The 144,179-nt window shown below is 42.0% G+C and overlaps 6 protein-coding genes and 2 long non-coding RNA genes across 15 annotated transcripts in view; 5 read left to right on the forward strand and 3 right to left on the reverse strand.

Moving 5' to 3' along the window:
* The first annotated feature begins 4,350 nt into the window (after positions 1-4,350).
* Positions 4,351-43,848, forward strand: LOC112256921 (glutamate--cysteine ligase catalytic subunit). Of its 3 annotated transcripts, none has more exons than XM_024430509.2 (16): positions 4,351-4,961; positions 12,498-12,610; positions 25,983-26,165; positions 26,265-26,378; positions 29,647-29,705; positions 29,852-29,988; positions 30,192-30,266; positions 31,242-31,358; positions 31,601-31,739; positions 31,960-32,072; positions 32,216-32,308; positions 32,519-32,623; positions 33,010-33,091; positions 33,189-33,295; positions 43,014-43,134; positions 43,455-43,848. In XM_024430509.2, exons 1-16 carry the CDS (start codon positions 4,812-4,814, stop codon positions 43,634-43,636), a joined length of 1,890 nt encoding a protein of 629 aa, XP_024286277.1. In that variant the 5' UTR covers positions 4,351-4,811; the 3' UTR covers positions 43,637-43,848. The 3 variants fall into 3 exon arrangements, with proteins under 3 accessions (XP_024286277.1, XP_024286285.1, XP_024286294.1); XM_024430517.2 differs by lacking the exon at positions 4,351-4,961 and adding an exon at positions 8,701-8,759 and having other exon boundaries at positions 43,455-43,847; XM_024430526.2 differs by lacking the exons at positions 4,351-4,961; positions 12,498-12,610 and having other exon boundaries at positions 25,989-26,165; positions 26,270-26,378.
* Positions 5,418-7,547, reverse strand: LOC121846908. The gene is made up of 3 exons (XR_006083906.1): positions 6,762-7,547; positions 6,338-6,589; positions 5,418-5,961 (listed from the first exon to the last, which is right to left on the reverse strand). It is a non-coding gene; the product is annotated as an uncharacterized LOC121846908 (long non-coding RNA).
* A 16,470-nt stretch (positions 43,849-60,318) lies between the features above and the next one.
* Positions 60,319-63,520, forward strand: LOC112253000. Its single transcript, XR_002953926.2, has 3 exons — positions 60,319-60,352; positions 60,724-60,799; positions 62,825-63,520. It is a non-coding gene; the product is annotated as an uncharacterized LOC112253000 (long non-coding RNA).
* Positions 63,521-85,219: 21,699 nt separating this feature from the next.
* On the forward strand, positions 85,220-101,122 carry LOC112256952 (elongation of very long chain fatty acids protein 5). Its single transcript, XM_024430556.2, has 8 exons — positions 85,220-85,375; positions 86,588-86,652; positions 87,047-87,234; positions 95,049-95,126; positions 96,305-96,476; positions 99,192-99,316; positions 99,682-99,816; positions 100,020-101,122. Exons 2-8 carry the CDS (start codon positions 86,595-86,597, stop codon positions 100,149-100,151), a joined length of 888 nt encoding a protein of 295 aa, XP_024286324.1. The 5' UTR covers positions 85,220-85,375; positions 86,588-86,594; the 3' UTR covers positions 100,152-101,122.
* A 5,838-nt stretch (positions 101,123-106,960) lies between these two features.
* Positions 106,961-114,154, reverse strand: LOC112256939 (F-box only protein 9). 2 transcript variants are annotated; one of them, XM_024430543.2, is made up of 13 exons: positions 113,968-114,154; positions 112,881-112,958; positions 112,145-112,279; positions 110,659-110,716; positions 110,159-110,246; positions 109,912-110,039; positions 109,468-109,582; positions 109,150-109,268; positions 108,852-108,942; positions 108,664-108,759; positions 108,443-108,536; positions 107,597-107,757; positions 106,961-107,436 (listed from the first exon to the last, which is right to left on the reverse strand). In XM_024430543.2, the coding sequence occupies exons 1-13, from the start codon at positions 113,968-113,970 to the stop codon at positions 107,328-107,330; spliced, it is 1,275 nt and encodes a 424-aa protein (XP_024286311.1). In that variant the 5' UTR covers positions 113,971-114,154; the 3' UTR covers positions 106,961-107,327. The 2 variants fall into 2 exon arrangements, with proteins under 2 accessions (XP_024286311.1, XP_024286305.1); XM_024430537.2 differs by lacking the exon at positions 113,968-114,154 and adding an exon at positions 113,700-113,925.
* A 932-nt stretch (positions 114,155-115,086) lies between these two features.
* Positions 115,087-127,537, forward strand: LOC112256960 (serine/threonine-protein kinase ICK). Of its 4 annotated transcripts, none has more exons than XM_024430565.2 (14): positions 115,087-115,894; positions 117,517-117,801; positions 119,225-119,279; positions 121,672-121,793; positions 121,942-122,021; positions 122,137-122,269; positions 123,844-124,015; positions 124,277-124,444; positions 124,725-125,072; positions 125,257-125,459; positions 125,533-125,693; positions 126,096-126,212; positions 126,351-126,458; positions 126,544-127,537. In XM_024430565.2, exons 2-14 carry the CDS (start codon positions 117,701-117,703, stop codon positions 126,696-126,698), a joined length of 1,923 nt encoding a protein of 640 aa, XP_024286333.1. In that variant the 5' UTR covers positions 115,087-115,894; positions 117,517-117,700; the 3' UTR covers positions 126,699-127,537. The 4 variants fall into 4 exon arrangements, with proteins under 4 accessions (XP_024286333.1, XP_024286339.1, XP_024286343.1 ...); XM_024430571.2 differs by having other exon boundaries at positions 115,088-115,890; XM_024430575.2 differs by lacking the exons at positions 115,087-115,894; positions 117,517-117,801 and having other exon boundaries at positions 119,232-119,308.
* An 11,693-nt stretch (positions 127,538-139,230) lies between these two features.
* Positions 139,231-141,697, forward strand: LOC112256993 (glutathione S-transferase 3). Its single transcript, XM_024430589.2, has 7 exons — positions 139,231-139,352; positions 139,775-139,878; positions 140,048-140,099; positions 140,187-140,319; positions 140,444-140,585; positions 140,761-140,886; positions 141,384-141,697. The coding sequence occupies exons 2-7, from the start codon at positions 139,792-139,794 to the stop codon at positions 141,510-141,512; spliced, it is 669 nt and encodes a 222-aa protein (XP_024286357.1). The 5' UTR covers positions 139,231-139,352; positions 139,775-139,791; the 3' UTR covers positions 141,513-141,697.
* Positions 141,661-144,179, reverse strand: part of LOC112257004 (transmembrane protein 14A) — a 12,284-nt gene continuing 9,765 nt past the window's right edge. Inside the window, exons 2-6 of one of the 2 annotated variants that reach the window (XM_024430595.2) lie at positions 143,087-143,143; positions 142,608-142,690; positions 142,386-142,487; positions 142,171-142,258; positions 141,661-142,026 (exon numbers count right to left, since the gene is read on the reverse strand). In XM_024430595.2, coding sequence (XP_024286363.1) covers positions 141,978-142,026; positions 142,171-142,258; positions 142,386-142,487; positions 142,608-142,690; positions 143,087-143,094 — 330 coding nt within the window. In that variant the 5' untranslated portion in view covers positions 143,095-143,143 and the 3' untranslated portion in view covers positions 141,661-141,977. The remainder of the gene's footprint in view (positions 142,027-142,170; positions 142,259-142,385; positions 142,488-142,607; positions 142,691-143,086; positions 143,144-144,179) is intronic. The other variant, XM_024430601.2, reaches the window with a different exon arrangement.

The raw sequence follows: 144,179 nt of genomic DNA on the forward strand, positions 1-144,179 counted from the left end.
TGGGTGACACTGAATAGACTGATACCCCATGTCATTGATCCACAATCCATTGGTAAGGCTGTACAGTGAAATAAGTATGCCCCAATGCAATTATAAAGTATAATACATCCAGTGTGATTTGAACAGATTTTTGACAAATTAACAAATGATTGTCTTCTGTTGATTTTACATAACAACATTCCAACCTCGTTTAGCATGATCTATTCAATTATGGCATAATTCTACTATGTGTATTAATTTGCATAAATGTCAATGACAAACTTTTATTTTGAAGGCTAACTGCAAAGTCCACTATTGTGGCTAATCCTTATTGTGGCTAGCTTCACATAGATGGGTCCGACCACCATTAAAACTACTTCAGGATTGGTGGGTCCCCCACGGGATGGTTGAGCTAACATAGGCTAATGCGATTAGCATGAGGTTGTAAGTAACAAGAACATTTCCCAGGACATAGACATATCTGATATTGGCAGAAAGCTTAAATTCTTGTTAATCTAACCGCGCAGTCCAATTTACAGTAGCTATTACAGTGACAGAATACCATGCTATTGTTTTTGAAGAGTGCACAGTTTTGAACTTGAAAAGTTAATAACAAACAAACCAGGCACATTTGGGCAGTCTTGACACAAAATTTTGAACAGAAATACAATGGTTCATTGGATCCGTGTAAACTTTGCACATGCACTGCTACCATCTAGTGGCCAAAATCTAAATTGTACCTGGGCTGGAATAATACATTATGGCCTTTCTCTTGCATTTCAAAGATGATGGTACAAAATTGTTTTTTTTCCAGATCTAATGCGTTATATTCTCCTACATTCCTTTCAGATTTCCACAAACTTCAAAGTGTTTCCTTTCAAATTGTATCAAGAATATGCATATGCTTGCTTCAGGGCCTGAGCTACAGGCAGTTAGATTTGGGTATGTCATTTTAGGCAAAACATTTTTAAAAAGGGTCCGATCATTAATATCGGTTATTGGTATCGTTTTTTTTGGGCAAGGAAAACATTGGTATCGGCCAAAAATGTCATATCGGTGCATCACTAGACTTCCATGTCCCTTATATAGTGGGAGGTGATAATACAATCATATCATTTACACAACAGTAATTTTATACAAGCTACAGTTCCAGAACACAATGGCCTTGTGTTCGGGTGCAGACATGCTAGTTCCCTAATGGAATCAAGCACAGTTGTTATGCCTTAATTGGGAATGAATGCAGAGAAAAAATGTTTTGCAGGGCCTTGCTACAATGGTCCTCCTATACAAGTGGGAGAAAGGGTGATTTGGCGGTACTGTGGTGACACACACAGCAGGAACAACATAGGCAGCATAGCATGATCCTGACTAGTTTGTAGGAAGATAATAGTAGGCTTTCCCCCCACACACATACATACACTACATGACCAAAAGAATGTGGACATGGCTCATCAAACGTCTCATTCCAAAATCATGGTCTATAATATGGAGTTGCTCCCTTTTGCTGCTATAACAGCCTCCACTCTCCTGGGAAGGCTTTCCAAAAGATGTTGGAACATTGCTGCGGGGACTTGCTTCCATTCAGCCACAATAGCATTAGTGAGATCTGGCACTAATGTTGATGTTGAGGGATTAGACCTGGCTCGTAGTTCAAGACCTTTATTCCTCCTCCACCGAACCGTACAATTGGCACTATGCATTGGGGCAGGTAGCGTTCTCCTGACATCCGCCAAACCCAGATTCACCCGTCGGACTGGCAAATGGTGAAGCGTGATTTATCACTCCAGAAAATGCATTTTCACAACTCCAGAGTCCAATGGCAGCAAGCTTTACATCACTCCGACGCTTGGCATTGCGCATGGTGATCTTAGGCTTGTGTACGGCTGCTTGACCATGGACACCCATTTCATGAAGCTCCCGACAAACAGTTCTTGTGCTGACGTTGCTTCCAGAGACAGTTCGGAACTCGATAGTGAGTGTTGCAACCAAGGACAGATAATTTTCACATTCTACATGCTTCAGCACTCAGCGGTCCCGTTCTGTGAGCTTGTGTGGCCTACCACTTCGCGGCTGAACCGTTGTTGCTCGGTATTGAACGTATCGCTGTCTGTCACTTCAACATTTTCTCTCGACCTGTGTTCAACTACGTTGTAATCTTTCATTCATAGGCTAGGTTGTAGCAACTTCATTAGGGGCATAGGGAAAATTTGAGTATCCTAAACCTATCAATGAGTATCCTAAACCTATCAATGTTACATTGAACTGGATGAATGGAATATGAATGACAGTCATCCAATATTCTGTAATAGAAATAAGGCCATGCTCAGAAAAATAGTCCTCCATATTAAATGGCACTGGCCGCCACTGCCCCAGACCAATACCCAATCTCCAGGCTCCAGGTCGTCCGGGGGAGTTTGGGCAGCAGAGACCTGTGAGTGAACACTTAGTCAGAGTACAGTTAGTCAGAGCTATACAGTACTTCATCATACTGTCATCCAACAGATACTGTGAATGCTGCTGGTGGGACGGGCCATCAGTACCTCATGTGGACTGAGGCCAGTTTTCCTGACCATGGTGGAGCTCTTTGAAAACGAGGCTATAGGTAGCACATCCACCCAGGTAAGTCCGGTTCAAGCAAATATCTTCACCAGTTTATTTTTCAGAATGCCATTAAAGCGCTCTACAATTCCAGAACTTTACGGGTGAAACGGTACATGCAAACATATTTTCACTTGCCTCATGTCATACAGTTCTTTCATTATCTTTGAGGTGAAATGTGTCCCCCTATTGCTATCTAAACATTGTGGTACTCCAAATCGTGGAACAATATCGTGTAGCAGGCATTTGGCCACAGTTCTTGCTTCCTCATTAGATGTAGGGAACGCTTCAGTCCATTTGAAGCAACTGTCAATCACTACCAACATGTATTTTTTTCAAGCTTACTGCCATGTGTCTTTATTCTGCCCAGTTTGTCAGTGAACCAAGGAGACGAGTTTTGGAATGTTACTTCACACGTGTTTTCAGGGGCAAGAATATTTAGAGTATTACTTAAAGTGCTGCTGTACAGGTTGACCATGTCGTCGAGGGGCGAGTCATCTCTGATCACAAGACTGTGTCTCTGACGGATGCAACTCTTCTCCACTGCCCAAAAAGGACCATTAAATTCTGTAACCGGAGGAAACTTAACCCATCCCAGAAACACATCCAGCCCACCTTTGAGTCTGACTGCAGTGAGCCTTTGAGTCAGACTCAAAGGTGGGCTGGATGTGTTTCTGGGATGGGTTAAGTTTCCTCCGGTTACAGAATTTAATGTTTGTGTCAGAAAATGATATTTATATGATTGCTAAGATATACAAAACCTTGAAGAGAGCGATCCAACTGACATTCTATAAGAAAAAGCATAAACTATTGGAACAAAGACTTAAAAATAACTGATATTGGCACAAGATGGAGGGGATGTTGGAACGTAACTAACTAAATTGCAGTTAACGAAAATGTGTGCTTAATCCAGTATAAATTAATGTATAGAATGTATTACACAAGAGACAAAATTCACAAATTCTGCAGCACAATAGCAGAGTTATGTCTTTAGTGTAAAACTAACAATGACTCAATAGTCCATGGCTTCTGGGAATGCTATAAAATCCCAAAATTATGGGCAGAGTTAGAAAGTTGGCTGTTGGAAGTATTACAATGGAAATGTACTTTTAATCTGTCTGTCTGCATATTTAAAGATATGGCATATGAAGGTGCAGTGAGATACCCAATGGGTTGGAAGATACTTTTCTCATCAACACAGACTTGAAAACTGGAAATCAACCAGCCCTCCATCGTTAACTCAATGGAAAGGTAAAATGCTTATTATCTAAATGTTGAAAGTGTGTGGGTGAAGGAGATAAACAAAATGGTCCAGTTTGAGGCCATGTGGCAGAGAGTGATGTGGGTGCTGGAGCTGGGGTGTGAGCAGCTGGTCTGGGGTGGTGATGTGACTGAACAAGTGACTGTGTGGGGGTGGGTCATGTTATGACTCAGCAATCTTACCCTCCTCCCTCAAAACCTTAAATAAACATTATGTTATAGTAGACCTACCGAAACCAGTCTACTAAAGTGTGTGTACAAAAATATATTGTTTTTTTTGTAAGATTATTCATTAATTATTTTACAATGCAATGGAAAAAAAATCCTCATACACGTATAATAATAATAATAATCTTTAAAAAAAAATATATATATATATTTTGTATACATACTTAGTAGACTGGTTTTGGCATGCCAAATTAAGAATAATGTTAATTGAATGTTTTGAGGGAGGAGGGAAAGATTGCTGAGTCATAACATGACGCGCGCCACACGGTCACGTGTGTTCAGTCAACGTTAAGCCTGTGAACTAGGACATTTTGCACACTCAAACAGTGGATGCTTGGCTAGCGGATTGAATTGACCGTTTCTCACTAACGTTATAAGGAAGTGATTCAATCACGGGGAAATATATTTAAGTGTAATTGCTATTCTGAATTAAATAGGTATTGCATGGGGTAACAACCTTGGCATTTCTATTCCGCGCGTGGGACATTGTATTAGCTTTCTAGATAGCAAGAGATATGTGAAGGCCTCCCCCTTTTTGTCTAGCTAGCTAATAAGTATCAGCGTTACCATTTAAATAACTACATCAGTGTTAATTTTGCTTGAGTTTTGTTTTGTTGAAAGTAATTAGCTAGCTACATTGCTGAACTTGGCTAAATAACGTTAGCTAACGAGCAAAATTAATAGCTAACGGTAGCTTAACAAAATTGTACGCGCTAGTCTCGCTGTTGGTGCCGAACGCTTGTGCTATGGGTTTGCTGTCACAAGGGTCACCGCTCAACTGGGAAGAAACCAAAAAGTATGCAGACCATGTCAGGATGCATGGCATCGTTCAGTTTCTCAACATCTATAACAAGGTGAAAGAACGACAGAAGGATGTATTGTTATGGGGCGATGAGGTAAGGCTGCCAAGGCCGAACTTTTACATAAACGTATTTTTTCATTCCATGTGATCTCAGTAATGTCAGTCAGTGAGTGTGCTCTATCACCAGTGAATTTGCAACTATGTTGACAACATGCCAACTTGATTGTGATGATGAAACGTGTAACCGATTTACAGTAACTAGTGTTGATATCAGTCACATCTGGGCATCAGTGCAGTAGATCATACAAATGTTTCCATTAATCACACAAATGGACAGGGGTGGAAAGAGTACTGTAAAATCCTACTCAAGCAGTGAGTACTGTTACTTTAATTACATTTTAATCAAGTAGAAGTAAAAGTACTGGTGTAAAACAACGAATCAACTAAAAGTAAAAAGTAGCACATTTTTAAAATGTACTCAGAGTAAAAGTTACCAAGTTCAAAAATAATTAGCTATTTAAATTTTGATGGTTATTTTCATTCTCCTTTTCTAAGAACTTTTACAAAAACTTTTCTATATACTACTGTATATGTAATATTGTTTACATGTAATGCTTGACAAGCTAAATGTTCCATAAAACACCAGAAAATAACCAACAAGATAAGATTCAGCACAGCTGATTTTAATGTTAAATCTTCAACTTCACATATACAAATGTTTAAAAGGCATTTTTTTTTTTTGTGGAACTGCCTATTGAACACTTAACTCACTCCAGTTGTCTCTGAATTTGCCATTCAGTTTCAGTAGGAGCTGATTTTCTAAGTTAATTGAGTCTATCCTAGCTCACTTCGCAGTGAAGCGTAGTCCAGCACAGCTACAAAGACGCTCACAGGCAGCAAATTCTTATGTACGGAAACAAATGAAGTAAATCCATTTCGTCCAATGGACTCGCAAGATACCCATCCAGCTCCCCTGTACCTTCTGACCGTTTGGTTGTCAGTGATGAAGAAATCCTCATCAGATGAATGCTGCCTTAGATGAGCAGTCTCGTCCTGTGTGATTGTGTCAAGATGATTCTTCAGGTACGCCAAACCTGTACATTGGAAACAACACAACATTCACATATTCAGTGTTTCAGCATACTCTGTATGTGGCTGGCAACACAATCATATTATTGGCATTGCAATAGCTCTAACACAGACTTCTGGCCCTTGTTATTCTGAGATACTGAGATTGATTTGAGTTGTTCAAATACATTCAGACCCAACAAATTCTCTAATGAGGTGAGTCCATGTCTGGCTGTGCCCAAACATAGTTATATGAAAAGGTTATTGTCCAGTACCTGTAAATAATGGAAAAAAAGAAAACATAACAAAAAATAAACAAAGAAAACAAAGAAAAGACTCAGACTAAAATATATCATCATATGGACAATGAGGTTAAAACCTTTTGGAGTAAAGAAATCATACCGGCTGTGATGACATCAGCTTTGTCAGTCCAAGACGTCTTGAACTTTGGCAGAAGGATTGCAGCAGCAATAAGCTGTGGCTCCTCCATCATTTCTCCAAAGTGCTTTTGGAGACTGTTCTGAATGGCTCTGATAAGTGGTAGGTACATTTGGCAAGATGCTTCCAGCCTTTGAAGTTTTGTTTTTAGTAAGAAGATCACTGGCAGCAGCCACCACATATGCGTGTTGATCTCAGACTGTAGAATGTTGAAAGCTAAGACCAAAGGCTTCATCACTTTAGTTCTCATTCAAGAAGGACATTTCTGCTGGGCTCAGCCCGAAAGATTAAAGTAAATGTAGTACCTCTTAGAATTCTAAAATTTCATGGACAATAAATATTACTGTAATAGGAAAACATAACATTGATTCAAATAATTGCTACTCACATTTTCACTTAATTCTTAACACATTTGTTTTGGCATCCTCCCCCTTCTCTTGAATGATATGTGTGATCCTCTCCACAGCCAGGGAAGTTGAGTTTCAACGTGTTTGATTTGGATGGATGAACTGCAGTTTGCACTCATTCTCTACAACTTCAGCAGCTAAGGTTGACCGCCCCATTTTATTCCACATGGCTTGGCATTTGGCAAAAGATGACCTGGACAACCTTTTGTAGCTATCACTATTTGTTTCTGCCAACACAGAATCTGTAGCAATGAGGTTCAGCAGGTGACATGCACACCGTTGATGCTGAGGGAGTTTATATTCTAGGCCATTAACCAGGATGGAATATGAGTCTTGGTATTCAACCTGCTCTGCTGGCTCTTCAACATCTGAGTTTCGGTCTGCTGGCTCTGCTCACCAAAAACATTGAATGCTTTGATGAAGTTTGATCCACTGTCTTTTGTGGATCTTATCACTTTCACCCTGATCCTGTATGCACAATGGATGTCATCGAGGGCACCTGCAAGCACATCAAATGTGTGGGAGCCTCTCAATCTCTTGCAAACTAATGCAGCAGAACGTCTCACCAGAGTTTCTTCATCTGTCCAGTGACATGTGACCACGATGTAACTCCTTTGATGAGCTGTCCAACAATCGGTGATGGTGTCAAAATAATTTACCCTGCCAAGGTGTGATTGGCAGATTCATGTATTCATGTATTCTTGAACGAACAGTTGGTCTGGAGATGACTTTGCATTGAGGATGCAGGGTGGTTACCAACTCTTTAAAAGCTGGTTGTTCGACCACAGAGAATGGGTGTTGGCCCTCACAGATCAAATTAATGACAAGCTTGTCAACGGTTGCCTGTGAGACGCACCACGCGGATGGCTAGCTACTAGCTACTATAATGTCAATGCGGTTGTAGCCAGCACTACAGCTTATAGTTCCTTCAGCTGTGTAAAGACGTTGGTCAGGGTTAGCTTCTAACTAGCTAGCAACAGGATGAGCTAGCTAATGTTAGCATTATGCTACAGATTGATTGCAAATGGCTCATAGCAACACTTTGTTAGCCTACACAACAAACTCCATTCATGGTGATACAATATATTTATAAATTTACTTTTTGTACCATTACATGTTTCCTCAAGTTTGATGCAGAATTTTTGTAGCCAGCCACCTCCACCATCTTTGATAAGCAGAGCTTATTATTTATTTTTCAAGTTGATTAGGAAACTTCTTCTTTTTTTTCATGGCATGTAGCTACCTTTTTTTACAGCCAGAAAATCCTGCTACCGATCATCATTTAGTTTGCATACACAGCTATGATTGGGCTGTTTTTGTGCGACGCATGGAATTGAATTGTATTGGTCCATCTGGTCATGTTACTTGTCACTGACAAACAAGTGAATATTTCGAGATGCTACAAAAGGCGCAAACTTTATGTGCTTGCCATGATGTGTATCCTTTTTCCAGATTGTACTCTGTAATGGATAGTTTTGAAAATGTACTTAAGTGAAAGTACAGCCTTTGAAAAATACTCAAGTACACAGAAAAGCTACTCAATTACAGGAACGTGAGTAGTTTTAATTCGTTACTTCCACCCCTGCAAATGGATGCTTCGATGTTTATACTCTGTCCATAAACATTGAACCCATTCAAAGCAGCTGACCAATGCATAACTGTTTTTGATTTAGACAACATTGTTCAGTAACTTATTTATTATTCAGTTATTTAGGCTATGGAACCATTTGTATGAATACTAGTCTCTTAGAAAATGGAGAGGTTTTGTTCTCTATAAGATGGTTTACATTTCATGGGAGTTAACCCACCATTTCTAGGCTGTCATTTGGTTTAAATAATGCAAAAACAAAGTGTTGGAGAAGAAAGTAAAAGTGCAATATGTGCCATGTAAGAAAGCTAACGTTTCAGTTCCTTGCTCAGAACATGAGAACCAATGAAAGCTGGTGGTTCCTTTTAACATGAGTCTTCAATATTCCCAGGTAAGAAGTTTTTGGTTGTAGTTTATTATAGGAATTATAGGACTATATCTCTCTATACCATTTGTATTTCATTAACCTTTGACTATTGGATGTTCTTATAGGCACTTTAGTATTGCCAGTGTAGCAGTATAGCTTCCGTCACTCCCCTCGCAGCTACGTTACAGACACCGACATCTCGCTTCCAGACAAACTAAACACCTTTGCCCGCTTTGAGGATAATACTGTGCCACCATCGCAGCCCGCTAACACCGCTCCTCCGTGACCGATTTGAGTAAGACATTTAAACGTGTTAACTCTCGCAAGTCTGCTGGCCCAGACGGCATCCCTTGCCGCGTCCTCAGAGCATGCGCAGACCAGCTGGCTGGTGTGTTTATGGACATATTCAATCGCTCCCTATCCCAGTCTGCTGTCCTGACAAGATGGCCACCATTGTTCCTGTACCCAAGAAGGCAAAAATAACCGAACTTAATGACCACCACCCCGTAGCACTCACTTCTGTCATCATGAAGTGCTTTGAGAGACTAGTCAAGGATCATGCCACGCTAGACCCTCTTCAGTTTGCATACCACCCCAACAGGTCCACAGACGACGCAATCGCCATCACACTGCCCTATCCCATCTGGACAAGAGGAATACCTATGTAAGAATGCTGTTCATTGACTAAGCTCAGCATTCAACACCATAGTACCCTCCAAGCTCATCATTAAGCTGGAGTCCCTGGCTCTCAATCCGCCCTGTGCAATTTGGTCCTGGACTTTATGATGGGCCACCCCTAGGTGGTGAAGGTAGGAATCAATATCTCGACTTCGCTGACCCTCAACACTGGGGCCCCACAAGGGTGTGTGCTCAGCCCCCTCCGTACTCCCTGTTCACCCATGACTGTGTGGCCATGCACGCCTCCAACTCAATCATCAAGTTTGCAGACGACACCACAGTAGTGGGCTTGATTACCAACAACGACAAGACAGCCTATAGGGAGAAGGGGAGGGCACTCGGAGTGTGGTGTCAGGGAAAACAACCTCTCGCTCAACGTCAACAAAACAAAGGAGATGATCGTGGACTTCAGGATACAGCAGAGGGAGCACCCCCCCCCATCCACATCAAAGGGACAGTAGTGGAGAAAGTGTGAAGTTTTAAGTTCCTCTGCATACACATCACAGACAAACTGAAATGGTCCACCCACACAGACAGTGTGGTGAAGGCGCAACAGCGCCTCTTCAATCTCAGGAGGCTGAAGAAATTTGGCTTGTCACCTGAAACCCTCAAACACATGCACAATCAAGCCCATCATACTGTTAAACAGCAATCACTAACTCAGAGGCTGCTAACTACAGACTCATATCACTGGCCACTTTTATAAAATGCCCCCAAGCATACTTCCAAAGTTGTGGCAAAATGGCTTAAGGACAGCAGAGCCACGGTATTGGAGTGGCCATCACAAAGCCCTGACCTCAATCCTATACTACATTTGTGGGCAGAACTGAAAAAGCGTGTGTGAGCAAGGAGGCCTATAAACCAGACAGTTAAACCAGCTCTGTCAGGAGGAATCGGCCAAAATTCACCCAACTTATTGTGGGAAGCTTGTGGAAGGCTACCCTAAACATTTGACCCAAGTTAAACAATTTAAAGGCAATGCTACCAAATAATAATTGAGTGTATGTAAACTCCTTGCCCACTGGGAATGTGATGAAAAATTAAATGTGAAATAAATAATTTTCTCTACAGACATTACACATTCTGTAAAATAAAGTGGTGATCCTAACTGACCTAAGACAGGGAATTTTTACTTGGATGACATGTCAGGAATTGTGAAAATCTGAGTTTAATATATTTGGCTAAGGTGTATGTAAACTTCCGACTTCAACTGTATGTATATACTGTACCTTATACCATCTATTGCACCATGCCTATGCCGCTCATCCTTATATTTATACGTACATATTCTTATTCCTCCCTTTAGATTTGTGTGTATTAGCTAGTTGTTGGTGAATTGTTAGTTAACTTGTTAGATATTACTGTACTGTCGCAACTAGAAGCACAAGCATTTCACTACACTCGCATTAACATCTGCTAACCATGTGTATGTGACCAATAACATTTGATTTAATTTATATACAAAAGTTTGTGGACACTCCTTCAAATTAGTGGATTCGGCTATGTCAGTCTCACCTGTTGCTCTGACAACTGTATAAAATCGAGCACACAGCCATGCAATCGCCATAGACGAACATTGGCAGTAGAATGGCCTTACTGAAAAGCTCAGTGACTTTCAATGTGGCACGGTCATAGAATGCTCCTTTTCATCACATTTCTGCCCTGCTAGAGCTGTCCCGATCAACTGTCAATGCTGTTATTGTGAATTGGAAATTTCTAGGAGCAATAACAGCTCAGCCGAGAAGTGTTATGCCACACAAGCTCACAGAACAGGACCGCTGAAGCACGTAGTGCGTAAAAATCATCTGTCCTTGGTTACAATACTCCAAACTGCCTCTGGAAGTAATGTCAGCACAATAACTGTAAGTTGGGAGCTTCATGAAATGGGTTTCCATGGCTGATCAGCCGCACTCAAACCTAAGATCACCATGCGCAATGCCAAGCGTCGGCTGGAGTGGCGTAAAGCTCGCTGCCATTGGACTCTGGAGCAGTGGAAACGCGTTCTCTGGAGTGATAAATCACACTTCACCATCTGGCAGTCCTACAGACGAATCAAGGTTTGACAGATGCCAGGAGAACCCTACTGGATGCCAGGAGAACCAATGCATAGTGCCAACTGTAATGTTTGGTGGAGTAGGAATAATGGTCGGGGGCTATTTTTAATGGTTCGGGCTAGGCCCTTAGCACTGACGATTCTGTGCTTCCATCTTTGTGGAAACAGTTTGGAAGGCCCCTTTCTTGTTTCAGTAGGACAATGCCCCCGTGCGCAAAGCGAGGTTCGTACAGAAATGGTTTGTCGAAATAGGTGTGAAAGCACTTGACTGGCTGGCACAGATCTCTGAGCTCAACCCCATCGAACACCTTTGGGATGAATTGGAACGCCGACTGCGAGCCAGGCCTAATCGCCCAACATCAGTGCCCCACTCACTAATGCTCTTGTGGCTGAAAGCAAGCAAGTCCACTCAGCAATGTTCCAACAATGGAAAGCCTTCCCAGAAGAGTGGAGGCTGTTATAGCAGCAAAGGGGGACCAACTCCATGTTAATGCCCATTATTTTGTTCGACGAACAGGTGTCCATATATTTTTGGGCATGTGTATCTCCCGCTCTCATCTCCTAGAATTAACACTGACGATAGTAGGCTTCAAACATTTTGAAAACGGAGGTAAACCCACAGCCACACACACACAGGATATGTGACGAAAGAGAGACTAAAGATCAGCCTCTCCAACTCGTAGCTCAATTCATTTAGCCAAATCTCTAGTCTACTTGCAGCCGACACACTGATTAGATAGTTATGAAATCTTTTCTATCTATCTGAGATGGTGGGTGTCCTCTTTCTTGTGTTTTTTGAGGTGAAACGACCCTAGGATTTATTCACTTCACAACTGGTCATTCCCACCTTCCCACTTGGTTATGAATGCAGCATCAGGCTACATTATGTTAACACTAATCAACACGAGCTTTGTCAACATGTGCTATAGGCCTATTGGATTTCAGCATGATATGCATTGCATTTGCACACAGTTTTTCAGGCTTCAAATATAAACTGGTTATGCAAAATGTTTTTTTTCTCCCCTTTTTAGGTGGAATACATGTTGATTGAAATGGATGAGAAAAATGAAAAGGTTCGTCTTGTTCTCAATGGTGGGGAGGTTTTGGAAACCCTTCAAGACAAAGGTGAAAAGGCAAACCCCAAGTAAGTCAGCTTTAAATCTGTTTAGGAAATGACACCATTATCGTGTTGAGTTGAAACTGGCTGCTATTTATCTGCCTTATGTTAAAGTAGAATATTTCTATTTTACACTCATATCGCTGTTTTTGATGTAAATGCCATGTTCTAAAAGGGTACAGACAGTTTTTGCCATCTAACTTATTTTTAAGAAACTTGCCCCAACCAGCGATTTCACTTCCTCATTCTCCTTGTGCAGTATGGGGGCTCAAACATTTAGTAATTTATTAGATGCTCTTATCCAGAGCAACTTAGAGTAGTGATTGCATACACAGTTGAAGTCTGAAGTTTATTTACACTTAGGTTGGAGTCATTAACTCGTTTTTCAACCACTCCACTCATTTCTTGTTAACAAGCTACAGTTTTGGCAAGTTGGTTAGGACTAGAGGTCGACCGATTATGATTTTTCAACGCCGATACCAATTATTGGAGGCCCAAAAAAGCCGCTACCGATTAATCGGCCGATTTTCTTTGTTTTCATTTATTATTTTTTTATTTTATTATTTTTTAATATATACAGTGCCTTGCGAAAGTATTCGGCCCCCTTGAACTTTGCGACCTTTTGCCACATTTCAGGCTTCAAACATAAAGATATAAAACTGTATTTTTTTGTGAAGAATCAACAACAAGTGGGACACAATCATGAAGTGGAACGACATTTATTGGATATTTCAAACTTTTTGAACAAATCAAAAACTGAAAAATTGGGCGTGCAAAATTATTCAGCCCCTTTATTTTCAGTGCAGCAAACTCTCTCCAGAAGTTCAGTGAGGATCTCTGAATGATCCAATGTTGACCTAAATGACTAATGATGATAAATACAATCCACCTGTGTGTAATCAAGTCTCCGTATAAATGCACCTGCACTGTGATAGTCTCAGAGGTCTGTTAAAAGCGCAGAGAGCATCATGAAGAACAAGGAACACACCAGGCAGGTCCGAGATACTGTTGTGAAGAAGTTTAAAGCCGGATTTGGATACAAAAAGATTTCCCAAGCTTTAAACATCCCAAGGAGCACTGTGCAAGCGATAATATTGAAATGGAAGGAGTATCAGACCACTGCAAATCTACCAAGACCTGGCCGTCCCTCTAAACTTTCAGCTCATAGAAGGAGAAGACTGATCAGAGATGCAGCCAAGAGGCCCATGATCACTCTGGATGAACTGCAGAGATCTACAGCTGAGGTGGGAGACTCTGTCCATAGGACAACAATCAGTCGTATATTGCACAATCTGGCCTTTATGGAAGAGTGGCAAGAAGAAAGCCATTTCTTAAAGATATCCATAAAAAGTGCCGTTTAAAGTTTGCCACAAGCCACCTGGGAGACACACCAAACATGTGGAAGAAGGTGCTCTGGTCAGATGAAACCAAAATTGAACTTTTTGGCAACAATGCAAAACGTTATGTTTGGCGTAAAAGCAACACAGCTCATCACCCTGAACACACCATCCCCACTGTCAAACATGGTGGTGGCAGCATCATGGTTTGGGCCTGCTTTTCTTCAGCAGGGACAGGGAAGATGGTTAAAATTGATGGGAAGATGGATGGAGCCAAATACAGGACCATTCTGGAAGAAAACCTGATGGAGTCTGCAAAAGACCTGAGACTGGGACGGAGATTTGTCTTCCAACAAGACAATGATCCAAAACATAAAGCAAAATCTACAATGGAATGGTTCAAAAATAAACATATCCAGGTGTTAGAATGGCCAAGTCAAAGTCCAGACCTGAATCCAATCGAATCTGTGGAAAGAACTGAAAACTGCTGTTCACAAATGCTCTCCATCCAACCTCACTGAGCTCGAGCTGTTTTGCAAGGAGGAATGGGAAAAAATGTCAGTCTCTCGATGTGCAAAACTGATAGAGACATACCCCAAGCAAAAGGTGGCTCTACAAAGTATTAACTTAAGGGGGCTGAATAATTTTGCACGCCCAATTTTTCAGTTTTTGATTTGTTAAAAAAGTTTGAAATATCCAATAAATGTCGTTCGACTTCATGATTGTGTCCCACTTGTTGTTGATTCTTCACAAAAAAATACAGTTTTATATCTTTATGTTTGAAGCCTGAAATGTGGCAAAAGGTCGCAAAGTTCAAGGGGGCCGAATACTTTCGCAAGGCACTGTATATATATATATATTTTTTTTTTTTTGTAATAATGACCATTACAACAATACTGACTTAACACTTTAACTTAACATAAAACATCGATAAAATCAATTTAGCCTCAAATAAATATTGAAACATGTTCAATTTGGTTTAAATAATGCAAAAACAAAGTTTTGGAGAAGGAAGTAATATGTGCCATGTAAAAAGCTAACGTTTAAGTTCCTTGCTCAGAACATGAGAACATATGAAAGTTGGCGGCCCTTGCGGCGCAACGGAATAACTACTCCAAATCTAAAAGCGAGTGACGTTTGAAACAGTATTAGCGCACACCCAGCTAACTAGCTAGCCATTTCACATTGGTTACACCAGCCATTAGGCTGATAGGCTTGAAGTCATAAACAGCGCTGTGCTTGTGAAGATTTGCTGGCAAAATGCATGAAAGTGCTGTTTGAATGAATGATTACGGGCCTGCTGCTGCTCAGTCAGACTGCTCTATCAAATCAGACTTAATTATAACATAACACACAGAAATACGAGCCTTTGTTCATTAATATGGTTGAATCCAGAAACTATCATTTCGAAAACAAAACGTTTATTTCAGTGAAATACGGAACCGTTCGGTATTTTATCTAACGGGTAGCATCCCTAAGTCTAAATATTCTTGTTACATTGCACAACCTTCAATATATGTCATAATTATGTAAAATTCTGGCAAATTAGTTCGCAATGAGCCAGGCAGCCCAAACTGTTGCATATACCCTGACTCTGCGTGCAATGAACACAAGAGAAATGACACAATTTCGCCTGGTTAATATTGCCTGCTAAACTGGATTAGTAGTTATAGCTAGTGATTATGATTGATTGTTTTTTATAAGATAAGTTTAATGCTAGCTAGCAACTTACCTTGGCTTACTGCATTCGCGTAACAGGCAGTCAGTCTCCTTGTGGAGTGCAACGGTCGTTATTGCGTTGGACTAGTTAACTGTAAGGTTGCAAGGTTGGAACCCCTGAGCTGACAAGGTGAAAATCTTCTGCCACTGAACAAGGCAGTTAACCCACAGTTCCTAGGCAGTCTTTGAAAATAAGAATTTGTTTCTTAACTGACTTGCCTAGTTAAATAAAAGGTAGAAAAAATATATATAATTAAAAATAAAGAAAAATCGGAAATCGGCGCCCAAAAATACCGATTTCCGAATGTTATGAAAACTTGAAATCGGCCCTAATTAATCAGCCATTCCGATTTAATTGGTCAACCTCTAGTTAGGACATCTAGTTTGTGCATGACAAGTAATTTTTCCAACAATTGTTTAGACAGATTATTTCACTTATAATTCACTATCACAATTTCAGTGGGTCAGAGGTTTACATACACTATGTTGACTGTGCCTTTAAACAGCTTGTAATTCCAGAAAATGATGTTATGACTTTAGAAGCTTTTGATAGGCTAATTGACATAATTTGAGTCAATTGGAGGTGTACCTGTGGATGTATTTCAAGGCCTACCTTCAAACTCCAGTGCCTCTTGACATCATGGGAAAATCAAGAGACCTCAGAAAAAAAATTGTCGTCTGGTTCATCCTTCGGAGCAATTTCCAAACACCTGAAGGTACCACATTCATCTGCACGAACAATAGTACGCAAGTATAAACACCATGGGACCATACAGCCGTCATACCGCTCAGGAAGGAGACGTGTTCTGTCTCCTAGAGATGAACGTACTGTGGTGCGAGAAGTTAAAATCAATCCCAGAACAACAGTAAAGGACCTTGTTTCCTCCAGCATCACATGCTTCCGGCGCAGACAGAAATGGCCGCCTCGCTTCGCGTTCCTAGGAAACCAAGCAGTATTTTTTTACGTGTTATTTCTTACATTGGTACCCCAGGTAATCTTAGGTTTCATTACATACAGTCGGAAAGAACTACTGAATATAAGAGCAACGTCAACTCACCATCAGTACGACCAGGAATATGACTTTCCCAAAGCGGATCCTGTGTTCTGCCTTCCACCCAGGACAACGGAATGGATCCCAGCCTGCGACCCAAAACAACGACGTCGTAAAAGAGGGAAACGAAGCGGTCTTCTGGTCAGGCTCCGGAGACGGGCACATCGCGCACCACTCCCTAGCATACTACTCACCAATGTCCAGACTCTTGACAACAAGGTTGATGAAATCCGAGCATGAGTAGCATTCCAGAGGGACATCAGAGACTGTAATGTTCTTTGGTTCACGGAAACATGGCTCACTCGAGAGACGCTAACGGAATCGGTGCAGCCAGCTGGTTTCTTCACGCATCGCGCCGACTTCTGGTAAGAAGAGGGGCGGGGGCGTATTCCTTATGATTAACGAGATGTGGTGTGATCACAAGAACATACAGGAACTCAAGTCCTTCTGTTCACCTGATTTAGAATTCCTCGCAATCAAATGTCGACCACATTATCTACCAAGGGAATTCTCTTTGATTATAATCACAGCCGTATATATTTCCCCCCCCAAGCAGACACATCGATGGCCTTGAACAAACTTTATTTGACTCTTTGCAAACTGGAAACCACATCCTGAGGCTGCATTCATTGTAGCTGGGGATTTTAATAAGGCTAATCTGAAAACAAGACTCCCTAAATTGTATCCGCATATCGATTGCGCAACCAGGGCTGGTAAAACCTTGGATCATTGCTATTCTAACTTCCGTGACGCATATAAGGCCCTCCTCCGCCCTCCTTTTGGAAAAGCTGACCACGACACCATTTTGTTGCTCCCTGCCTACAGACAGAAACTAAAACAAGAAGCTCCCACGCTCAGGTCTGTTCAACGCTGGTCCGACCAATCTGATTCCACGCTTCAAGACTGCTTCGGTCACGTGGACTGGGATATGTTCCGCATTGCTTCCAACAATAACATTGACGAATACGCTGATTCGGAGAGTGAGTTCATTAGAAAGTGCATTGACGATGTCATTCCCATAGCAACGATTAAAACATTCCCAAACCAGAAACCGTGGATTGATGGCAGCATTCGCGTGAAACTGAAAGCGCGAACCACTGCTTTTAACCAGGGAAAGGTGACTGGAAACATGACCGAATACAAACAGTGTAGCTATTCCCTCCGCAAGGCAATCAAACAAGCTAAGCGTCAGTATAGAGACAAAGTAGAGTGACAATTCAACAGCTCAGACACAAGGTATGTGGCAGGGTCTACAGTCAACCACAGATTACAAAAAGAAAACCAGCCCCGTCTCGGACCAGGATGTCTTCCTCCCAAGCAGACTAAATAACTTTTTTGCCCGCTTTGAGGACAATTCAGTGCCACTGACACGGCCCACAACCAAAACCTGCGGACTCTCAGGAAACAGTAGAGGGAGCACCCACCTATCCACATCGATGGGCAGTAGTGGAGAGGGTAGTAAGTTTTAAGTTCCTCTGCGTACACATCACGGACAAACTGAATTGGTCCACCCACACAGACCGCGTCGTGAAGAAGGCGCAGCAGCGCCTCTTCAACTTCGGGAGGCTGAAGAAATTCAGCTTGTCACCAAAAGCACTCACAAACTTCTACAGATGCACAATCGAGAACATCCTGTCGGGCTGTATCACCGCCTGGTACTGCAACTGCTCCGCCCACAACCGTCAAGCTGTCCACAGGGTAGTGAGGTCTGCACAACGCATCACCGGGGGCAAACTACCTGCCCTCCAGGACACCTACACCACCCAATGTTACAGGAAGGCCATAAAGATCAAGGACAACAACCACCAGAGCCACTGCCTGTTCACCCCGCTATCATCCAGAAGGCGAGGTCAGTACAGGTGCATTAAAGCGGGGACCGAGAGACAGAAGCTGTTTTTCAATCTCAAGGCCATCAGACTGTTAAACAGCCACCACTAACATTGACTGTCTGCTACCAACACCCTGACTCAACTCCAGCCACTTTAATTATGGGAATTGATGGAAATTGATGTAAAATATATCACTAGCCACTTTAAACAATGCTACTTAATATAATGTTTACGTACCCTACATTACTAATCTTATATGTATATACTGTACTCTATATCATCTACTGCATCTTTATGTAATGCATGTATCACTAGGTGCTTTAAACTATGCCACTTTGTTTACATACCCTACATTACTAATCTCATATGTATATACTGTACTCGATACCATCTACTACATCTTGCCTATGCCATTCTGTACCATCACTCATTCATATATCTTTATGTACATATTCTTCATCCCTTTGCGTGTGTGTGTGTGTGTGTGTGTGTGTGTGTGTGTATATAAGGTAGTAGTTTTGGAATTGTTAGATTACTCGTTGGTTATTACTGCGTTGTCGGAACTAGAAGCACAAGCATTTTGCTACACTCGCATTAACATCTGCTAACCATGTGTATGAGACAAATAAATTTGATTGGATCTTCACAAGTACAAAAGTATCTATAGCCACAGTAAAAATGAGTCCTATATCAACATAACCTGAAAGGCCGCTCAGCAAGGAAGAAACCACTGCTCCAAAACCGCCATAAAAAAGCCAGACTACGGTTTGCAACTGTAAATGGGGACGAAGATCGTACTTTTTCGAGAAATGTCCTATGATCTGATGAAACAAAAATAGAACTGTTTGGCCATAATGACCATCGTTATGTTTGGAGGGAAAATGGGGAAGCTTCCAAGACGAAGTACACCATCCCAACCATGAAGCACGAGGCAGCATCATATTGTGAGGGTGCGTTGCTGCAGGAGGGACTGGTGCACTGCACAAATAGATGGCATCATGAGGAAGGAACAACATGTGGATGTATTGAAGCAACATCTCAAGACATCAGTCAGGGAGTTTAGGCTTGGTCGCAAATGGGTCTTCCAAATGGACAATGACCCCAAGCATACTTCCAAAGTTGTGGCAAAATGGCATAAGGACAACAAAGTCAAGGTATTGGAGTGGCCATCACAAAGCGCTGACCTCAATCCCATAGAGATTTTGTGGGCAGAACCGAAAAAGTGTGCGAGCAAGGAGGCCTACAAACCAGACAGTTACACCAGTTCTGTCAGGAGGAATGGGCCAAAATAAATAAATAAAAGCTGAAATAAATAATTCTCTCTCTTATTCTGACATTTCACATTCTTAAAATAAAGTGGTGAGCCTAACAGACCTAAAACATGGCATGTTTACTTGGATTAAATGTCAGGAATTGTGAAACTGCTTTTAGTATTTGGCTAAGGTGTATGTATACTCCTGACGTCAACTGTATTTTCATATATATTTTGTTTCCCCGTACTGTCATTCTGAACTTTATCAGCAACGCGATATTACTTTTTGTTGCGACTCAAATGGAACAGCTGGATAGGGGAAAACTGCTCGAGTCGCACAAAATTGAATATAACGTTGCGGATATAGTTTGGAATGACACAATTTCATGTGTACAACCATCGATCCAAGATGGCGTAGCAGTAAGCCGTCCTGTCTCGTCGTGTCCCTTGTATATATCGTCTATTTTTCGTCTTTTACATATTTTTCTTCAAAAACATTTTGCTAAACCTAAGCTTCCAAATACTCTCCTGCAACCCGCCTCACCCAATGTAGCTATTTTTCCTAAAGTATTTATATTTACTTCGGAACCGGAACCCCTCAACTGAAGCTAGCCGGCTAACCACCAGCTATGCTAGCGGTCTTCAGCTAACCGGTCATCAGCTAAGCTAACCTTTAGCTCGGAAAGCTCTCGCCAGCTCGAACAACGCGATTCTAACCAGAGCATAACTGACCTATTTATTTTTCATCCCCGGATTCATCCCTGGATTCCCACCGCAAACGGAACATTTCAGCTGGGTCTTCACAACTAGCTATCTAGCTAAACCGCAACCCCGGATGATTACTCCTGGCTAGCGCTTCCACCCACTTAGCGTGAAGCTAGCCCGGCCAGCGCACCTGTACTACCACCGTAGCATACTCCTGGGCTACAATACCCGGGCCCACGACCGGTCTATCGATGTCACCGCATGAAGAGGAATAAACAGACTCACCCCATCGCGACGTCCCCTAAAGGCCAACTCTCTAGCCCTCGCTAACTCCCTGCTTGCTAAACTCGGCCTGCTAACTGCTAGTTTGTCTAGCCCCGGTCCGCTAACTGCTACCTTGTTTAGCCCGGGCCTACGAACTGTTAGCTTGTTAGCACAGGCCTGCTAACTGCTAGCTTGTCTAGCCCGGGCCTGCTAACTGCTAGCTTGTCTAGCCCGGGCCTACGAACTGTTAGCTTGTTAGCACAGGCCTGCTAACCGTCTGAATCGCCGCGTCCCAAACACTCACCGGACCCATATTTACTTCCTATCTCTTCTTGATTTTTTTATCTGTTTATACCTTTCCGGAAACCTGCCTCACCCAATGTGATACGGAATCGCTATTATTTTAAATTTTTAGAACACACTCAAGAACCTCCAGCAGCTAACTAGCTACAAGCTATTTAGTCATTGTTAACTTTTTTTCAACCTGGATAACACTCGCCAGTCCAGCTTCCCTACCCCATCCACCGCTGCCCCCTGGACACTGATCTCTTGGCTACATAGCTGATGCACTCTGGACTGTCCATTTAATCACGGTACTCCATTCTGATTGTTTATGTTTTATCTGTCGGCCCCGTTGCCTAGTCAACGCCATTTTACCTGCTGTTGTTGTGCTAGCTGATTAGCTGTTGTCTCACCTACTGTTTAAGCTAGCTTTCCCAATTCAACACCTGTGATTACTGTATGCCTCGCTGTATGTCTCTCTCAAATGTCAATATGCCTTGTATACTGTTGCTCAGGTTAGTTATCATTGTTCTAGTTCACAATGGAGCCCCTAGTTCTACTCTTCCTACCCCTGATAACTCCTTTGTCCCACCTCCCACACATGCGGTGACCTCACCCATTACAACCAGCTTGTCCAGAGACACAACCTCTCTCATCATCACCCAGTGCCTGGGCTTACCCCCGCTGTACCCGCACCCCACCATACCCCTGTCTGTGCATTATGCCCTGAATATATTCTACCATGCCCAGAAACCTGCTCCTCTTATTCTCTGTCCCCAACGCTCTAGGCGACCAGTTTTGATAGCCTTTAGCCGCACCCTCAACCTACTCCTTCTCTGTTCCGCGGGTGATGTGGAGGTAAACCCAGGCCCTGCATGTCCCCAGGCACCCTCATTTGTTGACTTCTGTGATCGAAAAGCCTTGGTCTCATGCATGTCAACATCAGAAGCCTCCTCCCTAAGTTTGTTTTACTCACTGCTCTAGCACACTCTGCTAACCCTGATGTCCTTGCTGTGTCTGAATCCTGGCTCAGGAAGGCCACCAAAAATTCAGAGATTTCCATACCCAACTATAACGTCTTCCGTCAAGATAGAACTGCTAAAGGGGGAGGAGTTGCAGTCTACTGCAGAGATAGCCTGTAAAGTAATGTCATACTTTCCAGGTCCATACCCAAACAGTTCGAACTACTAATTTTGAAAATTACTCTCTCCAGAAATAAGTCTCTCACTGTTGCCGCCTGCTACCGACCCCCCTCAGCTCCCAGCTGTGCCCTGGACACCATTTGTGAATTGATCGCCCCCCACCTAGCTTCAGAGGTTGTTCTGTTAGGTGACCTAAACTGGGATATGCTTAACACCCCGCCAGTCCTACAATCTAAGCTAGATGCCCTCAATCTCACACAAATCATCAAGGAACCCACCAGGTACAACCCTAAATCTGTAAACCTGGGCACCCTCATAGACGTCATCCTGACCAACTGGCCCTCCAAATACACATCCGCTGTCTTCAACCAGGATCTCAGCGATCATTGCCTGTATCCGCTACGGAGCCGCAGTCAAACGACCACCCCTCATCACTGTCAAATGCTCCCTAAAACACTTCTGTGAGCAGGCCTTTCTAATCGACCTGGCCCGGGTATCCTGGAAGGACATTGACCTCATCCCGTCAGTTGAGGATGCCTGGTCATTCTTTAAAAGTAACTTCCTCACCATCTTAGATAAGCATGCTCCATTCAAAAAATGCAGAACTAAGAACAGATACAGTCCTTGGTTCACCCCAGACCTGACTGCCCTCGACCAGCACAAAAACATCCTGTGGCGGACTGCAATAGCATCGAATAGTCCCCGGGATATGCAACTGTTCAGGGAAGTCCGGAACCAATACACGCAGTCAGTCAGGAAAGCTAAGGCCAGCTTCTTCAGGCAGAAGTTTGCATCCTGTAGCTCCAACTCCAAAAAGTTCTGGGACACTGTGAAGTCCATGGAGAACAAGAGCACCTCCTCCCAGCTGCCCACTGCACTGAGGCTAGGTAACACGGTCACCACCGATAAATCCATGATTATCGAAAACTTCAATAAGCATTTCTCAACGGCTGGCCATGCCTTCCGCCTGGCTACTCCAACCTCGGCCAACAGCTCTGCCCCCCGGCAGCTCCTCGCCCAAGCCTCTCCAGGTTCTCCTTTACCCAAATCCAGATAGCAGATGTTCTGAAAGAGCTGCAAAACCTGGACCCGTACAAATCAGCAGGGCTTGACAATCTGGACCCCCTATTTCTGAAACTTTCCGCCGCCATTGTCGCAACCCCTATTACCAGCCTGTTCAACCTCTCTTTCATATCGTCTGAGATCCCCAAGGATTGGAAAGCTGCCGCGGTCATCCCCCTCTTCAAAGGGGGAGACACCCTGGACCCAAACTGTTAGACCTATATCCATCCTGCCCTGCCTATTTAAGGTCTTCGAAAGCCAAGTCAACAAACAGGTCACTGACCATCTCGAATCCCACCGTACCTTCTCCGCTGTGCAATCTGGTTTCCGAGCCGGTCACGGGTGCACCTCAGCAACACTCAAGGTACTAAACGATATCATAACCGCCATCGATAAAAGACAGTACTGTGCAGCCGTCTTCATTGACCTTGCCAAGGCTTTCGACTCTGTCAATCACCATATTCTTATCGGCAGACTCAGTAGCCTCGGTTTTTCGGATGACTGCCTTGCCTGGTTCACCAATTACTTTGCAGACAGAGTTCAGTGTGTAAAATCGGAGGGCATGCTGTCCGGTCCTCTGGCAGTCTCTATGGGGGTGCCACAGGGTTCAATTCTCGGGCCGACTCTTTTCTCTGTATATATCAATGATGTTGCTCTTGCTGCGGGCGATTCCCTGATCCACCTCTACGCAGACGACACCATTCTATATACTTTCGGCCCGTCATTGGACACTGTGCTATCTAACCTCCAAACAAGCTTCAATGCCATACAACACTCCTTCCGTGGCCTCCAACTGCTCTTAAACGCTAGTAAAACCAAATGCATGCTTTTCAACCGATCGCTGCCTGCACCCGCATGCCCGACTAGCATCACCACCCTGGATGGTTCCGACCTTGAATATGTGGACATCTATAAGTACCTAGGTGTCTGGCTAGACTGCAAACTCTCCTTCCAGACTCATATCAAACATCTCCAATCGCAAATCAAATCAAGAGTCGGCTTTCTATTCCGCAACAAAGCCTCCTTCACTCACGCCGCCAAGCTTACCCTAGTAAAACTGACTATCCTACCGATCCTCGACTTCGGCGATGTCATCTACAAAATGGCTTCCAACACTCTACTCAGCAAACTGGATGCAGTCTATCACAGTGCCATCCGTTTTGTCACTAAAGCACCTTATACCACCCACCACTGCGACCTGTATGCTCTAGTCGGCTGGCCCTCGTTACATATTCGTCGCCAGACCCACTGGCTCCAGGTCATCTACAAGTCCATGCTAGGTAAAGCTCCGCCTTATCTCAGTTCACTGGTCACGATGGCAACACCCATCCGTAGCACGCGCTCCAGCAGGTGTATCTCACTGATCATCCCTAAAGCCAACACCTCATTTGGCCGCCTTTCGTTCCAGTACTCTGCTGCCTGTGACTGGAACGAATTGCAAAAATCGCTGAAGTTGGAGACTTTTATCTCCCTCACCAACTTCAAACATCAGCTATCTGAGCAGCTAACCGATCGCTGCTGCTATACATAGTCTATTGGTAAATAGCCCACCCATTTTCACCTACCTCATCCCCATACTGTTTTTATTTATTTACTTGCTCTTTTGCACACCAATATCTCTACCTGTACATGACCATCTGATCATTTATCACTCGTGTTAATCTGCTAAATTGTAATTATTCGCCTACCTCCTCATGCCTTTTGCACACATTGTATATAGACTCCCCCCTTTGTTTTCTACTGTGTTATTGACTTGTTAATTGTTTATTCCATGTGTAACTCTGTGTTGTCTGCTCACACTGCTATGCTTTATCTTGGCCAGGTCGCAGTTGCAAATGAGAACTTGTTCTCAACTAAAAAAAAATAAAAAAATAAAAAAATAAAAAATAAAAAAAACATCTGACGACCTGCATCACTTCACTGAGTGCTTTTAGGTTTCTAAAAGGATGTATTTGGGTGTTTCTGGAGTGTTTGTTCATATTTTTTCAGAGCTTTACTGCGCACTGAGGATGAGGAAGTGTATCACTGGTTAGAGGTTTCTCAAACAAGTGAAATCACAAAATGTCTTGCTCCTTTTTTTTTTTTACATTGCAGGTACTAAAGACATATTTTGTCACTGCATAAGACAGTGTTCCATTAGCCTCTTTAGCAACTTTAAAAAATAAATGGAGCTTCCCTTATGGCTCGCTCATGCAAAAGCTACTTTACATGGGTGCAACTTCAGCATGAGTTTTACTTTCTTAAAAAAATATTTTTTTTAAACTGTGCTCTTACAAATACACTATTGAGTCACCCTGCCCGCTACACCGTGGGCTGTTAAATTCCTTCTGCAGGTTAAAAAGCCTTTATCTCTATTTGATGTACTTGTGTTTGTACAAGCCCCACAGTAATGGTCTGCTTGCTAACTGCACATGATGTCCTAAATCTGTGAAGCCTACTTAACCCAGGGGAAATACCAGTGTCAGTGGGGAATTGTAGCTAGAGCTGTAGCATTCCTCATTACTGCCTCTGTCGCACATACTGAAGAGCACGTGCCCTGAAGCACAAACACAGCATTTTCCCCCCTGCTGACATAGTGTCTCACATTAGATTTTAAAAAACATGTTTACTTAAATGTGAAAGATCAGCATAACACAATGGACTCTATCTGATCAAAGACCTTGTTTTGTTAGACAACATTATTCATTTGGCCTCTAAATATGGAAGTTGGCTTTTACTTTTCTATTTTTTTATAATGCTTTGTTTTTATTTGTAGCCATCCTACCCTTTGGAGGCCAGAGTATGGCAGCTACATGATCGAAGGGACTCCGGGGCAGCCATACGGTGGGACGATGTCAGAGTTCAACACAGTGGAGGACAACATGGGAAAGAGGAGGCGAGAGGCCTCATCTGTGCTGAATAAGAATGAAACCCTTGCCACCATCACATCATTCCCAAGGTAGTTTAGTACCTATTTTGTCACTCACTCAACCATTTGAAACTTTATTTCATTTATAGTACCTTAACATTATTGTTATTCTTGTAACAATGGTTTTAGGTTAGGTTGTCCAGGCTTCACCCAGCCAGAGTACAAACCAACACCTGTTGAAAAAGGAGTGTCCAAATCACTGTTCTTCCCAGATGAAGCCATAAACGGACACCCAAGATTCAGGTAGGCTTGAATGTATATATGTATGTATTTATGTCGGAAGTTTACATACACTTAGATTGGCGTCAATTAAAACTTGTTTTTCAACCACTCCACAAATTTCTTGTTAACAAACTATAGTTTATGGCATGTCAGTTAGGACATCAACTTTGTGCGTGACACAAAGTAATTTTTTCTTGTGTCATGCATGCAATTATTTCATTGTATCACAACTCCAGTGGGTCAGAAGTTTACATACACTGTGTTGACTGTGCCTTTAAACAGCTTGGAAAATTCCAGAAAATGACATAATTTGAGTCAATTGGAGGTGTACCTGTGGATGTATTTCAAGGCCTACCTTCAAACTCAGTGTCTCTTTGCTTGACATCATGGGAAAATCAAAAGAAATCAGCCAAGACCTCAGAAAAAACATTGTAGACCTCCACAAGTCTGGTTCATCCTTGGGAGCAATTTCCAAATGCCTGAACGTACCACTTTCATCTGTACAAACAATAGTACGCAAGTATTAACACCATGGGACCGTGCAGCCGTCATACCGCTCAGGAAGGAGACTCGTTCTGTCTCTTAGAGAGGAATGTACTTTACTGTGAAAAGGGAAAATCAACCGCAAAGGACCTTGTGAACATTCTGGAGGAAACGGGTACAAAAGTATCAATATCCACAGTAAAACGAGTCCTATATCGACATAACCTGAAAGGCCGCTCAGCAAGGAAGAAGCCACTGCTCCAAAACAGCCATTAAAAAAAGCCAGACTAAGGTATGCAACTGCACATGGGGACAGTGATCATACTTTTTGGAGAAATGTACTATGGTCTGATGAAACAACAATAGAACTGTTTGGTCATAATCACCATCATGTTTGGAGGGTAGAGGCTTGGGGGAGGCTTGCAAGTCGAAGAACACCATCCCAACCATGAAGCACGAGGGTGGCAGCTTGTGGGGGTGCTTTGCTGCAGGAGGGACTGGTGTACTTCACAAAATAGATGGCATAATGAGGGAGGAAAATTGTGGATATATTGAAGCAACATCTCAAGACATCAGTCAGGGAGTTTAGGCTTGGTCGCAAATGGGTCTTCCAAATGGACAATGACCCCATGCATACTTTCAAAGTTGTGGCAAAATGGCTTAAGGACAACAAAGTCAAGGTATTGAAGTGGTCATCACAAAGCCCTGACCTCCATTCAAAAGAACATTTGTGGGCAGAATTGAAAAAGCATGTGAGAGCAAGGAGGCTGACAAACCTGAACCCGTTACACCAGCTCTGTCAGGAGGAATGGGGAAAAATTCATCCAACTTGTGGGAAGCTTGTGGAAGGCTACCCGAAATGTTTGACCCAAGTTAAACAATTTGAAGGCAATGCTACAAAATACTAATTGAGTGTATGTAAACGTCCTACCCACTGGGAATGTGATGAAAGAAATAAAAGCTGAAATAAATCATTCTCTCTACTATTTTTCTGACATTTTCACATTCTTAAAATTAGGTGGTGATCCTAACTCACCTAAGACAGGGAACTTTTACTTGGATTAAATGTCAGGAATTGGGAAACTGAGTTTAAATGTATTTGGCTTAGATGTATGTAAACTTCCGACTTCAACTTTGTGTTTATTATTTAACCTTTAACTAGGCAAGTCGGTTAAGAACAAATCCTTATTTACAATGACTGCCTACCAAAAGGCCTCCAGCGGGGATGGGCGCTGTTTAAAAAAACAAATATGTAGCCTAGTGGTTAGAGTGTTGGACTAGTAACCGAAAGGTTGCAAGTTCAAATCCCTGAGCTGACAAGGTACAAATCTGTCGTTCTGCCCCTGAACAGGCAGTTAACCCACTGTTCCTAGGCTGTCATTGAAAATAAGAATTTGTTCTTAACTGACTTGCCTAGTTAAATAAAGGTAAAAATAAAAAAATGTGTATATGTGTGTGTATATGTATATAATATATATATATGTGTGTGTGAATGTGTATATATGTGTGTGTGTGTGTGTGTTTTTTTTTTTTTTATATATTCATATTAAACAGGGCAAAGCTCACATCACGACAACAGACAACACTACATAAAGAGACCTAAGAAAACAGCATGGCAGCAGCACAACATGGTAGCAGCACAAAACATGGTACAAACATTATTGGGCACAGACAACGACACAAAGGGCAAGAAGGCAGAGACAAATCAAATTTTATTTGTCACATACGCATGGTTAGCAGATGTTAATGCGAGTGTAGCGAAATGCTTGTGCTTCTAGTTCCGACAATGCAGTAATAACCAAGTAATCTAGCTAACAATTCCAAAACTACTACCTTATAGACAGACACAAGTGTAAGGGGATAAAGAATATGTACATAAAGATATATGAATGAGTGATGGTACAGAGCGGCATAGGCAAGATACAGTAGATGGTATTATGCATCACGTGAAGCAGGCACAACTGTCAGTAAGATTGAGTCTTTGAATGAAGAGATGGAGAGAGAGAACAGTCCAGTTTGAGTGTTTGTTGAAGCGAACTGAAAAGAGGAGCTAGGTGTATTCACCTAACAGGCAGGCTCCTCGTGGAGTGCAATGAGAGGCAGGTGGTTAGAGCGTTGGACTAGTTAACTGTAAGGTTGCAAGTTTGGATCCCCTGAGCCGACAAGGTGAAAATCTGAACAAGGTAGTTAAACCACCGTTCCTAGGCCGTCATTGAAAATAAGAATGTGTTCTTAACTGACTTACCTAGTTAAAGGTCTAAAAATACATTTAAATCCGCAAAATCGGCGCCCAAAATACCGATCTTTCAGATTATGAAAACTTGAAATCGGCCCTAATTAATCGGTCGACCACTAGTTGGAACATTGCTGCGGGGACTTGCTTCTATTCAGCCACAAGATCATTACTGAGGTCTGGCTGAGATGTTGTTGCTCCTAGATGTTTCCACTTCACAATAACAGCACTTACACTTGACCAGGGCAGGGCAGAAATCTGATGAACTGACTTGTTGGGAAGGTGGCATCCTATGACGGTGCTGTGTTGAAAGTCACTGACCTCTTCAGAAAGGCTGTTCTACTGTCAATATTTGTCTATGGAGATTGCATGGCTTTGTGCTCGATTGTATACACCTGTCAGCAGGTGTGGCTGAAATAGCCAAATCCACTAATTTGAAGGGGTGTCCACATACTTTTGTGTATATATTGTATATTTGCAGTATGTTGTCTCACTGCTATGATATGTCAAGTTTGAGCTCTTTTTTTTTTTTTTAATTCCCTTGAATACAGAAATTTGTGAATGTTTTTTCAGCACCCTGACCAGAAACATTCGTCACAGAAGAGGAGAGAAGGTAGTGATCAACGTACCCAGTAAGTGTAAATAAAAACCGGTCTTCACCATTTGCACTTAACAATTACACCACTCAGTCAAATACATTTTGTCATTTTCACTGGTCAAATTTAGAATACATACTTATCAGTATCTATTTTTCACTGTGCTTCTTTCTCCTTGTTAGTCTTTAAAGACAAGTGCACTCCATCTCCATTTGTGGAGAAGTTTCCGGAGGATGATGGGGAAGCCGCCAGAGCAGCTCTCCCTGATCACATCTACATGGATGCCATGGGCTTCGGAATGGGCAACTGCTGTCTTCAGGTATATGCTAGACATTATACTAATAGTAACATTGTATAATGTTGTTATTTGTTTGTCTTTGGATGCATGTTCCTTTTTTCAGTCGTACATCATAAATTACGTGTTCATATACTAGACTAGAGAATATTTTTTAAAGGTTGTGGGCATGTTTATAATGCCTGTTGATTAGTCCTTAAATGAACTTGAACCTTATGTTTTTCCAGGTGACATTCCAAGCTTGCAGCATTGAAGAGGCGAGGTACCTTTATGACCAACTAGCAACATTCTGCCCCATAGTGGTAAGACGTGCTTAATGACATTCTAGACAATTCTGTGCGTCCAACTTTGTGGCAACAGTTTGAGGAAGACTTTCATGTCTTTGCATGACAAAGTGAGGTCCATACAGAAATGGTTTGACCACAACCATATTTAACACCTTTGGGGTGAATTGGAACGCCTACTACGAGCAGGCCTAATCGCCAAACATCAGTGCCGACCTCACTAATGCGCTTGTTGCTGAAAGGAAGCAAGTCCCCACAGCAATGTTCCAACATCCACATACTTTTGGTCATGTAGTGTATAATCCATAAATGCAGTTCCCATTTAAGTCAAGACTGGCAGCCATTGTTAGTGTACCCATGAGTTTAACAGTCAAATTGCCAGGTTCCAAAACCCGTCTATGGTATCAATGCAACAAGCTGTTCCTTGGGAGTGATATTAGTTGGAAGATGGTGATCATGCATTGATAAGAACAGCAAAGCAGGCAATGACGATAAATAATAAAACAGGCTGCACTTCTAAAAGCCTATTTCACACCATAGCATGTTGAATTTGCAAGAACTGTTCTTTCATTTTGATTTCAGCACAAATGAAAATGGCACTGACTCACGCATGTTTGATGTTTCAGTAATGTCTCAATGAAGAATTCTGCGTTCGACTAGCAATGTTGTTCATACATGTGCAGTTGCAAGCCTGCTAGATTTAGCTACACGCCAACACGGGGTTGCCAGGTCTAGCTAACATTTCTATCCCAATGACCACAAAACCCGCCCAAGCCTGAACTGGCCCAAGTGTTTTTTTTTTGTTGTTTTTTTTTCTTCTTCTCTCTCTCGCAGCAAAAAAGAAAATGTACAGAAAAAATTGCATCAAGTAATTTTTTTAAATCAAAGGTGTTGTAAATGGCTTGAATCATTACAGTATTCAATAATGCTTTGGTTGTTTCGAGTGCTTTTTGTGGGGTGGAAACTGGAAAGCTAATTGTTGATCGTTAACAGATGGCCCTCAGTGCTGCTTCGCCGTTTTACAGAGGCTATGTGTCAGACATTGATTGTCGCTGGGGAGTTATTTCTGCCTCGGTGGATGACAGGACCGGGGAAGAGAGAGGGCTGGAGGTGAGCAGATGAATCATGAAAAACTGGCCCCTAATTAAAGAAACATGACCTTGCCACTAGTTGCTTCAGGGGGTTGAGTGTCCTGCTCAGATAGGCATTATGAATTTCTCTGATTTCCTGGTGTTCAATTGTAATGTTAGTCAGAGCAGATTTTCAGTTATTTGTTTGTTGAATTGTCAGAAGATTTTCCTATTTTTCATATTCATGGTCTTTTAATGTCTATGAAAATGTTGTCTTTGCAGCCTTTGAAAAGCAACAAATTTCGAATCTTGAAATCAAGATATGATTCAATCGACAGCTACCTCTCCAGTTGTGGCGATAAGTACAATGACATAGATCTGACAATAGACGAGGAGATCAACAAACAGTTGCTGGATGCAGGTAAACACTGTAACAAATACATCAGTAATAGAACATGTTGAATGGTAAGTGATTGGGGAAAATATTATTTTAAAATGAGTAGTAAAATAATCATACAAAAAGTGATGTATTGTTTAGGCATTGAAACTGCCTGTACGACAATGTTTTAAAAAACTTTTATTGGATTTGTTTTAATCATAAAATGTTCTATAGAGAAGTGATCAGAATCTGTGTTTTGTAGGGATTGACAAACTGCTGGCCCAACACATAGCCCATCTTTTCATCCGGGATCCGCTGTCACTCTTTGAGGAGAAAATTCACCTGGATGATGAAAACGAGTCAGATCACTTTGAGGTTAAAATGATACCCATCCTATACTGATTTACTGTGGCTGCATTACTGCTGAAAACCAGACCAATGCTTGTGACAGATTTTAAAAGGAGGATTTTTCGTTTATATAATCAAAATGTATTTTCCATGTCACGTCTCTCTTGTAGAATCTGCAGTCAACCAACTGGCAGACAATGAGGTTCAAACCTCCTCCTCCAAACTCGGACATTGGATGGCGAGTTGAGTTCCGCCCCATGGAGGTAGCATAAGCCTTACAACTCTGACACAAAAGATTGAATATAATTAGGATATTTACCTGAAATGCGCTCATTGGCAATTTATGCATGTCTGCTAAATAGTGTTACGTGAACAAACAATACTTGCAACAGGATTTACATGTACTGTGTCTTAACTTCTTTTTGTACAATGTTAGTGTAGAAATATTTAGTGGACATTTTCTTTTATTTCAGGTGCAACTTACCGATTTTGAAAACTCTGCTTACGTTGTTTTCATCGTCCTGCTCACCAGGGTTATCCTGTCCTATAAACTAGACTTTCTCATCCCCTTGTCAAAGGTGAGAATGTGGTTGTTCTTGTTACACTTGTCATTCGCTGAATTTTATGAAATTCAATTAAGTTAGACTGGTTGTTTTTGTGGAGTTCCCAGTACATTCACTTTCGAGTCTCATAGCAATGGGTCTGAATACTTAAGTAAATAAGGTATTTCTGTTTTTTAATTTTTAATACCTTTGCTAAAATTTCTAAACCTGTTTTTTGCTTTGTCATAATGGGGTAGTGTGTGTAAATTGATGAGGAAAACTATTTAATCAATTTTAGAATAAGGCTGTAACCTAACAAAATGTGGAAAAATGTAATGGGTCTGAATACTTTCCGAATGCACTGTATAGGTCTGTGATATAACACCATTTGTTTTAGTGTGCTTTGTCTTGTCTTTGAACAGGTTGACGAAAACATGAAAGTGGCCCAGGAAAGAAATGCAGTCCAAGAGGGCATGTTTTACTTCCGGAAGGACATCTATAAAGGTGAGATGATACAAGTCCAGTGTTTTGAAACCTGGTCGGGGCGCGTTTTGTCAAAATGCCTAAACAGTTTAATGCTTCCTCTTCTCTTGTGTCATAGGCTGTAACCCTGTCCTCGATAGCTCCTCAGCGGCCCAGAACGGCTTGGACAGTGAGGGTGACAATGAGTACATACTGATGAGCATTGACACAATCATCAATGGAAAGGTGCTTATTAATAATATTTCTAATTTAATATACAGTGCCTTGCGAAAGTATTCGGCCCCCTTGAACTTTGCGACCTTTTGCCACATTTCAGGCTTCAAACATAAAGATATAAAACTGTATTTTTTTGTGAAGAATCAACAACAAGTGGGACACAATCATGAAGTGGACTGACATTTATTGGATATTTCAAACTTTTTTAACAAATTAAAAACTGAAAAATTGGGCGTGCAAAATTATTCAGCCCCCTTAAGTTAATACTTTGTAGCGCCACCTTTTGCTGCGATTACAGCTGTAAGTCGCTTGGGGTATGTCTCTATCAGTTTTGCACATCGAGAGACTGACATTTTTTCCCATTCCTCCTTGCAAAACAGCTCGAGCTCAGTGAGGTTGGATGGAGAGCATTTGTGAACAGCAGTTTTCAGTTCTTTCCACAGATTCTCGATTGGATTTCAGGTCTGGACTTTGACTTGGCCATTCTAACACCTGGATATGTTTATTTTTGAACCATTCCATTATAGATTTTGCTTTATGTTTTGGATCATTGTCTTGTTGGATGTTACGTTCCCCTCTGCCTTAGTTTTTACGGGGGTAAAAACTGTCGGCAATGCAGAAGGAATACTCAGTGCATTGTCTTCTACCTCAACATTCTCAAAAATAGAACTAGCCAAATCCACCACATCTCCTAGCTTGCGAGATTGTGCCCTCGTTAACACACAAGCAGGAAAAACATGTGGAAATGCTTGAACCAATTTCTCATCTGTAGTTCTGATTTCTGGGTTGTCTACTACCTCTAACACAGGAGTGACATTACCACCTGCAATATCATTCCCTAGTAGCAATTTTACTCCTGATACTGGCAGTGTAGACACTACACCAACACGGAAACGTCCTGATACCAAGTCTGACACTAAGTGGACCCAGTGTAATGGTACAGGTACGGTTTTTGTCTCTATCCCCTGTAATATGACATGTGAGCCACAATACGTTTCAGGAGACCAGGGTAAAGCATCAGTAATGATTACTGACTGCGCCGCCCCAGTGTCACGTAGGATTTGGATAGGCTTTTGATCAGTTGGTTCTCCTGTTAAGGAAACATAACCGGCAGAGATAAACGGAGCATAGACAGGATCCGGTTTCTCAAATGCTGAGTCAATATCTCGATCCAATGGACGATCCAAAGACTTGACTAAACCCAAACTTTTCATTTTTGGGGACGGTGACTGGGACTGTTGCGGTTTATTTTTCAAAACTGGGCAGTCCGCAATCACGTGACCCTTTTGGTGACAGTAAAAACATTCACAGATTTCTTGAAAAGGCTTAGGGTTGTTAGAGGAAAAGCGACCTGAACGAGGAACTGATGACGTAATCGTCCGGCCTTCAAAACATGGAGCACCAAAGACAGTCTTGTGTGTCAAAGCGTACTCATCTGCCAACACTGCTGCTTGGGCCAATGTCACCACTTTCTGTTCATTTAAATGAACTACAAGTCTATCTGGGAGGTTGCTTTTAAAGTCCTCCAACAGCATCAACTCCCGAATATCAGCAAAGGTGTTAGCTTTGCTGGCTGAACACCAACGACTAAACAGAGACTCTTTGTCCCTAGCAAATTCAACAAATGTACGGTGAGACGTTTTTTTGTGGTTCCTGAAGCGCTGCCTATAAGCTTCAGGCACCAACTCATAAGCCCGCAACACGGTAGTTTTAACTGTATCGTAATGTAAACTGTCTTCCAGGGAGAGAGCAGCTACTACTTCCTGGGCTTTCCCAGACAATTTACATTGTAACAGAAGCGGCCAAACCTCGAGTGGCCAATGCAGCGCAGCGGCCACACGCTCAAACGCAGAGAAATAATAATCAACTTCCGACTCTCGGAATGGAGGGACTAAAGCTATGTTTTTACTCACATCGAAGTGGGTTGGATGATGAGCAGCTTGTGGAGTCGCACTGGAGGCAGCGTCTAGCTCCAGTTGTCGGATCCTCACCTCCTTGTCAGCTTCTATTTTCCTAATTTCAAGTTCAAAATTCATCTGTCTCTCTTTATCTTTTTGCTCCATTTCTAACCGAGCCAGCCTCACCTTCAGCCTAGCAGTCCCATCTGAACGACCCGAAGCAGAAGATAAAGGATCGAATCGGGGCAATGTAAAAGGGGTACGAGGAACCCCTTCCTCCGCCCTGTCCTCTGACTTGGCATCAGAAGGTCTACCCGTCTCCTCTCCTTGCAATGAGAGAATCTGTTCTCTCACTAAACCCTCCCTGACTAGCACCAACAGCTCAGCCTTTAGGGCTTTCTCAGGGAATACAAATCCATAATGGTCAGCTATAGCTACAAGGTCTACTTTACGAAACCTCACCAAACAATCAATAGAGGGCGCTTCAAAAAACTTGGAGATGGCTGAGGCAGCCATCTTTTACAATGCAGTCTCCTGAACACACTAACTAAACAAGTCATCCAAACTCACAACCTACCATCACACCTCAATCACTAACCACAGAGAGAGCTCAGAGCAGCAGGGTCCGGTGGGTTTAATGGAAAGATCCCGGAAGAGCCCCCATTAAGTTACGCACGCCTCTATGAAGAGGGAACGCAACACCCTGCTACAACTAAACTCTCTGTGAAGCGAAAAAGGTATGGACTGTAGGTGCAAGTAAAAATGACAACAAGCAGAATGTGGTACCGTTTACAAGGACTTTATTCCTTTACACGGTAATATGGGGAAAAGGGGCTGGACGGAACCAAAGCAAAGAAAGTAAATCTCAAAGCCCCCCCCCCCTCTCCTATCTTACCTGCCTACCCACTACTTACCTAATTTACCTGGTGCCCTAACCAAAATACAAGGGGTGGTCCGCCCAGGTCTTACCTAGTGTGCCTAGACAGCGAATATGCTACGGGTATATGTATGCCCGCGGGCCTCTTGCCTAAGCACTCCCTAGGTGCCTTCCCCTTCCCCCCTGGGAACAAATGAAACAGAATATTAAACAATTTCACAAACAAACTAAGAAACAAAGGACATCAAATAAGTTCTATCTGAGCAACAAACTCACAAAACATACCAACTCTCAGCAATGAACTCCCAGCAAAATCAACCTCTAGCAAAATCTGTCTTGACGAGGGGGCTTGGTCAAGTGCGCCCAGTAACTGGCAAAGTGGAAGCAATTGTTGCTTTTCCTGCTCCCACTACTCGCCGCCAGTTGCGCAGATTCCTAGGGATGGTAGGGTACTATCGTACATTCTGTAAGAATTTCTCGACGGTAGTTGCTCCCCTTTCATCTCTGCTTAGTCCCAAGGTACCATTCAAGTGGTCCAAGGACTGTAACTACGCTTTTGAGTCCGCTAAAGCGCTACTTTGTAGTGCCCCAGTGCTTGCCGCCCCAACTTTGACAAACCTTTTAAGTTGGAGGTAGATGCTAGTATTATGGGGGTGGGTGCGGTTCTCTTACAGGAAGATGAAGACGGAGTGGATCGGCCCGTCAGTTTCTTCTCCCGTAAGTTCAACTCGTGTCAGTCAAGGTACTCTACAATCGAACACAGTTCTTTGAGGTATATGTGGGCTCCAGTGCCTTGCCTGTAGTGGTCTTCAAAGACCATAATCCGTTGGTGTTCTTGAAACAAATGTACAACCAGAACCGCCGCCTTATGCGGTGGGCTCTGATTGTGCAAAGATATAATGTACAGATAGCTTATGTGAAGGGCTCGTCGAATGTGGTTGCTGACGCTCTATCACGGGTTTACTAACTGGGGATACGTTGGCATTTATTATTGCAAAACTAGGTTTGCAATTTTTGTGGTGGGCGTGTTACGTTCCCCAGATTATGTGTTGTAGTTTGTGTATTTGCATGTGTTTATTTCAGGAAATGGCTTCCTGAAATCCCTCAAGCAGCTGATTGGTCGACTCCATGGCTAATTGGAGAGCTGACCCCGCCCCCTCTGGGAACAAATGAAACAGAATATTAAACAATTTCACAAACAAACTAAGAAACAAAGGACATCAAATAAGTTCTATCTGAGCAACAAACTCACAAAACATACCAACTCTCAGCAATGAACTCCCAGCAAAATCAACCTCTTAACAAAATCTCGCTCTAGCAAAATCTCTACAATGACCTCCCAGCAAATCTCTCTAGCAAATCTACCTCCAGCAAAATCCTCTACAAAAAAGATCTTCCTCCTGAACAGAACACTGGCTTTTATATAGCGTCAGAAGGAATGGGTAATTGGAGACAGCTGCGTCTCAAATAAATCTCTGTCCCAGTCTCAGGTCTTTTGCAGACTCCATCAGGTTTTCTTCCAGAATGGTCCTGTATTTGGCTCCATCCATCTTCCCATCAATTTGAACCATCTTCCCTGTCCCTGCTGAAGAAAAGCAGGCCCAAACCATGATGCTGCCACCACCATGTTTGACAGTGGGGATGGTGTGTTCAGGGTGATGAGCTGTGTTGCTTTTACGCCAAACATAACGTTTTGCATTGTTGCCAAAAAGTTCAATTTTGGTTTCATCTGACCAGACCACCTTCTTCCACATGTTTGGTGTGTCTCCCAGGTGGCTTGTGGCAAACTTTAAACGACACTTTTTATGGAAATCTTTAAGAAATGGATTTCTTCTTGCCACTCTTCCATATAGGCCAGATTTGTGCAATATACGACTGATTGTTGTCCTATGGACAGAGTCTCCCACCTCAGCTGTAGATCTCTGTAGTTCATCCAGAGTGATCATGGGCCTCTTGGCTGCATCTCTGATCAGTCTTCTCCTTGTATGAGCTGAAAGTTTAGAGGGACGGCCAGGTCTTGGTAGATTTGCAGTGGTCTGATACTCCTTCCATTTCAATATTATCGCTTGCACAGTGCTCCTTGGGATGTTTAAAGCTTGGGAAATCTTTTTGTATCCAAATCCGGCTTTAAACTTCTTCACAACAGTATCTCGGACCTGCCTGGTGTGTTCCTTGGTCTTCATGATGCTCTCTGCGCTTTTAACGGACCTCTGAGACTATCGCAGTGCAGGTGCATTTATACGGAGACTTGATTACACACAGGTGGATTGTATTTATCATCATTAGTAATTTAGGTCAACATTGGATCATTCAGAGATCCTCACTGAACTTCTGGAGAGAGTTTGCTGCACTGAAAGTAAAGGGGCTGAATAATTTTGCACGCCCAATTTTTCAGTTTTTGATTTGTTAAATTTTTTTGAAATATCCAATAAATGTCAGTCCACTTCATGATTGTGTCCCACTTGTTGTTGATTCTTCACAAAAAAATAGTTTTATATCTTTATGTTTGAAGCCTGAAATGTGGCAAAAGGTCGCAAAGTTCAAGGGGGCCGAATACTTTCGCAAGGCACTGTATCTTTCTCCTGAGCCCTTTACTGCAAATCAGGTTTGAGGAGTTCGTAAGGTAACTTTAGTAAACTCTTGAGTTCAAATGTGTATAACCGGTACCACGAAATTGGCTCACCTTTTAGCCAGGTAAATTTCTATGGCAACAAATCCTTCGGAACTAACCTGCTTCGAACAGGCTAACTCAGGGAATACTCCATTTATCCGGAATGAAATGTCTGAGCCACGAGTTGAAGACCTATTAAATAGGATGCCACATTTCATAGGATGCCACATTTCCAACAAGTCAGTTCGTCACATTTCTGCCCTGCTAGAGCTGCCCCAGTCAACTGTAAGTGCTGTTATTGTGAAGTGGAAACATCTAAGAGCAACAATGGCTCAGCCGCGAAGTGGTGTAAAGTTTGCCGCCATTGGACTCTGGAGCAGTGGTAACGCGTTCTCTGGAGTGATGAATCACACTTAACCGTCTGGCATTCTGACGGAAGAATCTGGGTTTGGCGGAAGCCAGGAGAACACTACCTGCCTCAATGCATAGTGCCAACTGTAAAGTTTGGAGAAATAATGGTTTGGGACTGTTTTTCATGGTTCAGCCTAGGCCCATTTAGTTCCAGTGATGGGAAAGCTTAATGATACAGCATACAATGACATTCTAGACAATTCTGTGCGTCCAACTTTGTGGCAACAGTTTGAGGAAGACACTTTCATGTCTTTGCATGACAAAGCGAGGTCCATACAGAAATGGTTTGACCACAACCATATTTAACACCTTTGGGGTGAATTGGAACGCCTACTACGAGCAGGCCTAATCGCCAAACATCAGTGCCGACCTCACTAATGCGCTTGTTGCTGAAAGGAAGCAAGTCCCCACAGCAATGTTCCAACATCCACATACTTTTGGTCATGTAGTGTATAATCCATAAATGCAGTTCCCATTTAAGTCAAGACTGGCAGCCATTGTTAGTGTACCCATGAGTTTAACAGTCAAATTGCCAGGTTCCAAAACCCGTCTATGGTATCAATGCAACAAGCTGTTCCTTGGGAGTGATATTAGTTGGAAGATGGTGATCATGCATTGATAAGAACAGCAAAGCAGGCAATGACGATAAATAATAAAACGGCTGCACTTCTAAAAGCCTATTTCACACCATAGCATGTTGAATTTGCAAGAACTGTTCTTTCATTTTGATTTCAGCACAAATGAAAATGGCACTGACTCACGCATGTTTGATGTTTCAGTAATGTCTCAATGAAGAATTCTGCGTTCGACTAGCAATGTTGTTCATACATGTGCAGTTGCAAGCCTGCTAGATTTAGCTACACGCCAACACGGGGTTGCCAGGTCTAGCTAAAATTTCTATCCCAATGACCACAAAACCCGCCCAAGCCTGAACTGGCCCAAGTGTTGTTGTTTTTTTCTTTTTTTTTTTTCCTTCTCTCTCTCGCAGTAACAGAGTTGCCAGAGGAGTTGCCACGAAAGTAGCAGTATCTGGTGTGGCCACAAGCTGCATTAAGTACTGCACTGCGTCTCCTCCTCATGGACTGCACCAGATTTGCCAGTTCTTGCTGTGAGATGCTACCCCACTGTTCCACCAAGGCACCTGCAAATTCTCAGACATTTCTGGGGGGAATAGCCCTACCCCTCACCCTCTGATCCAACAGGTCCCAGATGTGCTCAATGGGATTGCGATCCATGCTCTTCGCTTGCCATGGCAGAACATATTGGCTACATTCCTGTCTTGCAGGAAATCACGCACAGAACGAGCAGTATGGCTGGTGGCATTGTCATGCTGGAGGGTCATGTCAGGATGAACCTACAGGAAGGGTACCACATGAGGGAGGAGGATGTCTTCCCTGTAACACACAGCGTTGAGATTGCCTGCAATGACAACAAGCTCAGCCTGATGATGCTGTGACACATCGCCCCAGACCATGACGGACCCTCCACCTCCAAATCTATCCCGCTCCAGAGTACAGTCCTTCGTATAACGCTCATTCCTTCGACGATAAACGCGAATCCAACCATCACCCCTGGTGAGACAAAACCGTGACTCGTTAGAGGAGAGCACTTTTTGCAAGTCCTGTCTGGTCCAGTAACGGTGGGTTTGTGCCCATAGGTGACGTTGTTGCCGGTGATGTCTGGTGAGGACCTGCCTTACAACAGGCCTACAAGCCCTCAGTCCAGCCTATTGCGGACAGTCTGAGCACTGATGGAGGGATTGTGCGTTCCTGGTGTAACTCAGTTTCCATCCTGTACCTGTCCCGCAGCTGTGATGTTTGGATGTACCGATCCTGTGCAGGTGTTGTTACATGTGGTCTGCCACTGTGAGGACAATCAGCTGTCCGTCCTGTCTCCCTGTAGCTCTGTCTTAGGCGTCTCACAGTATGGACATTGCAATTTAATGCCCTGGCCACATCTGCAGTCCTCTTGCCTCCTTGCAGCATGCTTAAGGCACGTTCACGCAGATGAGCAGGGACCCTGGGCATCTTTCTTTTGGTGTTTTTCAGAGTCAGTAGAAAGTCCTCTTTAGTGTCCTAAGGTTTCATAACTGTGACCTTAATTGCCTACCATCTGCAAGTTGTTAGTGTCTTAACGACTGTTCCACAGATGCATGTTCATTAATTGTTAATGGTTCATTGAACAAGACTGGGAAACAGTATTTAAACCATTTACAATGAAGATCTGTGAAGTTATTTGCATTTTTACAAATGATCTTTGAAAGGGATTTCTTTTTTTGCCGAGTTTATTTTTGGGGGGATTGATATGCCAACATGGCTATGGTCATAGGACCTAGGTCCTTCACAAAAGTTAATGAGTTGCATACTACTGATGGATAAATACAGCTGTCAACTGAGCCAGAAATGTACATTAAAAAATTATCCTCTAAAAAGGCCAACATTGGAATAATATTTTGCATAAATGTACAGAAATAATTAACCTACATGTAAAAGTGTAGCCTAGGTTATATGTATATTGGCTACAGCCTATCATGTCCACCCCGATGCTGACATGGAGGCGCCAGAAAATGTAGCTTAACTTCAATGAAACTTTCAAATACATAAAGTCTAAAAGCCAGTCATGTTTGACAGTAATGTCAGATAATTAACATAAAGTCTTGATTCTGTTGACATACTCTGCATTATTCGTTCAGATTAAATGGCCATGAGCCAAGAGAAAGGCCAGTGTCTTGCACAACGCACACATTACCCATTTTGCAACTATTTAACCATAAACTTAACTGTTCAAAACCTGGAGGTTTTACGTCATTTTATAAGGCAAAAATCAGACCATATGTTGAGGGAATTCTTTTATAAACACTAAAATGTGCCATTGAAAACAGTTTTTTTCTATTCTATTGGTTTTCAAATCGACTTCCTTGTCCACCAGGCAAAGGCACATCCTACTCATATTAGACACCCATACTAGTTGTTGCATCTTTAGATCTCCGCTTTCTAAATTTATAACATATTTTAATCTCTGTCACATGAAAACGCTTGCATGTGCCATGCTCGTTTTAGAGAAGCGTGTTCCCGCTAATTGCATTTTGGAACCTTCTCCCGTAACCTACTGCCGTATGCACATTGCTGCACTTATGTGAAGAAATAATATTTTATAAACATTTTAAGATAAATGTTCTGATCTCTTGCGTAAGCATTATTGCTTTTTAAATATTTGATGTACAGTAGTTGTCCCAGAATCTGTTTAAACCATCCCAGATGTTTTTTTTGTTTTGTTTTTTTGCGTCCCCGGAAGGACTGGACAACCTTAATTTAAAGCCCTGGCAACATACCAAGTGAGAAAGCACATTCTTCGATCTTCTCTCTGAAACTGTTGGATGACTATTTCTTAGTTTCTCTCCCTTGCTGTGTTGCCTCTAGTAGGCTAGTGATTAGTAGGACTGGGGGGGGCGGTCAGGATACAATGAACGAGGCAAACAAGAATTATAGTGGGAGAAGTATCTAGCTAGTGCTAATTAAATTGTTTGTTGTTTTCAAATCACTTGTCATGACTGCCTCCCTCCCCACCACTCACTGCCTGATAGTCAGCCGTAGCAGGTCACAGTGAAATAAAATAATAATAATTAAAGAAATATGCCATGGCAGCTGCGGTGCAATTTAGAAGTGGCCCAAAATCCTGCAACCTCCGACCAATACGTTTTCACCCTGTGACATTGTTTTCAAAGTAGCCCATTTTTGCGGGCAAACCATGGACATGGCGACCCTGGGCGGACAACAATATCCACCTTCGTAGTATGGATGAAGCCTGACCTGGAATGTGAAGCTGGCTAGATTTCTAAAAGCCGGAGTAGATCTAGCTTGCTTCGTAGGATAACACTCTGTCTGCACTCTTGAGTTTCAACTATAACAGTTGTTGTTTCTTATCATTTAGGAAGGAGTTTTTCAAGGGCTGATACCAATCCTTAACTGCTACCTGGAAAACATGGAGGTGGACGTCGATACAAGATGCACCATCCTGAACTACCTGAAGCTCATCAAGAGACGCGCCTCAGGTACAGTATATTTAGCGAATGGACAATGACAATTTGACACTGGGTTGGGTAACATGTTTTTTTTGGCTCATAGGACTTCGTAAAAGCACGCAGCATTCTAATAGTGGAAGGCACATTTTGCTCCCTGACACTGTCAAAAAGGTTTGGTAGCTCTTTGTGCATTAGTGTTGAATCTGAACTGAAGCCACATGAAAATGTATAGGATTATAAATGCCAAACATTAACTTGTTTGTTTTTGGTGTATATGTTAGTGTAACATCTTAATTATCAAATCCCCCCCAACCCAAAATCATGATATTTCTCTCTTTCTCCTGATGTAGGTGAACTGATGACCATAGCAAAGTGGATGAGGGAGTTTGTCGACAAGCACACTCAATACAAGCAAGACAGCGTAATAACTGACAAAATAAACTACGACTTACTCCGCAAGTGTGACAGTATCTCAAAAGGAGAGGAGCGATGCCCAGAACTTTTTGGAGACCCAGTCAATAGGGGCAAATAAACCAATTGTCACAGCTGTAATCAATGAATTAATGTGTTGTGCATCATCAATGATGTACGTGAAAAGAGAGCCTAAATATCTGGCTGAACAAAGAAGTGGTCCAAACTACACTAAACAAAAATATAAACGCAACATGTAAAGTGTTGGTCCCAGGTTTCATGAGCTGAAATAAAAAATCCCCAAAATGTTCCGGACACACACAAAACATATTAATCTCAATTTTTGTGCACAAATTTGTTTACATCTATGTTAGTGGGCATTTCTCCTTTGTGCAGTCAAGTTGAGGGAGTGTCCACCAGAGCTGTTGCCAGAGAATTTAATGTTTAATTTCTCTACCGTAAGTCATGTCAATGTCGTTTAAGAGAATTTGGCAGGAAGTCCAACCGGCCTCAGCTGTAGACCACTTGTAACCACGCCGGCCCAGGACCTCTGCATCCGGCTTCTTTGTCTGAGACCAGCCCCCCAGACAGCTGATGAAACTGGGTTTGCACAACTGATGAATTTCTGCAAAAAAAATCAGAAACCGTCTCAGGGAAACTAATCTGCGTGGTCGTTCGTCATCCTCTCCAGGGTCTTGACCTGACTGCAGTTCGGTGTCAATTTCAGTAGGCAAATGCTCACATTCAATAGCCACTGGCACGCTGGAGAAGTGTGCTCTTCACGGATGAATCCCGTTTTCAACTGTACCGTGCAGACTGTATATGGCATCGTGTGTGAGCAGTTTGCTGATGTCCATGTTGTGAACAGAGTGCCCCATGTTGGCGGTGGGGTTATGGTATGTGCAGGCATAAGCTACGGACAACAAACACAATTACATTTTATTGTTGGCAATTTGAATGCACAGAGATACCATGACGAGATCCCGAGGCCCATTATCGTGCCATTCATCCGCCACCACCTCAGAGGAGTGGGACAACATGCCATAATCATAGCCTGATCAAATATATGCGAAGGAGATGTTGCACTGAATGATGCATATGGTGGTCACACCAGATAGTGACTGATGTTCAGATCCACGCCCCTACTTTTATTTACATTATCTGTGACCAAAATATGCATATCTATATTCCCAGTAGTGAAATCCATGTATTAGGGCCTAATGAATTTATTTAAATTGACTGATTCCTTGTGAACTGTAACTCAGTGAAATTGTTGCATGTTGCATTTATATTTTTTCCAGTGTAATTGAGTTTTAATGGAGAACATAGAATTGCATGTGTGCATTGCGATGGTGAAGCCGGTGTATTGAAGATGTATATACTGTTACAGATAAACCATAACAAAATGCAATCTGATGTGTAATTGGATATGTAAATATTTTTCTTCTGTTCATGGTAAATGTAATGAACACAAGTTCACTTTAATATTTAAGTGTAAACTATACTTTCATCTGCTCTACAAACATTAACAAGGGTTCTTACGTTTCCAAATGTGGTATATCTGCATTTGTCTGAAATAATTTTTGTTTTTGTGAGAAATGTAAAATGAAAGAAGTGTGATTTGCTGTGCTGACATGACAGAACATTAAGAAAGTAGTATGACATTGAAGTGAATGTTAGCATTTGGTTGGAATGTCTCATTGAATAAATCTGTGTACAGCACTAAGTACAGTATTTATCTTGGTTACTTGGTTCTATGTTTCCTCGATAATATGCTCATTGTGGAATGAGACCTTTAATTCACTAGAGGGTGCTAGTGGCATACCAAATGTGCATTACTGTTGAATGGCATAATGCTCCAAAGGAACCAATCTTATCAATGTAAACATATTTTATACGTTACATATTAAGGATGGATCAAATCTGCCCATTTACATAAATAAAAAAAATCAGTGCAGATGTAAAGAATTATGTTCCACGCCCTAAAAATATAGGCCTACGCTTGAATAGTATAAAAGTGGCAACTTTTAGTCTAGTTAAGCAAGTCTCCATCCTATCACACAGGGGCGGATTGGCCATCTGATAAATGCCAGATTAGCTGGTCCAATATATCAAATTTGATCTCACAAACATGGTTAGTAGATGTTAATGCGAGTGTAGCGAAATGTGCTTCTAGTTCTGACCATGCAGTAATATCTAACAATTTCACAACAACTACCTTATACAAGACGTTTTCGTCTTTTGAGCTTCTAGTCATGAAATCTATGCAACCTACTCAATCACTTTTTATAGCTACTGTTTACAGGCCTTCTGGGCCATATACAGCGTTCCTCATTGAGTTCCCTGAATTTGGTCTCAACGTTTAAGTCTTTATTGAAGACTCATCTCTTCAGTGGGTCATATGATTGAGTGTAGTCTGGCCCAGGAGTGTGAAGGTGAACGGAAAGCCTCTAGAGCAACGAACCGCCCTTGCTGTCTCTGCCTGGCCGGTTCCCCTCTTTCCACTGGGATTCTCTGCCTCTAACCCTATTACAGGGGCTGAGTCACTGGCTTACTGGTGCTCTTTCATACCGTCCCTAGGAGGGGTGCGTCACTTGAGTGTGTTGAGTCACTGATGTGATCATCCTGTCTGGGTTGGCGCCCCCCCTTGGGTTGTCCTGTGGCGGAGATCTTTGTGGGCTATACACGGCATTGTCTCAGGATGGTAAGTTGGTGGTTCAAGATATCCCTCTAGTGGTGTGGGGGCTGTGCTTTGGCAAAGTGGGTGGGGTTATATCCTTCCTGTTTGGCCCTGTCCGGGGGTATCATCGGATGGGGCCACAGTGTCTCCTGACCCCTCCTGTCTCAGCCTCCAGTATTTATGCTGCAGTAGTTTGTGTCGGGGGGCTAGGGTCAGTTTGTTATATCTGGAGTACTTCTCCTGTCTTATCCGGTGTCCTGTGTGAATTTAAGTATGCTCTCTCTAATTCTCTTTTACTCTCTAATTCTCTCTTTCTTTCTCTCTCTCGGAGGACCTGAGCACGAGGACCATGCCTCAGGACTACCTGGCATGATGACTCTTTGCTGTCCCCAGTCCACCTAGCCGGGTAGCTGCTCTAGTTTCAAATGTTCTGCCTGCGGCTATGGAATCCTGACCTGTTCACCGGACGTGCTACCTGTCCCAGACCTATTATTTGACCATGCTGGTCATTTATGAACATTTGAACATCTTGGCCAGGTTCTGTTATAATCTCCACCCGGCACAGCCAGAAGAGGACTGGCCACCCCTCATAGCCTGGTTCATCTCTAGGTTTCGTCCTAGGTTTTGGCCTTTCTAGGGAGTTTTTCCTAGCCAACGTGCTTCAACACCTGCATTGCTTGCCGTTTAGGGTTTTAGGCTGGGTTTCTGTGCAGCACTTTGAGATATCAGCTGATGTACGAAGGGCTATATAAATACATTTGGTTTGGTTTGATTTTGATTTGATGATACACAAGTGTAAAGGGATGAATAAGAATATGTACCTAAAAATATATGGATGAGCGATGGCTGAACGGCATAGGCAAGATGCAGTAGATGGTATAGAGTACAGTATATACATATGAGATGAGTAATGTAGGGTATGTAAACATATAAAGTGGTTAGTGATACATTTGTTTCATCCAATTTTGAATTACTAAAGTGGCTAGAGATGAGTCAGTATGTTGAACAGGCAGTGGCTAGGGTGGTTGTTGTACTTGATCTTTTTGGCCTACCTGTGACATCGGGTGGTGTAGGTGTCCTGGAGGGCAGGTAGTTTGCCTAGAAACGCAGATGGAGCACATTCTACATTGTCACCTCATTCAAAAGTCAACTTTGGGCAGCTGAAACCAGGATTTGGTCAAACAGTAAAGTGCATTTTCCTTATTCCTGAATTGAAACTGCACTGCCACTGTCCCTGTTTTGCTGGGGCCTGTGGCTGTGAAGCGAAAGCCACTCCTCTACCCCATGTGCGCGAGAGAAACATTTGTTCTGATCGTATAACATTTCAAAATACAATTGCAGGAAAAACACCGCTTTGGAAGCTTTGTCCCCGTTGAAGGGAAGAGGGTCTCAGCTTTCTGTAGAAATAATCTTTATTTATTAACTCTCAATATTCAGCTCAATAGCAACTATTTTACAACCAAGATATACAGCACATATCCATTGCGAGAGCATAGGCTTATAGGTCTAAGTATTTTAGAGATCTAGTGTATTGAGTCTCCAATTCCTCAGGTGTTGAACCCCACATTAATTAGCCTATGATATTAGTGCACATAAAGATTTGTAATTAATCTTTATTGAACAAAAACTATCAGGAAATTCTGGAGTCCTATTTTGACAGTACAATATAGCAACTATAGTGTAATTGTCAACCCGAAATACATGACAATCATTGGATTAGGTTGCACATCAAAATGTCTTGAATCATGCATTTCTGCTTGGATGTGTTAGAATTATTTATTTATTGAATACCTCAGTAGTCCAGTATTACATTTCTTAATAAAGCACTGAATGACTTTATAAGAGGATTAGGTCTACTCATCATTTGGGTCTGACCAAATCATGGGCTGGTGCAGATAAAATGTCAGGGCCAAATTCTTGTCCCAGTCTGCCCCTGCTACCATAGTGCTGATGTTCAATGATTTGGCCCAGGCCATATTTTTCATAACCAAAATGTTTTTAAAGATGCTGATATTTTTTGTAAGGCAAGCAGTTCAAACTTAATGTATTTTTTCAGGCTTTGAAGTTTCCAGAGAGCAGGTCAAGTAGGCTATGGTATGTTACTGCAGTTGAACTTTGTACATTTGATGTGTAGATATGGGTGGGTCGTAGCCTAGTTTTTAAGAGCGTTGAGTCAATAACCGAGTGGTCGCTCTTTTGAACCCTGAGCCGAGTAGGTGAAAAATCTGTCTGTGCCCTTGAGCAAGGCACTTAACCCTAATTGCTTCTGTAAGTCACTCTGGATAAGAGTTGCTGCTTAATGCCAAAATATATATATATAAGCCATATACAAAACATACAGAAGCAATTAGGGTTAATTGCCTTGCTCAAGGGCACAGACAGATTTTTCACCTACTCGGCTCAAAATAGTTTCTGCTAAATGACAAAATAAATATAAGCCATATACAAAACATAGTTTTAAAATAAAAAAAGGTATTTCTTCATGTTTAGTTACCTACACACTAGAGTTTGACCTTCTTCCCCACTAGAAGGATCCAGCTGCAGATTATGCGTGCTGAGGCAACCGGGGCTGCAGTCCAAACTCAAAGTAGACATCACTAGGCCCTAAACCCTCGGCACTTGAATGAGGTTTTACATCGTCACATCCAAGTGTACCTTAAATGTCCCTTGCCCAAGCAAGGGAGAGTGATGGTCAGAGAGGCACCGTCCTTAGTGGAAATCTTGAAGTTGAGATTAAAAACAACCAACCTAAAGCTATTAATGTACCTACATTAGCAAGCTAACATAGCTAGCTCGCCTGTCAGGTAGCTAGCTACCATTACTCATAGCTGGCTAGCTAGTTTTGTAGTTTGTACAGGCTCCTCACTATGAGACTAAGCCAATTTGCCAATGATAAAATCAATGTAATCTATACAGGGGGGCAACTTTGGTTTTAGTAGTGGGGGGACCTAAACTGGCGGGGGGGCTGGGGGTCCTCCCTCAGAATGTTTTGGGCATCTAAAGCTCATTTCCTGCATTTCTACAAAATGTAATTTGACCCTTTTGGGGTCATTTTGGGATCATTTGTATTGTAAATTTAATATGTTTCTAAAAACGTCTACATGAATGTGGATGCTACCGTGATTATGGATAATCCTGAATGAATCATGAATAATGACTAGTGTGAACGTTATAGATGCAGAAATATCATACCCCACTAAAAATGCTAACCGCCCCTGTTATTGTAATGGTGAGAGGTTAGCATGTCTTGGGGGTATGATATTTGTGCATCTAACTTTTTCAATCCTCTTTATTCAAGATTCATTCAGGATTATCCGTAATCATGGTAGCATCCACATTAATGTAGACGTGTTTAGAAACATTCTTATTTGCAAAAAAAAGTGATTCCAAAATGACATTATTTACCATAAATTTATATTGGGCACAAAGTTATCTGAAACACAAACAAAACAAACAGTAAATGCATCCAACAAATGTGTTGAGTCAGAAGCTTGATGCAGTCATTGCGTGCTATGAATGTGGGACCAAGTTCTTTAATACACATACAAGTGAGTTTGTCCCAATCCTTTTGCTCCCCTAAAATGGGGGGGACTATATACAAAAAGTGCTGTAATTTATAAACGGTTCACCTGAAAAGGATGATAATACCCTCAAATGAAAGCTGACAGTCTGCACTTGAAATTCATTGTCATTGTTTGATTTCAAATCCAAACGTTTGGAGTATAGAGCCAAAAGAACAAGTCTTTCACTGTCCCAATAATTAGAGGTCACTGTAATTCATATTATAGGCCTAATCAGAGGAGAGAGAGAGTCAAAACCAGCACGTCTGGTGAACAGGTCAGGGTTCCCTAGCCGCAAGCAGAACAGTTGAAACTGGAGCAGCAGCACGACCAGGTGGACTGGGACAGCCAGGAGACATCAAGCCAGGTAGTTCTGAGGCACGATGCTAGGGCTCAGGTCCTCGGGAAGGAGAAGGAGAAGGAGAGAAAGAGAACTAGAGGGAGCATACTTAAATTCCCACAGGACACCAGATAAGCCTGACCCTAGCCCCCCGGCACAGACTATTGCAGCATAGATACTGCAGGGTGGGTCGTGGGACACTGTCCCCTTCCAATGATAACACCAGACAGGGCCAACCAGGCAGGATATAACCCCACCCACTTTGCCAAAGCACAGCCCCCACACCACTAGAGGGATATCAACAGACCACCAACTTACTACCCTGAGACAAGGCTAAGTATAGCCCAGAAAGATCTCCTCTACCACACGAGCCTGCAAAACTGGACAGGAAGATCACGTCTGTGACTCAACCCACTCAAGTGATGCACCCCTCCTAGGGACTGCATGGAAGAGCACTAGTAAGCCAGTGACTCAGCCCCTGTAATAGAATTAGAGGCAGAGAATCCCAGTGGAGAGAGGGGAGCCAGCTTGGCAGAGACAGCAAGGGCGGTTTGTTCCTCCAATGCCTTGCCTTTCACCTTCTCACCCCTGGGCCCGACTACACTCAATCATAGGACCTACTGAAGAGATGAGTCTTCAGTAATGACTTAAAGTTTGAGACAGAGTATGCGTCTCCCACATGGATAGGCAGACCATTCCATAAAAATGGAGCTCTATAGGAGAAAGCCCTGCCTCCAGCTGTTTGCTTAGAAATTCTAGGGACAATAAGGAGGCCTGCGTCTTGTGACCGTAGCGTACGTGTAGGTATGCACGGCAGGACCAAATCGGAGAGATAGGTAGGAGCAAGCCCATGTAATGCCTCATAGGTTAGTAGTAAAACCTTGAAATCAGCCCTAGCCTTAACTGGAAGCCAATGTAGAGAGGCTAGCACTGGAGTAATATGATCACATTTCTTGTTCTAGTCAGGATTCTAGCAGCAGTGTTTAGCACTAACTGAAGTTTATGTATTGCTTTATCCGGGTAGCCGTAGACTAGAGCATTGCAGTAGTCCAATCTAGAAGTGACAAAAGCATGTATTAGATTTTCTGCATACTTTTTTGAAAAACTATTTCTGATTTTTGCAATGTTACAAAGATGGAAAAAAGCTGTCCTTGAAATATTCTTGATATGTTTGTCAGAAGAGAGATCAGGGTCCAGAGTAACACCGAGGTCCTTCACAGTTTTATTTGAGACAACCGTACAATCATCAAGATTAATTGTCAGATTCAACAGAAGATCTTTGTTTCTTGGGACCTAGAACAAGCATCTCTGTTTTGTCCGAGTTCAAAAGAAACAAATTTGCCATCCTCCATTTCCTTATGTCTGAAACACAGGCTTGCAGGGTAGGACATTTTGGGGCTTCACCATGTTTTATTGAAATGTACAGTTGTGTGTCGTCAGCATAGCATTGAAAGTTGACATTGTGTTTCCGAATTACATCACTAAGAGGTAGAATATAGTGAAAACAATAGTGGTCCTAAAACAGAACCTTGAAGAACACCGAAATGTATAATTGTTTTGCCAGAGGACAAACCATCCACAGAGATCAAATCAAATCAAATTTATTTATATAGCCCTTCGTACATCAGCTGATATCTCAAAGTGCTGTACAGAAACCCAGCCTAAAACCCCAAACAGCAAGCAATGCAGGTGTAGAAGCACGGTGGCTAGGAAAAACTCCCTAGAAAGGCCAAAACCTAGGAAGAAACCTAGAGAGGAACCAGGCTATGTGGGGTGGCCAGTCCTCTTCTGACTGTGCCGGGTGGAGATTATAACAGAACATGGCCAAGATGTTCAAATGTTCATAAATGACCAGCATGGTTGTATAATAATAAGGCAGAACAGTTGAAACTGGAGCAGCAGCATGGTCAGATGGACTGGGGACAGCAAGGAGTCATCATGTCAGGTAGTCCTGGGGCATGGTCCTAGGGCTCAGGTCCTCCGAGAGAGAGAAAAAAAGAGAGAATTAGAGAGAGCATATGTGGGGTGGCCAGTCCTCTTCTGGCTGTGCCGGGTGGAGATTATAACAGAACATGGCCAAGATGTTCAAATGTTCATAAATGATCAGCATGTTCGAATAATAAGAAGGCAGAACAGTTGAAACTGGAGCAGCAGCACGGCCAGGTGGACTGGGGACAGCAAGGAGTCATCATGTCAGGTAATCCTGGGGCATGGTCCTAGGGCTCAGGTCCTCCGAGAGAGAGAAGGAGAGAATTAGAGAACGCACACTTAGATTCACACAGGACACCGAAAAGGACAGGAGAAGTACTTCAGATATAACAAACTGACCCTAGCCCCCCGACACATAAACTACTGCAGCATAAATACTGGAGGCTGAGACAGGAGGGGTCAGGAGACACTGTGGACCCATCCGAGGACACCCCCGAACAGGGCCAAACAGGAAGGATATAACCCCACCCCCTTTGCCAAAGCACAGCGCCCACATCACTAGAGGGATATCAACCACCAACTTACCATCCTGAGACAGGGCCGAGTATAGCCCACAAAGATCTCCGCCATGGCACAACCCAAGGGGGGGCGCCAACCCAGACAGGATGACCACATCAGTGAATCAACCCACTCAGGTGACGCACCCCTTCCAGGGACGGCATGAGAGAGCCCCAGTAAGCCAGTGACTCAGCCCCTGTAATAGTGTTAGAGGCAGAGTATCCCAGTGGGAAGAGGGGAACCAGCCAGGCAGAGACAGCAAGGGCGGTTCGTTGCTCCAGAGCCTTTCCGTTCACCTTCCCACTCCTGGGCCCTTGCTTTGACAGGAAGCCAGTGTAGAGAGGCTAGCACTGGAGTAATATGATCAAATTTTTTGGTTCTAGTCAGGATTCTAGCAGCCGTATTTAGCACCAACTGAAGTTTATGTAGTGCTTTATCCGGGTAGCCGGAAAGTAGAGCATTGCAGTAGTCTAACCTAGAAGTGACAAAAGCATGGATACATTTTTCTGCATCATTTTTGGACAGAAAGTTTCTGATTTTTGCAATGTTACGTAGATGGAAAAAAGATGTCCTTGAAATGGTCTTGATATGTTCTTCAAAAGAGAGATCAGGGTCCAGAGTAACGCCGAGGTCCTTCACAGTTTTATTTGAGACGACTGTACAACCATTAAGATTAATTGTCAGATTCAACAGAAGATCTCTTTGTTTCTTGGGACCTAGAACAAGCATCTCTGTTTTGTCCGAGTTTAAAAGTAGAAAGTTTGCAGCCATCCACTTCCTTATGTCTGAAACACATGCTTCTAGCAAGGGCAATTTTGGGGCTTCACCATGTTTCATTGAAATGTACAGCTGTGTGTCATCCGCATAGCAGTGAAAGTTAACATTATGTTTTCGAATAACATCCCCAAGAGGTAAAATATATAGTGAAAACAATAGTGGTCCCAAAACGGAACCTTGAGGAACACCGAAATTTACAGTTGATTTGTCAGAGGACAAACCATTCACAGAGACAAACTGATATCTTTCCAACAGATAAGATCTAAACCAGGCCAGAACTTGTCCGTGTAGACCAATTTGGGTTTCCAATCTCTCCAAAAGAATGTGGTGATCGATGGTATCAAAAGCAGCACTATGCTCAGATCACTTAAGGGTCCAAACAAAATACCAGCCTAAGTAAAGTTGAAAATGTACTCTGATGCCTTTGACTCTACAGCTACAGTACTCACCAGTTTCTCCACAGAGGTCCATAGGTCATCCCTGTAGACTCATCCCTGTAGACTGTAGAATTTTTATATTGGTTGGCAACTTGCAGGATGATCACAATTAAACAATATTTCTGTAAATCCAGACAGTTGGAATGGTCGGTGGGAAATCAAAGAATGACCATATTGAATTGACTTCATGAAAGGCAGTATCACTACATTACTGTATCTTTATTTGTGTACACTTCTCACTTATGGGGTTTGCATCTGAATGTTGTTTAAAATAAATTACTATGTATAAGAATCTTTTTGGAAAGATAACAAGTCTTCTAAATGAGAATTGTTTTTCATAGTAACTTATGATCAGTCAGTGGCCACGCCCCCATGAGCACTTACTTTTACATCTGCTTCATGGAACACCCCCTTTTCTACTCCAGTATAAAACCCACTTCTGACAAAATGTACATTAGACCAGACAGCATGGAGCGGTAGCTACGTGTTGAAATGGTTGGCAATTTAAATAAAGACCAATTTAAATAAAGCGCCAGATGAATACATTACAAATGGTTGAGAAATCTACCACTCTATAGACCAAGCAGACTAAGGCGTGAGCCAGATGTTGCAGAATGGTTTAAACTACAACTCTATCAAAGGACAAGATCCATTCTGGAGAACATTTCCTTATCAAGCGACAACGGGTACGTCTAACGTATCCATTACAACAGACACTATCCAGAGCCTGCTGAGAGAACTACATCTGCGAAAGACCTTGGGACTTCTGGGGAACGCAACCAGATACTTTTTGTCGACTCTATCCAACAGACGGACCAGCAATCACAGAGAGGGACAACAAAGGCATACACTCGTAAATATGTAAATTGCTATTTATTTTTGAATGAGCGGCTGTTCATGTTCAAAGTATTATCATTTCCATGGGTGTAGATATCAGCTGAATGTCCGTGTTGTTTCTCTGACTTTCCCTCTCTTGAGCTGTGCCCATCCCTTTCCTTTGTCTACCAAGCCATCATATCGGTTTTGTCCACTAGGGCTTTTCTTTGCATCATTCTAGTAACCAATGTATAACCTTTCCTGTGTGTGTTTATGTAATTCTGTGCGATTATTTCGTTAGTTAGCAAATACATAATTAAGCCAATTTGTATATTGCTGATTCATAATTTATGCTAGGGTTCGTGCAGATATCCAAGAGTTTGCGACATTCAGAATATGACTGATGAGGTAGTAATACATTAATAAGTGACTGTACTCGATAAGATATTTTCATATCTGAAGAGAGTTCAATTCGGGAAATAGGGACTCTTTAAACAACATTTTCCTGTGGTGCCGACTTCCTAGTTAATTACTGTTGACGTGATTAGTTTAATCAGGTAAAAATTACACAGAGAATTGATTTGACATAACAGTCTTCACATTAATGATAGTCAGCCAACATTACGACAATACCGTCTAAACCCCTAAAATATGGAATCATGATCTGGGCTGGCTGTGATGCTGCTTCATCATATCTGTGGAACTTACAAGTGTATACGAGGAAGCCAGATGGAGGAGCCCCTGAGAAGAAGCAAGGGATGTGGGTTGTCCTAGACGTGACACAGGGACTCCGTGGCCACAACATCACATGCGATAGCTTTTTTATTTTGCACAAGCTGGGACTGGAGCTCCTCAAGAGGAAGCTGACGACGGTAGGAACAGTACGAAAAAAACAAGCCAGAGTTCCCACCTCAGCTGTTGAATACACGGAACAACAGGCCTATAAATTCCTCTAAGTTTGTGTTCACGGCCGACACTTCCCTAGTGTCCTACGTGCCAAAGAAAGGCAAAAATGTGATACTCATGAGTACGCTGCATAGGGATGGGAGAATATGTAGCCAGGAACATCAAAAAACAGAAATCCTAATGGGTTACAATGCCACAAAAGGATGGGTAGACAATTTAGACAAGCTGGTGAATGGCTACAGCTGCAAAAGAACCCTACGCTGGCCACTTGTGATTTTCTTCAACATCTTGGACATCTCGACGTTCAACGCGTTTGTCATCTGGATGGCGTTGAACCCAGATTGGAACAGAGGGAAACTCCAGAGGAGACTGATCTTTCTCGAGGAGCTGGGCAAGACATTGGTAAGACCTCAAATCCAGAGGAGGCTACATATCCCAAGGACCCCAGCTTCTGCAGCCATCGTGAGGAGGATTCAGGAGGAGGATGCTGGTGCCCCATCCGCCCAACTCACAGAACCAACATCTCCAATACCGGAAGTAAGTGTGAATGATGTTGTTACATGTGTGTGTGTCTGACTCTCCTACCTTGGCCTGCTGTAACTACAGATGTGAGTGAGTAAGGGAGTAAGATGTTAGTAAAATGCCTGAACTAAGTGTTTTCATCATTCTAGATTGCAGCCGGTACCAACAAGAAGAAGCGTTGCAATGTGTGTGGACCCAAGAAGGACAGGAAGACACAGATAAAGATAAACATGATTTATTGTTTACAAAAATCACATTTTACAAAAGAAAATGAATAGCGCTTTTATTGATAAATGTGATCTAGCAGAGGTAAATTGCAACTATTAACCATGTATTCTGTCTGTATTGCTTGTAATTCATATAAGTCAGTCTAGGTATGAAGTATTTTTAAGTTAATTGTTATGGCTGTATTGTTTTAAAAACCAAATGTTGTGGGTCCATCAGACCCACGAATATTGGGTGACTAACAAAAACATGAACACCACACAAGGGTTAAATAAAGTCTACACCAGTTCTATTCGGTGTATGTGACAAAAAAAACATTTGATTTGACATAGAATTATAAAAGGAAAAATATTATACAATAACAGGCCTATTGCCTGCACCAACCATGGTTATTCCTTTTGGGAAAAATGAAGTACATGCTTTTTCCACTTGGAACCGACAGGTTGCTGGACCTTATTCATGGTTTCTTTGATCATAAAGGTAGTGGAATTATTAGGGAATTAAGTCAAGGACAGAATACTGAAAATCTGTAGACACACCTTCAAAACACCTTAATTTAATCGATCTCAACCCCAAACGAATAGCGGGTCATTAGAATGCCATTATCATGCTTAACTTCAAGGTCAGAAAACACAGAGAGAAGAGCATAAAAGGGGAATTATGTTCCAGTTACACGCACTTAACCCCCATTCTTCAAGTGCAGTCGCAAAAACCATCAAGAGCTATGATGAAACTGGCTCTCATGAGAACCGCCACAGGAAAGGAAGACAGAGAGTTACCTCTGCTGCAGAGGATAACTTCATTAGAGTTAACTACACCTCAGATTGTAGCCCAAATAAATGCTTCACAGAGTTCAAGTAACAGACACATCTCAGCATCAACTGTTGAGAGGAGACTGCATGAATCAGGCCTTCATGTTTGAATTGTTGCAAAGAAACCACTACTAAAGGACACCAATAAGAAGGCCAAGAACCACCAAGCAATGGAAAATAGACCCGTAGAAATCTGTCCTTTGAGTCCAAATTACAGATTTTTGGTTCCAACCACTGTGTCTTTGTGAGATGCAGAGTAGGTGAATGGATTATCTCCGTATGTTTGGTTCCCACCCTGAAGCATTGAGGAGGAGGTGTGATGGTGTGGGGGTGCTTTGCTGGTGACACTGTCTGTGATTTATTTAAAATCCAAGGCACATTTAACCAGCATGGCTACCACAGCATTCTGCAGCGATACGCCATCCCATCTGGTTTGCGCTTAGTGGGACTATCATTTGTTTTTCAACAGGACATTGACCAACACACCTCCAGGCGGTGTAAGGGCTATTTGACCAAGAAGGAGCGTGATGGAGTGCTGCATCAGATGACCTGGTCTCCACAATCACCCGACCTCAACCGAACTGAGATGGTTTGGGATGAGTTTGACCGCAGAGTGAAGGGGGGAAAAAACAAGTGCTCAGCATATGTGGGAACTCCTTCAAGATTGTTGGAAAGCCTTCCAGGTAAACTGGTTGAGAGATTGTGCAAAGCTGTCATCAAGACAAAGGGTGGCTACTTTGAAGAATCTCAAATATAAAATATATTTAGATTTGTTTAACACTTTTTTGGTTACTACATGATTCCATATGTGTTATTTCACAGTTGTGATGTATTCACTATTATTCTAAAATGTAGAAAATAGTAAAAAGAAAAGAAAAACCCTTGAATGAGTAGGTGTGTCCAAACTATTGACTGGTACTGTACATACACTCAGTTTTGGCCTACAGTTTCTACAAGTAATAAAATGAAAATGGACTGCCAGTGGTTTCTGCTGTTGTGCAGGCGCATGATGTTAGGCCTATAATTTGTTTTTCATGTTGCTTAGGCCTACTTACTGTATCTTTCGCTGACTTCTTGTCTGTGTGTCATACCCCTGCAAATTAATCAGGGGAAAGTGGACAACGTGGAGCCGGACCCAGTTGATACAATGTTGCAAGTTTGCTATAGTGCTCAAGGCAGATAGAAGGGGGTTCAACAGAATCAGCACAATGAATACACACACAAACAGAGTTCACGTTGATAGCAATGACATACAAACATCTCCTTGGATATATAATTCCTTCTCGCATCCATCTACACGCTCTCCTTCTCTCACATTTTCTCTTCCCAGTGTACAACACACCAGCTGGATGTGGCCAGGCATTAAAACATTTCCAACCAAACCTACATATCATGACTGCTAATAGCCACACACAACCTACATCGTTGTCACGTCATAGTCAACATAGTTACTAGAACTAATGCTTTAGTATACCTGCTACAATCATGCAGTACAGTGTAAGGTCAGCAGCAAGCAGTTTAGCAGTTACACTGGTAGGCCCCAGTGGCAATAAATCTATAAAACCAAAAGCTTACTTTGACTTTGAAGAGTTCCAGTGTTGGATAGCCGTATCCAACTAGATAATATAGCATCCCTCTCTGTTTTGGCCACGTGTTTGAGTAGGCTAAAATAGCTAGCTAAGTAAGTGAAAGTGAAGAAATATATAGTACAAAATATAGCTAGCTCTCTCTCTTTCTCTCTGGAAGAAATAGATTTTTTCAAAACTGTTCAGCTATTGTCTTTCTCTCTATGAGTCAACTACTCACACCATGTGCTATCTAGCAGTAGATTATCTTTCAGTACTAGATTACGTCTCTAATCGGGTGGACAACATGCCAGTTTTTGCTGCAAGAACTCTGATAGATTGGAGGATGTCCTCCGGAAGTTGTCATAATTACTGTGTAAGTCTATGGAAGGGGGTGAGAACCATGAGCCTCCTAGGTTTTGTATTGACATCAATTTACCCAGAGGACAGAAGCCAGCTGTTTGTTTTAATCAATTATTTGGTGACATGTTTAGTATAGTCTTATCTAAAAAGGCTAACTTTTTGAATGTCTCACAATTTACATTTTTCTGAAATTCTCTGAGGAGGATGGTCCTCCCCTTTCTCCTCTGAGGAGCCTACACTGGTTCTCAGGTACCTCATGCAAGATTCTCCCTAATGAGTCTAAAAATCCCAATATGAGGCCATCTTCACAGATTTCCACCCACATCTCTTCTGTCCACCCACCATAACAAGTTATACTACATATTACTGGTAAAAAAATATATATATATATGTGTGTTACTTTCTCTTGCAAGCCCCATTTAATATAATTTCATAAATGTTGCAGGCCGTTTTAAAACTACTCGTGGGCCGCAATTGGCCCACAAACTGTATGAACAACCCTGGCTTAACTGATCCTAGTCCAGTCAGACGTTATACTCTATGGTTGCACATATAGCCATCTAAGAGCCTCAACTACCATACAGTTGCACCAGAAACATTTACACCAAACATAATTTTATTTTGAAGTTCCTCTGTGGCCTATTTATTGATGAATCTGTCAACATGAGAATGCCTCCCCCTATTCCTACCCCCATCTACTCCAAAAATACCCACACACAAATAGGTCATTTTCCATCCAACCTGGCAACCCTGATTGACATTGCTTGTAAGGGGTAATGAACGCATTACCCATAATGCTGTGCCACTGAGCACTACAATTTCAATACTGCTTGAATGTCAAAGACAGTCCAGTATGAAGAAAGGCAGAAACTGCTTCTCCAATAGAAATCCCCGATCACACTTGCAGGTGATGACATGGCAACATTGGCTAGCTAAACGGTCATCTCGCGCCGAACTGCGCAAGCTGTCAAATCAAAGGCACTCCTTTGATTTAAAGTTGTTTTTGACGAAAATGAAAACGTGTCAGTTTGTAACTTCCACGAGATTGGAGTAATAACATGTTCAACTACTTAAGACATTGGCTCGAATCTAGGTTGTGCCTTTACATTTTGAGAAAATTAATAACTAGCGAACTAACGTCTCTCATTGACTTCTCCAACCCCTGCCCCTTCTCCCCCCCTGCACAGTGTTGCCAACTCCTCAATCAAGAAAGTAGCTGTTGACTGTCCTGAAAATCGCTAGAAGTCTCTAAATGACGTCATCGCCTAATTTGCATAATTGGCCATGTGCATGTAATTGTGATAGACGCTGTAGGAGAGAGGAATGAAGTCGTGGGAGAGACAAAAAGTGAGTAAAAACACCCTAAATATGTTGAACTACAAATTAACTTTCTTCTGTCGATTCTTGTTTTTTTTAATGTCAAAATTCCAACCCTCCTCCTTTATCCGGGCTTGGGACTGGCAAAAGTGACCCAAAAGAGACACTGGCAGAGTTTATTTATTTATTTATTTTTATTTTTTCTTAATTTGGTTTGGTTTTTAACCTTATGGTCACAGTAGAACATGAACATTTTTAACCATATTTTCTTTTTTGTATACAATCTACATTGACAATCTAAATGGACCAAAAACAGACAATAGAAAAAACTGTCAATGGCAATGTGAGAAAATTAAGGTAACTAGTCTGGCCCTAATTCAGGTTAATTGTTTTTTTTCCAGACCCGCCTCCACACACACCCAGGCTGTGCTGGCTCACAGAAAGAGTGTGTCGTCATTTTGGTCAAGGCTCTCTATGGTAGGTTCAGCAACTGAGGGAGCTGACTTAAATGAGTAAGCAGCTGTGCCAAAAAGCTGCAAAACATTATCAGGCAGCTGGTGCTCATAGCAAGCCTCACCAGGCAGCTTAAGTCCATATAGAATGTACAGGATGGAGTTTCCGATTTCTAAGTTTGGTTTTTACCACACTCATCTGGCTGAATACTCTCTCGACTTCAGCATTTGAGTGTGGCAAGGACAACACAGACACAGCAGCCATGGCAAGTTCTTGAAACGGGTTGATATCAGTTGCATCCCTGAAATCTCACTCCAGAAGCCCAGTGTGTTTTTTGTCTCATTCCATTTATTAAGATGGATGGCACGCCATTGCTGGACAAGCTTGTTTATCTCTGCAGGGGAGTAGCCAAGGAGCTTGGCTATTTTTTCTATTTCTCCAGGGCTCTTTTTGTGCTTTAGAGTTTCCTCCACATTGAAAACTGACATGTACTGCAATGCTTCGATGTTGTCCGGCAGTCTCACCCTCAACTCATTAGTGAGGAAGATGGTGAAGGCTACACGCTGCTTTCGGACAATGTTTTCATCCTCGGGCGCAAGGTGGAGCTCAGCTGCCTTTGACTCAAAAAGGTAACCAAGATATGGTTTGGGACTGATATATCCATCTATTGGCCCTTTGAGGACATCAACATTTGCCAGTAGATTCAGCACCCTGCTGCTCACAGACTTGATCAGGCTAACCAAGCTGTCAAGTAGCTTAATAGGATCTACTTGCTCTCCCTCAAAAGCCTTGATGGCCTACTGTACCTCACCCAGCACTACTGTACCTCACCCAGCACTACTGTACCTCACCCAGCACTACTGTACCTCACCCAGCACTAACTTCAGAAAAGTCAGATACAATCTGTTTTGATGATCACTCTACATGCAGTATAAAACCTCAGCCATGTAGCAGTGTTCACTGGACTTGGTCACTGCAAAATGTAGCCCAAGCCCCTACCACTGGTCCAAAATGTGTGAAAACGTGGGTTCAATGGAGAGCCAACGTGTGGCACACACCTTGAATATCTGTAAAGGTTTCTCCCCACAGTTGATGGTCTTATATATGGCCTTGTCATCTCCAACGCCAATTCCTCCTTTGGTCGCCTCTCCTTCCAGTTCTCAGCTGCCAATATCTGGAATGAACAACAAAAATCTCTGAAACTGGAAACACTTATCTCCCTCACTTAAGCACCAGCTGTCAGAGCAGCTAACAGATCACTGCACCTGTACATAGCCCATCTATAAATAGCCCAAACAACTACCTCTTCCCCTACTGTATTTATTTATTTATTTTGCTCCTTTGCACCCCAGTATTTCTACTTTGCGCACCCATCTACCGTCAAATCTACCATTCCAGTGTTTTAATTGCTATATTGTATTTACTTCACCACCATGGCCTATTTATTGCCTTTACCTCCCTTATCTCACCTCATTTGCTCACATTGTATACAGACTTATTTTTATACTGTATGTCTGTTTTACTCCATGTGTAACTCTGTGTTGTTATATGTGTCGAACTGCTTAGCTTTATCTTGGCCAGGTCGCAGTTGTAAATGAGAACTTGTTCTCAACTTGTCTACCTGGTTAAATAAATAAAAACATATTTTTTAAATCTGGCCTTGGAGGCCTCCCTGAGCTTTGAAGACACTGAAAACCAGTTATAAGTCTCTCGTACCAAGTACTCCACACTACGGGGGATGGTGTCATTAGAAACATAACTTACAGCAAGCTGCAAAGAGTGGCATACACAGTAAATAAGAACCAGATATTTGAGGCCATACTCCTCCTTCAGTACTTTATGGACCCCATTGTTAATCCCCATCATAACAGAGGCATTGTCAGTCCCTATCCCCAGGAGTTTCTCTTTTTTAAGACAACACTTCTCGAGGAAAGCCACAACAGCACGGGCTATAGATTTGACATCTCTTTCCTCCAACTCAACAAGCCTCAGAAATGTTGATAAAATTGTCTGCTTGGTGTCACTAAAGTACCTTATCACAACCCACAGGTACTTAGAAACACGTACATCCGTGGACTCATCGAGGAGGAGGCTGAAACGCTGGTCACCCACATCCGTGGACTCATCGAGGAGGAGGCTGAAACGCTGGTCACCCACATCTGCAACCAACTTTTTCAGAAAGTATAGTGCTAGAACACCATTAATAATTTCTGTGCACTTTGTCCTGTGCATTTTGAAGTGGGTAGCAGCAGTGGAGTCTGAGAAAGCAGCTCTATATGCTTCTCGAATGTGATCACATGCCAGCATGGAACAGTGTTCAGCGATAGCTAATGCCATGGTGGCCTCAGCCTTTTTTGCAGAGTCCATATTTAACCTTAAATGGCAGCTTGTTTTGGGTGGAACTGTTATAGGGCTTTGCCTTTTGAGTATGTTTTCGAGTTGTCATGTGTTTTTTTACATCACTAAGTTTGGCGTAGAAATCAGCCTTACAATACAGGCAGTATGCTAGTGTATCATCTCCAATAAATGGATTCAACTAGCCTTTGAATTCAGGGTTTGATTCCCACTCCTTTCTGTATTTTTGAGTGTACAGTTTAGACTGAGACATGATGAGCTAGCCAGCTAGATGTTTAGCTTATGTCACAGAAAGGCACAAACACGGTGGACAAGGTGAGTAAGTGACTGAGGCTGTGTGAGTCAAGTGTAGTGATTTATTTTATACAAAGAACATTTTACATTTACATCCCGCCCTGAATTTTTTATTTTTTTTATTTCACCTTTATTTAACCAGGTAGGCTAGTTGAGAACAAGGTCTCATTTACAACTGCGACCTGGCCAAGATAAAGCATAGCAGTGTGAACAGACAACAACACAGAGTTACACATGGAGTAAACAATAAACAAGTCAATAACACAGTAGAAAAAAAAGAAAGAGTCTATATACATTGTGTGCAAAAGGCATGAGGACGTAGGCGAATAATTACAATTTAGCAGATTAACACTGGAGTGATAAATGATCAGATGGTCATGTGCAGGTAGAGGATACTGGTGTGCAAAAGAGCAGAAAAGTAAATAAATAAATAACTGTATGGGGATGAGGTAGGTAAATTGGGTGGGCTATTTACCGGTGGACTATGTACAGCTGCAGCGATTGGTTAGCTGCTTAGATAGCAGATGTTTAAAGTTGGTGAGGGAGGTAAAAGTCTCCAACTTCAGCGTTTTTTTTTTTTTATTTATTTATTTTTTTTTTTTTTTTTAAATTTTATTTATTTATTTATTTATTTTATTTTAATTTTTTAATTTTTTAAATTTATTCAATTTATTTATTTATTTATTTAATTTTTTTTTCAATTCGTTCCAGTCACAGGCAGCAGAGAACTGGAAGGAACGGCGGCCAAATGAGACGTTGGATTTAGGGATGTTCAGTGAGATACACCTGCTGGAGCGCGTGCTACGGGTGGGTGTTGCCATCGTGACCAGTGAACTGAGATAAGGCGGAGCTTTACCTGGCATGGACTTGTAGATGACCTGGAGCCTGTGGGTCTGGCGACGAATATGTAGCGAGGGCCAGCCGACTAGAGCATACAGGTCACAGTGGTGAGTAGTATAAGGTGCTTTAGTAACAAAACGGATGGCACTGTGATAAACTGCATCCAGTTTGCTGAGTAGAGCATTGGAAGCTATTTTGTAGATGACATCGCCGAAGTCGAGGATCGGTAGGATAGTCAGTTTTACTAGGGCAAGTTTGGCGGTGTGAGTGAAGGAGGCTTTGGTGCGAAATAGAAAGCCAACTCTAGATTGGAGATGTTTGATATGAGTCTGGAAGGAGAGTTTACAGTCTAGCCAGACACCTAGGTACTTATAGATGTCCACATATTCTAGGTCGGAACCATCCAGGATGGTGATGCTAGTCGGGCGTGCGGGTGCAGGAAGCGAACGGTTGAAAAGCATGTATTTGGTTTTACTAGCATTTAAGAGCAGTTGGAGGCCACGGAACGAGTGTTGTATGGCATTGAAGCTCATTTGGAGGTTAGATAGCACCGTGTCCAAGGAAGGGCCAGAAGTATACAGAATGGTGTCGTCTGTGTAGAGGTGGATCAGGGAATCGCCCACAGCAAGAGCAACATAATTGATATATACAGAGAAAGAGTCGGCCCGAGAATTGAACCCTGTGGCACCCCCATAGAGACTGCCAGAGGACCGGACAACATGCCCTCCGATTTGACACACTGAACTCTGTCTGCAAAGTAGTTGGTGAACCAGGCAAGGCAGTCATTAGAAAAACCGAGGCTACTGAGTCTGCCGATAAGAATATGGTGATTAGCCGCTGGAAATCGAACGCGCCCACAGAACATCAGCGCCGAAACCCCGGCCAGATGAGCCCCCACGAGCCGTCCTGATCAGGTTCCTCCGTTTCCAGGACAGAGAGAAGATACTGCAACACGCAAGAGCCAAAGGGGACATCACCATCGATGGCAAGAGGGTCAGCCTTTTCCCAGATATGAGCGCGGATCTCGCCAGACGTCGCAAGCAGTTCAGACCTGCCGCCAAAGCACTGAAGGAGAAGAACATCAACGGCTACCTCATCCACCATGCGCGGATGAAAGTTCAGTACAAAGGCCGGAGCCATCTCTTCAACACACCGGGAGAAGTGCACACTTTTCTCAAAGAACTGAGCAATGTCTGAGCCAGGACGGTCTCTCTGGGGGATAAAATGCAGTTCGTTTGTTTTCTCTTAACCGGATTGAACTGCTGGTATCTCCCGGTCACTATAATTGATTTGTACATTTTCAACTAACCGTATCTTCCCGGGGTGAGTTCTATTACATTTACAGGAGAGTATATTTTGGTTTAGTCCATATCTACTGGGCGAAGCAATAAGTGGGCTTAGGCCCACTGCTTTCCCCCTAATTTATGTTAATCTTTTGAAAAGAGACTCAAGCATCCCTTACCGTGGGCAGTAAATATTCAGCCATAAATATCTATTTACAACGTTTGTTTTCAATTTAGAGAGCTCGCAGGTTTTAGTTTACGCCAAGGTTTAGCTAGTAAGAGCAAGATGGAAAGCGAGCAGCAACGTATCTCTACAAGTGTATTCATGTTTGATTGTTGGGATTGTTGTTTTAGTCTGACAATCGGGGTGGGTGGGATGTTTTTTTTTTCTTTCTATGTTTATTGTTTCCTTCCTAAAGAGAGACACAGGTCACTTTTGTGCTCAAACCAAAGTTGAAACATTTCCTAATTATCTGCATATGATAGATTTCTATTCAGTTACATATTTGAAACCCAACCTATGCTTAATCGACTAAAATATGTCGCATTCAACATAAAAGGTCTTAACAGCCCGATTAAAAGGAAAAGAGTCTATACATACCTTAAGAAATTAAAGGCTGGCATTGTGTTTTTACAAGAAACACATCTTACAGCCAGTGAACACAAGAAATTGAAGAGGGAATGGGTAGGACAAGTTTTTGCATCCTCTTTTAATTCCAAAGCAAGAGGAACTGCAATTTTGATAAGTAGACACATCCCCTTCTGCGTCAACAACACCATCTCTGATCCCTCTGGCAGGTTTGTTTTGGTACAAGGGCATATGTTTTCAGAGTCTTGGACCCTATTGAATATTTATGCTCCTAACTTCGATGACCATATGTTTATTCAGAATGTCTTCCTTCAGGTCGCTCAAGCACCACCAGGATGGCTACTGGTTGGAGGAGATTTTAATTTTTGCTTAGATACAGTTCTTGATCGGTCTTCTGATAAACCCTCACTTCTTACCAAAACCGGCAAGCTCACCATGTCATTCATGAAAGATCTCAATTTACTAGACATCTGGAGACAGTTGCACCCACAGGATAGGGACTACTCTTTTTATTCACACCCACACAAGACACACACATGCATAGATAACTTTTTACTTTCGACACAACTGTTTCATAGAGTGTTAGATGTCGAGTATCTCCCCAGATTGCTTAGTGACCATTCTCCTCTGGTATTATCAATCTCCATTCCTACCAAGGTAAATGGAGCATATAGATGGAGACTAAATTCTACACTCCTAAAGCAACCTGAATTTTGTGCATTCATCAAAGAGCAGATCAATATTTTTACTTTGACAAACAAACCCTCTGCTCCTGACAGCTTCATTCTTTGGGACACATTGAAGGCCTATCTGAGGGGACAGATTATTTCCTATACTAAAGGGCTGAAGAAAAAACACGGTGCGGAACTGAGTGCCCTTGAATCTGAAATCTCCGAGCTAGAGAACCTACCAAAGAGGCCCGACTAAAGATCTATACAGGCTTTTGGTAAATAAAAAACTTAAATATAATATTCTGAACACATATCAAGCTGAGAGGGCCATCACTAAATCAAAACAGCGTTATTACGAGCTTGGAGAGAAAGCTCACAAAGTATTGGCATGGCAACTGAAAGCAGAGGAAAGTAGGAGGACAATTAATGCCATAGAAACTCTTACTAATGAGATATCTTTCGACCCTACTGAAATTAATAATACTTTTAAGAAATACTATGGAGACCTCTACACTTCCCAATCAAGCGATGATCTATCAGAGACCGACTCCTTTCTCTCCTCTCTCAACCTCCCATGCCTGTCAGGGGAAGACAGCGAGCGCCCGAGTGAACATTTCTCAGTTCCTGAATTGTTGGAGGCCATTAAATCCTTACCATCTAATAAATCTCCTGGGGAGGATGGCTTCCCTCCAGAGTTCTATGAATAATTTAGGGAGCTGTTGGTCCCCTACCTTATGGAGGTACTTAAAAAAGCCAGAGAAGACAACTGCTTTCCAGAGTCCTTCTCTCAAGCAGTGATTACTGTAATCCACAAGAAAGGGAAAAACCCGCTAAAGTGCGCCTCCTATAGACCAATCTCTCTCCTTAACACAGATTGTAAACTGGTCACCAAGATGCTATCTAAGAGACTGGAGTCATGTCTTCCCCTGTTGGTCAACCCAGATCAGACTGGCTTCATAATTAATAGATTGTCCTTCAATAATCTCAGAAGGTTCTTTGATATAATTCACCTTGCTAACAAAAACAAAATACCTAGTGTCGCAGTCTCCCTCCGCTGAAAAGGCCTTTGATAGGGTTGAATGGCCATACCTCTTTTGCGTCTTGGAAAAGTTCGGTTTAGGTACCGTGTTTGTAAATTTGATAAAATCACTCTACAAATCTCCTAAAGCTAGGATTGCTACCAATGTGATTACTTCCTCCTCTTTCCCTCTTTATAGGGGGAACATACAAGGTTGCCCAATTAGCCCCCACCTCTTTGCCCTAGCCATCGAACCGTTGGCTGAGGCTATTAGAACGTGCCCTGACATACATGGCTTTGAGGTGGGCCCCCATACCCATAAATTATCACTCTTTGCGGACGACCTTATCTTATTTCTAACAAACCCAGAACACTCCCTCTCTCACTTGCAGATCCTACTATAGTGTTATAGTTATTTCTCTGGATATAAGGTCAATTTTGATAAAAGCGAAATCTTACCGTTGTCTGTCTTTGACCATCATACCATCAAGCACAAGTTTCCTTTTAGATGGTCGCCTATGGGCTTCACATATTTGGGCATAATGGTGGATGGTAATCTGAACAACCTCTATAAACTCAATCTGGCCAGTTTGTTGCAAAAGGTGGAGGTTGACCTTTGTAAATGGATGGACTTACCTCTCACTCTACTGGGTAGAATCAATGTAATTAAAATTAATGTCCTGCCCAGGTTTCTATATCTGTTTCAATCTCTCCCTATCCCTGTTCCCGCAGCATTTTTTTCCTCTCTCGACAAGCTGACCAGACGGTTTATCTGGCACGGCAAAACCCCTAGGGTTGGCCTGGATAAACTGACCCTTGATTACAGTCAAGGGGGCTTAAACCTCCCCAATTTTAGAATGTACTACTGGGCTGCACAGTCTAGGTTTCTGGCTCAGAGGTTTGACAATGGTCCCTCTCCCTCATGGTTGAACATTGAAAAGCTTGAGGTAAATGATGACACTGGGGCTGATTTGTTTTACAAGTGGGACAGAAAATCTATAAAAACCATCACAGACAACCCTTTAATCATACATTCTGTCCTGGCATGGTGCAAACTGCATGAGCTGTTCGGACGAGGGGGATTCCTTTCCCCTAAAACCCTTTTATGGAACAATAGATTGATCCCTATGTTTTTCCAGAATAGTAACTTTAGACCATGGTCTGATAAGGGGATCACTCTTCTGGAACATTGTTACAAGGAGGGAGTTCTTATGTATTTTGATCAGCTGAAACAGAAATACCACTTGCCTAACAGGGACTTCTTTAGCTACCTACAACTACAAAACTTTATTAGGGTGACTCTCAAGGGACAATGGAACCTACCTAAGATGTCACCTATTGAACAACTCTGCCACGCAGACCAACCACTGTTCAATACCATTTCCCGTGTACACGATGCTCTTATGTCAGGACTAACACTGCCTTGGCGAGATAAACCCCGACTTAGATGGGGAAAAGATCTGGGTATTGATCTTGATGAGGATCTATGGAGTGACCTATGCAGGGATGGTGTTACATCCACATTGAACTCCAGATACAGACTGATCCAGTTTAATTTCCTCCATCAGCTCTATATCACCCCATCTAGACTGCACAAGTTCAACCGAGATATCTCCTCCCTATGTTTTAGATGTGGCTCAGATGAAGGAACATTCCTCCATTCCACTTGTCAGTGTTCAAAACTACACGGTTTCTGGCAGGGGGTATGCGATACCATATCCTCAATTCACGGGGTTGCATTCCCTTTAGACCCGGAGGTCTGTCTACTGGGTAACTTTACTAACACCAATCTTAGGCAAAGCCATACTATAAAGCTAACAGAAATATTGCTAGCAATTGCCAAGGAATGTATTGCCTCGAAATGGAAATTGGATTCCTCCCTGCCAGTTGCAATGTGGCTATCGGAAGTTAATAGTTGTATCCCTTTGGAGAAAATCACTTACTGCTTGAGGAATAAGTTAAAGACATTTTACAGAATTTGGCAACCTTTTATTGACTATATGGAGAATCTCCCCCCACATCTCATTGATTGAATCTATATATAATCCTCACATAATGTTTCACACGTAATGTATAATATGTAGCCTACGGCAGGTGATCCAATGTCTCGTTATTTTTTTTTCTTATTGTATGTTGTTTATATAATTATTATTATTTATTTTTGTTACAATCGTCTGTTACTGTCACTTTGTCCTATCGTTGTCTAATATCTTTTCACTTTTGTTTTGAATGTTCTTAATTGGAAAATGCAAAAATAAAATATTTAAAAAAAACACAAAAAAAAGGAATATGGTGATTGACAGAGTCAAAAGCCTTGGCCAGGTCGATGAAGACGGCTGCACAGTACTGTCTTTTATCGATGGCGGTTATGATATCGTTTAGTACCTTGAGCGTGGCTGAGGTGCACCCGTGACCGGCTCGGAAACCAGATTGCACAGCGGAGAAGGTACGGTGGGATTCGACATGGTCAGTGATCTGTTTGTTGACTTGGCTTTCGAAGACCTTAGATAGGCAGGGCAGAATGGATATAGGTCTGTAACAGTTTGGGTCCAGGGTGTCTCCTCCTTTGAAGAGGGGGATGACCGCGGCAGCTTTCCAATCCTTGGGGATCTCAGACGATACGAAAGAGAGGTTCAACAGGCTGGTAATAGGGGTTGCGACAATGGCGGAGGATAGTTTCCGAAATAGAGGGTCCAGATTGTCAAGCCCAGCTGATTTGTATGGGTCCAGGTTTTGCAGCTCTTTCAGAACATCTGCTATCTGGATTTGGGTAAAGGAGAGGCTGGGGAGGCTTGGGCGAGTAGTTGCGGGGGGGGTGTTTATCGATTATCATGGATTTATTGGTGGTGACCGTGTTACCTAGCCTCATTGCAGTGGGCAGCTGGGAGGAGGTGCTCTTGTTCTCCATGGACTTTACAGTGTCCCAGAAGTTTTTGGAGTTCGAGCTACAGGATGCAAATTTCTGCTTGAAAAAGCTGGCCTTTGCTTTCCTGACTGACTGCATGTATTGATTCCTGACTTCCCTGAACAGTTGCATATCGCGGGGACTATTCAATGCTATTAAAGTCCGCCACAGGATGTCTTTGTGCTGGTCGAGGGCAGTCAGGTCTGGAGTGAACCAAGGGCTATATCTATTCTTAGTTCTGCATTTTTTGAACAGAGCATGCTTATCTAAGATGGTGAGGAAGTTACTTTTAAAGAATGACCAGGCATCCTCAACTGACGGGATGAGGTCAATATCCTTCCAGGATACCCGGGCCAGGTCGATTAGAAAGGCCTGCTCGCAGAAGTGTTTTAGGGAGTGTTTGACAGTGATGATGGGTGGATGTTTCACGGCGGACCCGTAGCGGATACAGGCGATGATGCAGTGATCGCTGAGATCCTGATTGAAGAGAGCGGAGGTGTATTTGGAGGGCCAGTTGGTCAGGATAATGTCTATGAGGGTGCCCAGGTTTACAGATTTAGGGTTGTACCTGGTGGGTTCCTTGATGATTTGTGTGAGATTGAGGGTATCTAGCTTAGATTTTAGGACTGCCAGGGTGTTAAGCATATCCCAGTTTAGGTCACCTAACAGAACAACCTCTGAAGCTAGGTGGGGGGCGATCAATTCACAAATGGTGTCCAGGGCACAGCTGGGAAGTGAGGGTGGTCGGTAGCAGGTGGCAACAGCGAGAGACTTATTTCTGGAGAGATTAATTTTTAAAATTTGGGTATGGACCTGGAAAGTATGACATTACTTTGCAGGCTCTCTCTGCAGTAGACTGCAACTCCTCCCCCTTTGGCAGTTCTATCTTGACGGAAAATGTTATAGTTGGGTATGGAAATCTCCACATTTTTGGTGGCCTTCCTAAGCCAGAACTCAGACACGGCAAGGACATCAGAGTTGGCAGAGTGTGCTAAAGCAGTGAGTAAAACAAACTTAGGGAGAAGGCTTCTGATGTTGACATGCATGAAACCAAGGCTTTTTCGATCACAGAAGTCAACAAAAGAGGGTGCCTGGGGACATGCAGGGCCTGGGTTTACCTGCACATCACCCGCGGAACAGAGGAGGAGTAGGATGAGGGTGCGGCTAACGGCTATCAAAACTGGTCGCCTAGAGCGTTGGGGACAAAGAATAAAAGGTGCTGATTTCTGGGCGTGGTAGAATATATTCAGGGCATAATGCGCAGACAGGGGTATGGTGGGGTGCGGGTACAGCGGAGGTAAGCCCAGGCACTGGGTGATGATAAGAGAGGTTGGATCTCTGGACATGCTGGTTGTAATGGGTGAGGTCACGGCATGTGTGGGAGGTGGGACAAAGGAGGTATCAGAGGTATGAAAAGTGGAACTAGGGGCTCCATTGTAAACTAAAACAATGATAACTAACCTGAACAACAGTATACAAGGCATATTGACATTTGAGAGAGACACAGTGAGGCATAAAGTAATTGCAGGTGTTGATTGGGAGAGCTAGCTAAAACAACAGGTGAGACAACAACAGTTAATCAGCTAACACAACAACAGCAGATAAAATGGCGATGACTAGGCAGAGAGGGTCGGATTAACTACACACAGAGCCTGAGTTCGCGGCTGGGGCCGACAGAAAATAAATAACTAAACAGAATGGAGTACCGTGATTAATGGACAGTCCAGCAGGCATCAGCTATGTAGCCAAGTGATCATAGTGTCCAGGGGGCAGCAGGAGATGGAACAGGGACGACACAGAGTTTAAAGTTAGTAGCCCGGGGCTAGTAGGAGCGTCTGCTCCGACGGAGGCCGGTTGAAGGCACAGCGGATGGAGTATTCGTCGGCAGACCAGTCGTGGTGGTGCGGCGGGGCGCCGTGTCAACAGAGATTCCAAGCCAGATGGCGAAAGAGGTATTGTAGAATTTAGTTTGCTAGCCGGGAGATGCGCCTGGCTCAAGGCTAACTGGTGCTAGTTTCGTGGCAGTGCTAGCTTCGTGGTATGTAAGCCAGGGCGGGATCAGCCAGCGGCAGCTTCCCGCATGCGCGATTCATTTGCAGTCTGGACGCGGAGGGTTGAACATCTCCTGCTCTGCTGGGAGGGACTGCTGTGCAATGACTGGGCCGCCTGTGGGTGCTTTGGGATGGGGGTGGGGCCACGGCAGCACCCACTGCTCGTTGAGAAGAGTAAAGTCTCCAATAACACCAGAAAATGTCGCTAGTCGATTTTTTGAAAATGTGTTGCTAGAGGGGTCTGAATACTCGCTAAATATAGCGACCAAGTCGCTAAGTTGGCAACACTGGGAGTGCGTCAAAAATGCAGCGACGCGTCCGACAACAATTTGAAAGTATTGTAATGACCCTGGGTTTATAAGCGCGGAAATCGACTCTACAGCTTGAGCATGCTTTTGCGGCACAGTCGATAGCGCGCCGGACTTCGGGCGAGAAGGTCGAGGGTTCGAGGCATGCTTCCTGCCTGTTTCATTACATTGGTGTCAGAAGTGATCGGACCTTGCATCCACGACAGTGCGTGTGCTTGGCTGGTGAGTACGTTCCTGTAAGACGTAGAGTCACAAGCTAGCGCGAGGACGCGCTCTTTGAAAGGAGGGAGTAGTGTAACGACCCTGGGTTTATAAGCACGGAAATCTACTCTGCCGCACGAGCATGCTTTTGCGGCACAGTCGATCTCATAGTCGAACTTCGAGCCGGAACTCGGGCTCGAAGGTCGAGGGTTCGAGACCTGCTCCCTGCTGTTTATTACACTGGTGTCGGAAGTGGGATAGAACAGTATAGAACAGTTTTTACAGTATCAAACAGTTTTTTTTTACCATATCACAAATCTTTTCTCGTTGGATATGCGTTTCATGCATTTTGCTTTGAGGCGCCCTAGTGAAAGGAAAGCGACAGCAGCATGGCTTACCTCTTTTTGGAAAAGTAGAAATGACAGCTACCTAACGATTGAATGCCGGCCATTGAATTAGCTTTTTTCAACAATCTCGGAAACCTGGGTTGTTGGGTTGGACAATCTGGACCATGTCCATGTCAATTAGTGATGGCTCTTGTAGGTGAACGTTGGGAGCCAAATCGCATATCAGAAAAGCCGAATCTATTTATACAAATATATATTTTTTTTTAAAGATATGAATAACCAACATTTTTAAATGAATAGAATTAACTAATTCAAAGAATGAAAAAATAAATAAAATAATATAGGCCTAAATGCTCAAGCGCACCCACATTCGTTCTGACTATCTGCTCAGACTAACAGCCCCACCTGTTGTTCCTGTCAATCAGACACGCCGTGTCAACCAATGAACCAAAGATGCGTGAGGGAGGGCCGAGCCAACTCACTCACAGTCACACGCAGCCGAGGAGAGAGAGGAAGGACAGCTGTGAAAACAACAGCTGGAAAATGAGTCGGAAGCACTGTAGCATTTGGATGCATTTGAATAATGTAGACAATGTTAGAGCACAGTGTAGAATTTTCCAAATCAAAATCTCATATAAAGCCGGGTCTATGCACAACCTATACCGGCATATGCGAACTGTGCACCCAACTATGAAGCTAGCTGTAGCGGAGCTTCGAGAAACTAGCAGGCCTGCTAGTGATAGTGGTGGAGCCAGCACCTCCACATGTGGACACGTATCCACTCAGTCAAGTAGGCCTACGCCGCGACCCACAGCAACGCAATCTTCTATGGACCAGTTTATGGAAAAGTCTGTGTCTGTAGCAGAACAAGGCCAAATTGATATTGCTGTCACGACTTCCGCCAAAGTCGGCTCCTCTCCTTGTTCGGGCAGCGTTCGGCGGTCGACGTCACTGGGTTTCTAGCCATCGCGGCTCCATTTTTCATTTATCCATTTGTTTTGTCTTGTTCCCTGTACACCTGGTTTTCATTCCCCAATCACACTACATGTATGTATTCCTCTGTTCCCCCTCATGTCTTTGTGTGTGATTGTTTCGCGTTACTTGCTATTTTCTGGTGTGCGTGTATTCCGTGTTTTATATAGGTATGTTTATTTGTTTGTACTTTATTGTTGTGACTGTTTGCGTGTTTTTGCACTTTGGCATATTGGATGGAGGTTTCGACACAGTGGCATCCGTCACTTGGTTTCTCCTGCCTAAATAAAATGTGCGCCTGTTCACAACTCTCTGATCTCCTGCACCTGACTCCGCTCCCAGCACGCACATCATTGACAGAATCACACAACCAACCATGGAGTCAGCAGGAGCAGGTACCCCGGTCAGAGGAGTCGAGGAGCGCGTCCAGGAACACTCAGCAATGCTGCATCATCTCGGTGCCATGATGGATTGCGTTGTCCAGACCTTGGACCGCTGGGAGAGACAGGAAGTCTCTCCAGCGCCTCGACCATCACAACCGGGGTTACCTCTACCCGTCCCGTCTGGATCCAGTTCCAGTGGGATGCGTCTCTCCCTTCCCAGGGAGTATGACGGGACGGCAGCACTGTGCCAGGGGTTCCTCCTACAACTGGAATTATACCTGGCCACCGTTCACCCAGCTCCCTCGGGAAAGAAGAGCGTGTCCGCCCTCGTCTCATGCCTCTCGGGGAGAGCTCTGGAGTGGGCAAACGCTATATAGGAAGAAGGAGATGCGGCGTTGGACCACTTCGAGGAGTTCACCCGCCTCTTCCGGGCTGTCTTTGACCATCCACCCAAGGGGAGAGCGGCGGGGGAACGGCTCTTCCATTTGAGGTAGGGGACGAGGAGCGCACAGGAGTTCGCACTGGATTTCCGGACCATGGCCGTCGGAACAGGATGGAACGACAGGGCCCTCAACGACCACTACCGATGCAGCCTGCGCGAAGACTTCCGACGGGAGTTGGCCTGCAGGGATGCCATCATCATCTTTGACAAACTGGTGGATCTGTCCATCCGGTTGGATAACATGCTGGTCACCCGCGGACGTCCAGAGGAGGATCTGTTGGTTCCATCTTCCAGCACTCCCGCTCTGGTGCCCATGGAGCTGAGAGGGGCTGTGCGTAGGGAGGCTGGAGGAGGGGCCTTCACGTGCACCATCTGTGGCCGCAGAGGGCACACTGCCGGTCGGTGCTGGGTTGGTCCCTCTGGGAGTCGAGGCGGCAGGCAGGGCACTCTGGCGTCACCCCAGGTGAGTCTGCACTACTCTCATCCAGCGTCCTCTGTTGTCCACCTGTTTGTACCTGTTCGTTTTCCTGATTTTTTTTTTCCCCCTCACTCCCAGCATAAGGTGCTCGTCGATTCAGGTGCAGCTGGGAACTTTATCGACAGAGCGTTAGCCCTTAGTTTAGGGATCCCCATTATTCCTGTGGTGAGATCTTTCCCTGTATATGCTCTGGATAGTCAACCATTAGGGTCCAGGTTAATCAGGGAAGCCACCATCTCCCTGGCCATGGAGATGCAGGGGTGTCACGAGGAGAGAATCAGTCTCTTCCTCATTGACTTTCCTGCGTTTCCCGTGGTACTAGGCCTTCCCTGGTTGGCTCGTCATAACCATTTCCCCACCATTTCCTGGCCACAGAGGGCTCTCAAGGGGTGGTCGCGAGAGTGCTCGGGGAGGTGTGTATGGGTTTCCGTTGGTGCTACCACGGTGGAAAGTCCAGACCAGGTCTCCACCGTGCGCATTCCCCCAGAATAACCAATTTAGCTCTCGCCTTCTGTAAAAAGAAGGCGACTCAATTACCACCCCATCGATGGGGGGACTGTGCGATAAATCTCCTGGTAGATGCTGCACTTCCCAGGAATCGTGTATCCCCTGTCGCAAGCGGGGACGGTGGCTTTGGAGAGGTCCATTCGGTGGCTTTAGGGGTCCATTCGGTCCTCCACTTCACCCGCCTCCTCAAGTTTCTTTTTTGTGAAGAAGTAGGATGGAGGTCTGCGCCCGTGCATTGACTATCGAGGTCTCAATCAAATCTCAGTGAGGTACAGTTACCCGCTACCTCTTATCGCCACGGCGATTGAGTCAATGCACGGGGCGCGCTTCTTCACTAAATCTTCACTAAATCTCAGGAGCGCTTACAACCTGGTGCGTATCCGGGAGGGAGACGAGTGGAAGACGGCGTTTAGTACCACCTCAGGGCATTATGAGTACCTCGTCATGCCGTACGGGTTGATGAATGCTCCATCAGTCTTCATCAGTCTTCCAAGCCTTTGTAGACCACAACCTGGGGTACATCCGGGCAGCTAGTAGATTGAATCCTCATCAGGCAAGGTGGGCCATGTTCTTTACCCGTTTTGTGTTTACCCTGTCCAACAGACCAGGTTCCCAGAATGTGAAGGCAGACGCACTGTCCCGGCTGTATGGGAGCTGGACGTGGACATTGAGCAGGCGTTGCGTACAGAGCTCGCGCCACTCCAGTGTCCAGTCGGGCGTCAGTACGTTCCGTCTGCTGTCCGTGACCAGTTGACCTATTGGACCCACACATCACCCTCCTCTGGTCATCCGGGGATTGGTCGGACGGTGTGCTGTCTGACTTGGCTCGGAACGTGAGGGTTTATGTTTCCTCCTGCTCAATGTTTCCTCCTGCTCGGTGTGCGCCCAGTGTAAGGCACCTAGACACCTGCCCAGAGGTAAGCTACATCCCTTACCCGTTCCACATCGGCCTTGGTCACACCTGTCGGTGGATTTTCTAATGGATCTTCCTCCCTCACAGGGAAACACCACGATCCTGGTCGTTGTGGATTGTTTCTCTAAGTCCTGTCGTCTCCTCCCTCTGCCTGGTCTCCCTACGGCCCTACAAACTGCAGAGGCCCTGTTTACACACGTCTTCCGGCACTACTGGGTGCCTGAGGATATAGTGTCTGATCGAGGTCTCCAGTTCACTTCGACAATCTGGAGGGTGTTCATGGAACGTCTGGGGGTCGCGATCAGCCTCACCTCAGGTTTCCACCCTGAGAGTAATGGGCAGGTGGAAAGAGTGAACCAGGATGTGGGCAGGTTTCTGCTGTCCTATTGCCAGGACCGGCCGGGGGAGTGGGCGGCGTTCGTGCCCTGGGCAGAGATGGCACAGAACTCGCACCGCCACTCCTCCACTAACCTCTCCCCCTTTCAGTGTGTATTTGGGTACCTGCCGGTTCTGGCACCGTGGCATCAGAGTCAGACCGAAGCTCCTGCGTTGGCCGATTGGTTCATGCGCGCGGAGGAGACATGGGAAGCCGCCTATGGTCACCTCCAGCAGGCCGCGCTACGCCAAAAGACCAGCGTAGACCGCCACCACAGTGAGGCCCCGGTGTTCGACCCGAAACCTGCCCCTCCGCCTGCCATGCCAGAAGCTGGGCCCGTGGTTTGTGGGGGTTTGTGGGGGAGTCTGTCACAACTTCCGCCGAAGTCGGCTCCTCTCCTTGTTCGGGCGGCGTTCGGCGGTCGACGTCACCGGCTTTCTAGCCATCGCTGCTCCATTTTTTCATTTATCCATTAGTTTTGTCTTGTTCCCTGCATACCTGGTTTTCATTCCCCAATCCCACTACATGTATTTATTCCTCTGTTCCCCCTCATGTCTTTGTGTGTGAATGCTTCATGTTACGTGTCATTTTTGACGCGTTATTTTCTAGTGTGAGTTTATTCCGTGTTTTATATTCACGAGGTATGTTTATTTGTTTGAACTTTATTGTTGTGACTGTTTGCACGTTTTTGCACTTTGGCATATTCGATACAGTGGCCTCCGTCTTGGTTTCTCCGGCCTAAATTAAGTGTGCGCCTGTTCACAACTCTCTGCTGACTCCGCTCCCAGTATGCACATCATTGACAATTGCATTGGCTAAAATGTTTGCCACCAATTTCCAGCCATTTTCGATCGTGGAGGACAGGGGTTTTAGAAATTATAGCAATAGTCTAAATATAATGTACACAATTCCAAACAGGAAAACCCTTTCAAAATCACCTATTCCACAACTGTACAAGAGCACACAGGCTTCAGTGTGGGAAAGAGTCCAAAAAGCTACTGCAGTTTGCCTTACCACTGACTGCTGGACATCAAGGGTAACCACTTCTTACATGTTGGTTACATGTCACTCAATAGAAGATTTTTCAATGTCTAGCTGTCTTCTGGACTGCTTTGAGTTCCGTGACAGACACACCTCAGAGAACTTGGCAGCAGAACTGTTGAGAGTGGCCAGTGAATGGCAAGTAGATAGAAAAGTGGTCTGTTGTGTTAGCGACAATTTAGTTAACATAACCAAAGCCCTGGAAATGTTAAAATGGACCCATCATCCATGTCTTGCCCACACAATCAACCTGATTGTAAGAGATGCTCTGAAGGTGATGAAGCCCACTGTGGACAAAGTGAAAGCAGCTGTGGAATACTTCCACAGGAGCATAGTAGGTGCTGAAAAACTAAAGTCTACACAATGCCAGATGGGGATGCCTGAGCTGAGGCCTAAACAAGACTGCACTACAAGGTGGAATTCAACATTTTATATGTTGAAGTGGTTTCTTGAGTCAAAGGATGCCATCATCTCTACCCTGGCCATTGTCAATGCACCTGTTGATGTGCTGACCCAAGAGGAATGGGAGGTGGTGGAGGAGGTGTTCATAGTCCTGGAACCCTTTGAGCAGGTCACTGTGGAGATCAGTGGAGAGAGGTACAGTAAGCAGTTATTACTACATCATTATTTAATCTAGTATTTCCTATGTATATGAGCAGTAGATGAGAATCTAGTATCAGTAGACAAAACATGAACCTGAACTAATAAGTTACTGTTCTCTCTTTTCAGCTATGTGACAGCCTCAAAAATGATACTTCTGTGTAAGGGTCTGCAGCAAATCACAGCCAGCCGCCAGACAAGCAAATGTAACCACAGGACATGTGACAGAGTTGATGGAGACCCTATGTTCATCAATGGACAGAAAGTTCCACGGAATGGAATATAATCATGTGCTATCAGAAACCGCTGCACTTGACCCCAGGTTTAAGAAGTTAGCCTTTAGTGATGCCAGGGCGATTGATGAGGCTCTTCAAAGAATAACCTCAGCAGCAGGGAGGGACAGCCCCACCAGTCAGCTGGCTCAGGCACCAGAGCAACAGGAAGAAGAGGGATCAGATGGAGCAGAAGCACCAGCAGTAGTGACACAAACGTCTGATGTTTGGATGCTGTTTGTCGAGAGAGCAACTGGGGATGCAGTACGAAGGAATCCCACAGCAGAAGCCATAATGGAGGTCCGATCCCATTTGGAGGACCCCCCCTGCAGATCCCCTGAGCTAGTGGATAAACAAGGCCTCTGTCTACCCACGGCTTACTAAAGTCATGACAGGGAGATTCTGAATTGTGGCCACATCCATTCCCCCCGAGAGGGTCTTCTCAAAAACGGGACAAAAAATTACTGAGAGAAGAAACCGCATCAGCCCCTCAACTGAGACAGCTTGCATTTCTGAATGCAAATCTCTCATAAAAGCAAAATATGGTCAGCATTGCTGTGTGCTGCTAGTTATAATATGGCAATAAAGAGGGACCAGTTTAAGGTTTTATGTGGGATGCTGCAGTTTTGCACATTGTTATTTATTTTTCTTTGATTAGGTGAAATATTATTTTATGTTGTTCAGATTGAATACATTTTGAATTGTTACATCTATATGCACTTTTTTTATATACATTTTAAAAAGTTATATTTTAAATGCACATGTGTAATAGCATCCTTCTTTTTTACCTTTATTTCAATTTGTGGGATGCTGCAGTTTTGCAAATTGTTATTTATTTTTCTTTGATATGGTTTAATATTCTATTATGCTGTTCAGATTGTATTAATTTTGAATGGTTAGATTTATATGCACTTTGTTTATATACATTAAAAAGTTATACTTTAAATGCAAATATTTAATAGCATTCTTTTTCATAACAAACCAATGCATTTTAAATACATTGTGGTTAAGGTAGAGTATGATTTCATTTAATAATTTAATTAGAATTAACACCAATCATAGTGAAACTATCGAAAACTTGAAAAAAATATATATAATAATTTTAAAGAGCTGTTTGGGAGTCAAAAGAGACGGCTCTTTTTGGTGAGCTGAGCCGAACGAGCCGGCTCACTGAAAAGAGTCGGAATGCCCATCACTAAATTGTCAATGGGTGCTTGTGCAAAAATCTCTCACCATTGAATGGGTGATACAAGATAGATCAGGCTATACAGATCTCCACTGGAGCCAGACCCATAGAGATAGATAGAGGAATCATCTTTGTATTTACGCAATTATAGAGAGCAATGGTAATGGCATATTTTTGTAGGCACTAACTCCTGAGTTCTCTGTAGGGTTTTTTGCATAAACACCCCAAATAAGGTCTGTAGTAAACACAAGTTTAGGAGCACATAAAAAAGCATAAAAAAGCACATAAAGGCTTCATAATTCATCAAGGTCATTTTATCTGACTGATATTATCTCATAGAACAAAACGTATATGATCTCCTAAGCCTGTGTTAAACTCAGACCTTTTTTTTGTTGCATTTATCCCAAAACCCTATTCTTTCAATATAGGAATAGCTGAACAAACCAGGAGTGACTCTGTTCTGGGGTTTAGGACTACAAACTGGTGAGCACTAAGCAGCTGTGACAACATAAAACATTTTTTAAAACTAGGCAAGTCAGTTAAGAACAAATTATTATTTACAATGGCAACCTACTGGGGAACCGTGGGTTAACTGCCTTGTTCAGGGGAAGAACAACATATCTTTACCTTGTCAGCTCAGGGATGTGATCGGGTAACCTTTTGGTCACTGGCCCAATGCTCTAACCACTAGGCTACCTGCCGATCTCCATAAAGTAGTCGATTTTCTTATTCACGATTGGCTGATCCCTCCTGATGACCCGGTTGGACATGACTCCAACGGGGTCAGGCAATGACGTTGGAAGTCCCACCCAGTTGACAACATTAAAGTGATGGAAGCACTCAATCGCGAAAAAGCCTCTATCGTTCTCTATGGCCAGACCCTATTGCCATACCGGCTGCTACTGAGCTCTGCTCTGCATAGCCCATGTGAGTGATGCAGTGATTTGATTGGTTTCCACTGACGAGATGTGAATGGGGTGACATCTCCGCACATGATCGGCCAATGTCTTGGGGCAGAAGCTATTCGTTTCATTTTCTTGTTACTTTTTATAAATCCAGGATTTTATAAAACCCCCAAGAGTAACTTTGTCCTTACATAGGACAATTCCCCGGATTCTGCATTTAAAAAATGTCGCGCAACCGTCATTGGCAAATAAAGTTACACGTAAAATAGTGCACAAATATTATTAAATAAACAAATTGTCTAAAAAAAGAATAGGTCTTTGGCATGTGTAAATGTGCATTTGGGCATTTATAATGAACATGTCTCTCTGGCACGCCAACATCAGCAGATGGTGAAATCACTTTCTGGCTAATTTCTCGTGGTCAGATTCTCGTCGACAGATGACACGGTGAGAATCTGTCGTTGGTAATGTAGAATTATGTGTGATTTTCGTCATTGAGTATTTGGAAGAATTAGGATTAGGCAGTGTTTAAACTGGTGCGGTGATTTTCAAACCCATGTGCAGATGATACATGGTTTACATTAGATTCAACAGCCACAAAGTCAAAATTGGCTGTATTCTAAAATTCATGAAAACAAAAAATTGCTTTTTGGCCATTATAAACACGTGTGAAATTCGCGGAAGGTGGGAAGGGGTTTGGCGAAGAGATTCCGTTTGTGATGGAAGAGTCTTCACTTCCTTGCATTGCACATAGGTAATAGACAAAAAAAACATAGGCTCGTTTGAGTAAGGCGAAAGCAACAGACTGCAGACGAAAATCGAGGAGTGAAATCATAGCAGGTGCATCTGCCACAGTCGAAAGTAGGTTTTCCAACAGCAAGGCGCAGTGCAACATGGCAGCAATGTTCCCTCTAAACTGGCATCGTTCCCCCTGGACTGCGTGCAGAATACATATCAGCCTGTGCAGAGAAGCATAGCTTGAAGTTCACTCAACTTTCTAGTTTTCTCCCTTAGTTAACACAATCAACATTTCACTTTACAGTAGGATTTGTGATCGAATCAACGCAAAAATAGCCCATTTTAATGCAACATACATACACAAAATTAACTATGCAAAACTAACTATGCAAGAGATGTAGGCAGAATGGATCGGAGTAGGATTCTACTAGATTGACACACAGGACTCAGCCCATACTCTACACACAGACCGGCGGCATAACCAATCAGAGCTGTAGTAGGCCTATATGCAAATAGGCCATTGCCATAGATCGATCTGTGCCATTCAATTTCAACTGTACTTCCTTTACTGCATGAGCGGTAGTGAGTAGATGGCTTGTTTTGAGATCAAAGTGAGAGCTGCATGTAGCCATGTGGGCACATTTATTCATATCCTTTGATAGTTAGTGAGTTATTAGTCCAGTTATAGATCATTTGTAGTGAGCAATGGGGCAGATATTGCTTCCTACAAGAGCACAAAACATGTACATTTCTAGACATCTTTGAAAGAGTGGGTTATAAATAGCTTTTTTGTCTTAAAGTGGCAGTGTTGTATTTTGAGACATGCTTGAATAAATTAAGTAGCCAATAGGCAGAAGGTAGCATAATTTGTCTGACAATGCTATGGGAATAATAACACATTTTATTTTGTGAAGTTATTTCTTGTATCAAACACCACAACATTTTCAGTCTCCTCTGAAACATTTTCAGTCTCCTCCTCCGAAGTGGATAAACAGGTTAATGTCAAGCCCTGCATGTTTTTTTCCAAAAGTCTCATGGAATGTAGACCTAAATTGAACACATTGGCTGCTACTGTAGGCTGAATTATAGAACAGCTATGTCCATGTTAAAATGTTATGGGGTGCATTTTCTCTGTAGTTTTTGATGGTAGGCCTCTCTGGTAGGCCTACATTATGATGAAATAGCCACAGTAGCCTACTAGACCACTGTCTGAAACTAACTGTTCACAGTAAACGTGCACTGGAAGTTGCACAGAATTTTCAATGTTCAAATTTGCGCTCAGCAGACCTGAAATTTGCTCAGTGCCTCATTTTTTTAGAAGGAACATTGCATAGCAGTGTTGCCATTGTTTATAAAACGTTTTCTTTGTAATGTCAAAATAAACATGTCTCCAACCCCCATATCACACACTCTCAAACTGTAAATATACACTCACCGGACAGTTTATTAGGTACACCCATCTAGTTCTGGGTCGGACCCCCCTTTGCCTCCTGACGTGAAGGCATCACACAGTTTTTGCAGATTGGACAGCGGTACGTTCATGCAGCAAACAACGTGTTCCATCTCATCCCAAACATGGGTTGAGGTCTGGGGACTGAGCAGGCCACTCAAATTAACTGAACTCGCTGTCATGTTCCAGGCAATGTTTTTCCGCTCCTCAATTGTCCAGTGTTGGTGATCATGTGCCCACTGTAGCCACTTCTTCTTGTTTTTAGCTGATAGGAGTGGAACCCTGTGTGGTCGTCTGCTGCAACAGCCCATCCGTGACAAGGATCGACGAGTTGTGCATTCTGAGATGCCTTTCTGCACACCACTGTTGTACCGCGCCGTTAATTGTCTGTTTATGGCCCACCTGTTAGCTTCCACGATTCTTGCCATTCTTCTTCGACCTTTCTCATCAACGAGCTGTTTTCGCTTACAGGATTGCCACTGACTGGATGCTTTTTGTTTGTCGCTCCATTCTCAGTAAACCCAAGACACTGCCATTAAAATCCCAGGAGGGCGGCCGTTTCTGAGATACTGGATCCGGCGCGCCCGTCACCAACGATCATACCACGCTCAAAGTTGTTTAGGTCACTCGTATCGCCCCTTTTAACTTCAATCGAACAGTAACTGAATGCCTTGATGCTTGTCTGCCCGCTTTATATAGCAAGCCATGGCCATGTGACCCACTGTCTGTAGGAGCCATACATTTTTGTGAAATTGGTGGTGTAGCTAATAAACTGGCTGGCGAGTGTATGCGTGTACATTGTACTATTAATTTGGTGTGAGAGAGACTGAGAGTCTGTCAATTTGTTTTCCCTCATGTACTTCAATTATTTGCCAGTAATATAACATTTGACATGTCTCTATTCTTTTGACACTTTTGTGAGTGTAATGTTTACTGTTGATTTCAGATAGTTTATTTCACTTTAGTTTATTATCTATTCCACTTGCTTTGGCAATGTAAACTTGTTTCCCATGCCAATAAATCCCTTGGAATTGAATTGAGCGTCAAATGTCATATTCAATTGTACATATCCACTCTATGCATGAATTGCGGCAAAGTTAGTTCCTGTTTCAGTCAAGTCTTGCATGGGTCAAAAAAGAACACCCTAATGATTGGTTGACAATAGAGCCTCCCATAAATGCAGGTGATGACTGCATGATAAAGTGGTGAAGAGCAACTGCAGAAATGTGCAGTCGACTGAAGTCATAACTTCATGACCTTTGATCACATGGTTTTTGTAAAGTTCATGCAGTCGTCATCTGTAGTCGGAAATCGGAAAATGTTTATTCCCACAATGCAACACACCTCACAAGGCGTTGACCTGACAAAAGTGATCTGCTCGACGCGCCCTGTGTTTCACCCGCTGTTTCACTGACTGACGAGGCTCCACATTTGTGTTTAGGGACCCGTCAGCCGAGGCTACGCATCTTCCAGGGGTACGTTTTATGAGCTGGAATGTGGTTTGGAATAAGATGGTCTTCGTTTTCATTGAATTGTGGATATGCTAACAATATTTACATAATTGATACATTTGATAATATAATTTAAGAAGCGGTTTCATAGTTCATGTCTCGCCAACTAGGTCCTCTAGCTAGGCTATGTAAAACAATTGATGATTAGTCGGTGGCCTCTGTTGCGAACGATTGCGATTGTTATTTGCAATATGTGTCCGGATTTGGGCAGCTGATTTAGACAAAGTTGTACTTTTTGTTAACGACAACATTGTAATAGTATTACAGGCTTTGGCTACACGGCTACAATTAAACAGTAGTGAGATTATGGTAAACTACATCCTGATCCAGCACAGCAGGCATAGGCTATCCAACTTTCCTGCTATAATAAGTTGATGCACTATTAGGCTATGATGCTCTCTGTTTTATTTACTTTTTGCTTTGATATTATTAGCGAACTTTATACAAGATGTTTAGGTGCTGTTTAGATTAAATGACAACATTTGGAGACAAGTCAGTAATAACTACACGTATCACTTACAATGAAGAGAGGTCATTATTAACCTCTATTGACCCATAAATTATCTTGCAAGAGTAATTTAAATGTTGATGTTTGTATTTGTATCCGTTTGGGACTGCTTGAACAGCTACTTCAGCACCATAATAATTCTAAAGGAAATATCCGAATGATGAAAAATATCTAAGAGTGGTCAAGAAGTAACCAGATTCTATAGCCTTTGATGAACTTGACGTTATCTTCTTATGAATGGCAATGCATTACACTTTTGTCACATTGACTGCCAATTGCATTGGGCCCGTAGTCGGACTATCGCTTAAATCTTAACCTTCTGAAATGGACTTTATAGCTTGCCTAAGCAGAAAGCAGACAGACTGGCATCGTTGCGTGTTCTTTCAGTCCAAAGTTGGTTGTGCCAAATGATCGTACCTCTGGTACAATGAACCAAGCTTTGATTTCCCGTAAGCTGCTGTGTGTAATTTAAGATAAACATATTTTGTCAACACAGTTAAGCTGATTTACTCAGTCACATTCCAGCAGTGCTGCTTGAATATGGTATTTTATTTATACCAAAGTGGTAGTTTACCATACATTTCAGGTCTTTCAGAATGTATAACTATGGCTCTGGTGATGAGCTGCAATGTGTGACTTTGTACTCTCTCTTTCATCTGTCTATTTAGGTCAGAAATGGAGACTTTTAATTATAAACTAAACATGTACATAGACTCATGGATGGGTCCCAGAGGTAAGTGTTATTACTGTTTCATTACGCAATTTTAAATTACAGTTTAGGAATTATCATATGAATAGATGCTTAATTATTAACATACAATTAATTATGACACTATATCTCCTCACGAAATGTTTGCATTGTGTGTTAATACATGCAGTGGAATACACCAGGTCTTTTTGCACCTTTTCCTGGAGTTAAACAAACATGCTTTGTAGTCACAGCCAATTCTCACTCAAACTGTATTGTATCCTTTTACCCCCTTCAACCAATATGTCTGTCCTGCAATGTAACTACTCTCTATGCTCTATCTCACTGGAAAGGAAATACAGTAAATATGGGAATAGCGTGCAGAAAAGAAGGAGCATCTTACACTGTTAGATCAGGTTGTTCTGTCCATGTATTTCAGATGAGCGGGTACAGGGATGGCTGCTTCTGGACAACTACCCTCCAACCTTTGCACTAACAGTCATGTACCTGCTGATCGTATGGATGGGGCCCAAGTACATGAGACACAGACAGCCGGTGTCTTGCCGGGGTCTCCTCTTGGTCTACAATCTGGGCCTCACGATCTTGTCCTTCTATATGTTCTATGAGGTAGGCAGGCTACTCCTGATCTGAACTGATAGACATCCGAAGGAGGTGTTCGTATCATTGCAATGCAACACTGCAGGCGGATAAGGGGAAGTGAGAGGATCGGGTGACTGGTAGGCGTGTCTAAATGATTGTTTTATTTGTCTAATTTTGTTGGAGGATTCTGTGAGGATTAGGGAAATTGTGATTCTGATTAGACAAAAATGGTGTCTTGCACTGAAGCCACCCCAGAAGACAATGCTTGTGGGGGAGTGAGTGGGGCACAGCTGGTCTCTGACAGGATCATTGTTAACACAAACAAATCTCTCACCCAACATTAACACAGCCCTCAATTGTTTCTGAAAACCTGCTGCTATTATTAGAAAGTTGAAGTTGTAACTTCTAATTCTGAAATGGTTGACATGATGTACTGATAAACTGTCTGTATCCTCTGTGGATGTCTATGCTAGTAGTTGATAGCATTATCGCCAATACTTTCTGTACTGCAATCAGCCTCGAAATGTCATGATATACAGTGTATTCAGACCCTTTGAATTGTTCCACATTTTGTTTTACGTTACAGCCTTATTCTAAAATGGATTAAATAGTCCCCCCATCCATCTACACACACAATACCCCATAATGACAAAGCAAAAACAGTTTTTTAAATGTAAAATTTTAGCAAAATGATCAAATATAAAAAACAGAAATATCACATTTACGTAAGTATTCAGACCCTTTAGTCAGTACTTTGTTGAAGCACCTTTGGCTGCGATTACAGCCTTTTCTTGGGTATGACGCTACAAGCTTGGCACACATGCATTTGGGGAGTTTCTTCTATTATTCTCTGCAAATCCTCAAGGGACTATTTAACCAATTTTAGAATAAGGATGTAACCTAACAAAATGTGGAAAAAGTACATGGGTCTGAATACTTTCCGAATGCACTGTAGTTATACAAATGAGGGACAAAGTCTGTTCTCCACCTGTAAGTCTAAAGTCTTTTCCGTTCATTCCACCGTGGCCAAATTGGCCCAATTTGGTTTGCATTACATAAAAAGATCGGCTGTGCCCATGCTGTGTAAATAATTAAACTAGCTGATTCTGACATTACCCCTGCTTTTAGTCCTCTGAAATCAATGCCACCCAATTTAAATCCGAAGTAGTTAGGCGTCCCGAGTGGCACAGTGGTCTAAGACACTGCATCGCAGTGCTAGCTATGCCACTAGAGATTCTGGGTTCGAGTCCAGGCTCTGTCGCAGCCGGCTGCGACCGGGAGACCCATGGGGCGGCGCACAATTGTCCCAGCGTTGTCCGGTTTATGGGAGGGTTTGGCCAGCAGGGATGTCCTTGCCCCATTGGCGGGACGGGCGCGGTGCACGCCGACACGGTCGCCAAGGGCACAGTGTTTCCTCCGTCACATATGTTTAGCTGGCTTCTGGGTTAAGTGGGCATCATGTCAAAAAGCAGTGCGGCTTGGTTGGGTTGTGTTTCGGAGGACGCACTGTAGCTACCAATTGGATACCACGAAAAAAAATAGAAAATACTAAGTCGTTGCTTGTTGTTGTCACCTGGCACTTAGAAATAGCATTTTCACAATGTGATGTTTTTAAAAATAACCACACTGAATAGCAAACAACCAAGGGGCTGATTCAGACTTAGGAAATGTGCGCCTTTCCTACGCACGCCTTTCCTACTACACATGCATTTCTTATGCTTTCTCAGTATTTTTGGTTTTCAAACTTACCTTATTCAGTCGCGTAACTCATTCTGCAGGTGTGGCTACCTTGCACGCTGTGAATACATTTTTATTAAACTGCTGAAAACCCTCCAACTTGCTGGCCAACAGATTTTGTTGTGGAGTTTTCATTCAATAGGGTTTTCAGTACATTTATCTTAAGTTATTCCTTTAAATACGGTGTACCTTTTTACAATTTTGTCAACAGACTCACTAGAATATATAGAGAGAACGGGTTCAGAATATTAGGCAACAATGAGAGAAAGCCACCTAAATGTGTGCATATTTGACTCAGTTTCAGAAACAATTGGTAGATTTAAAATAATCTGATTTTGTAGATTATTTAGGGTTAGGAAAGTATTTATGAATCATAAAAAATGCATTTGGAGAGCCTTTACACACGAAAAAAAAGAATTGGTTCGATTCATTCTGAAAATGGCCACATTCAGTTTTTCAACCCATGGTAATTTTGGACGGTTAGTTTACATTCACCCACACACATTCACACACACACATAACATGCACAGACACACCAAAAACACACATACATACATACACATTACACACACATGCACTTTTACACTCATAATTTGCTGCTGCTACTCAGTTCTTTATTTTACTCTTATTATTATCTATCCTGATGCCTAGTCACTTTACCCTGCCTTCATGTACATTCAGTATCTACTTCAAATACCTCATACCTCTGCACATTGATCTGGTACTCCCTGTTGAAAGCTCCATTCTTGTGTAGATTTATTCTTCTTGTGTTACTATTTTTATTTTTAAACTCTGCGTTGTTGGGAAAGGCTCGTAAGCAAACGTTTCACTGTAAAGTCTGCACCAGTTGTATTCGGGCACATGCGAAAAATAACATTTGATTTGACATAGAATTATAATAGAAAAAATAGTATACAATAGTAGGCTATACTCTCGTCTATTGCCTGCACTAACCATTGATCTGTGTGATGACACGGCAAAGTATTGCGCCATGCGTCGGGTTCAAACTGTTATGGGTTGGTCTGCACTCAGCTCCAGAACAATTTAATTAGTGTCAATGAATGTTAATGTCATACATTTTTTTATTTGATTTTCAATTCCCTTATCCAAATGGATTACTAATTTACCTACTCGTATCAAAATGTAAATTACAGTGTATGAAGAATGGTGTTATTCCTATCGGGAGAAATAAAGTACATGCTTTTTCCACTTGGAACCGACAGGTTGCTGGACCTTATTCGTGGTTTCTTTGATTGTAAAGGTAGTGGACTTAATTAGGGAATTAAGTCAAGGACATAATACTGCAAATCTGTAGACCCAACTCCACCACACACTTGTCCCTCCAGAGATGAAACCTCTCTCATCGTCACTCAACGCCTAGGTTTACCTCCACTGTACTCACATTCTACCATACCCTTGTCTGTACATTACGCCTTGAATCTATTCTACCACGCCCAGAAATATGCTCCTTTTATTCCCTGTCCCCAACGCACTAGACAACCATTTATTATAGCCTTTAGCCTTATCCTACTCCTCCTCTGTTCCTCAGGTGATGTAGAGGTTAAGCCAGGCCCTGTAGCCCCCAATTCCATTCCTATCCCCCAGGCGCTACCATTTGTTGACTTCTGTAACCGTAAAAGCCGTGGTTTCATGCATGTTGACATCAGAAGCCTCTTCCCTAAGTTTTATTCACTGCTTTAGCACACTGCGCCAACACTGATGTCCTAGCCGTCTCATCACTGTCAAAAGCTCCCTAAAGCACTTCAGCGAACAGGCCGTTCTAATCGACCTGGCCCGGGTATCCTGTAAGGATATTGACCTCATTCCGTCAGTAGAGGATGCCTGGTTGCTCTTTAAAAGTGTTTTCCTCACCATCTTAAACAAGCACGCCCCATTCAAAAAATGCAGAACTAAGAACAGATATAGCCCTTGGTTCACTCCAGACCTGACTGCCCTTGACCAGCACAAAAACATCCTGTGGCTTACTGCATTAGAATCGAATAGCCCCCACGATATGCAACTTTTCAGGGAAGTTAGGAACAAATATACACAGGCAGTTAGGAAAGCAAAGGCTAGCTTTTTCAAACAGAAATTTGCATCCTGTAGCAGAAACTCCAAAAAGTTCTGGGACACTGTAAAGTCCATGGAGAATAAGAGCACCTCCTCCAAGCTGCACACTGCACTGAGGCTAGGAAACACTGTCACCACCGATAAATCTACGATAATCAAGAATTTCGGCTGATCATACTTTCCACCTGGCTACCTCTACACTGGTCAACAGCTCTACACCCCCAACAGCAACTTGCCCAAGCCTCCCCCATTTCTCCTTCATCCCAATCCATCAGATAGCTGATGTTCTGAAAGAGCTGTAAAATCTGGACCCCTATAAATCAGCTGGGCTAGACAATCTGGACCCTCTCTTTCTAAAATTATCTGCCTCAATTGTTGCAACCCCTATTACTAGCCTGTTCAACCTCTCTTTTGTATTGTCTGAGATCTCTAAAGATAGGAAAGCTACCGCGGTCATCCCCCTCTTCAAAGGGGGTGACACTCGAAACCCAAACTGTTACAGACCTATATCTACCCTACCCTGCTTTTCTAAGGTATTCGAAAGCCAAGTTAACAAACAGATCACCGACCATTTCGAATCCCACCGTACCTTCTCCGCTATGCAAATCTGGTTTCCGAGCTGGTCATGAGTGCACCTCAGCCACACTCATGGTCCTAAACGATATCATAACTGCCATCGATAGAAGACGGTACTGTGCAGCCGTCTTCATTGATCTGGCCAAGGCTTTCGACTCTGTCAATCACCGTATTCTTATCTGCAGACTCAATAGCCTTGGCTTCTCAAATGACTGCCTCGACTGGCTCACCAACTACTTCTCAGAGTTCTCAGACAGAGTTCAGTGTGTCAAATCGGAGGGCCTGTTGTCCGGACCTTTAGCAGTCTCTATGGGGGAGCCACAGGGATCAATTCTCGGGCTGATTCTTTTCTCTGAAAAATATCATTGATGTCGCTCTTGCTGCTGGTGATTCTCTGATCCACCTCTACACAGACGACACCATTCTGAACACTTCTGTCCCTTCTTTGGACACTGTGTTAACAAACCTCCAGATGAGCTTCAATGCCATACAACACTCCTTCTGTGTTCTTTGTGTCGCACTGCTTTGCTCTATCTTGGCCAGGTCGCAGTTGTAAATGAAAGCTTGTTCTCAGCTGGCCTACCTGGTTAAATAATGGTGAAAAAAAAAAAATTTATGAAATCGATCTCCACCCCAAACGAATAGCGGGTAATTAGAATGCCATCATCATGCTTAACTTCGAGGTCTGAATACACATAAAGAGAGCATAATAGTGAAGAGATCAAAACTATGAAATAACACATTGAATCATGTGTTAAACAAATCAAAACATATTTGAGATTCTTCAAAGTAGCCACCCTTTGCCTTGATGACAGCTTTGCACACTCTTGGAATTCTCTCAACCAGCTTCATGAGGCAGTCACTTAGAATGCGTTTCAATTAACTGGTGTGCCTTGTTAAAAGTTAATTTGTGGAATTCCTTTCCTTCTTAATGCATTTGAGCCAATCAGTTGTGTTGTGACAAGGTAGGAGGGTATACAGAAGATAGCCCTATCTGGTAAAAGACCAAATCCATATTATGGCAAGAACTGCTCAAATAAGCAAAGAGCAACAACAGTCCATCATTACTTGTAAGTTTCTTCAAGTGCAGTCGCAAAAACCACCAAGCGCTATGATGAAACTGGCTCTCATGAGGACCGCCACAGTAAAGGAAGACCCAGTTACATCTGCTGCAGAGGATAAGTTCATTAGAGTTACCAGCCTCAGAAATTGCAACCCAAATAAATGCTTCCCAGAGTTCAAGTAACAGACCCATCTCAACTCCATTCAGAGGAGACTGCGTGAATCAGGCATTCGTGGTAGAATTGCTGCAAAGAAACCATTACTAAAGGACAACAATACTAAGGAGACTTGCTTGGGACAAGAAACACACGCAATGGACATTAGACTGGTGGAAATCTGTCCTTTTGTCTGAGTCCAAATTTGACATTTTTGGTTCCAACCGACTTGTCTTTGTGAGACGCAGAGTAGGTGAATGGATGATCTCCACGTGTGTGGTTTCCACCGTGAAGCATGGAGGAGGTGTGGGGGTGATTTTCTGGTGACACTGTCAGTGATTTATTTCGAATCCAAGGCACACTTAGCCAGCATGGCTACCACAGCATTCTGCAGTGATATGCCATCCCATCTGGTTTGCACTTAGTCCCACTATCATTTGTTTTTCAGCAGGACAATGACCCAACACCTCCAGTCTGTGTAGTGGCTATTTGACCAAGACGGAGAGTGATGCAGTGCTCCATCAGAGGACCTGGCCTCCACAATCACCCGACCTCAACCCAATTGAGATGGTTTGGGATGAGTTTGACCGCAGAGTGAAGGAAAAGCAGACAACAAGTGCTCAATATATTTGGGAACTCCCTCAAGACTGTTGGAATAGCCTTCCAGGTGAAGCTGGTTGAGAGAGTGCCAAGAGTGTGCAAAGCTGTCATCAAGGAAAAGGGTGGCTACTTTGAAGAATTGAACATTTTATTTAACAGGCAAGTCGGTTAAGAACAAATTGTTATTTACAATGACGGCCGTCCCTGGCCAAACCCGGATGACACTGGGCCAATTGTGCGCCGCCCTATGAATCTCTAAAGTATAAAAATAACATTTGTTTAACACTTTTTTTTGATTACTACATTATTCAATTTGTGTTAGTTCATATTTGTGATGTCTTCACCATTAGTGAATGTAGAAAATAGTAAAAACAAAGAAAAATGCTTGAATGAGCAGGTGTCCAAACTTTTGACTCGTACTGTATATGGACATTTACCCCATATATCCTTTGTTTTGAATCACATAGTAAGAATAAAGAAGATTTATTATTAGTGTAGTACTGATAAATGGTGTATTATAAGTCAAGGAAAAATATCCTAGTCTGCAGTATATTGTTGTGAATAATCGTTTTGCTAACATAGTAAAAGTGGGCATGCAGCATTACATTTAAAACAACAGTAGGCATAACAATGTCATTGTTGAAGTGATTAGTGTCTGTGTTGAGACTTTTGTGTTATTTGATGTGTCCTCTGCATGTACGAGATTACAGCGTTGAGTAGTGGAGCACAACATTTGCCAATCACAGGCCTGTCCTTATTCTACTTTCATCCCCATGGGCACATACAGGGCAGTCACTCTCCTGGTGCCGCAATCATCGGATAATATCACTGTATGCCTCGAAGTCATCAACATAATTAGCTCTCTGCTTTGCCCTGCTTTTTTACCGTCCTGTTCTGGACTGGGTCCTGTCTCGATTCAAATGCACTAAAATCCTGTGGGAAAGATTAATGTTCTTCAGAAAATGTTTTATTCAGTACAACATAAAAAAAAGGGGGGGGGGTAATTCTGTCCCTGAGTAGTGCTTGGAGTTTGAGGACATAACACAGCTAAAATAATACACTTTAAGCTGAACCTGAATCTGGACTTTAAACTCGTTACATTTAACCCTTTGTTTTTGTCAGTTATTCAAGGCAGTGGTGGATAAAGGCAGAGCCATTTCCATCCATCCCAAATGAGATGAAATGTGTGAACAAGGCCTCCATTTAGTAACTGTGGAATCACTGGTCTGCTCGACAACAATAAACAATGCAGTCACAATGTTGCAGTGGCAACAAAAAGGGTACTGATATTCTCTCTGGTAAATGAGACTAAAATGGAGAGGAGGAGACACAAAATGACTCACGGATATAATATTGCCCACTGTCCACGCCTGCAGCAAGTATGCGAAGCTAGCATCCTAAATTCCAATGTAAATTCTAACAGGTTTACTATCAGGTTTTGTATGGGAGAAAGCAAATTGATGTCGCAAGTGTTTTTTTTGTTGTTTAAAAAAAATCTTATGACACTTGCAATACAGGAATGAAATAAATGTGATATTACAATACAAGGGCAGTGAGGTATTAATGTGATTCAAGCTGTGTGAAGATGCCAAAGACATGACGATCTAGGTTTTTCTAAATCACCTTGTTCTCTGTCCCCAGATGGTGTCTGCTGTGTGGCACGGGGATTATAACTTATTTTGCCAAGACACACACAGTGCAGGAGAAACCGATACCAAGGTAAAGCAGTCTCATTCTATGTAACCCCTCTGTTTTATATTACATTCTATATAATGTGAACAATCTGTTAGATTCAAAATGTGTATAGTATGTGAGGTGAGAAATGCATTGTCCCAAGGCACCAGCTTGACTTCACCCTTTCGTTCATTCTCTTCATGATATTACCATACCCTTTGGCTCACTACCAGAGATGCAAATAATAGCTTGACAACAAACTTCAAAGACAAACTAATTACCAGATCAATATGTACTTTTATTGATATTTTCTTGTCCTGGTGGCTTCCAATTCTACTGGTACATTTTACCTCAGCCAGTACCAGCAAATTCTAACAGATAACCAACTGGGCACAGACATCAGTTCGTCTAGTTTTGATTTACTTTTGGTTGTCAACTAACGCAAATTCAGTTTGAAATCACCAACAAATGTCACCATGTCATTGTATTTAGGTCAAAAGTTGGGTGAAAAAAAAATGAAAAGCCCTTACGTTGATGACATTTTGCAAATCCATTCAGTTTTCCACAGTGATTCAACATTATCACATAGATTTTTGTTGGTTGAAATGACATGGAGACAAAGATGATTCAACCAGTTTTTGCCCAGTTGGCTGTCTGACCCTGTGGCTTCCCATCTATTTAATCTGTGCTGCTGTCATCAGTAGTGAAATGTGTGATTGGATTGCAGTTCTACAGCAGGGTTTCTTAAACTATGGGTCGGGACCCAAAGTGGGCCCTGAGTTTGTGGGAAGTGGGTTGTGATTTATGAGAATACATATATAATCACACACTATTTCTTCTTAATTTGGGTTGTCGGAGGACGATTTGGGACACGGGAGGACGGTCAATTTCTCATTTGGGTCTCGAACTGATAAAGTTTAAGAATCCCTGTTCTACAGTGATTAAAACTTGTAAAAGTGTCCCTGCCGTCACAGCAGTGGATGATCATATTTTTTATTTGTGTCCTTAATAGAGATTTCAAGATTATTTCAGTACAGATGACCATTTTTTGTCCCTCAACACAACTGGTCAAATGATTTTCACCGGCCATTCCTCATAGGGTGAAATACAAATCTGGCAATGTATGAGTATTGAGTATATCCTTGCAGGAAAGTGAACGACTAGAAAAAGTATTGTATTGGCTGAAAGCTTGACTCTTATTCTTCGCTTTTTTCTCATTTCAGATCATAAATGTGCTGTGGTGGTACTACTTCTCCAAGCTCATAGAGTTTATGGATACCTTCTTCTTCATCCTACGGAAGAACAACCATCAGATCACGTTTCTGCACATCTACCACCATGCTAGCATGCTCAACATCTGGTGGTTTGTCATGAACTGGGTGCCCTGTGGTCACTGTGAGTGTTCTAACACAATATTCCCCTTCTATCCTCAACACAGTGGAATAAGCAAGTCAGTTTACACAATGAATCATTCAGAACGTCAAATCCACTGAGCTTTAGGTGAACCTTTTCTACACAATTCCTGAAATAGGCTTGGACAAGTAGCATATATACAGTATATACAGTGCATTCAGACCCCTTGACTTTTTCCACATTTTGTTACATTACAGGCTTATTCTACAATGGATAAAAACATATATATATATCCTTATCAATCTACACAAAATACCCCTTAATAAAAAAAAGAACATGTTTTATAGAAATGTTTGCAAATTGAGCTCCTTTGCATCCTGTTTCCATTGATCATCCTTGAGATGTTTCTACAACTTGATTGGAGTCCACCTGTGGTAAAATCAATTGATTGGACATGATTTGGAAAGGCACACACCTGTCTATATAAGTTCCCACAGTTGACAATGAATGTCAGAGCAAAAACCAAGCCATGAGGTTGAAGGCACAGATCTGGGCAAGGGTACGAAAAACATTTCTGCAGCATTGAAGGTCCCCAAGAACATAGTGGCCTCCATCATTCTTAAATGGAAGAAGTTTGGAACCACTCTTCCTAGAGCTGTCCGCCCGGCCAAACTGAGGAATCGGGGGAGAAGGGCCTTGGTCAGGGAGGTGACCAAGAACCCAATGGTAACTGACAGAGCTCCAGAGTTCCTCTGTAGAGATAGGAGAACCTTCCAGAAGGACAAGCATCTCAGCAGCACTCCACCAATCAGGCCTTTATGGTAGGGTGGCCAGACAGAAGCCACTCCTCAGTAAAAGGCACATAACATCCTGCTTGGAGTTTGCCAAAAGACACCTAAAGACTCTCAGACCATGAGAAACAAGATTCTCTGGTCTGAAGAAACCAATATTTCACTTTTTGGCCTGAATGCCAAGCATCACGTCTGGAGGAAACCCGGCACCATCACTAAATCAAATCAAATCAAATGTATTTATATAGCCCTTCGTACATCAGCTGATATCTCAAAGTGCTGTACAGAAACCCAGCCTAAAACCCCAAACAGCAAGCAATGCAGGTGTAGAAGCACGGTGGCTAGGAAAAACTCCCTAGAAAGGCCAAAACCTAGGAAGAAACCTAGAGAGGAACCAGGCTATGTGGGGTGGCCAGACCTCTTCTGGCTGTGCCGGGTGGAGATTATAACAGAACATGGCCAAGATGTTCAAATGTTCATAAATGACCAGCATGGTCCAATAATAATAATAAGGCAGAACAGTTGAAACTGGAGCAGCAGCACGGCCAGGTGGACTGGGGACAGCAAGGAGTCATCATGTCAGGTAGTCCTGAGGCATGGTCCTAGGGCTCAGGTCCTCCTCCTCCGAGAGAGAGAATTAGAGAGAGCACGCTTAAATTCACGCAGGACACCGAATAGGACAGGAGAAATACTCCAGATATAACAAACTGACCCTAGCCCCCCGACACACAAACTACTGCAGCATAAATACTGGAGGCTGAGACAGGAGGGGTCAGGAGACACTGTGGCCCCATCCGAGCACACCCCCGGACAGGGCCAAACAGGAAGGATATAACCCCACCCACTTTGCCAAAGCACAGCCCCCACACCACTTCACTACAGTGAAGCATGGTGGTGGCAGCATCATGCTGTGGGGATGTTCTTCAGCAGCAGGAACTGGGAGACTCGTCAGGATCAAGGGAAAGATGAATGGAGCAAAGTACAGAGAGATCCTTGATGAAAACCTGCTCCAGAGTGCTCAGGACCTCAGACCTGGGCTAAGGTTCACCTTCCAACAGGACAACGATCCTCAGCACACAGCCAAGACAACACAGGAGTGGCTTCGGCACATGTCTCTAAATGTCCTTGAGTGGCCCAGTCAGAGCCCGGACTTGAATCTGATCGAACATCTCTGGAGAGACCTGAAAATAGCTGTGCAGCAACGCTCCCCATCCAACCTGACAGCGCTTGAGAGGATCTGCAGAGAAGAATGGGAGAAACTCCCCAAATACAGGTGTGCCAAACTTGTAGCGTAATACTCAAGAAGACTCAAGGCTGTAATCGCTGCCAAAGCTGCTTCAACAAAGTACTGAGTAAAGGGTCTGAATACTTATGTAAATGTGATATTTCTGTTTTTTTTTTTTTTATTTAATAAACTTGCAAAAATGTCTAAACCTGTTTTTGCTTTTTCATTATGGGGTATTGTGTGCAGATTGAGGGGGGAATAACAATTTAATCTATTTTAGAATAAGGCTGTAACCTAACAAAATGGGGAAAAAGTCAAGGTGTCTGAATACTTTCTGAATGCGCTGTACATGGTATATTAGTCTAAGTAGCCATACAGGTGTTTTTGATTACATGTTTTTCTTGACTTGATTCTGTGATTGAGAAACCTTCAAGTGAAGTAGATCCGTTGTTAGAATTAAGTGTGAATTGAACCTACTTTTATTTCAGGACTGCACAGCATGTTTTTGCTGTGATATACTGTACCCTCACCTCTTAATTTCTTTACCCTCTCACTGTGGCAAACAGTGTCCTAGAATAGTAATATATTAATCATCTATGCAAAGAAAATTAGAAAACAGGCATGAGATGGCAATAATTCTCATGAATTTATGTCTAATGTAGAATAATTATCTACCCCATAGTCTCTGACACTGCTAATGTAGATGAATCATTTACCCCCTATTTTATGTCTCTGCCTCAGCCTACTTTGGTGCCTCCCTGAACAGCTTCATCCATGTCCTAATGTACTCTTACTATGGGCTCTCTGCTGTCCCGGCCTTGCGGCCCTATCTATGGTGGAAGAAATACATCACACAAGTACAGCTGGTGAGCCTGCATTTTCATATGTATTGTTTAAAACCCTCAGAGATGGACTTTCACATCCATAGTAATCATCCAGTGTAGAGTTCATCCAATCTCAGGGTCTTCGTGAATGTAACAAAGGCCACAGGAACCATTGGGCCATTGGTACAGAGTGAAAGTAGCATGTGTATTCTGATCCCTATTATCTTCTGCACTGTATGCAATGGCAATGTTTTCCATGGATGGAGCAGTGTTTTAAGTGCACTGAGTTACAGAAATATGTATTTTGGAGATGTTCCAAAACTGTCTTGGATTATTTCTGCATGTGTATTTGATATTCACTTAGTTTACAAACAGGTCATTTGAGTTTTGTCTCATTTACTCTCTAGATTCAGTTCTTTTTGACCATGTCCCAGACGATATTTGCAGTCATTTGGCCATGTGATTTCCCCAGAGGGTGGCTGTATTTCCAGATATTCTATGTCGTCACACTTATTGCCCTTTTCTCAAACTTCTACATTCAGGTGAGCAAATATAAAACCCTTGCATTAATTAAACATGCTGTAATTGTTATTATTATTAATTAATTATGGTGTTATGAAGTATTTTACATTGCCATGATGGTGACGGGGTTAAATATAACAGTGCATTGTTGTCAGTCATTTTGGGGGGGTGGTTCAGATTTGTAGCACATCCTAATATATTGACTCCTTCCCTCTGTTTTTAGACTTACAAGAAACACCTTGTTTCACAAAAGAAGGAGTATCATCAGAATGGCTCTGTTGCTTCATTGAATGGCCATGTGAATGGGGTGACACCCACGGAAACCATTACACACAGGAAAGTGAGGGGGGACTGAATCTTGAATACTGTTACAATCCTAACTGTAGGACATATCTACTGTATGTAATGTCGCTAGGAGAGAAGGGATAATACATTTCTTCATGAGGATTACTAATGAAGAAATGTATTAGAAGAGTCTAAGCTAGTTAATTCACAAAAGACAAGGCATGTTTATCTGAAAGAGATTCCTAACATTTTGCACACCGCAACCTGTTATTATTCATATTGAATCAAAGTTCATTAGAGTTTCTAAACAAGCATAGCATAGGGAGTAAACTACAGCACAGTAACCCCAGAGACCCACTTCCTTTTAATGCTGCACAAGATGTTCAACTTTGTCTGTCTTCAGTGTGGTGGGGACAAAGCTTTAATCAACCTTGACCCATACAGAAATAATAACTTATTTTCTATGTTTTAATTCACAACACATGCACTTGTCTACATGCTTGTCCATGAGGGAAAAATATATATTTTGGGGATTCTGTTTTGTAAAAGGTACTATATCTGTTTTTTTTCTCTCAATATATTTTCTCTCAATATATTTTATTTGACCACAAGGTCATACAATCATTTATAAGTATGCAAAAGAGTTGCTTCAAAAAAATGCATTAAAATACACAAGCTGTACAATATCAACATAAATAATTAGATACTGATTTGTGTTCCAAAATGGCTTTGCATACAAGAAAGGAAAGATAAAAAACAAACAGGATTGTCACTTATGGCTGAGCATTATTACCTAACATACCAGTAATAGATAGTGATCTTTTTCTTTTTTACACTGTGTCCGTATCATTCCCACCCTCCCTTCCCAATGTTCCTCAAGGATTTTCTTTTCTTTGTATCCTCTTATTGAGGTTCCCGTCATGAGTATATACACACTAGTACAAATCTAAACTCAGGTACATAATCAATCTGACACCGGTTTCGGTTTCAACAAAAGAAAGAAAAGTTTGCCATGTCTTATAAAATAAAGTTGTGGATCCACTTTGTGTACATTTCATTTTCTCCAAAGTGAGACTTTGCAAACATACTATTAACCCACTGATTGTAAAATGGTGTGTTTGGCTTTTTCCTCTGGGTCAAAATCAGGTTTCTGGCAATCAGACAGGCGTAAACCAAGGCATTTGCTTCCACCTTTGCTATTCCAGAACTACCAACAGTTGTCCCAGATAGATATTAGTGGGTCAGGACTTATAGATACTTGTGTTTATATTGGACATTGCATTAGAAATAGCATCCCAATAGCCTTTTAGTTTTGGACACTCACACAACCAGAACATATTTTCATAAGTTGCAGAGGTATGTTGGCATTGTTCACATTTGGGGTCAACTTGGGAGTAGAACTTAGACAGCTTGGCATTTGTGTAGTAACTTGTGTGTAACAACATGACTGGTACATATAAAAGGGCTTTTAAAAAAATATTTGTTTTTTCACAACTGTTAATTAGGGGTTCACATAAAAGTTGTGAAACCTATTGTTATTCTTAGATTTTTTTCCCCCCTTGACATGGGCAAATAACTCGAGCATAGATTGGGAACTTTTTTTCTAATTTGGCACACAGAAATACGCCATAAGTAACGTGGTGAAAAATAATTACACTGATTGGCCTGAAGGTGGCGCTGTTACAAGCAGTCTCACTTAAACCCTCATATCTGCAGCCATATTTGACATAGAGACCTTGTATGTAGGTGTCTTTCCTCATGCTGGACAAATTTGCCCCAAGGACCCATAAGGTCTGTCAGGATAGATTTTCCAAATGTGGTATGTAGGCCCATATCTTAGCTTTTCTCAAACTACATTAAGGGATTGGTTAAGAGAGAAAATCTCATTTTACTTGTCCATTTAAATCCATTGTAAACCCTCTTCACAATGGACTATCAACTTGAAACTGTTTAGGGTCATCAAAGACATTACCATGATGAAGCATGTTAAGTTTGTCATTGAAATCTTAGAAAATAAGGAAACGATTAACAATGATTTTTTTTTGGGCTATGCAACGCTTAAATTAATCATAAAGAAATCTCATGAACTAAAAGTAATATTCACTCCAAATGTGGTTTTTGGACTCATCACAATAGTCCCTAAAGAGTTGGAGAAAATAGTGTTGATGCATTCCAAAAAAAAAGCATGTGCATAACCATGGTAGCAATTGAAAGGGTACAGTTTTGAGATTGTGGGAAAATTATTAGACCAAAAAGTGAGGTCACAACAGTTCACCTGACACAAATATGAATCCAGACATTACACTAGACTTTGGGCATTTGACATTTACTGTACTTTTTGCCTCATTTGTTTAACGAAATCTGAAAAAACTCTGGAAAATGTGGGGTAGGTGCAACATAAGACGAAACATTTTTACAAGGGTTTGAGTGAGAGAACTAACTGGTATTTCCTGGTGACCACACACCTGTCCGAAATGTGCACTGTTCCTAAGTAATTTCAATGCACTTTTATGACTCATAGAAGAGTCAACAACTATGTGGTGCTTTTTTGAGCTCTTCTAGCTGTGCCATTGAGGAACTAGACCAAGCTCACTTATAGTTTTGTTTGGAACACAACAATTCAACCCCGCCCTCACACAATTACTGTTTTTGTATACGTAATCCAAAAACGGTCCATTATAAAACACAGTCTGGGTCAGGTGGCCATTATTTGGATCCTGTTCTATTGCCAACATGACTAGCTAAGTTATAAAATACGATATTTCAGTGTAATGCTTTCACAATGCAATTCAGGGAAACATGCATTTTGATGTGCATAAAAAGGAGACGTGTGCATTCAGGTGTGTGTATCGTGGAAAAAATTTATTCACAATAGACAAACGGGGTATGACACCATTTCATCTTGTAACTGTACACCAAACATGGTGATCATAAACATTGACACTGTATTTGACATGTTTTATTATACGGAAGTATGACATGCACATTTGGACTCATGGGTGTTTCACTTGCTTGTATGACATCAAAGCGGTATTTATTATAATCCTCAATGTCTCAGTCCTCTTAGTTTACAGCATTTTCCTCACTAAGAATTTATATTTTTGCAACAGTTGCCCAATTAGCTGTGGGGATGGGGGCAACTTCCATCCCTTGTGTGAGGTGCTCAGAATGGCTGTCCATCAAAACCAATACAGTGCTGTGAAGCACAGAGCTAGAGCTCTGATGTCATGTATAGCATGTTGCTGTACAGCCACTGCATTCCAATTTAGGCATTTATCAGTATCCAATTCTGTAAATCCACTCCACCTTGGCCTATCAACATGAAATCACTATAATGGACGTTCCACACTGAATTTGGTGTTGATATCTCAAAAAACAAGGAAACTTTTAACAACTCATTCTTTACATATGTAGCGCTAATGCTGAAAATCATCTCCAATCATCTTCTAATGAACTATATATCAGATTCACTCCATATTTTGTATTTAGACTCATGATTGCACGTAAAGATATTGTTTCTACATGGAGTGCTTGCTTTGTTATCCAACTGATGTTGTCCTTTCTGTCATCCTGTGAACCCCGTTCATTGCTGCTCACAGTTATATTTTTTAAATTTAAAATCCTAAATCCTGTTCCCAAGTTTATCTCAATGATTGTAGGCATGGAGTGCCAAAAGTTCATAATTTTGAATACACAGTGGATAGGCATAATGTTGGCGTTGTGTTGAATATGTCACCCAAAATGGTGTGAGATGGTACCTGTGGGATATATATATATATATATATATATATATATATATATATATATATATATATTGACCCTATATATTGACCCTATATATATATATTGACCCTATATATATATATTGACCCTATATATATATATATTGACCCAATATATATATATATATATTGGGTCAATCTCAGGCTTGTAAGTATCTAAAGAAATGGGCATTTGGAAAATTGAATGTATTTGAAAGAAATTTTTTATAATGCAAAGGTGGCATCTTTATAGAGGTCACTGAGTGATTTCACACCATTTTGTCTCCATATATCAAAAGCTTTGTCTGCAAGGGATGGTGGAAATAGCCTAAAAACTAAAGGTGAGTAGGCAAGAATATCACTAATATCTAGGTTCAGCTTTAGGTTATTCCATATCTTGGGAGTTTGTCTGACCAGGTAATCTTTACTGAAGGTAGCAAATGGAGCTGGTAGGGGAGAGCATACGATAGCTCTTATTGATGTGGCCATACAGGATTTAGATTGTATAATTGACCCTGGAGTTAAAGTCAAGAGGCTGAATCCAAAACATGATATTATGAATGTTTGCAGCCAAATAATATTTCTGAAAGTGAGGGAGCCCCAAACCCCCTAGTTCTTTTAGATTTTGCATTATGGCTTTACGGATTGGTGGCTTTTTAAAATTCCATATAAGCTATGAGATCATTATGTCCAGCACCTTTTAAAGTTTTAGATACAGCAATGAGGTAAACACCTGTGAAGACTGTACTTTCACTCTCAAATGATCCCTGGAATGTTACTAGGGTCAGATTCTTCTGCATGTGCGTGATAAGTTGAATTACTCCTATTTAACATGATCTATGTATTCGTCGTTGGGAGCCAAGTACCAGGTGCATAGAGAACGCTGTCACAGTGTCAAATGTATCCAGTAAGTAACTTTATCCAGTGAGTATGGAAACTCTCCTTAGAGAGGTTCGCCTGCACTGTAAATTCATGACTCAGGAGAGCTATAGCTCAAAACCAGTTGCAATAATAGCTTTGTCTGTTGTCCATCAATTGATCAGATTTGAAAGTATTTGCATCAAATGGCACTGATCAGAACAATAAATTCTTTGAACGATAAATATTAGAAATTGTCATTTATATTTTAGGTCTATTGCCATTGTTGTAACAATAGTTTATGTACGAGGACATTTTATGAGAGCCTTAATCTCTCATGAACAGATGCAATTACGTAATATTTTAGTTATGGGTGTCTGAGATTGAGAGCCCTAGCTACTGCACAAGACCATTCCTCTACAGTAGAAATTTAGTTTCTATTTAATGTTTCCCAGTTTGTATATTTATGACCTACTTTATCGCAACATATTATGCAGCAAAAAATCACACTGAGAATGTCATGGATTGTGTTGAAAATTAATGAAGTATGATGAAGTAGATAAAGGTGTCCACTCCACCCTCAGAATTCAGCCTCTGGTATGACACATTCTCATATTCTCAGTATCTATTTACCCAAGGTCACCCTAGTATTACTGGTTCTACCTGTATTCTTTGAATTTCAACCTCAACTCCATGGAACGCATAAAATAATAAATACATGTAATGTACAAACTAAACTCACAATTCTGTATCATATTTAATATTGTTTGTATATATATGCATGGTTCATGCTGTTTTAAACCGACACCTCTCTTACACTCAGTGTTTGCCACCTTGTTTTCACTCATTAGATTGAATCAGGTTACAAGTTACATCAAGCCATGACGTTTGAATGTGACTCATTTTCTCCAAAGCATTTCCTTAATAGATGTTGCTACTTACGTTTGTACATGTTTAACTTTTTCCCTTAATTATGGTGTTGTATTGTAGTCCACATATGCCTTAATTACAAAAGGGACCAAATTATGTTGTAGAGATGTCTCTCTTTGAAAGACATTTACAGCCACATAATACTGAAAAGTGGAAGTGCTATGTTAGCTGTTTGAATTATGTAATCAAATGATGAAATGTCCTCATAATTGACTAGTTGAGAATGAAACAGCATGACAACATTCTCATGTTCTCCCAATCTGTGAAAGGACTGCAAGATCAGTAGTGTATCTACAGTAGTCTGTAAAAAAATGTTCTCAGCTTTCTAACAATGCAAGTAAAGCCAGTCTCGAAGCTGTTTCATTTGTAATGTCCTAGATTGGCAATAATAAAATCCTGAATGTTTTGTCTGTATCTCCTGTGATGTATTTCAGGCATCGCTTTTTAAAAAGTTCTAGATCAAGTCAAAGCCAGTACTGCTTCCTCAATAACCAGGGTAGGCTGTCATTGTAAATAAGAACTTGTTCTTAAGTGACTTGCCTAGTTAAATAAATAGCACTAGGATCTTATCACCCCCATTGCAATTATCATTTACAATGATATTCCCAATACACATCTTTCACACCTTCCTATTATTAAGCCAGCTATCATACAGTAAGCCTATTATTTAAATATAGATATGTATCACCCCATAAGTAATCATAATTTGAAGTTTGTGGGGATTGTCATGTCACAAATCCTAGATGATTTCTTCCTGTTCTTATATGCTAATTTTCCCTGGTATGTGACCAAACTATCACCTGGGGGAATACTTTTCAATAGACTGATCCATGGGTTATAAAAAATGATGGCTCTGAAGATTTAAAAAAAATCAACAGGATTGGAAAACATGGCAATGTTATTTATGACGCTTATGAGGACATACTATCAAAAGGTCATGTGAAAAGACGAGATTTTACCATTCATTTCACCATTATCTGAGAGGTAGGCTGATTTGAGGTTATGCAGTTCATCAATTCCATTTAGATAAATATCACTAAAGAGAGCCTTTACAATTTTTATATTTGACATATTTTGTAATCTGATACAAATATATAGTAAATCAAATTTGTTTTACTCTAAATCCATTTCAGCCCTGGGTTCCTAGAATATGCAATAAGTGGATTGATTATGTGTGCCCTGGTCAAGAAAAGTGATTTAGAATGAAATCATTTAAATGCGTGTTCGGGACGAGGAAGAGTGTTGTATTACGATTGGGGGTGTGGTAAGAGGAACTCCAGTGTTCTGCTTTTGTTGTGCGCCTTATAGTGATAAAAAAAAAACTACACAGTTCCCACTTTTGTTTATTCCAGTTGATTTACCATATGGGAGAAAATATATTACTAGAGAATTAACAAAAACAATGTCATAATATTCATTGTTGGAAATGGGTGAAAAATCTATTATTGACATTTTATGTCATCATACTGGACAACTATCCAGTCTTCAAAAGAAGGATCAGTAGAATAATTTTTGTTTTCTGTGACAGCCATAGACACAATGGCTATGTGGCAAACACAATAAGTTTAGAATCAGATGCAGGTTGATTGGTATACATTCATTAAAAATCATAGTTCAGCCCAAAGCCAACAGGCATTTAGTTTAAGTGTTGTGTAAACTGTTGGGTGGTGACGTTTATCTCTTCTCTCTAGGCTTCCCTACAGTGGGCGTTCAGAAAATGCTGTGTAGCTTTTCACACGTGCAAAGAAGAAAGATGCATACATCTGGTCCAAGTCGAAGGCAGTGACAACCGTTTCTCCGGTGGATCTAAAAATAAATTTAAAAAAATCACATTTATGCTGCTTTAGGAGATGGCTACACCTGAGAACTCAGTGAAAAGTTAAATTCCCAATAACTTTTTTCTCTTGCATTGACATTCATTGAATGAATGGTGTCAAATCAAAACCCTAAATTCCCAGTGTATCACCTGTAGTTGATGTGGCAGGAATGGTGAATCCAATTCAGCTTGTTGAAGCTCTGGCGCCCGCCAGACGACAGCTGCAGTCCCACGTGAAAGCTGTGCTCTGTCTCGGGCGCCGCTGGGTTCCGCCGGCAAAACCGAGAGTTTCTCTGGTACTCTGCCACCTTCTGTCAAGAGAGAACACGCACACAGAGATAAGTGACAGTAAGAACTGGACAACCAAAGCACTCTTCAATCATCTGTGAACAATGACGAGTCCAAAAAGTATTTTATCCTATCCTGTGTCCTGCACCAGTTAATAGGTAAGGAAACTGACTCTCTTGTTGGGTTTAAGGTATAACAGGAAAACAAACGGGCCTCCCAAGTGGCGCAGTGATCTAAGGCACTGCATCACTAGCTGTGCCACTAGAGATCCTGGTTCGAGTTCAGGCTCTGTCACAGCCGGCCGCGACCAGAAGACCCATGGAGCGGTGCACAATTGGCCCAGCATTGTCCGGGTTAGAGGAGGGTTTGGCCCGCAGGGATGTTCTTGTCCCATTGCGACTCCTGTGGCAGGCCGGGTGCAATACATGCTGACACGGTTGCCAGGTGTACGGTGTTTCCTGTAACACATTGGTGTGGCTGGCTTCCTGGTTAAGCTGTGTTGTGTTTCGGAGGACACACGGTTCTCAACCTTTGCCTCTCCCGAGTCCGTGTGGGAGTTGCAGCGATGGGACAAGACTAACTACCAATTGGATACCACGAAATTGGAGAGAAAAAAGGGTAAACAAATAAATAACAGGAAAACAAAATATGTAAATACCTTCCCACATCAATTAATCCCTGTCCAATACTGTAACCTCTCTCACTCACCTCTTCTTTTCTCTTGGAGACAACAACAAAGACTTTGGTTTGATTGTCTGTGTCCTGCGACAGACGGTAATGACCACACATAATGGACTCCACTCTGTGTAGAGGGAAAAGAAAAGCCATGAATGTTACAAATCCAACTGTTGTGACCATCTAAAAACACACTATTACCCTTAAATGTGTTACCCAGACTTGGATGCCAGTGTATGTTGCATTTTAAATACCTGGTGTTCCTGCTACGCAGACGAGGAACGGTGACCAGTGGGTCCTCAGGCGTGGTCAGCATCATGACTTGGCCATCAGGGAAGAAACGCAGATATCTGGGGACACAAACAGTATAGCTAGTCTTGTCCGACTGTACAGTCATTAGCATGTCATAACAAGGACACCAGTGACTGACTGAAGCACCAACCTGTAATACTCCACCTGGTGCCAAGCCCTGTAGAATCCATCAAGGGACTCCTCTCCCTGACGGATGTATGCCGTTTTGCTGATGTAAACACCTGCAAAGTCAACATTGAATTTACGAAACATAACAAGCATCTGATCAAATGGGACCAATCTAGTTTTAGCTATGCAACCTTTGCTAGACATGGCAATTGTGCATTGGTATTGAGAAAATTGAGAAGTATATGAAACAAATCCACATATGTTAGAAGGGTTTTTCTTTCTCTAAGGATGATAAATAAGTATTATTCCTTGGTGTTTACCATCAAAGCGCACACGTGGCCTCTCAAGAAACATCTCCCTCCAGGAGTTGAAGGGTACCAGTTTGGTACAGCTCCGACCCCACACTCTTAGACAGGCCGAACGCCAAATTTCTGGGTCCCTGAGGAAAAATCAACACCAAGGGCATAACAATCTGTTTCATTTAAAAAAAACAATACATCATTCAGGAGCCTGTTTTGATACAGTGTATAGACAGTGTTTCACAGCACTAGAAAGTTCAGCATGAATTAAAATGAATCAAAACCATGTTTGTGGCAAGTACATTTAAAATATGTTGGATTTGTAATGACTGGTCTGACCTAGCACAAATGTAGAAGCCTCTACAGACTAGGGAGAGCTGCTCCAGGGCACGCAGGTCCAGATCACTAGACACAACCCAGCGGAATATGTATATCAAGACCTCTGGAGGCAGGGCTGTGGACAGAAACCCAAAGGAACAGACTGACAGTGAGAGAGATGGTGTAATGTATAGAAGTCCATCAACATTTGTGTAAAGGCCAGACAGAAAATCCAGTAAAACCAGACAGAAAATCCAGTATACTAATTGAGTAGTGCAAATCCAATATTCTCCCAGACAGTGGTTAATTGAGTGGTTCCAATCCTGACCAAGATCCCATTGGGATTGAAACATTGTATGCTGGTGCATCTTAATAAACCACTGTGGTAGCATGAGAGTTGCCAACATAACTTTAATGTTATTGGATGTGGGGATTGTTCCTTTCTAACTATTGCAGAAACTCTACCTGAGATGTGCATCTGAGTCATCTCCACCTCAGGAACACATATCTTCAGAGAGTTGTCTTGCAGAGTGAGCTGCTGATGGAAGTAGGCCAGTAGATCCTCTATTTCACCATCCATGTCCTTCTCATTGCTAGGAAACAGATATGCAGTATCATTCATATGGTAGAACTTGTATGGAAAAGAGGCATGACACTTTCAGTATGTAGTCGTCATTGTAGTGTTACTGTATACCAACATATTAAGACTTACCCACCATCTGGATCAGGAGAACGACTGTAGTTGATTTTAAACTCAATGTCAGGCACAATCTGCATTGCCCTGCGATAGTACTTAATTGCTGCAAATTAGGGAGGGGAAAAAGGTTAGCTGTTATTTTGTGTAAAACCATTATTCCCAATCCCAACTATAGCCACACAATAATCCCATTCAAATCATGGTACCATTACTAACATTTGAAATCGTAATTACTTTTAAAATCATACTTTAAGATGATTTAAACATGATGTGCAAAAAAATTCTAAATGGTGCCATGACTTGAATGAGATATGCTCCAAATGCTAAAATGCAGTTGCAGGGAAATAAAACCAAAGCATGGATTGCGGTCATACCTTGTCCATAGACTGCTTACTGATTAAGGAAACCAATGTGTCATTTTGTAATTTGGGTGAACGATACATTTAAAGGTCAATCATTTTGACCATAAAATACAAATTTCATTTTGTGTAGCATATCTCGTCTCAGAGACATACCTTCATAAACAGCTCCATTTTCTTCTTCCTCAACAGCTTTTAGGAACAACTCTCTGGCCTAAGACAAAGAAACAAACGTTGAGAACGATAGTGAAGATGATGCTGATAGCAGGCAGTAAAATATGGTGTAAAACTAATATTCTATGACAGTAAAAATATAAAAAACTCATCATGCAACAATTTCAAAGATTTTACTGCGTTACAGTTCATAAGGAAATCAGTCAATTGAAATAAATTCATTAGGCCCTAATTTATGGATTTCTCAAGACTGGGAATACAGATATGAATCTGTTGGCCACAATTTTTTTTTTAAATAGGTAGGGGTGTGGATCAGAAAACCAGTCAGTATCTGATGTGACTATCATTTGCCTCATGCATTGCGACATCTCCTTTGCATAGAGTTGATCAGGCTGTTGATTGTGGCTTTGGAATGTTGTCCCACTCCTTTTCAAAGGCTGTGCGAAGTTGCTGGATATTGTCAGGAACTGGAACACGCTGTCGTACACGTCGATCCAGAGCATCACAAAACACGCTTAATGTGTGATATGTCTGGTGAGTATGCAGGCCATGGAATAACTGAATTGTGTACAGTCCTTGGGACATGGGGCTGTGATTTATCATGCTGAAACATGAGGTGATGGTGACGGATGAATGGCACGACAATGGGCCTCAGGACAGCATCACGGTATCTCTGTGCATTCAAATTGCCATCAATAAAATGTATCGGGATTCATCTGTAAAGAGCACACTTCTTCAGTGTGCCAGTGGCCATTCAAGCTGAGCATTTGCCCACTGAAGTCAGTGACAATGGCACACTTCAGTCAGGTCAAGACCCTGGTGAGGACTACGAGCACGCATATGAGCTTCCCTGAGACATTTCTGACAGTTTGTGCAGAAATTCTTCAATTGTGCAAACCCAGTTTCATCAGCTGTCTGGGTGGCTGGTCTCAGACGATCCTGAAGGTGAAGAAGCTGGATATGGAGGTCCTGGGCTGGCATGGTTACACGTGGTCTGCGGTTGTGAGGCTAGTTGGACGTACTGCCAAATTCCCTAAAACTACGCTGGAGGCAGCTTATAGTCAAGAAATTAACATAAAATTCTCTGGGAACAGCTCTGGTGGACATTCTTGCAGTCAGCATGCTAATTACACACTCCCTCAAAACTTGAGACATGGCATTGTGTTGTGTGACAAAACTGCACATTTTAGAGTGGCCTTTTATTGTCCCCAGCACCTATGTAAAGATCATGCTGTTTAATCAGCTTTTTGATATGCCACACCTGTTAGGTGGATGGATTATCTTGGCAAAGGAGAAATGCTCACTAACAGGGATGTAAACAAATGTATGTGCAAAATTTTAGAGAAATACATTTAGTGCATATGGAAAATTTCTGGGATATTTTATTTCAGCTCATGATTGGACCAACACTTTACATGTTGTGTTTATATTTTTGTTCAGTGTAAATGGCTCTAACAAAACAGCTTACTTTTTCCTCCCGGGCCAGTTCCTGTTTTCTTCTCAGGTCTGCAGCTCTTGACGACAGTCCTCTGTTCCCCCCATTGGACCCAGAGTTGGGCTTCAGTTCAGACATCCATTGGGCCCTGAACACATTGAGCTCCACCTAGTCACATGAACAATGGTGTATAAGTGATTGACATTAAGGGTTTCCCTAAGTGAACTGAGCGGTCTTGCAAGATTAGCATGCTCTGAGGTTGCCCCATTGGGCAGGTGATTAAAAAAAATATATAGAATACTGCAAAGAATTCCAGGAGCCTAGAACTGATATTTCTGGTTCCTCCCCATTGTTTAAGTGGAAGACAGACAATTTATGGCAGTCTGGCAAGTTGAGCCTACTCTGAGAATGTTTTTACTGATAACTAAATAAAAAATAATTCCAGTACTGATCTTTCTGATTCTTCCCCTATTTGCAGGTGAAAGGCAGGCAATATAATATGGCAATTCTGCGTGTAAATAGCTAATTGATCATGATCTTCAGGCAACCAAAAAAATACTCCTGACAAGTGCATTTCAGACTTTAATGTCAATCCCTGTGTACACACAAAATGCAATAACCCTCAATCTCGTAAACTTTGTTCATAACTGAGTGTATAGGTATGCTATCGTGGCAAAAAAAAACTGCCAATATGAATTTCTATTAAACTCTTTTATCACTCAGAGCGGTCCTGAGACAATTGTTTAGACCTTTGTATAGGCCATCTTACTTGGAGGTTTGAGTCAGAATCTTCATTATCTCCCTCATGATCTTCTACAATGCCATGAGAATTGATAATGCTTTCAGCCTGCAGAAAAAGACAAAAAAAAAACGTATTGTTAAAAAAAAAAAAAAACATCTAGGCCTAAACATGGCAGACTATCAAACGTGGAGTGTCTGACTGTTTTAACAAATAGGGCTTAAATCATCAGCAAATATTGAATCATCAGCAAATATTGATACCCATTCTCCCAAATACAAGCTGTGTTTATGGAAGTGAAGCGGTTAGACAAGACAGACAAACCACACCCAACCAATATTCAAGGAAGGAAAAAGTGATCAATGTTTAAGTTACTTTGAGGTGTGAGCATGCAAAAAAAAAAAATGCACAAGTTAACTACAACACTATTATTCAAACAAATTTGGCACCACAATAGCTAGCTAGCTGGCAAACAAACAAGCACCCTTTCTTGGCTTCACCTATCCCCAACATGGCACTAGCTAGTTGACGTTACCTAAACAATTGCAAACTCAACTCCACGATTTATGATGGATTTGAACAGGGACTTGTGCGGCGGACTGGAGTTTCTATGTCACATAAAAGTGATCAAAAACGATGTATTTCCGCACGAAATAGCATTAATTTATACAGAGGACACTGTCATGTGTAAATGCAGGCTATTATTCGGTTGCTGAAATCCGTCGTTTTTTACATGTTTATAAAAACGTATCTGACGTCGGAGCTCCAGTCCGCCCAAACTAGTTGCCCTCAACTCCGTCGTAAATCGTGGAGTTGGCTACTTAAAGAAGCAAGAAGGGTTTAGCATACCATTGCCATGTTTTATTTGTCAAACAGTTAGCTAGTATGTATATTCATCTGTTGACACCTGGTCATTTTAATTTATCAATACATTAAGTATCGGTAGCTGACTAGCGAGTTAGTTCGTATCCTTCGTGTTTACGAGACAGGTCATGCAACCACCAGCAAAGCAGTAGGCGTTAGTGACCATACTTGCTGGCTAGCTACGTTAGCCTAGCTAGCTAGATAACAACTGCCTATGTGCAAGGCTTAGCCATAGCAAACGACATTGAGCTACCATCGTGGTCTTCTGTTGTCCGTAAACGTATTCAAATGAGGGTCTACAGATCACGGTCAGAAAAACGGACAACACATCGGGGAAATTTGAGAGATCGCAGAAATGCAGCCATTTCGTCGACTTGTCTCGAACAGCTGAGTACTTATACTGTGTTCAAAACGACTGGGAACTCGGAAATATCCGACTTCACTGCGTTAAATACAACGGGGAACTCTGGGGAAAAACGAACTCCGACTGGGAAACTCGTTTTGAATGGTCGAGTTGGAATTCAACAACTCGGAATTCCATGTCAGAAACTCGGGCATCTGTGTTTTACTCTGAGCTGAAGATCACTGACATCATGATTTGACATCGTTCTTTTCCGATTTCCCAGTTGTCTTGAAAGCACCAAGTGTAGAGCATTAAAAAAAAAAAAAGGGGGTCAGCATCTGGCAGAACGCCCAGAATATGTTATTTAAATTAAGTCAGAGACGGAGCCAGTCACATGTGGGATCCAATCCAATTATTAATGTGTATGTAGGTTTAGATAGCAGTATATAAGTCTCTATGTAAGGAACGCCCTTTTTAGACCTCACTTCAGACCAGTACTTATTTTTTATTTTATTTTACTAGGCAAGTCAGTTAAGAACAAATTCTTATTTTCAATGACAGCCTAGGAACAGTGGGTTAACTGCCTGTTCAGGGGCAGAACGACAGATTTGTACCTTGTCAGCTCAGGGATTTGAACTTGCAACCTTTCGGTTACTAGTCCAACACTCTAACCACTAGGCTACCTTGTGCATCAAAGTTTGACTGTGACCTCTCCAGCTTGCTGACAATAAAGAGTGATTCATTTAATATTAACTTTGAGTGTCCTGTGAAAGAATTTCCACAATTAATTTAGTGTTGCTGTCCGGAGCAGGCACCTTTGAAAGGAGTGATTACTGGGGTGGAGTTAAGTCTTGAGGTGGAGCAACTGAAATGGAAGATTCGCTGTGTCCGTGACGACAGACAGTGTCTTCTCAGTTTAACCAAGTTCGCCACAGGTTCTGCGTCGCCGTTTGGTGCGACGCAGAACCTGTGGCGAACCTGGTTAATCTGAGAAGACACTGTCTGTCGTTATGATGTAGAGTTTTTACCAGACAAAGTCATGTTAGGATATGTCAGTTATTCTGTGACAGCTTTTGTGCTGAACCCACTAAGGTGTTTTAGATGTCAAGCTCATGGTCAGGTTGCAGTAGTCTGTAGGAGGGAGATTCTGAGATGTGAGAAGTGTGCAGGAGGGCATGGGACAAAGGAATTTGTAGTATCAGTGGATGTGTGTCAATTGTGGGGGTGCCCATGTTGCTAGGGATCAGAAGTGCCCGGTGTGAGGCAGGTTGAGGTTGGCAGGGTGAGAGTAGAACAGATGGTGTCCGATGCTGAGGCAGTGAAGAGAGTAGAGGATGATAGGTCAAGAGTGAGTAGTAGCTCTAGGCCAATACAGAGTGATATGAATTTGTGCTTCAGTTAGCATTCATTGTCATGGTTATCAACTGTACTGCAGAAATGTTACATAAATCACAAGAGTTTACAAGGTGTGTTGAACGAAAGACTCCCGTCCTCCCAGGCCGGATAATTTGATGAAATAGTGGTATATACTGTAGGCGTAGGGTTAGTTGGTGGTGCATTTTTGTGTGTGTGTGTGTGTCACAAAATGTAATGTCATCGACCACACACTACCGCACAGTAGGTGGTGGCATGCACAAACAAAATATTTGAATGCCATGATACCAGTAGGTGGCGGTAATATAACATTGGTTGCCAAACACCACTGAAGAAGAATACGCAAATCTGCTACACCCTTGCCTTGGTGGTCGTGCAGCTGTGATTTGTTGATGGGCCTATGTGAGGGTGGTTGACTATTGGAGTTCAGCGATGCTTTGTTCATCGAGTTGAAACAGAGTGGGTGAGCATCTTTTACTCTTAGTTTTTGTCATTATCAGCAGCAATCAGAGATTGATCGTGTGCCTAGCGTTAGCTAGCTAACCAACGCGTTAACGTTAGCTCGCTGCAGTATTGTTTTGTTTCTTGTTGCAGCTGTGAGTTATCTAGCAGTACTGCTAACTATGTAAACATTGAAATTATGGTAATCTTTACCAGACAGTTTTTTGTTTACACTTAATCTTATGCATGTCTTTTGGTAACGTTAGGTCACTAGCTAGCTAGTGATGAAATAGCTAGACTCAAAGTATGTACTCTTAATTAGTAGTGTCCTACCGACAGTTGCAGCCCACAGTAGTTTTCAGTTGCAACTGGTTTCTGGAGGCCTTCTTCGCATAAACAGGTGTTCGGAGCATGGTAGATAGCTAATTACTGTAACACAGGTGGTCTGCTCCGGTCTGTTTTGTGTGGTAACACTAACCCTAGTAATTTAACCTTTCGTTTTCTATTTATTATTTCTCGCTGATATGGAAGATATTCCTTATGTTTCCAAACCGTACCGCAAGCGATGCGTGTTCACGTTTAGAAAACCGATGCTTTCATCAATAGGCGCTAGATATGTTAACCTTTAACGAAAATACATTTGGCCTGTCATGCTTAACAGTCCAAGTTCATTTGCATAATTTTGTGGAATGACATTGGTGCGTTTCGTTCGTGGTCATGTATTTTATCACACGCGCCAGCATATAGATAGAGCCGACTTAGTTATTGCCTAAAAAATAACAATTATAAATGCAATCGCGTGTTTAACTGTTGTGGTGGCCACGATTAAAACTAGTATTTTTATTTTATTTATCCATCTCAACTCGTAATTAAAGCGCGCCTCCCATTTGCCATTCGAGTGCATAGGCTATAGTCAGCGGTAAGGCAGGCTATGTCACCCACCACTATGCAATGAGAGCTTGAGGCTTTTTTACTTTACTTCAAATAATGTTTTATCCTGACTCAAAGTAGCCTTGCCAAAATCCATCCACAGAAACGTGGAGGCAATTATTTTAGACTTCCTCATGCCTTTAACCAGCATTTCTTTCCTGTTTTATTGGTTTTCATGTCAACTTTCTTTCCTTGTCCAGAAGCTAAAAGCACAATCCTAGTCATATTAGCAACTAACGTTAATCCTAGTCATATTAGCAACTAATCATAGTTGTTGCTATTAGATGCCCCCTCCTTCAAAATGTCTAATAGATTTTCATCTCTGACAGATGGAACCGCTCAGGTTAGGTGCGCTGTTTAGAACGGTGTTTTCCCGCGAATGTTTGAAAATGACGTTTTATAAGCTTCTATTAGCTTGCATGCTCAACAGTAAGCTATATAATTTTGACTGTAAGATGATATACTTTCTATTGTTGCATGTTTCCATTAAGCTCTTAATTTAAATTGTCCGTTCCTTGTATTTTCTGGGTAAAAAATATTTGTTGATCGGTTAAGGTTACTGAGGGTCAGTTAGTCGCCAGCAAAATTGACTGAAATTTGCATCCCTAAATTAGGTGCTAAAGGTAGTTGGCATTTACCAAGTGTATATTTTCCCTCTGATTTCATTGCTGGTTTTATGGTTTCCTCTAATGACATCCCATCCCTTTTCCTCAGGAAGAGGCAAGAAGCCCATGACAACATGAGTCCTACAGCTGTGCCTGTGGTCCACTGCTGTTGTCACAGGAAAATCTGGTTACACTCAACAGATGCAGGGGGCTTCAAGCCTGCCACCTCTGTGTTCCTCCTGCCCATAGTGATCTGATCTTCCCCTAGGCAATGGCGAGGAGAGGGCAGCGCCATGAATAGATACACCACTCTCAGGCAGCTCGGGGATGGCACCTACGGCTCAGTCATCCTCGGCCGCAGCCTGGAATCAGGGGAATTAGTTGCCATTAAGAAGTGAGTGTAGGGCACATTGTCATTGAAATATTATTATTATGAAAAAATATGTCTGATCTCTGTGTGCCTGTCCAGTCCATCCTTGCAGGGATGGTAGCTAGTGTAGGCTACATATTATCCTCTGGTAGCTAAATTGAAGGGCTTTAGCCTACAAGTGGATGTAGCTGCTAAGCCGTGTTGTAAAATGAGCTGTCAGTGCTTGTGGGATTTGCTATGAATGGCATTAGCAGGTGGCCACTCCCACAGTACGTGTGGTTAAGCTGACAGCTGGCTAGACAGATGTATTAGACAAATAAAAGTGCACAGATGACCAACAGGCCCACCCATTTATCTGATTTAAAAAAGCATCTCTTGGTGGGTACAGTACCTTTGGGCAGCACCATAAAAGCCTCTGGATTCTATTTATAGCTTTGACAGGAAGTGTGTGTGTCAGCCGCAGACGAGCAGCATAAATCCAAGCTAATAAATCAATGGCTAGTATGACATTACTATCTGTTCCAGCTGGCGGATAGCTGTTGAAATGTAGGTAGTGTTTAGGGTAAGCAGCAAATTTTCGACCATGGAGCAAAACATTTATTTTATTTAACAGAGCATTTTCTAAATTCCCACGAACCACCTGCAACTAGCCATGGAAGTTTAGAAGACAGAGGTGGCTTCCAAGTCGGGAATTGAGAAAGTAGCCTATTGCCAAGTAAAGGTTGGTTGTAAAAGCAACGCTACTGTACCTGTAGACTTTGTCATTGCGCTAACGCTAGTTAGGATTGGCTCGTGAAACTACCACTAACTTCCTTCATACCCATACATGTAGAGATATAAAAATGTTATCCACAAGTTCGTCTGACTCTGGGCAGGTAGAACATGCCAGAATCATGCAGTATCCCTCACTACCAACGTATCAGCGGCTATCTGCCAGCTGGAACATATAGTAATGTTGGACTAGCCATTATTAACTGTGTAAATCCATGATGTTGGTTGTTTCTCTGTCTTGAGATTGAAATAGAGAAGGCCTACATGTTATGAACATGTTTGGTGTTTTCAATCATATATTTTACGCACTACGTATTCATCTCTTATGACTCAAACCTATATCAATTAAGAGTCCCAGTATGTTTTATAATCAAAAGGATCTATGATGTCTGTCCCTTTTATTAATAGGATAATAAAGCCCTTTGACGATGAAGCCCTTTATCTACTTGGAGTAAGAGTAAGATGAACTTGTGGGTACCAGTTTTACTTCACAAGGAAGTTGCTAAGTAGCGCTATTGCTGGTAGATACCTTAGACTTCCAGTCATTGCTCTAATGCTAGTTATCATAAATGGTATCCATTAGTTCTTCTGACTCTGGGAAAGTAGATAAAGGGTTTCATTGCCAAAATATCCCTTTAAGTTAAGCTAATCGTGAATGATTGCAAATTTGTTTCAGAATGAAGAGAAAGTTCTACTCATGGGAAGAATGCATGAATCTTCGTGAGGTCATAGTAAGTGCTCCTTTCCAGATATGATGCTTGTGAGTAAAATGCTCCACCTATTGATTCCAAAACATGGAAACATATTAAATACAACCTACCACAGTTGTTGACTGTTTCACCTGTTACAGTTTTTGTATGACTATTTAAATTCCACCTCAGCTCAGAACCACAGAAACCAGCACAAGTAATCTAGAAGGTGATTCTTCTGTTTACTGCCCTTGGATTTGAACTCTAGATCCTGTGCCAGACATTCATTCCTTACTTTAGAGCTTGGTACCAAAGAAGCATAGCAGCATATTAGAATAATCCAGCCCCTGAGGGATCTTAGTTGGAATGTCAGCTGTAAATAGCATGTGCCACCACCAAGACCCATAATGACTTTCCCTTCTACTAAGAAGATATGGCATGCTGAAAGTTGCCTCCATACTGTCCAGTGCATGGGAAAAGAGTCCTGCTTCACCCGTTTACTGTGACTTGTATTTATTATGGATCCCCATTAGCTTCTGCCAAGGCAGCAGCTACTCTTCCTGGGGTCCAGCAAAATTAATGCAGTTTATACAATTTTTAAACATTACAATACATTGACAGATTTCACAACCCACTTTGTGTCCTCAGGCCCCTACTCTACCACATATCTACAGTACTAAATCCATGTGTATGTTATTGTGTGTGTGCATGTGGCTGTGCCGATGTTTGTTGCTTCACAGTCCCTGCTGTTCCATGAGGTGTGTTAATTTTTTAAAATCTGCTTTTAAATCTAATTTTACTGCTTGCATCAGTTACTTGATGTGGAATAGAGTTCCATGTAGTCATGGCTCTATGTAGTACTGTGCGCCTCCCATAGTCTGTTATGGACTGTGAAGAGTCCTCTTGTGGGGTATGCATGGGTGTCTGAGCTGTGTGCCAGTAGTTGACAGACAGCAATTTTCCTAAGTCGTTTTTTGTGGCTCCTGACCACACGACTGAACAGTAGTCAAGGTGTGACAACTAGGGTCTGTAGGACCTGCCTTGTTGATAGTGTTGTTTAGGCAGAGCAGCACTTAATCTCCCCATCTTAGCTACTGTTGTATCAATATGTTTTGACCATGACAGTTTACAATCCAGGGTTACTCCAAGCATTTTAGTCATCTCAATTTCCACATTATTAATTACACAATTTAGTTTAGAGTTTAGTGAATTATTTCTCCCCCCCCAAAAAAATTATGTTTAGAAATATTTAGGGCTAACTTATTCCTTGCCACCCACTCTGAAACTAACTGCAGCTCTTTGTTAAGTGTTGCCGTCATTTCAGTTGCTGTAGTAACTGACGTGTATAGTGTTGTCATTCCCATACATACACTGGTTTTGCCAAAGTTAGTGGCATGTCATTAGTAAAGATTGAAAAAAGCAAGGTGCCTAAACAGCTACCCTGGGGATTTCCTGATTCTACCTGGATTATATTTGAGAGACTTCTATTAAAGAACACCCTCTGTGTTCTGTTAGACAAGTAACTGTTTATCCACATTATAGCTGGGGGTGTAAAGCCATAACACAAGTTTTTCCAGCAGTAGACTATGATCAATAACGTCAAAAGGTGCACTGAAGTCTAACAAGACGGCCCACACAATCTTTTTTTCATCAATTTCTCTCAGCCAATCATCAGTCATTTGTGTAAGTGCTGTGCTTGTTCAGTGTCCTTCCCTATAAGCTTGCTGAAAGTCTGTCAATTTGTTTACTGTGAAATAGCATTGTATCAGGTCAAACAACACTGTTTTTTTCCCCCAGAAGTTTACTAAGGGTTGGCAACAGGCTGCTTGGTCGGCTATTTGAGCCTGTAAAGGGGGATTTACTATTCTTGGGTAGTGGAATGACTTTAGCTTCCCTCCACGCCTGAGGGCACACACTTTCTAGTAGGCTTAAATTTAAGATGTGGCAATATCGTGTGCTATTATCCTCAGTAATTTTCCATCCAGATTGTCAGACCCCAGTGGCTTGTCATTGTTGAGCTGCCCTGGTTTCCTTAAAACATTAAAAAGCATAAACAATCACTAATTGCTGCACTTTTAGAAATACCAGTTGTCTCCCACACTGTACCCAAGATGATAAACAGGTTATTAAAAATATATAATCTGACCTTTTTTTTTTCATCCAGGTGAGTCGATAAAGAACCAATTCTTATTTACGATGTCATCCTGGCCAGTGACGCTGGGAAGTGCTTTGATTGTCAAACCATGTTTTGATTTTGAACAAAAATGTTTTGTTGTATGGCAGGTTTGTGTGAGGCCTTGAATGTGTTAATATTTTATGTATCGAAGTCTTACATGGAGTGTTGCAGAGCTGTTTTTGATGATATACAGATTGAGGTGATTTCTTTATGCCTTCTTGATTGCTGAGGTAGCATCTAATTTGTTCCTTCTTTCAGTCCTTGAAGAAACTCAACCATGCGAATGTGGTCAAACTCAAGGAGGTTATACGGGAAAATGACCATTTGTACTTTGTGTTTGAATACATGAAGGAGAACTTGTATCAACTAATGAAAGACAGGTAAGTAATTTTTTTGATTAAAAAAAAATTGATTCACACAGCCTAAATATAGGCTACTTGAAATGGGTTCAATGCTTTGGGGATACATTTTCTCAGTATGTCAGGTCAAAATCATGGTTCATGTATTGTTATTTGTATCATGTTACAGGTCTCGGCTGTTCCCTGAATCTGCTGTGCGAAATATTATGTTCCAGATACTGCAGGGATTAGCATTTATTCATAAGCATGGTATGATCCACTTATCAGAATAATACACTAGCATGGAGATGTTTTTTAGTTGCACATTTCTATAAATGAGGTACACTTGTTACTTTGTATGCTCACTGTATGATTTTCCCCTCAGGTTTTTTTCACAGGGATATGAAACCTGAGAACCTTCTGTGCATGGGACCAGAGCTGGTGAAAATAGCTGACTTTGGGCTTGCCCGTGAGATAAGATCTCGGCCGCCGTACACAGACTATGTTTCAACAAGATGGTTTGTTTTGTTACCTTCATAGGATGTGTCTATGACACCATTTTGTGATTGATCAAGTTCTGTCTCACTGATCAATCTGAATTTATTGGTCTCCTTTTCTGTCAGCTTGTGACAACATGATTCCTCTTGTATTTTCTCATGTGGAGCATCAACCAGCCTATAAAGCCTTTCTCGCTTCCTTGTGTTGAGACCTTAGACTGCTGCTCTATGTAGTCATTGAACACTGTTCACTTTAATGTTTACGTAATGTCTATTGTTCTAAAAATCATTTCTGTAGTTAGACAAAGATTAGCATTCCTGCAACATTATACTGTTTGAATTTGATTTAAACCAATTGATTACTCACTTTATGTACAGTGCATTCGGAAAGTATTCAGACCCCTTGACATTTTTCACATTTTGTTACGGTACAGCCTTATTCTAAAATGTATTAAATAGATTTTTTTTCCCTCCGTTAACCTACACACAATACCCACGGTGGCCTCCATCATTCTTAAATGGAAGAAGTTTAGACCCGACCAAGACTCTTCCTAGAGCTGAGTAACAGAGTTCCTCTGTGGAGATGGGAGAACCTTCTAGAAGGACAACAATCTCTGCAGCCCTCCATCACTCAGGCCTTTATGGCAGTGGCCAGATGGAAGCCACTCCTCAAACAAGATTCTCTGGTCTGATGAAACCATGATTGAACGCTTTGGGCGGCCGAGTCCAAGTGTCACGTCTGGTGGAAACCCGGCACCATCCCTACGGTGAAACATAGTGGTGGCAGCATGCTGTGGGGATGTTATCCAGCGGTAGTGACTGGGAGACTAGTTAGGATTGAGGGAAAGATGTACAGAGATCCTTGATGAAAACCTGCTCCAGAGTTCTCAGGACCTCATACTGGGGCGAAGGTTCACCTTCCAACAGGACAATGACCCTAAGCACACAGCCAAGGCAACGCCTGAGTGGCCTCGGGACAAGTTTCTGAATGTCCTTGAGTAGCCCAGCCAGAGTCCGGATTTGAAACCAATTGAACATCTCTGGAGAGACCTGGCAGAGCTTGAGAGGATCTGCTGAGAAGAATGGGAGAAACTCCCCAAATACAGGTGTGCCAAGTTTGTAGCATCATACCCAAGAAGACTTGAGGCTGTAATCGCTGCCAAAGGTGCTTCAACAAAGTACTGAGGAAAGGGTCTGAATACTTATGTAAATGTAATATTTCCATTTTTTTAATGAATTTGCAACAATTTCTAATGACCTGTTTTTGCTTTGTCATTATGGGGTATTGTGTGTAGATTGAGGGGGGGACGGGGACATTTAATCAATTTTGAAACAAGGCTGTAACGTAACAAAATGTGGAAAAAGTAAAGGTTTCCCTATTTGTCTATACATCCCAAGTATATCTCGGACTCTGACATTGCTAGTTCTGATATTTGTTTCTTCTTTTTTGGGGGGGAGGGGGGAATTATTTGTGTGTTACTATGGTTCTTTTAGACATTTACTGCATTGCTGGAGTTAGGAACAAAGGCATTCCCCTTTACCTGCTTTAACATCTGCTAATCTGTGTATGCGACAAACTTTGATTTGATCTCCAGGTACAGAGCTCCAGAGGTGCTGCTGAGGTCCACCACCTACAGCTCTCCTATAGACCAGTGGGCTGTTGGCTGCATTATGGCAGAGCTCTACACCCTCAGGCCTCTGTTCCCAGGCTCCAGTGAAGTGGACACCATCTTCAAAATTTGCCAAGTCTTGGGAACTCCAAAGAAGGTAGCCTTGTTCTCTGGGGCTGTTAGATCCAGTATATCAACCTGACTATAAGCTATACTGTCCTCACATCTTCATGTAGAATGTCTCATGGTGGTGTTAAATGCATAAATCAAACCTCACTGAAGATGTGATTGGTCTTGTGTGACATGCTTTTGAAATTAATAATTTAATTTGTCATAACATTTTTAAAATGTTCTGTTTTATTTCTGTATGGTGAAATTTAAGCATTTCAATAATAGGTTTTTTATCCACTTCCTCTAGAATGACTGGCCAGAGGGCTTCCAGTTGTCGTTAGCCATGAATTTCCGCTGGCCTCAATGTGTACCCAGTAATCTAAGGAGTCTGATCCCCAGCGCAAGTACTGAGGCCATCCACCTCATGAGAGACTTACTCCAGTGGGACCCTAAGAAGAGGCCAGCCTCTGCACAGGTAGCTAACCCTGGCTGGGACATATCTCTGTTATAAACTGTACTAAAATAAATGTCGAGAATGGATTGATTTGAACATGCATGCATCCGTAGAATACTTATTTTAACATCCACCAATAGACTGGTGAATACTGAAATAATTAATAGATCTACAGCTATGTTAGCTTCTGCATAGCTAAACAATTGTAGATATTCTAACATTTAATGGCATGTTGGCTGATTAATATGTCCTGCTTAGGGCTCAATGGAAACCAATCAATCATTTTATTCTCCATTTGCAGGCCCTTAGGTACTCGTATTTCTACGTGGGTCAGGCGTTGGGCACTCCTCAGCAGATCCTGGAGCAGGGCAGGCCTCAGCCTGGTCCTCTACCTCCACAACCATCACAGCCGCAACAACCACTGCTGCTCAACCCAGTGCCCCCTCCCCAGTCAGTGACCCCAAATCCACATTTCACCTCGTCCAGGCCCCTGCAACAGATCGAGCGAGCCCCCACCCTGGTTCCATTATACCAGAGGCACACAGAGCTGCTGCGAGAGCAGCCCAACCGCATTGTGAAGCAGGAGGAGACTGCGAGAGTCCCACTGACCCGTTTACCTTACATTGTTGAAAAGAGCTTGCCGAGCCAGGTAAGTTTGCGGTCATCAACCAGGGCTAGCTGAGCACGAATGCTTGTCATCAGTGTAGTCATGTCATTAGATGTTAGAATACCTTGTTAAATTCATCCACAATTCAATGGCTAGGCATGCAAAGTTGATGAAATGTAATTGAACCATTTTTCTTATTTGTTAATACACTATTTCCTTTTCCCAGTTGACCCAGGAGGCTGAAAATGCCAACTTCTTAAGCTATCAGGTGAAACCTAAGGGTGGAGGACGCCGGCGATGGGGCCATGGCTCAGGCCTTTTAAAGGGTGACGGCTGGGATGACTTTGAGGACACAGAGTTGACCTCTCTAAGTGTTCTGTGCAAAATAAACGTTCCTACTGAAAAACGAAGAGAGGAGACTTTGAGCAGGTGAGACTGTCCCCATGTGTTATCAGTTTGATATTTTCAGAAAGGCTTTATGTATTTCTGCTTTGTCTTTCAGGTACGGAAATGTTTTGGATGTCAGCAACCCCAAAGTTAAGGGGCAGGTGTCGACAGGTGACAATGCACCTTTGAATCTGAACAAGGCCATGTCCTACCAGGAGCCTTTGAGGACAGCCTCTGCCAAACAGCATTACTTGAAGCAGTCAAGATATCTACCAGGTAGAAAATACAAAAACATGACCACCTTTACAAATTCATATTTTCTGTAAGGAATGTCTAGTTACTGCTTATGTATATCCATAAAATGGGGTCACTCATTTTTCGGCATTGAGACTTTTTTTATCAGTAAACTTTGAACTCGTTTTATTTGCCATTTGTCTACCAAATCAGAGACATGCATGTACATGCTCTGATATAGAATGCCAAATTATTTTTTAAATCTGGGTGAAACTACATTATTTTCATCACTTGATTTATCAATGATAATCTAAGGATTTGTTAATGTTGCTGAGTCATGATGATTTAGTCTAGTTGAGCCACAAGGGGCAGCTTGTTGTGAATTAAGTTACATTGCAAACTTTCTCAACTTCTACTTCCTAATCTCTTGTATCTCACCTGCAGGTTTAAGTACCAAAAAGAATATGGCAATAAATTCCAACAAAGACTACAGTGAAAGCAACCTCCGGGGCAGCAGGAGTATTCCTGTAGGAGGGACGTTTCCTAGCAGAAACACTCATGGTAACGGTTTGGGTTGGGACCAACGTCCTGTCACCTTACTAAACAGAGGGCTGTGGTATAAGCTAGGATAATTTCTGTCTGTGTTTACAGCAAAAATGTAACTTTCATGTCCTTTTATCTTTGATGGCCCAATCACAGGTTCAAATACACTTCCAAGTGGATATGTACCATCCTATTTCAAAAAAGAGGTTGACTCTGCCGGTCAAAGAGTGCAACTTGGACCTATAGGGGACTCAGCAGCATCAAGTGAGTGATCTTTGTAGTCTCAATGCACAGTTGTCAACCCAGGCTTAGTGCTGTGTAATAATGTGGCTTGTCCCTGCTGTCACAGATTATGCAACCTGGAGGTCGTCAAGCAGAAGTCAGGTGGGTGCCTCATCCTATGTGCCGTCACCCACCAAGACTACATCTGGCCTACAGTCTCGCCCCCCAGTACAGGCCATCCATGGGCGCACAGACTGGTCTGCCAAATATGGACACCGCTAGTGGCCTCTTTGGGGCATTTGTGTTATGGCCTGGTACAGATGTCTGTATTCCTGATTTTCTCTTTTCCCTATAAAAGGAAAACATCAGTTTTTCATATCGAAGTATGTATGTGTTATACAGCAATAACCTTGGTTTTGTATTATTCTGTGTGTGTATTATATGGCTAAATGCACTCAGCAAAAAGTTGGTGTTATCACATGCAATAGATTTATTTTTAAATTTTGTTCGGTGACAAATTCCCTACCCGGTTTGTTTATTGCATAGCTTTCTCACCCCCTTTGTTGCCTTTAGAATGTTTATTCCATAGATTTTGTAAAACGCCTCCATGATTTTTAAATGACCTATCCAGTCTTTATGCATTTTATATTGCAAATATCACTGTGATATTTTGGCTGAACCCTGTTTTTATGTTGCCGATTTGTCTTGTTTTTGTTTTAATATATTTATCTTGGTGCTTTCTTTCATGAAATATTCTGTAATGCAATACAGAAAAACACTTGTATTTGATGCATTCTTTTAGATTTTATTCATTGTTCAAGTTTTTTTTTAAACAACTTATTTCAAGCAGAATTGCTAACACTATTAGCATTAATATTATCTTTGTATTGAATGACATGGCTTTTTTTTTTTTTATTGAGCGAGAGAGAGGCCATACTGTTGACTTGGTTTATCTGCTGGGCCAAATTGTACAAATGTAACTGCCAGTTACCAAATGCCATTGCAAAAAAAAATGTTTTATGTGGTATTGTAATAACTGTTTTTGGACAAGCTGTAAGGTCATGTCTTTGACATCAATTCTGTTTTGGTTTTATATTCAATAAACTCATTGGTGGATAGACTCTAATTTTGTTAATTGCTTTAATTTGATAATGCATCGTCCAGAAACATTCTTTCCCATAAAATGTTTGAATTTTCAAACTAGTTTAATTTGGAAGGCAGAATTTTTTTAAATAAAAAAATATTTTCAAAAATTACTTATGCATTTAAAACAGAACCCTACTCATTACTCCATGTGCATAACCTAGCCTAGGCTCACTTGTTCTCACATTCAATAAGATTTAGTTAGCCCATCGCTTTAAATATTGAGAAAGACCCATACGAATTGTAGTTACGTTTTGAAATGCTAATATTTAAAAATGGCGTTTTATGACCTCTTGAAGAAATGTAGGCGCAAAATCGTCAGAGAAAATGTGATTTGTCTTGTTTTATTCACAATGTATGTGTTTATCTTACCCATGATGCTATGCTGACATGCACATCTCCAGTCCTCCCATTGGGTTGCCACAGTAATAAACCCCACCTATTTCTACAATTGTTCTTCTTAAAGCACACTACCAACCTTGACCAAAAAAAAACATTTTTAAATGTTTACAATATTTTGACTTCTAAAACACAAATATTCATCCTTAGTTAATTTTCTCAATCTAACGGCACAACCTAGATTCGAGTCAACGTCTTAAGTACTTGAACGTGTTATTACTCCGACCTTGTGTTAAGGGTTGCGTCAATCGAATCTGGTATCAGGATAAATATAACACAGAGTCACCAATTGTATACTATGTACTTTTTATTAGCTAAGCAATATGTGGTAAATGCAATTTTTGTATATACGGGTTCGCTGTAACCACGCAGGGTAGAACAGAGAACTGACTTGTTCCTGACCAAGTTATTATAATATACTCTGACAGAAGTAGTTCCTGCTTCCGAGCCGGCCTGTCACAGAGTAGAGACTGGGCGTGGTTTAAACTCACCCAGCCTATCGTTGATTGTTGGCGCAGGAGCTAGTCCCAGCCCCCTAGGCGCTTCAGCGGTCAGGCATCGTTGTGTAGAATATCTGTGCGCTCATACTCTCGATACAGTTATCACACACCTGGCTCCTGTTATCTAACAAAAGACTGTTACCTACACTACGTTCTGTTTGTGTCCCCCCCCCGCAACTCATTGCACTGTTCCTGTTTTTTATATTATTCTGTATTTTTCCATCACGAGAAAGGCCCATACTACCCTGAAATTGCCCTGAAACTGTTAACAATGTCTCAAGTCAGCTATGTTGCATAACATATACATCCACACAAGCCAACAGCAAATAATATTCAATCACATATGATATGGTAACGGGCTATATTGCATAACACAGAACCTCACACTTGTGAAAGTGAAAAACTGACAAGATTTCCTTTTCATCAAAAACAACTTTACACTGAAGGAGTGTCTTTGAGTTGACTGCCTGCACATGCGCAGTTCGGCGCGAGATGACAGACCCAATTAATTGTTTCTACGAATGAGTTTAGCTAGCCAACATCACCATGACATCGGACTTGTTTGAGTGGTAAGGTTGAAGCAACCGACTGAAGAGGAAAGTCAAGGAGTGAAGTCGGGAGATGGTTTTCTTTATAATGTCAATATAAATTATCCAACCCCCATATCACCCATAAAAGGATTAGTAAATTCAAGGTTTATGCAAATATGTTCATTCAATAGAGAATTTGGTCAGAAAAACATAGTTCAAACCCCATGTATCTACCATATACCGTGGGGCAAAAAAGTATTTAGTCAGCCACCAATTGTGCAAGTTCTCCCACTTAAAAAGATGAGAGAGGCCTGTAATTTTCATCATAGGTACACTTCACCTATGACAGACGAAATGAGGAAATAAAATCCAGAAAATCACATTGTAGGATTTTTAATGAATTTTTAGCAAATTATGGTGGAAAATAAGTATTTGGTCAATAACAAATGTTTATTATCTCAATACTTTGTTATATACCCTTTGTTGGCAATGACAGAGGTCAAAAATGTTTTTGCTAAAATAGGGCTATGACCTCAATACAAAACCTATTAGGCTAGTTGATATTGTAGCCATCCACCATTACTGTGTAGATATGCCTATTTCTCACATCAATACAGACACAAGGGCTTCTTTGTTGGAGGTAGAAACAAGAGGTAGCGTACGTCTCTAGTGGAGCATTCAAAACAACTCGGAATTCGGCAATCTCTGACTTCCAACTTCAGTGCGTTCAAGACAACTGGGAACTCTGAAAAAAATGAGCTGACTGATTTTTTTTGTTTTAAACGGTCATCCAACTCGGAATTCCAATCAGAAACTCTGGCATCTTTCTCTGACCTAAAAATCCCTGATGTCATGATTTGACCCCGTTTTTTCCCCACTTCCCAGTTTACCGGATTAACAGACACAATCACTGTCACCATGCAATCCTTAGGCTATACATTTCTGTGGAGATGTTTTATCGTTAAAAGCAAGGTTTGAATTGAAGGGGTAAGTGAGGATATAGGCCTAACCCTTGTTATAGACAGGCAAAAAACATACGCTACCACTTGTTTGCTTAGCCATAGGAAAATCAATGGTCCAGATGATATAAAGCGATCTAGGCTATAACAATGATTAACTACATGATTATTTTTGCTGCCTACTAGCCTATCGAAGATCTTGTTCAGCCTCAAACATCACAGGAAAATGTGGTTGGTTTATTAAGTTCTCTGCAATTTAAAGCTATGCCTACCGCAAAATACCAAAAAGTTACACTCTTTATAGGTCTGTACATAGACCATAGACCAAACAGCTTAACAGAAAAAAAAACATTTATCACTCAGGAGAATCCCATTGAATCAGGCTATTCATTTCAGTGCAGTTGCGTTCTTACGCATAACCATAAGACTAAACCGAATCGAAAACACCCCAGCCTGTTTTAACCACAGATCATGATGAAGCCTAAACATTTCAGCTGTTTGTCATTGATTTAGCCCACAATCGCTTACAGATTTGATAAATAAACATGAAGACATATTTAATCTGGATTTTACAAACAAAATCTGTAGTAGGATCCCACATCATATTTGTTACCAATTAGGCTGAATGCATTCCTATTAATTTACATACGCTAGGCATTGCGATTGTTACTTACCATCTTCTGCTTTTCATGAATAAACAGGCATCAGGGTAAAAAATCATATAATTTCAATGCCCCCCCACCACACACATTGTTACTTACCTTACAGATCCCAAAGTCAGCTAATTTCCACTCCATTCATATGCAAATAAGTTTTATTCATACACTGGCTTGTCTGGCTGGCATATTTTCATTTTAAACAGGCCTTCCCTTATCTACACTGAAATAATATTAGTCCTCTATTATGATTTTAAAAATAATTATAGCTCATTCGTACACCCTTGTGGTTGAAAATATATTTATTGTATGTCTTATGATACAACAATGAATAATACTGCAAAGTCCAGGCGCTGCTGCCCTCTTTGTTCTGAATGTTTGAAGTGCTAGTGTTTTTAGCTAATCTGTGGATCTCACATGTGCTGTAGAAGCAGAATCAGAATTAGTTAGGTAACATTGATAAATAAGATGTTGTATTTATATAATAATGCTTATGTGAGATATTTGTCATTAGAATGTCTTCTTTTGGATAATACTGTTTGCAGTTTGCAGTTATCCCTTCTCTGCAAGGGCTGAGACACATTGGGCCCCAGAAAGGGGAGAGGTCAGGCCTGTCTTCTTATGGGAATGTGTCTAACTATTTACATGTCCCCTCTGAAGTTGCCCTTATCTTGATTTAGTATATGACCTAAGAGGCTCACTGTCTTTTCTGATCTTGTCCAGGAGGGGGTGTATTTGATATATGCCATTGGATGAGGTAATGTTTTTGGTTCGAAGTGGTACCAAGAACGAGATAAGAACTTCGTTTAGGAGACCAAACTGAACGATAATTTATAGCCAATGCTGTCTGGCTATGTGTGTCTTTGCTATAAAGGATCTCAGTTGCCAATATGTAAGCACTCTCAGAGAATTCATTTATAGACACTGAATTTATCTGAGAGTCACAGGGTTGTGATGAAGCTCATATAATTAAAGATGGACTTTATGATAACTCTGACTTGTGTGTGGTTTTCTCTCTCGTGATATGGTAATACAGGAAATTTCCACAACATTTGGCGACGAGGATGGGATGTGAATCTTTTCTCGGTGACCGTTCCTGACGATCTACAGTGCCTTGCGAAAGTATTCGGCCCCCTTGAACTTTGCGACCTTTTGCCACATTTCAGGCTTCAAACATAAAGATATAAAACTGTATTTTTTTGTGAAGAATCAACAACAAGTGGGCCACAATCATGAAGTGGAACGACATTTATTGGATATTTCAAACCTTTTTAACAAATCAAAAACTGAAAAATTGGGCGTGCAAAATTATTCAGCCCCTTTACTTTCAGTGCAGCAAACTCTCTCCAGAGGTTCAGTGAGGATCTCTGAATGATCCAATGTTGACCTAAATTACTAATGATGATAACTACAATCCACCTGTGTGTAATCAAGTCTCCGTATAAATGCACCTGCACTGTGATAGTCTCAGAGGTCCGTTAAAAGCGCAGAGAGCATCATGAAGAACAAGGAACACACCAGGCAGGTCCGAGATACTGTTGTGAAGAAGTTTAAAGCCGGATTTGGATACAAAAAGATTTCCCAAGCTTTAAACATCCCAAGGAGCATTGTGCAAGCAATAATATTGAAATGGAAGGAGTATCAGACCACTGCAAATCTACCAAGACCTGGCCGTCCCTCTAAACTTTCAGCTCATAGAAGGAGAAGACTGATCAGAGATGCAGCCAAGAGGCCCATGATCACTCTGGATGAACTGCAGAGATCTACAGCTGAGGTGGGAGACTCTGTCCATAGGACAACAATCAGTCGTATATTGCACAAATCTGGCCTTTATGGAAGAGTGGCAAGAAGAAAGCCATTTCTTAAAGATATCCATAAAAAGTGTCGTTTAAAGTTTGCCACAAGCCACCTGGGAGACACACCAAACATGTGGAAGAAGGTGCTCTGGTTAGATGAAACCAAAATTGAACTTTTTGGCAACAATGCAAAACGTTATGTTTGGTGTAAAAGCAACACAGCTCATCACCCTGAACACACCATCCCCACTGTCAAACATGGTGGTGGCAGCATCATGGTTTGGGCCTGCTTTTCTTCAGCAGGGACAGGGAAGATGGTTAAAATTGATGGGAAGATGGATGGAGCCAAATACAGGACCATTCTGGAAGAAAACCTGATGGAGTCTGCAAAAGACCTGAGACTGGGACGGAGATTTGTCTTCCAACAAGACAATGATCCAAAACATAAAGCAAAATCTACAATGGAATGGTTCAAAAATAAACATATCCAGGTGTTGAATGGCCAAGTCAAAGTCCAGACCTGAATCCAATCGAGAATTTGTGGAAAGAACTGAAAACTGCTGTTCACAAATGCTCTCCATCCAACCTCACTGAGCTCGAGCTGTTTTGCAAGGAGGAATGGGAAAAAATGTCAGTCTCTCGATGTGCAAAACTGATAGACATACCCCAAGCGACTTACAGCTGTAATCGCAGCAAAAGGTGGCGCTACAAAGTATTAACTTAAGGGGGCTGAATAATTTTGCACGCCCAATTTTTCAGTTTTTGATTTGTTAAAAAAGTTTGAAATATCCAATAAATGTCGTTCCACTTCATGATTGTGTCCCACTTGTTGTTGATTCTTCACAAAAAAATACAGTTTTATATCTTTATGTTTGAAGCCTGAAATGTGGCAAAAGTTCGCAAAGTTCAAGGGGGCAGAATACTTTCGCAAGGCACTGTAGGTAAAAGAATCGTGCACGTGGGATCCCTCAAACTTGGGATCTTAGGGAAACCACAGTTCGGGAACGAAGCAGATGGACCAACCTTTGATCTGAGAGGAAGCGAGCCGAGTGGATACCACATCTCAAACTGAGTTTTTTTTCAAGAAAAAGGTGAGCGAACCACACACAGATTGAAGTCAAGTTTTTTAAAATATTTATTTTATTTTTTTAACCTTTATTTTACTAGGCAAGTCAGTTAAGAACAAATTCTTATTTTCAATGTGCCCTGACACTGAATTGATCACAGTGGGGATTGGTGCGGTCTGTGGGGGTGAGGGGCCAGGGGACTGTGTGTTCTGTGTGAAACGTGGTACTTGGTGACGCCCTATTGGAAGAAGGACATCATTCTGTGTGTCTGTGTGATTGTCTAAGTGACCCTCAGAGGTGGTGAATTCCAATTATTTTAAATGTGCTAGCCAGGTATGCCCTGGCTTACTCTGTGTGAGTATTTTGTTATGGGATCACTAGGTAATATTTGTAGGAGCGTTCTGTGTGAGCGGGGTAGGTTGACTCTGCGTGAGTAACCTTTTAATTATGTTCTGATGTTCTGTGTGGACATCTGACCAGTTCTGTGTGAGCATCTGAACAATCCTGTGTGGGTTGATCCTTAAAGTTCTGTGTGAGTACCTAAGATTTTCTTATGTTTTATATGGATTCTGTGAATTATTTGAAATTATGATAAATTGTATGTGTGTATAATCAATTACTAGAGATTTGATAAAGTAATGCTGAGAATATAATTAGATACAATTTAAACCACCCATTTGTAGACGTACATAGGTTTTGAGTTGGTATCTGTAATGGATAATTTGATAAAGATGAGGGTTTAAGCACTATTAAACTAGTCTACAAAATCTGGGAAATTGAGTGTGTCCACTTTTGGCTATTTTACCCTAACGATGTAACTATAAAACGCATATTGGATTATCTCCGTCTGGGTACAACATTTGAAATAAAGCTGCCCTTAAGGTCTGAAAATGTTATATTTTTTCTTCCCAGTATGAGAGAAGTTGCGAGATTTATTGAATAAACTGTTTTCCATAAAGATAGAGAGAATTAAGAGGAATCTCGACGTAATTTATAATGTCGTTGTGACGACCCTCCCACTCTGTCTGCAGTATTCTCTCTTTGCACTTGTTTTCCTTATTAGGATGCCGGTGTGCGGAGTTGGGAGGGTTGTCAGCTACATGGGAAACACCTGGGCCCGGTGTGTCCCAGGATAAATACACCACTTCCCCATTCATGGAAGAGGCTCTCTCCATGCAGACACCTTTACAGATTTTGTTGTGTACCTTGGTGGCCTTCTGGTTGTTTGCTTTGGCACCTTTCAACACCCTGCAGTATCACATTCATGCATGCAAAACACTCACTTACACTACTGATTACACACACCATTGTATATTATACTTAGTTACTTTATTTAATAAATATATATTTTGTTACTCCTTATCTCCTTGGTTGTTAACCAAGATGGCGTAGCAGTGAAGACGTGTTTTGTTCGTGTCTCGTGTACTTTTGTATTTTTTGTATATATATTTCAATTTTATTTTCAATCTCTTTTTGATTTTTAATTCGATTATACCTTCCAGTAACCTGCCTCACCCAATGTGATATGGTATCGCTATTAATTTTAATTTTAGAACACATTCAAGAACCTCCAGAAGCTAACCAGCTAATTAGCTATTCAGCCATTGTTAGCCACTGCTAACGGCTTTTACCTTCTGCAAAGATACCAGCCCTGTTCTTAGCCTGGATAATACTCGCCAGTCTACTAGTATCGGACTGTCTCTCCACAACAATGCCGGATTCCTGCCGTAATCCCTGGACCACGACTTCTGATCTTCACAGCTAGCTTGCAGCTAGCTAGCTCACAGCTTGCAGCTAGCTAGCTCACCGTGGCACCCAGTACCGAAGCTATCCCTGAGGCCCACCTCCCGGCCTACTCAGCTGTTCACCCGAACCACACTCATACACGGCTAGAGCCCGATACTCCATCGGATCCTTGCTGTAAACTCTGGACCTTTGCACCGGATCACCGCTGCTACCGATTGGCTATAGTGGCTAACGCCACTGCCACGAAGCTAGCACCAGTGAGCCGTGAGCCAGGCGCATCTCCCGGCCAGCAAACTAAATTCTACAGTACCTCTTTCGCCATCTGGCTTGGATTCTCTGTCGACACGGCGCCCTGCCGCACCACCACTACTGGTCTGCCGACGAATACTCCATCCGCTGTGCCTTCAACCGGCCTCCGTCGGAGGGCTACTAACTTTAAATGCCCTGTCGCCTGCTAACGTAGTGGCGGGTACCCTGTTCCATCTACTGCTGCCCCCTGGACACTATGATCACTTGGCTACATAGCTGATGCCTGCTGGACTGTCCATTAATCACGGTACTCCATTCTGTTTATTTATTTATTTTCTGTCGGCCCCAGCCGCGAACTCAGGCTCTGTGTGTAGTTAATCCGACCCTCTCTGCCTAGTCATCACCATTTTACCTGCTGTTGTTGTGTTAGCTGATTAGCTGTTGTTGTCTCACCTGTTGTTTTAGCTAGCTCTCCCAATCAACACCTGCGATTACTTTATGCCTCGCTGTATGTCTCTCTCAAATGTCAATATGCCTTGTATACTGTTGTTCAGGTTAGTTATCATTGTTTTAGTTTACAATGGAGCCCCTAGTTCCACTCTTCATACCTCTGATACCTCCTTTGTCCCACCTCCCACACATGCGGTGACCTCACCCATTACAACCAGCTTGTCCAGAGATACAACCTCTCTTATCATCACCCAGTGCCTGGGCTTACCTCCGCTGTACCCGCACCCCACCATACCCCTGTCGGCGCATTATGCCCTGAATATATTCTACCACGCCCAGAAATCTGCACCTTTTATTCTTTGTCCCCAACGCTCTAGGCGACCAGTTTTGATAGCCTTTAGCCGCACCCTCAACCTACTCCTCCTCTGTTCCGCGGGTGATGTGGAGGTAAACCCAGGCCCTGCATGTCCCCAGGCACCCTCATTTGTTGACTTCTGTGATCGAAAAAGCCTTGGTTTCATGCATGTCAACATCAGAAGCCTCCTCCCTAAGTTTGTTTTACTCACTGCTTTAGCACACTCTGCCAACCCTGATGTCCTTGCCGTGTCTGAATCCTGGTTTAGGAGGGCCACCAAAAATTCTGAGATTTCCATACCCAACTAACATTTTCCATCAAGATAGAACTGCCAAAGGCAGAGGAGTTGCAGTCTACTGCAGAGATAGCCTGCAAAGTAATGTCATACTTTCCAGGTCCATACCCAAACAGTTTGAAGTCTCTCATTGTTTCCGCCAGCTACCGACCCCCCTCAGCTCCCAGCTGTGCCCTGGACACCATTTGTGAATTGACCCCCATCTAGCTTCAGAGTTTGTTCTGTTAGGTGACCTAAACTGGGATATGCTAAACACCCCGGCAGTCCTACAATCTAAACTAGATGCCCTCAATCTCACACAAATCATCAAGGACCCCACCAGGTACAACCCAAATCTGTAAACAGGGGCACCCTCATAGACGTTATCCTGACCAACTGGCCCTCCAAATACACCTCCGCTGTCTTTAACCAGGATCTCAGCGATCACTGCCTCATTGCCTGGATCCGCTACGGGTCCGCAGTTAAACGACCACCCCTCATCACTGTCAAACGCTCCCTAAAACACTTCTGCGAGCAGGCCTTTCTAATCGACCTGGCCCGGGTATCCTGGAAGGATATTGACCCCATCCCGTCAGTTGAGGATGCCTGGTCATTCTTTAAAAGTAACTTCCTCACCATTTTAGATAAGCATGCCCCGTTCAAAAAATGCAGAACTAAGAACAGATATAGCCCTTGGTTCACTCCAGACCTGACTGCCCTCGACCAGCACAAAAATATCCTGTGGCGGACTGCAATAGCATCGAATAGTCCCCGCGATATGCAACTGTTCAGGGAAGTCAGGAACCAATACACACAGTCAGTCAGGAAAGCTAAGGCCAGCTTTTTCAAGCAGAAATTGTCATCCTGTAGCTCTAACTCCAAAAAGTTATGGGACACTGTAAAGTCCATGGAGAACAAGAGCACCCCCTCCCAGCTGCCCACTGCACTGAGGCTAGGTAACACGGTCACCACCGATAAATCCATGATAATCGAAAACTTCAACAAACAGTTCTCAACGGCTGGCCATGCCTTCCTCCTGGCTACTCCAACCTCGGGCCAACAGCTCCGCCCCCCCATTGTCGCAACCCCTATTACCAGCCTGTTCAACCTCTCTTTCATATCATCTGAGATCCCCAAGGATTGGAAAGCTGCCGCAGTCATCCCCCTCTTCAAAGGGGGAGACACCCTGGACCCAAATTGTTACAGACCTATATCCATCCTGCCCTGCCTATCTAAGGTATTCGAAAGCCAAGTCAACAAACAGATCACTGACCATCTCGATTCCCACCGTACCTTCTCCACTGTGCAATCTGGTTTCCGAGCCGCACCTCAGCCACGCTCAAGGTACTAAACGATATCATAACCTCCATTGATAAAAGACAGTACTGTGCAGCCGTCTTCATCGACCTGGCCAAGGCTTTTGACTCTGTCAATCACCATATTCTTATCGGCAGACTCAGTAGCCTCGGTTTTTCTAATGACTGCCTTGCCTGTTTCACCAACTACTTTGCAGACAGAGTTCAGCGTGTCAAATCGGAGGGCATGTTGTCCGGTCCTCTGGCAGTCTCTCTGGGGGTGCCACAGGGTTCAATTCTCGGGCCGACTCTTTCTCTGTATATATCAATTATGTTGCTCTTGCTGTGGGCGATTCCCTGATCCACCTCTACGCAGACGACACCATTCTGTATACTTCTGGCCCTTCCTTGGACACTGTGCTATCTAACCTCCAAACGAGCTTCAATGCCATACAACACTCATTCCGTGGCCTCCAACTGCTCTTAAACGCAAGTAAAACCATGCATGCTTTTCAACCATTCGCTGCCTGCACCCACACGCCCGACTAGCATCACCATCCTGGATGGTTCCGACCTAGAATATGTGGACATCTATAAGTACTTAGGTGTCTGGCTAGACTGTAAACTCTCCTTCCAGACTCATATCAAACATCTCCAATCTAAAATCAAATCTAGTCGGCTTTCTATTCCTCAACAAAGACTCCTACACTCACGCCGCCAAACTTAACCTAGTAAAACGGACTATCCTACCAATCCTCGACTTCGGCAATGTCATCTACAAAATAGCTTCCAATACTCTACTCAGCGCACTGTGTTCGTAACAGACTTAATGCTTTGCCAAAGTTTTAAAAAATGCATTGTTTAGAAAGAGTGCAGGGTCTAATGGAGTTGGTTCACATGCGCACTTCGGAACAAGGCGCCAATAGACTCTCGCTAGCTCATGTTTGGCTTTGCACACCTCCTTGCCTGTTCTGCCAACTATGCTTAATTTATCCCTCAGTAAATGACACAGATTAACTTTCTTAAATTATGGTTATGTATAAGATTAGCAGTGTGGTTGAGGTTTAAAATCTCATTTTAAAAAGAGAAATTGTAGAAATAGTCAGGGTTTATTACTTTGTGGCTGTGGTAACTAGTGTTGACCATTAACAAGGCGACAGACACTCCATCTTAACTCCTCCTCCACATTTACTGGATTTGTTGAACAGTGCAGAAGAGACGTCCCCACCTGCTACGTCATTAATAATAATAATAATTTATGAAATTTGTAAAGCATTTTTTATTATACAAGAATAATCTCAAAGTTCATAAAATAAAAGTAAAAAGTTTATTTTTTTAAACAAAGCAAATATACAGTATATAGCCATATCAAAGTTTAAGCGGAAAGGTTTAAAAGCTCCAAGTCTGAACAGCCCTGAGATTGTCCGGAAGGAGTTCCAAAGGTGTGGCGTTACATAACTTTGCAAGTGAACTTTTTTGGTGTTCACACAGGTTCATACTTCTCTCCGACACACAAGGTCAGTACTTCTCAAACTTATCTTAAAATTGTAGGTTGATAATTAAACAGACAACTGTATGTTTTGTAGGCTTTTTTTCTCTCAACTTTATTGGTTCTAGTTGAGGAGGCTGTATAACAACCGTCTGTGATTGGGAGTCCCATAGGGCGGCGCACAATTGGCCCAGCGTTGTCTGGGTTTGGCCAGTGTAGGCCGTCATTGTAAATAAGAATTTGTTCTAAACTGACTTGCCTAGTTAAATTTAAAAAAAGTTGAAGTAGTCTGATTTAAAATGCACAGTACTTTATTTGACACTGTCATTACTTTTAGCAAACAGACAGGGATTTGCCTGCATACACTAAATCTAATGCAATGTATCAAACACAACATTACTGCATTTGCACATGAAAGTGTAATGGAGTGTGGTTGTTTCCTTCCTGCAGTAAACTTCAATTTCACAATGTCTGGAAAAGTGGTGTTGACTTATTTCAATGGGAGGGGGAAAATGGAGTCAATTCGATGGCTTTTAGCAGTTGCTGGAGTTGAGGTAAGTAGGCTGAACAAATACAAAACAAATGTGGCGGTGGGCTGTTTACAGGACTTGCATTTTCAAGTAGACCTACCCTAAGTGAAATAGTGGACAGGCCTACAGGCGATGCACACAGATGGAACACTAAACTGATGTCGTTCTAAAAATATACATTTTATATCCATAGTTTGAAGAAGTGAATATGACAAAGCACGAGGAATATGTAAAGCTGTTGAGTGGTAAGTTTGTTCACGGTGTTAATAACTCCAATAACATGCTCATTGTGTTGAAGGGTGTTTAATTGTTGGACCTTTATTTCCCCCCAGATGGAGCACTCATGTTTGAGCAAGTTCCATTGGTGGAAATTGATGGAATGAAGCTGGTTCAAACCAAGGCTATCCTAAACTACATAGCAGGGAAATACAATCTTTACGGGAATGACCTAAAAGAACGAGTCATGTATGTATGAATTTTAATGTCATAACTTTTATTTACTTGTTTGGCTGTGTTAGAGGCATAATGGTAGCTGTTCGTACAAAAGGGGGGTAATTCTGCTAAGGGTTTGGTTTTCATTTACTTTTAGGATTGACATGTATTCTGAAGGTGTGAGGGACTTGATGGAAATGATAATGATGTTGCCATTCATTTCACCTGACGCCAAGAAAACTAAACTGGAGGACATTGAGAGGAAAGCTACAAGCCGTTACATTCCCGTGTTCGAAAAGGTACTGCATGCTTTGGGCCTTGGCCAGCTGGGAAGGGTAAAGCTCATTAACGTAACCTGAACCTAAGCAGTTTTATTATCATTGCGAAATACCATGTCTGCTAAATGAAAAGGTTGGCACGTCTGTACAAGTTCATGTACTGTCTAATGTGAGGGTGTGCACTGATTTCTTACAGGCTCTTGCTAGCTCCCAGTACCTGGTGGGTTATCAGTTAAGCTGTGCTGATGTCCAGCTACTTGAAATCACCTTGATGTTGGAGGAGAAATTTCCTACAATTCTCTCCAAATTCCCTGTTGTTAAGGTAAAGTTTATTACAAATGTATTTTGTTATTGACAAAATAAATTATGAGACAAGTCTTGATACAGTTTAAGTGCATCTCATCAAAACATGTTACAGGTTCACATAACCCAAAAAGCATATGAATATTTCATACCTGCTGCACATTTTCATACAGATAAACATAAGTCTGGCCATACTGTTTCAAATGTACTGCTACAACACCCTGTCTATTTTTAAATGTATTGTACTGCTGCAACACCCTGGGTGTGTCCCAATAATCTCTCAAGTATGCCCTCGTTCACTACTTCCCACAAATCTAAAAACATTGGATTGGTGGAGGCATATTTATTTGACTGTCATTTCCTTTCAAATCGGTTAAGGGAAGTGAACCCAGGCACACTTTGGGAGGAAGGAGAGATAATTAGGACATAGTCAGCAGCGTATTTGAAAGAAAGGTCAAAAGATCCATAGATACTTCATTTGATTAATTCTTGATTGGGTGAAAATGTTTTTTTCAGGTTTTTCAAGGGAGGATGAAAAGCCTGCCAGCCATTCAGAAGTTCCTGCAGCCAGGCAGCAAGAGAAAGCCTCAACCAGATGACTTATATGTAAAGACTGTGTATGAGGTGTTCAACTTCAAGCACTGATGCTTATCGAAAAAATGTAAAGAGTTGAAGTGAATATTAGATAGATTATTCCAGACTGTCATGTCTTTTAACATGTATGAGTAAGGACCAAATTGTTCAAGTAGAACAAGTATTTGTTTTTCAATAATACACACACAAACAAAATAAAGGCTGTTAAACAAAATATCAGCTGTAATTAAACACTACATGTCTGTTCTGAGCTATTCCATAATTTATATCAAACAGTTATTAGGTTATTTACAGTGAGGCAGCTAAACATGATTGTCAAACTAATTAAGTAGTCATACCTTCAGTGCTATAACATTTATTCAGATCAAATAGTAAATGTTACTGTATTTCTGTTCCCATATTCATTGAACAAATCATTACAAAAACAATTTTGGCAAGCACAAACAATGTGCAAATGGAACTTCATCCCTTGCAGTGATATTTTCAGTCTCACTTTAGACAGTTGTGTTGTTCAAATCACATTACAATCATGCCCATGAAGAGAAGTCGCAGGACCATCAGCAAACTGAATAAAGAAACCAGATATGATAACTTCATTGATTGTACACGTTAATGATTTAATTTGAAACATTCCAACAGGGTCAAAATACAATGAAAATAAGTTAAATGTAACCAATACTGAGTATAGTGCACATTTGGTGATTCTCACCTTAGTCCTGCCATGATGCCAGCTGGCATTATTTTCCCAGATTTCTTGAATCTCATTCCCATCACTATTGTCAGCGCTCCTGAGGCAACTGAGAAAATAAGGATTTATACATTTATGAAATACTATTTAAAGACATGTCAAGGCCTACAATAATAAATTATATTTCATTCAGGTTTTTGGTGACCTACACATCCCAGCAAAACAGGCATACTTACCGAGGGAGTAGAACGTCTTGGTTGGGTCATATGAAATCATTAAGGCCCCATAGGCGGCCATGCTGCCAAACAATATCCCAGCTATCAGTGACATGACACTACCTGTAGTAAAAAAAATGTAAAAAAGTTTTAAAAAATATTACTTTACAAGGTCAATGAAACAATGATAGACAAATTCATGTTGCTTTGTGTATTTTGAAATGCTGCACTGGAAACTCCTACCTTTTTTCTTGTACCCCATGAATCCCCCTAGGGCTATGGCTGCAGCATAGCCAAATCCAAGCCAGTCAATTGCCATTGCAGTGCTGTGGAACAGGAGTATTGGGACACATCAATAAATCTTCTTAAGGCTTCTGCATATTTCGGTTCGGCTGACTTCGACTACGCGAACCGAAAGAATGTGCTCACATAGTCCTTCGCTTGAAAATCAAGAAGAAAAAAATGCCCTAGCGTTGGAGCAGTTTTTCTAGAGAGGAAAAGTCAAAGCGAGGGATATCTGGGTCCAAAATCAGATTGTTCATCTGCCCTCTCATTGGCTAGAATGGTCCCACCTGATCTTGCCTCCTCCGACTGCCTTCCATTTTTGAAGACATATCTTTTCATTTTTATAACGGCCACTAGAGTATCTGGTCTATATAATGGATTGTCTGTAGTATTTCTCAAGTGAAAGATTGTGCATGAAAACGAACCCAGACACTTACCAGGTCATTACATTTAATTTTTGGTCCACCAGCCAGTCAGATGTTTTATTTTTGCTGCTAAAATTACACCAACAAAAGACCACAAAAAAAGATGCAAATGAATTGTAATGTTTCTAAAACAATACATGTATTTCTAATGTGGTATATTGTATAATTACATTTTTGTGACCGGAGTCTTGTAAGCAAAATATCACAGATGAGAAACATTTTCACCTGCCCCTTTAAGGATGGGAGGTTATCGTGATAGTGAGACTCTGGTCATGTTTGTGCCTGTGAGATTGAGCCTTATTAGTAGAAGTGTTGTCTTATGGAACCAGATACCTGCCAAAAGCTTGAACATATGTATTGTTAGGATCGTAAGAAAAACCATGGGTGAAACATGAATGTAAATTTGCAATTTAATCTGTGAACATACAAACACCATGTAATGATTATAGACCTTTAGGCTTGAACAAATCTTGTGTTGCAATTCTGATGTGCAATAATACCTTTCAGAGTTTTCATCTCACCAACAACAACAAAAAACGTACACCAAACGGTCTGTTAGGAGTGCTACTCGAACAAACATTACGCAGTATAAAAATTAAAAAACAGAAGTCAGGGAACCCGGAAAAAGGTATTCTGCACGTTTTCAAGTTAAAAGTCTCCATTCTCTATTACTCCTGTAGAGTTGACTTCACATTTAGGTAGCTAAGGTAATGGATTTGTTTGCCAGTACAAGTCTAGACAGCACTAGCTGTATTATGCCTACAACAGTTACGTTTCAGTCCGCTAGGTGTATCTCCACAGCATGGGCATGTCGCTGGGTGAAGTGGACATCCCCATCCATGCACCTTATCAAAATATGACTAATTCAGTATTGCACCATCCCATTCTCTGGGCTCTGTCTGAAATCCTAACCAGTAGTATATACCAAGAATAATGAATCACAGAATTATAGATGTTTGGTGAATCTATGAATTATGTATGACCACTGGAGTCTTTGCCACTCAATATTTTTTTATATAATATTTTGATATTTATTTCATCACTCAAAATCTTGCCAAAGCATATTCTGTAGGAGTTAATATGAATTTCAAATAATTTGACATCA

The sequence above is a fragment of the Oncorhynchus tshawytscha genome, linkage group LG01 (assembly GCF_018296145.1).
Source record: "Oncorhynchus tshawytscha isolate Ot180627B linkage group LG01, Otsh_v2.0, whole genome shotgun sequence".
In the NCBI taxonomy this organism is placed as follows: Eukaryota; Metazoa; Chordata; class Actinopteri; order Salmoniformes; family Salmonidae; genus Oncorhynchus; species Oncorhynchus tshawytscha.

Excerpts from the sequence above, each read along its gene's own strand:
- LOC112256921 (XM_024430509.2), top strand. The coding sequence starts at position 4,812 with ATGGGTTTGCTGTCACAAGGGTCACCGCTCAACTGGGAAGAAACCAAA. Across the intron at positions 29,989-30,191 it reads TGGGCAACTGCTGTCTTCAG|GTGACATTCCAAGCTTGCAG; the intron begins GTATATGCTAGA and ends ATGTTTTTCCAG. Across the intron at positions 33,092-33,188 it reads CCGGAAGGACATCTATAAAG|GCTGTAACCCTGTCCTCGAT; the intron begins GTGAGATGATAC and ends CTTGTGTCATAG.
- LOC112256952 (XM_024430556.2), top strand. The coding sequence starts at position 86,595 with ATGGAGACTTTTAATTATAAACTAAACATGTACATAGACTCATGGATG. Across the intron at positions 86,653-87,046 it reads CTCATGGATGGGTCCCAGAG|ATGAGCGGGTACAGGGATGG; the intron begins GTAAGTGTTATT and ends CATGTATTTCAG. Across the intron at positions 99,817-100,019 it reads TCTCAAACTTCTACATTCAG|ACTTACAAGAAACACCTTGT; the intron begins GTGAGCAAATAT and ends CTCTGTTTTTAG.
- LOC112256939 (XM_024430537.2), bottom strand. Across the intron at positions 112,280-112,880 it reads ATTCTGACTCAAACCTCCAA|GTGGAGCTCAATGTGTTCAG; the intron begins GTAAGATGGCCT and ends TCATGTGACTAG. Across the intron at positions 110,717-112,144 it reads AACTGGCCCGGGAGGAAAAA|GCCAGAGAGTTGTTCCTAAA; the intron begins GTAAGCTGTTTT and ends TCTTTGTCTTAG.
- LOC112256960 (XM_024430565.2), top strand. The coding sequence starts at position 117,701 with ATGAATAGATACACCACTCTCAGGCAGCTCGGGGATGGCACCTACGGC. Across the intron at positions 121,794-121,941 it reads TATCAACTAATGAAAGACAG|GTCTCGGCTGTTCCCTGAAT; the intron begins GTAAGTAATTTT and ends ATCATGTTACAG. Across the intron at positions 125,460-125,532 it reads AGAGAGGAGACTTTGAGCAG|GTACGGAAATGTTTTGGATG; the intron begins GTGAGACTGTCC and ends TTTGTCTTTCAG.
- LOC112256993 (XM_024430589.2), top strand. The coding sequence starts at position 139,792 with ATGTCTGGAAAAGTGGTGTTGACTTATTTCAATGGGAGGGGGAAAATG. Across the intron at positions 140,100-140,186 it reads ATATGTAAAGCTGTTGAGTG|ATGGAGCACTCATGTTTGAG; the intron begins GTAAGTTTGTTC and ends ATTTCCCCCCAG. Across the intron at positions 140,887-141,383 it reads CCAAATTCCCTGTTGTTAAG|GTTTTTCAAGGGAGGATGAA; the intron begins GTAAAGTTTATT and ends TGTTTTTTTCAG.